This window comes from Grampus griseus, assembly GCF_964374135.1.
Source record: "Grampus griseus genome assembly, chromosome: 19".
In the NCBI taxonomy this organism is placed as follows: Eukaryota; Metazoa; Chordata; class Mammalia; order Artiodactyla; family Delphinidae; genus Grampus; species Grampus griseus.
In genome coordinates, this window is record NC_139013.1 from 600,854 (window position 1) to 745,032 (window position 144,179).

The 144,179-nt window shown below is 43.7% G+C and overlaps 3 protein-coding genes across 8 annotated transcripts; all 3 read left to right on the top strand.

Annotated features, from left to right (window-relative positions):
* The first annotated feature begins 13,840 nt into the window (after positions 1–13,840).
* ZNF606 (zinc finger protein 606) lies at positions 13,841–67,460 on the top strand. Of its 5 annotated transcripts, XM_082677417.1 has the most exons (8): positions 13,841–14,201; positions 15,353–15,448; positions 48,946–49,054; positions 49,789–49,845; positions 50,459–50,547; positions 58,704–58,830; positions 59,063–59,161; positions 64,248–67,460. In XM_082677417.1, the coding sequence occupies exons 3-8, from the start codon at positions 49,024–49,026 to the stop codon at positions 66,233–66,235; spliced, it is 2,391 nt and encodes a 796-aa protein (XP_082533543.1). In that variant the 5' UTR covers positions 13,841–14,201; positions 15,353–15,448; positions 48,946–49,023; the 3' UTR covers positions 66,236–67,460. The 5 variants fall into 5 exon arrangements, with proteins under 5 accessions (XP_082533543.1, XP_082533544.1, XP_082533545.1 ...); XM_082677418.1 differs by lacking the exons at positions 13,841–14,201; positions 15,353–15,448 and adding an exon at positions 47,515–47,878; XM_082677419.1 differs by lacking the exons at positions 13,841–14,201; positions 15,353–15,448 and adding an exon at positions 48,189–48,282.
* A 6,130-nt stretch (positions 67,461–73,590) lies between these two features.
* LOC309836618 (uncharacterized protein C19orf18) lies at positions 73,591–87,756 on the top strand (the record flags this gene model as incomplete). The annotated part of the gene is made up of 6 exons (XM_082676728.1): positions 73,591–73,743; positions 78,927–78,999; positions 79,122–79,226; positions 83,439–83,541; positions 86,557–86,723; positions 87,701–87,756. The coding sequence occupies 6 exons, from the start codon at positions 73,591–73,593 to the stop codon at positions 87,754–87,756; spliced, it is 657 nt and encodes a 218-aa protein (XP_082532854.1).
* Positions 87,757–91,634: 3,878 nt separating this feature from the next.
* LOC309837099 (zinc finger protein 552-like) lies at positions 91,635–106,319 on the top strand. Of its 2 annotated transcripts, none has more exons than XM_082677448.1 (4): positions 91,635–91,883; positions 94,805–94,934; positions 95,608–95,676; positions 106,089–106,319. In XM_082677448.1, the coding sequence occupies exons 1-4, from the start codon at positions 91,851–91,853 to the stop codon at positions 106,148–106,150; spliced, it is 294 nt and encodes a 97-aa protein (XP_082533574.1). In that variant the 5' UTR covers positions 91,635–91,850; the 3' UTR covers positions 106,151–106,319. The 2 variants fall into 2 exon arrangements, with proteins under 2 accessions (XP_082533574.1, XP_082533575.1); XM_082677449.1 differs by having other exon boundaries at positions 94,808–94,934.
* The last annotated feature ends 37,860 nt before the right edge of the window (positions 106,320–144,179 follow it).

The window sequence follows — 144,179 nt, forward strand, 5'->3', positions numbered from 1 at the left end:
AGCAGTGTGTACCTGTTCATCCTAAACTCCTAATTTATTCCCCCCCTTCCACTTTGGTAATCATAATTTTGTTTTCTATGTCTGTGAGTCTATTTCTGTTTTCATTTGTATCATTTTTTAGCTTCCACATATAAGTTATAGGTATTTGTCCTTCTCCGTCTGACTTACTTCACTTAGTATGATAATCTCTAGGTCCATCCATGTTGCTGCAAATGACATTATTTCATTCTTTTTTTTATGAACGTAATATTCTGTTATATCTATATAGATATAGATATATATATCTCACATAGTCTGTATCCATTCATCTGTCAATGGACATTTAGGTTGCTTCCACGTCTTGGCTACTGTAAGTAGTACTTCTGTGAACATTGGGGTGCATGTATCTTTTTGATTTAGGGGTTTCTCTGGATGTATGCCCAGGAGTGGAGTTGCTGGATCTTATGGTAAGTCTATTTTTAGTTTTTTAAGGAAGCTCCATACTGTTTTCCATAGTGGCTGCACCAATTTACATTCCCACCAACCATGTAGGAGTGCTCTCTTTACTCCACACTCTCTTCGGCATTTATTATTTGTAGACTTTTTGATGATGGTCATTCTGACTGGTGTGAGGTGATAACTCATTGTTGTTTTGATTTGCATTTCTCTAATAATTAGTGATGTGGAGTATATTTTCATGTGCCTTTTAGCCATCTGTATGTCTTCTTCGGAGAAATGTCTATTTAGGTCTTCTGCCCATTTTTTGATTTTTTTTTTTGATATTGAGCTGTCTGAGCTATTTGTATGTTCTGGAAATTAATCCCTTGTCAGTCGTATCATTTGCAAATATTTTCTCCCATTCTGTAGGTTTTGTTTTCCTTTTGTTTATGGTTTCCTTTGCTGTGCAAAAGCTTATAAGTTTGATTAGGCCCCACTTGTTTACTTTTGCTTTTATTTCTTTTGCCTTAGGAGACTGACCTAAGAAAACATTGCTACAATTTATGTCAGAAAATGTTTTGCCTATGTTCTCTTCTAGTAGTTTTATGGTGTGATTTCTTATATTTAAGTCTTTAAGCCATTTTGCGTTTATTTGTGTGTATGGTGTGAGGGAGTGTTCTAACTTCATTGATTTACATGTGGCTGTCCAGCTTTCCCAACACCACTTGTTGAAGAAACTATCTTTTTCCCATTGTATATTCTTGCTTCCTCTATCAAAGATGAATTGACCATAAGTGTGTGGGTTTATTTCTGGGCTGTCTATTCTGTTCCTTTGATCCATATGTCCACTTTTGTGCCAATACCACACTGTTTTGATTACTGTAGCTTTGTCATATTGTCTGATGTCTGGGAGGGTTATGCCTCTAGCTTTGTTCTTTTTCCTCAGGATCGCTTGTGCAATTCTGGATCTTTTGTGGTTCCATATAAATTTTAGCATTATTTGTTCTAGTTCTGTGAAAAATGTCATGGGAAATTTGATAGGGATTGCATTAAATCTATAGACTGCTTTGTGTAGTATGGCCATTTTAACTATAATTCTTCCAATCCATGAGCATGGGATATCTTTCAATTTCTTTGAATCATCTTTAATTTTCTTTCTTTTTTTTAAACATATTTATTGGAGTATAATTGCTTTACATTGTGTATGATAATTTTCTTTATCAATGTTTTACAGTTCTCAGCATATAAATCTTTCACCTCCTTGGTCAGGTTTATTCCTAAGTATTTTATTTTATTTTTTAATTTTATTTTATTTCTTTGATGTGATTTTTAAAAGGGTTTTTTTTTGTTTTTTTTTTTTTACTTTCTCTTTCTGATATTTCATTGTTACTGTAAAGAAATGCAACAGATTTCTGCATGTTAATCTTGTATCCTGGACTTCCCTGTGGGCACAATGGTTAAGAATCCACCTGCCAATGCAGGGGACATGGGTTCGAGCCCTGGTCCAGGAAGATCCCACATGCTGCGGAGCAACTAGGCCCATGCGCCACAACTACTGAGCCTGCACTCTAGAGCCCTTGAGCCACAACTACTGAGCCTGCGTGCCACAACTACTGAAGCCCACGTGCCTAGAGCCCATGCTCTGCAACTAGAGAAGCCACTGCAATGAGAAGCCCGCACACTGAAACAAAGAGTAGCCCCTGCTCGCCACAACTAGAGAAAGCCCATGCACAGAAACGAAGACCCAACACAGCTAAAAAAAAAAAAAAAAAAAAAAAAAAAAGCCCGTGGCTGCTGATGCCAGACCTGCCCTAGCCACAGAGGCGCCAGATGCCCCAGGGGGTAAACCCTTGGAAGTCACACAGCTGCAGGGAATCAGCTCAGATTTCAGCCCTGCCTCTGCGTGTGGGTAACCTGCAGGCACTCGTGCACTCCCAGACCTTATAGAGGTTGAGCTGAGCCCACTGTGAGCACGCTGAGAATGAGGCTGCTATGGGGGGGGGGTCATGCCCTCCCCTTTACGTGTGCATTGACAATGGCCTCCCCAGTTGTGGCCTGTACCACACTCCAGGCCCTTTGAGCTGTCCCCACACAGCTGACCTCAATCCTGTCCCTGGATCTGTCTGTTGAAGCCTGAGTTTCAGCCCCCAGGCACTGCATACTCCAGGTGGTGAGATCTCTGGCTGGGAAGTGCAGCAAGGTGACCAGGACCGTCTGTGCTGCTCTGTCTCAGTCCTGCCTGATGCAAGGCTGCTGCACTCACCTCTGAGCCTCTGAGGCTCCCTATCTGTGCTGGCTGATCTCTCAGCCAGGGAGGATTGTCAGGGAAAAGGAACCCTTCCTCCTTCACAGCTCCCTCCCATGAGCACAGGTCCCGTCCAATTCCTTTTTTTTCCCCCTTTGGTCCTACCCAATCTGGGGATCTTTCTTGCAGCTTTGGTTGTATGAGATCTTCTGCCAGCTTTCAGTAGGTATTCTGTGAGAACTGTTCCACATACAGATGTATTTTCGATGTACTTGTGGGAGGACGTGGGCTCCATGTCCTATTTCACCATCTTGATCTCTAGCTCATTAGATCTTTTTTCAAATATAACTTTTTGTTTGTTTGTTTTTGTTTTTTGGCCGCACAGTGTGGCTTGTGGAACCTTAGTTCCCCAGCCAGGGATTGAACCCACACCCTTAGCAGTGAAAGCACAGAGTCTTAACCACTGGAGAGCCAGGGAATTCCCGTCAAATATAACTTTTAATGTTATTTTGTTGAAGCTCAAGAATGTAACTTTTTTAAATAAAAATTTATTTATTTATGGCTGCATTGGGTCTTCACTGCTGCCCACGGACTTTCTCTAGCTTTGGTGAGTGGGGGCTACTCTTGGTTGCCGTGTGCGGGCTTCTCATTGCAGTGGCTTCTCTTATTGCAGGGCATGGGCTCTAGGCACACAGGCTTCAGTTGTTGTGGCTCGCGGGCTCAGTAGTTGCGGCTCATGGGCTCATTAGTTGTGGCTTGTGGGCTCTAGAGCGCAGGCTCAGTAGTTGTGGTTCATGGGCTCCAGAGTGTAGGCTCAGTAGTTGTGGCGCAGGGGCTTAGTTGCTCCAGGCATGTGGGATCTTCCCGGACCAGGGATCGAACCCGTGTCCCCTGCATTGGCAGACAGATTCTCAACCACTGTGCCATCAGGGAAGTACCGCAAATGTTAAGTTTTGATATTACTTTTATGGGGCAAAACCACACAGGACCCACAAAAGTCCTAATACAACCCTGGGTCCCTGCCTTTGCTCGGTCTGCTTAGGTGTATACAGTGTGTCTGAGCCCCATGCCTGCTGTAACAGGTTACATTCCTCTGGCGTCTCTGCCTCGGTTCGTGTGGTGCGTATGAGCTCCTGCCTGGCCTAGGCAAAGCTTGGTGCAGCGGCTGAAAACACGGTCAATTAACTCCCGCAGCTCTAGAAGCCACAAGTCCAGAGTCACTTGCCCTGCGCTCATGCCCAGGTGTCTGCCAGGCTCGTTCCTTCTGAAGGCTCCAGGGAAGAGTCTATTTCTTGGCCTTTTCTCAACTCTTGGTGTCCCCACATTTTTATGCCTTGTGGCCCCTTCCTCCCCACCTTCTCTGCGGTCTTCACGACCTCTGTGCTCACGTCGCTGTCCTCCTTCTCTGCCCCCCTCCCACTTAACACCCTTCAGGAGCTTCCCATCTGAGAAATGAAACCCAGCCTCCTTGGGAGCAGCGTGTGATACACCTGCCGTGTCCCTGGCTCCCAGGACTTGGAGTGGGAGGTGGAGAAGCCATATCAGGCCCAGCAACCCGCCACCCCCATAACCTCTCCTTTCCATAGACCCAGGCACAACATAGAGGAAAGCCCCTTGCCGGAACTTCAGGATGGCAACGGGGAAGCCTTAAAGCCAGGCTGGGCCCTGCAGGCTGCGCGGGTCCCCCAAGTACCATAGCAAATGCTTCTGGGCTCCTCTCCCTGGAGAATGGGGAGGAGCTCCAAGGGCTGCTTTATCTGCCTTGCCGCACGTCACCACGCCACAGGAACCTGAACCACTCAGCGCCTGCGGATGCGGACGAGGCTCGTGCCTCTGCAAAGCCGCATGTGTCAGCCGGCTTCCCGGGGCAGCGTGCAGAACCGGGAACCCTGTTTTCTGTAAACGGCAAGTCCATTCTGAACCGAGGGCCTGGAGACGCCCTAATCGCAGCACTCATGCGTGATGGACCTGCTCCAGACGTTGGGATGGGGCCTGACCACGTGGTGGGCAGCCAGGCACCAATGACCACGTGCACGATGGATAAAAATCCCTCCCGCGACCCCATGGACTCCTGGAGCTGGCGACAGGAGGGTGCACCCGCGCACAGAATGGCCCTTCTCACCCCTGACTCTTGTTCCTGCTGTGCCCTCCGCCTGGTGTTCCCCTCTTGTTCACCATGAACTCATTGACACTCCTCCCAAAGCCTTCACTATTCCACCCTGCGTCGCCTGGCTTTCGCATCCACGTCTGCTTTTGGGGGGCCCCTCAGTGTCCAATTCCTGCACTTTTGTTGACATTCCTAGGAAAGAGCGAGCCCTGTTCCATGCAGCCGGCCCTGGGAGGATGCAAGCTCACATGGGGTCACAGGGGCAAGACAGCACAAGGAGGGACGAAGTCTCTTCAGGGGAAAGGGGAGCCCAGAGCGGCGTGGGGTCAGGGCCGCCCGAGGGCGAGTCCCCTCTGCTGAGCTTTCCCGGACAGACCCGGGCGTCCATCTGCACAACCAGCCCGCGAGTCTCTGGGACAGGGTCTGCGCCCCACCGACCTAGCGCAGGGGAGGGTTTCCGACAGGGCCCAGGGTCCGCGTCGGGGGCAAGCCTGGTCTGCAGCAGCGCCGGGCGGAACCGGTGTCCTTCTGACGGAGAGCAGACAGACGCAAGCCGCAGGCCAGATGGACAGGTGGTAAAATGGAGGCTCTCCAGTTACCGACGGAGCGAGAGAAGTGAGGCAGAGGCGTGCGGCACAGTGACATTTATGTAAAAAGCAAAAATTAAAAGCACAGGTGCACGGAACTCGATGCATGTTGGGCAGGACGTGTGCAGGGACACGGTTTGCTGGGATGGCCTGGGGCGCTGCGGGCGGGGAGGGGGCTGGGACTGGAGCGGGTGGTGGGGTGAGAGCAGGGCTGGGTGGATGCAACACTGTAAGTCCCAGAGGAAAAAGAAGCGATCCGTGGGCACCGGGCCATGGAGACGTGGGCTGGAGCCCAAACTGGGCACCCGCAGGCTCTCGGTGCGGCCGCCCCCTCACCTTCCTGCCGCGGCATCTGGGTGAGGTCCTCTACCAGGCTAGCGGCCAATCGGAAGCCGCCTAGGCTGTGTTCCCCGCCCCAATGGAGTCCGGGTGTTCCCGGGACACGGATTCGGTCGCCATGGTAACAGGGTGCCCTGTCCGGAGAGGGGGCGGAGAATGTGCAGTGTCTGCACTGCCTCTGAGCGGTGCTGTGCAAACGTGCTCCCTTTGCAATTCAGCTGCCAGATAAGGCCGAAATTCCAGACAAATGAAGAAAGTTTTTCTTTTTGACTATGAGTGTGTCTCATATTTAGTATGTTAAAAAAATTGTTTTAAAAATATTTATTTATTTGGTTGTGACAGGTATTAGTTGAGGCAGGCGGGTTCCTTAGTTCCCGCACATGGGCTCCTTAGTTGTGGCATGTGGCCTCTTAGTTGCGGCATGCATGTGGAATCTAGTTCTCTGACCAGGCATGGAACCCGGGCCCCCTGCATTGGGAGCGCAGAGTCTTAACCACTGCGCCACCAGGGAAGTACCAAAAAAATTTTTTTTAAAAAGTATGTCTTGGTTAGCGTAATATGTCCCAGTATAGGATTTCCAGATTTAGCAACTTAAAAAATAGGAGAGGCCCAGTTAAGAATTGAATTGGAGATAACCATGAGTGTTTTTTAGGATTAGCATGTTTCACATTGAGTGTATTTTAAGAACTTCAAATAGATAAGCAGCAAGGATCTATTGTACAGCACAGGGAAATATAGCCATTATTTTGTAATTAATACAATAAATTTAAATGGAGCATATTCTATAAAAATACTGGACACTACGTTGTACACCTGAAACTAATATAATATTAATTTCTATACTTCAATTTTAAAAAAGCGATCAAAGCCCAAGTATAACAAAGGGATGATACCACATATGAAAAAGGAAAAAGAGGATTACCTTGTCTGCTATCGGACCATGTAATACCAATTAGTCAAATAAATATGAAATAGACACACGAAAAGCAAGTTTTGTTGCCTGTTATCAAAGATGCCTGCGGGACTTCACTGGTGGCGCAGTGGTTAAGAATCCACCTGCCAATGCAGGGGACACGGGTTTGATCCCTGGTCCGGGAAGATCCCACATGCAGCGGAGCAACTAAGCCCATGTGCCACAACTACTGAGCCTGCGCTCTAGAGCCCGCGAGCCACGACTACTGAAGCCCGCGTACCTAGAGCCTGTGCTCCGCAACAAGAGAAGCCACTGCAATGACAAGCCCGTGCACCCAACTAGAGAAAGCCCGCGCGCAGAGACGAAGACCAAACACAGCCAAAAAAAAAAAAAAAAAAAAAAAAAGAGCCTGGGACTTCCCTGGCGTTCCAGTGGTTAGGACTTCGTGCTTTCACTGCAGAGGGCACGGGTTTGATCCCTGGTCGGGGAACTAAGATCCCGCGTGACCACCTAGTGGGAGACATGTGGTCAGCCCTGCACATCCCCATGGCCTTGCTCCTAGGGCTCTATAAATTTCCCAAGGTGAATCACCCCAAAGCCTGTCCCCTTCACAAACTGTGCTTTCGCTACTACCGGCCAGGTTTCCCGCTAATGCTTTATGTGCCAGACACTATTTTTACTCCACACCATAACCTGGTGGTGAGGGAACCTCAATCCCTGTGACATCAACGAGGAAAGTGAGGTTTAGAAACAAATCAATGATGGGTCCAAGCTCACCCAGGGAGGCTTGGAATGCCACCACCTGGCGTTCCCCAAATTTCAGGCCCTGGGCGTCATCCCTACGACGGTGGTCATCTTCTTGTCTTCCTTTAAATTTGGCTCCTACGTTCACAGGTTTGTTGAGATAGAATTCACACACTATGCCACTCACCCACTTAAAGTGGACAATTCAGTGCTTTTAGTCTACACTCAGAGTTATGCAGACATCACCACAATCAGAGAACATTGTCATCACCCAATAAAGAAACATCAAACCCATGAGCCACCACTTCCCATCATCCTCAGCCCCTGGCAACCACTAATCTGCTTTCCATCTCTATGGATTTGCCTTTTCTGGACATTTCATATAAATGGAATCATGTCTCATGTGGTCTTTTGTGTCTGGCTTCTTTCACCCACCATAATGTCCTCAAGGTTCATCAGTGTTGTAGCATCTATCAGAGCCTCGTTCCATTTTATAGCTGAGTGATATTCCATTGTATGAATGGACCACGACGTGTTTATCTGTTTATCAGCTGAGGGACATCTGAGCTGCCTCCACTTTTTGGTTATTGTGAATAATGCTGCTGTGAACAGGGTAGGTTTTGTGTATGTGTGTTTTCAAGTCTCTTGGGGATTTGAGTGGACTCGATGGGCCACATGGTAATTCTATGTTCAACTATTTGAAGAACTAACAGAGCATTTTCCAAAGTGGCTGCACGGTTTTACATTCCCACCACATTGTCTGAGGATTCCAATTTAAACCTATTCATTTTGACTTTGAAACTATATATTGGAGTGAATTCTCTCCTTGAAGCCTTAAATCTGCTAGGTTCCCAGGCCTGCCGGGAGAGGATTTCCATCCTACCCGTGAAGCTGGGGCCTTATGAGTCACAGAATAGGTTCCAGGGCATTTCTGGGGGCGGGACTTTCGGGGTGTGGGTGCCACAGAGGAAGTCCAGCCCTGGTTCCTCCTCGGAGGGCTTGTCACGTGACGCGGTTTATTCTTAAGTGTGACACTCCAGGTATGGGCTCGGCTGTCTGACTGATTCGTCCAGTTCTCTCCTGATAAAAAGGAGTCTTAGAGAACCTCTGCAAGTAACCACACCGCTGTTACAGGGGAAGAAGCTGGGGAGAGCTATCTGTGGCTTCTGACAGGGCTGTGAATGCAAGATGCTATCTAAAGAAGAACGCTTGTATGGGGGGCAGGATGCTGAGGTAGCCCCTGAGATCCTTGCCTGCGGGTGCACACGCCCCCTATGGTCCCCGACCCTGAGCGGCCAGAGCAACCTGTGAGCGCGCTGGGGCCCTCGCTTTTGTGATTATGTTACATCATACAAGACTCGGCAGAGTAGCCTGAAGAGACACTTTTCTCTTCTGACATAAAGGAGAATTAAATGGCCATACTGATATTTTTCCTTTGAGATAATTTATCTTTTTATTAAAAACTTTTTTAGATTTTAACTTATTTATTTTTATTGAAGTAGAGTTGATTTACAGTGTTGTGTTAGTCTCAGGTGTACAGCAAAGTGATCCATTATATATATATTTATATATATATTCTTTTTCAGATTTTTTTCCCTTATAGGTTATTACAAAAATTTGAGGGCTTCCCTCGTGGCGCAGTGGTTGAGAGTCCGCCTGCCGAAGCAGGGGACACGGGTTCGTGCCCGGTCCGGGAATATCCCACATGCCGCGGAGCGGCTGGGCCCGTGAGCCATGGCCGCTGAGCCTGCGCGTCCGGAGCCTGTGCTCCACAACGGGAGAGGCCACAACAGTGAGAGGCCCGCGTACCGCAAAATAAAATAAAATAAAATAAAATAAAATAAAAATTTGAGTATAGTTCCCTGTACTGTACAGTAGGTCCTTCTTGGAAACGGCCATATTTTGAGAGTAGGAGGCCATGTGACAGGAATCTGAGGTGGCCTCCAGGAGTGGAGAGGGGCCCTCTACCAAGAGCCAGCAAGAAAACAGGACCTCACTCTTACAACTGCAAGCAACTGAATTCTGCCAACAACCAATGATCCTGGACGTGGAGCCCACACCTCAGATGAGAGCCCAGCCCTGGCTGATTCCGTGCTGGCCGCCTTGGGAGACTCTGAGCAGAGGACCCAGTTAAGTAAGCCATGCTCTCACTCCTGACCCACAGAAGATGTTAGCTAAAAAATCCGTGATTTTTTAAGCTGCTAAGTTGCAGAAACAATTGGTCCTTGCTTAAGACAGGCACATAGATGGTTGTAGCTGCATTGCCTCAACTGAAATGATGATCCAGTTTGAAAATAAATTGATCAGGTGGTAACACAATAATAAAACTTCATTCATATCATAAGCAAAAAAAAAAAAAAAAAAAAAGAGAGAGAGAGAGCCTTGTGAATTTGTTATTGTCATATATTATATTAATACAAGTTTGGAATTTGGTTTTCCTTCTGTTAAAATGCCAAACTGGTCTTGGCATATTCAGACCATTCTTAGCAACAGGTAGTAAAAAGGCGATTCTTTGTGTAATCTGCCCAGAGAGAGAAGATTCAGAAAATTACCAGAATAACCCCTGGGGCTTGGGCTGAATTGTCATGCCCCAGTTAAAAAAACAAACAAACAAACAAACAAAAAAATACAGAAATTTTTTCCCTCACTTCTGAAAGAGCTAATTTTATTTTTTTAATTTTATTGAAGTATAGTTGAGTTACAATATTGTATTAATTTCTGCTGTATAGCAAGGTGACTCAGTTATATATATATATATATATATATATTCTTTTTCGTATTCTTTTCCATTATGGTCTATCACAGGATACTGAATATAGTTTCCTCTGCTATACAGTAGGACACTGTTGTTTATCCATCCTTTATATAATAGTTTGCATCTGCTAATCCCAATCTCCCAGTCCATTGGAGGCAGGAGATAGATGGGCTCCAGGCTAGACATTTACAACCGGCCTCCTGTTCACACTTACTAGGGTGAGAAGAAGGTGGGCTCCAGGCTGGACATTCACTACCAGCCCCCTGTTTACATTTCCTGAAGCAAGAGACAAACGGCCTCTAGGACTACATATTTATGACCAGACTCCTGTTTATATTTTGAGATCTGCACCTCGATATAAAAACCAGCAACAGAAACAGGGTAAATAATTGGAGATTGGACATTCTTATGGCAGGGACGGAGTGGGACTAAACCCTGTTAAAAGATCAAGAGGTCATACATTTCCCATCCTTGGAGCAAGGGAAACATTGCACATGCGCAGAAAGGTTCCTTGGGGGTCAAAAAGGAGGGGGCGCCACCCCATAATAGGTGATGCTAAGGCCGTCCCATAGGCCTCTGGGCTGTAATCCATCTTCGAAAAAAGTTGAGCACACGGGCTTCCCTGGTGGCGCAGTGGTTGAGAGTCGGCCTGCCGGTGCAGGGGACGCGGGTTTGTGCCCCGGTCCGGGAAGATCCCACATGCCGCGGAGCGGCTGGGCCCGTGAGCCATGGCCGCTGAGCCTGCGCGTCCGGAGCCTGTGCTCCGCAACGGGAGAGGCCACAACAGTGAGAGGCCCGCGTACTGAAAAAAAAAAAAAAAAGGTTGAGCACGCATGTTGGGGAGGGTCCTAGGGCAGGGCAGGTGTGGAAAAAGAAACCAGATAATTGACCAGAGGTAAACAGAGACCCGGAAGAACTGCCCTATATGAACGACTTAACCGCCTCTTTACTGGTCTCCTCCTCATTAGGGAGGATGCCCACACCCTTTCTCTCCGGGTGTGCATCTCTGCCTTGCTTCTGTCTTAACGAAACAAACTGCTTCTCTGTGTGCTCTCCCACTTGTTGTTGTGCTGTCTCTAATAATAAACTCTGTACCTGTTTTTACAGTTTTTGCCTCCGTGAGAAATGCACTTTTCACTGGGGGCAAAAGCCATGGGGTGTAGTGGCCAGGATTCCTGGTTTTCATCCAGGCTCCCCAGGTTCAATTCCTGGGCAGGGAATTAAGATCTTGCTTCACGCCACCACTCACTGCTGCCTCTCTGAGATCCTTCCCCCACACCCCCTACCCCTTGGTAACCCCAGGTCTGTTCTCTGTGTCTGTGACTCTGTTTCTGTTTCATAGATATGTTCATTCGTGTCATATTTTAGATTCCACCTATAAGTAATATTATACGGTATTTGTCCTGAAAGAGCTAATTTTAACTGTGTTCTGTTTCTTTTAGAATCTAATCAGATATATGACTATTAGTTTCACATAATGTTTAAGATTTTTAAAAAATGTAACCTGGGACTTCCTTGGTAGTCTAGTGGTTAAGGCTCTGAGCTTCCACTGCCAGGGGCAAGGGTTCCATCCCTGGTCAGGGAAGTTCAACATGCTGCAGCACAGTGCGGCCAAAACAAACAAAAAACATGTTCAACTAAGTTGAATTATCATTCTGACACATTTTTATATCAATAGTAATTATGATCCATGTGGTATCAACTGAAGGATAATTTCCAAGAACCTAACTTAACATTAAGAGATTGGACTCATGCTAATTTCTTAATTATTTAACGATCTTTGGATACTGGAACAATTTCTAAGTAAGTCAGAATACTGAAAGTCTGGCCACAAAGAATAGATTTGGTGTTTGTTTTTTTTTTCTTTCTTGCCGCACCATGCTGTTTGCAGGATCTTAGTTCCCTGAACAGGGATCAAACCTGGGCCCCCTGCAGTGAAAGCGTGGAGTTCTAACCACTGGACACCAGGGAATTCCCTAGATTTTGTATTTCTACCTTGACTTCATATTTCTACGCATTGTAGGGTAACATAGATTTGGGTCATGTTAATGAGTGTGCTTATTTTTGACACTTTAAAGTGTGTAAGGATGTGTGTGGCTTTAGGGGGTAACATCATGCCTCCCAACGTACCCATCCTCAACAGCCTTTGGGTTGTTGGGTCTTTTGACTTGTGGGGTGTGATGCTATCTCATTGTGGTCAGAAGAGCAATTTAATCTCCAAAGGAAGGGGTGGCAGAATGGGTGAGAGTTGCTGTCCTAGTCGGCAAGGGCTGCCATAACAAAATACCACAGACAATGTGGCTTAAAGAACAGACGTTAATTTTCTCAGTTCTGGCGGCTGGACATTCAAGATCAAAATGTCGACAGCATTGATTCCTTCTGAGGTCTCTCTCCTTGGCTTGCAGATGACCACCCTCTCCCTGTGTCCTCACATGGTCGTCCCTCTGTGCTTGTCTGTGTCCCAATCTCCTCTTCTTACATGGCAAGTCCACTGTGGCTGTGGAGTGATGTAGCCGAAAAATGACATTTTATGAAAGAACTATCCAACAACCTACGACTGATGCTTGCCTTCATTACCCACCTAATAAACAAAAACACCCAGGCACAGGGTATAATATTTAAATGTCTTTGTTAAAATAAATGAATACATTTTTGTCTCTTATTTAAAAAACACAGGGCTTCCCTGGTGGCACAGTGGTTAAGAATCCGCCTGCCAATGCAGGGGACACTAGTTCAAGCCCTGGTCTGGGAAGATCCCACATGCCGCAGAGCAACTAAGCCCTTGAGCCACAACTCCTGAGCCTGCGCTCTAGAGCCCATGAGCCACAACTACTGAGCCCACGTGCCACAGCTACTGAAGCCCATGTGCCTAGAGCCCGTGCTCCACAAGAGAAGCCAATGCAATGAGAAGCCTGCGCACTGCAACAAAGAGTAGCTCCTGCTCTCCACAACTAGAGAAAGCCCACACACAGTAACGAAGACCCAACGCAGCCAAATAAATAAATAAATTTATATATATAAAAAAAACCAATAACAACAAACCAAATAAACAAGTAAGGTGACATTTATTTTTACTTCATCTCCAGGAAGGTATATTTGTGAAGATAGCATCTTCCACACCTGGGGTGAAGGGCAGGCTGTCCTCAGAGGCCTCACGAGGCCTGGAGACAATGGACTACAACTTCCAGAATGCCTCGCGCCAAGAGGTCGCAGACTGGACCCGCCCACTGCACCGCGAAGCCCCCTGGGAGATGTAGTAGGACGCTCTAGGTGCCCGCGCGCTGCCTGGCGGACAAGGTTAGTGTGATTATGAGTTCCTAGAACGCCCTGAACGCCCAGAACGCTCATCTTCAGACTCCCCGGACCCTCTGGATGCCCGCCCAATAGTCGCTTCTGTGTGTTACAGTGAGATAAAGTGGTCTCAGTGCGTCCTAGACCTGGCCCGGGAGCCAGGACTTTGATTCCCGAAGGCCCTATTCCCAGCCTAGGCCCGGCCCCGCAAACCCATTGGGCGGTTCCCCCGCGCCGGCACGCCTTCTGGGAAATGTAGTCTGACTCCCTGGACGCCCTGGTCCAGAGTCGGCTGCAGGAATACAACTCCCAGAAGCTCCAGCGCAGCGGCGTCTCAACGTCCCGGGCTCCCCTGTCGCTCTCTCGCGTTGGTCGGTAGGTCGCGCCACAGGGTCTTCTGGTAAATGTAGTCTGACTCTCTGTGCGCTCAGGAACAGGGCTCCGGCAGCGGCGCACATGTGTTGGTCGGCAAGCCGCGCCGCGGGTCTCCTGGTCTTGGTAGTTTCCCCGGAGGGCGCTCTGGGCCGAGGTCTCCGGAGTCCGCGGTCTGGGGACGGAGTAACCGTCGGGAGAGCTGCGGGGTCCGGCCGGCCGGGGCCTGGGGCGGACGGTGTCGGGAGCTGACGGGACCCGAGAACCGTGGCCCTGGCCCCTCCCTGTGTGCAGAGACTCCGGGGTGGGCGTTGCGGGTCGGACCTGACCGCCGTCGAGGTTTGTTACTCGCCTTTCCCAGCTCTGACTCGGTCGAGAGCTCGGAGTCGGAAGAGATGACGGCCACGGGGCTCTTGGCTGCCTGCCTCCCGGTGAGTGGCCTCTCCTCTCCCTCCTGATGGGCTAGGCCTGGACCCCAGGCTAGGGGGCATAACTCCCCGACTTCGGACCCTCAGCCCGTCGTTCTGGCCGAGGAGGGATGAACAGAAGAGGCAGAAAACTGCCTTGTCCTGCAGTCCTTAAGTGTATCAATAAAGCCCTAGAGCCAGTGAAGATCTAGTCACAAAGCCCCCCAGCAAGAAACTTCCTGACCCGAATGGCTTCAGCTACCACCCGTTTAATGAACAAACGATTCTGGTATTTCCATCATCAGGAATGATTTGTCTAAAAGAGGGAGCATGTCTGTTAATTCTTATGAAGCCCACGTAACCTGTGTTCCAAAACTTGTGCACTTCTCTCAGCTCAGGCTCCTCCTTTGAAAGGACAACAAAACAGACTCCAGGAAGTGGCAACTACTTTCTCAGACTGTTTCCAGGGTTAAGTGAATTTCCGTTAGCGAAAGTGCTGACTTAGCATTGCGCTCAGCCTGGAGAACTCTTGGCAAATGTTAACATTATTATCAGCAGTTAATAACATCATCTTTTTATGCCTGATATATAAAAAGGAAGAGGAATCGTGAAGGATGACTGTACATTTTGATCTTGTGGAGGATCCTTAGTTTATCAAGAAATGCGTGAGATTCTTAGGGGGTAAACATTTCAGTATTATGGGGGTTCTCCTCTGAAATGGCTGATGGAGGCCCCCAGATCCCCCGGGGAACCTTGAGTATCCCTCCGAAGCCAGAACCTTCTCAGGACATCTCTCTGTACGCCTGAGTCCATCCTCACGTTCTCATGTATGCTGCTCCCAGCCCTTGTGGGAGCTTTGCAGAGATCAGGGTTTTAGCTAAGCAGACACGACGGTGACATTTCAGGGGCAGTTAACCTTCGATGATGTGGCTGTGGACTTCACCCAGGAGGAGTAGGGGCTGCTGGGCCCTGGCCAGAAGACCCTGTACCACAACATGATGCTTGAGACCTTTAGGCACTTGGTCACTGTGGGTGAGGCTGTACCTTGTGTTGACTTGCATCTGCCTGGGGTCTTGGCAGAGTGGGTGTGACCTGGCTGGGAGTGTGGGGTCAGTGAACCCGAGAATGGTTTCTCTTCTTCCAAGCCCTCAAGGCCTGATCTCTCACTTGGACAGTGTCTTGGATCTCCAAACCAGCTATCGTGGCCCAGCTAGAACTCGGAGTAGAGCCATGGATAATGGACAGAGGACTCTCCCAAGATTCCTGCCCAGGTGAGAAAGGATCTTTACAGTCAATGTTTATATTTTCCTTCATATCTACCCTTTCGTATACTCTTCACTCCCTTTGGTATTTCCATAATTCCTCCTAGGATCATTTTCCTTTTGTCTGAAGAGCTCCCTTTATCATTTCTTTTAGAGTGACAGAATTTCCCCACTTTGTGTTTGCCTGAAAATGTCTTTATTTCATCTTCATTTTGGAAAGATACTTTAAGCAGAGAATTTTAAGTTGGCAGTTCTTTTTTTTTTTTTCAGCCCTTTAAAGACACCATGCTATTGTTTTCTGTATTCCATGGTTTCTGTTGAGAAGTCAAGTCTCCGTCTTATTATTGTTACTTTGAAGACAGTGGGCCTTTTTGTATGTATTTTTGCTAACAGTGCTTTGTTAAATACACAAATTTTAAGTGTGCAATTGAAAAATTTTGACAAACGTGTACCTATATGTAATCATTCAAATTGAGCGTGAGGACATTTACATTACCTCACAAATTTCTTTTGTTACCTTTTCCATTTAAAAAAAAAATTATTTATTTATTTATTTATTTTTGGCTGTGTTGGGTCTTTGTTGCTGCACGTGGGCATTCTGTAGTTGCAGTGAGCGGGGGCTACTCTTCGTTGCGATGCGCGGGCTTCTCACTGTGGTGGCTCCTCTTGTTGTGGAGCACAGGCTCTAGGCACGCGGGCTTCAGTAGTTGTGGCACTTGGGCTCAGTAGTTGTGGCTCGCGAGCTCTAGAGCACTGTCTCAGTAGTTGTGGTGTGTGGGCTCAGTAGCTGTGGTGCACGGGCTTAGTTGCTCTGCAGCATGTGGGATCTTCCCGGACCAGGGCTCGAACCCGTGTCCCCTGCGTTGGCAGGCAGATTCTTTTTTTTTTTTCTTTTTTTTGCGGTACGTGGGACTCGTTGGGGCCTCTCCCCTTGCGGAGCACAGGCTACGGATGCGCAGGCTCAGCGGCCATGCATGTGTTAATGAATTGTGGCTTTGTCATGGCACTTGAGGAGGGTGACTGGCGGTGTGTGCATGCTTCATGGCCTTATTCAATTAAGCGCTCTATTCTTAATTTACTACTAAATCCTCCTTTAGTTTTTAGGTTTCATAAAAACTTTCGTGTGGGTAAAGGGTGTTATTGGTGTAGAAAATGTAGCCTATTTCTTCCCACCCCATAGGTTACACCTTGACCTAACGTTCTTAGGTGTTATAATTGTGCTTACTTTTGCTCCTTTTTAGGGATTGCTGAAGATGGAGGCATATAGACTGGAGTAGCAAGGGTTGGTGAGGTTTATCGGGGTTTATCGATTATAGAACAGGCTCCTCTAGAGAGGTGTGAAGCACCAGCAAGTCCTTTGAGTTTTAAGCTGTTGCCAGTAGTACTCTGGCGAATAGTCTAGTTCTTATGATTATTTGGGTTTAGGGCTAAGAATAGCGGGGTATCTAATCCCAGTTTGGGTCTTAGCTATCGTGTGATCAGAATATGTTAAAGTCACTTTAGTAGTTGATTTTTATTTTAATTATGGTTTTTTACAGCTTAATTAAGGTTTAACTTTATATTGTATGGTTCTTTAACACGCTTTACGCCGTAGTTCTATTAATTTGGGTCAATCATATGACCGCGGTGGCTGGCACGAAATTTACCAAACCAGATTAATATGGCTTAGTCAAACTTCCATTTATGGCTTAATTTTTATCCCTGCTGTCTCCCATGGGGGTGTGGTTGAGCAAGGTGTTGTGAGCTGCTGGTGTAGCATGCTTGATACCCGCTCCTTTTAATCTTAGTGATTTAGAGGGTATTCTCACCGGAGTGCGGATACTTGCATGTGTAATTCTATGAAAAACTAATAGAAAGGCTGGGCCCAAACCGTTATGTTTATGGGGCTAGTGAGCCCATCTAGACATTTTCAGTGTCTTGCTTTAGGAAATATTTGAGCTACGTTAACTTGTTGCACATAGCTGGTGTTTGTATGGTTGTATTATGTGGCTTATGTCAGACTTAGTATTAAATTTTTGATAAGATGGCTGGCGAATCTAGGGGGATGTCTGTCTATATGGGTGGTGAATATCTAAGTAGCTCATTGGTATGATAGGGAGGGGGTTGAGGTTGATTTATTGTGATGGATAAATATTTTAAGCCGGGGTGGGGAATAGTAAAGTGCTATGTCCTGTGACCATTAAGTGATTGTACAACACAGGTTGCTCTTGCCAATTAATAAATACATCCAGGTCCAGCTACAATTTGCTTGACTGTGTTAAGACCTTTTAAGGTCATAGCTGAGTCTAAGCACTTCGCACCCCCCCCAAAACAGAAAATACCAAATATATGAAATCGCAGTTATATGTGAGCATGGGCTGATTAGTCATTAACCCATCGAGATGTCTTACTTAAGGGGAAAGAGTGGGCGATTTTAGGTGAGATGGCCCTGAAGTAAGAACCAGGTGTCGGATAAAGTTCAGTAGAAACCCCCACAAGTTATGGGCCCGGCGCGAGAAGAGGGACGCCTGCCGAGCGGGTTGATGGTTTCACGCAGCCTGGTGATTAAGCTCGTGGTCTAATGGACGGGATTCCAAGCATGTTGATTTAAATTGATTTAACTTAATGTACTATGTTCGATCAATAATATGTATTATGTAATATCAATGATTACATTACATACTAATATTCCCCATATTAGTTGTGTTTGGTTATACAACGGCTATAGCCGCTGAACAATATCCTGAGGTTTGGGTTTCTAATAAGGTTTTATTGGGGGCGTTTCTTTTAGGGTTAACAGTAGAGTTTTTACTGGTGTTTTGTATTTTGAAGGATGAGGATGTGGAAATTGTGTTTAAGTTTAATGGGTTGGGGGATTAGGTTATTTCTGATACTGGTGACTCTAGGTGTCTTAGTGAGGAGGCTGTGGGGATTGTGGATTATATAGTTGTGGTACTTGGTTGGTGATTGTTACTGGTTGGTCATTATTTATTGGTGTTGTGCTTATTATGGAGATTACTCGGGGTAATTAAATAAGAGTATACTAAGGGTGACGGTGATGAGAAACGATAGAAAGTATAGTTTAATAAGGTCTTTTTGGTTTGAGATTAGTGTGGAGGATTTTAGTTGAATGAAGGCTATAGTCTTTGGTAAGATAGTTTCTAGTCAGATTAAGTCTAGGAGGGAGGTTGCTAATTTTTGGCTCATTAATAGGTTTAGATGGGGAGGTAGGCCGTGTATGATGGTAGGGAAATATCCTAGGAGAGTAGACAATTTAAAGGAGTTTGAGTATAAGTATATTTTGAGTTTTGTGCGTTAAGGTTGGTTTCGAATGCTAGTACAAAACCCGAGCTGTTACTACGAGGGCAGTTAGTTTTAAGTGCAAAGGTGTGGTTATTAGGGGGATGGTTGTTGGGGGAATGTTGTTGGAGATGATGAATCCAGCAAAGATACTTCCGGTTAGTAGGTGTTTGATAGAATTAACTAGGAGGGGATTGTTTTCATTGATAGGAGCTGAGGTAGAGTAGCGGGTTGTCCCAGTAGTGTGAAGAAGATGATGCGAGTGCTATAGATGGCTGTGAGGGAGGTAGCGATTAGAGTTATTAATAGGGCTCAGGCGTTGGTATAAGACGTGGTGGTGGTTTCGATGATTAAGTCTTTAGAGTAAAAACCAGTGAGAAAAGGCATTCCTGTCAGTGCCAGGCACCCAGTGATAAGGGCTGTTGCAATGAAGGGCAGGGTTTTGAATAGGCCTCCTATTTTTCGAATGTCTTGCTCGTTGTTTAGGTTGTGGATAATGGATCCAGAGCACATGAATAGTATGGCTTTAAAAAAAGCATGTGTGCAAATATGTAAGAATGCTCGATGGGGTTGGTTGATACCGATTGTTACCATCATCAGACCTAATTGGCTTGAGGTAGAGAAAGCGATAATTTTTTTTAATGTCGTTTTGGGTGAGAGTGCATATAGCTGTGAGTAGGGTGGTAAGAGCTCCTAGGCATAATGTTATTGTTTGAATGAGTTTGTTGTTTTCTGTTAAAGGGTAAAATCGGATAAGTAGGAAAATTCCTGCTATGGCCATTGTGCTTGAGTGGAGTAGGGCTGATACTGGGGTAGGACCATCTATTGCTGAAGGGAGTCAAGGGTGAAGTCCAAATTGGGCTGATTTTCCGGCTGCGGCTAGTACGAGTCCTGTGAGGGGGAGGTTTAGAGAATTTAGGTCGAGTATAAAAATTTGTCGTAGGTCTCATGCCTTTGAGTTGGACAGAAATCATGCTGTTGATATAATGAATCCGATATCTCTGATGTGGTTATGTAAGATTGCTTGGAGAGCAGCTGTGTTTGCGTCTGTTCTTCCATATCATCACACGATGAGTAGGAAAGATATGATTCCTACCCCCTCTCACCCAATAAAAAGTTGGAAGAGGTTGTTGGCTGTAACAAGGATTAGTATAGTAATGAGGAAGAAGAGTAGGTATTTGAAGAATTGGTTGACATAAGGATCTGAATGTATGTATCATATTGAGAACTCTGTGATGCATCATGTGATAGACAATGCCACTGGTACAAACATAATTGAGAAATAATCTATTGGAAGCTGAGTGTCAATTTAAGGGTTTGGACAGTGATTCAGTGTCAGTTTGAAGTGATTATTTCTTGGCCTGTATGAAGGAATATTATTGTTGGGATTAGACGGGTAATGAAAGCACATGAGACGGTATTATTTTACATATGATGGGTATTTATCACTTTTGTAGGAGTTTGTACTAGTTATCATGATTGGAATAATTAGTACTAGTAATGTGATTAGGGCAAAAGAAGAGAACAGGTTTATTACTTTTATTTGGAGTTGCACCAGTTTTTTGGTTCCTAAGACCAATGGATAACTACCATCCTTTAAAAGTTTGAAAAAGCCATACTATTAGTCATGGGGGCATGAATTAGCAGTTCTTGCAGTACTTTCTCGGTAAATAAGAAGTTTTAGTCTTCTGTTGCTAGATTCACAATCTAGTGTTTTTTTAAACTATATTTACAGTATAGGGGGCCCAAGATGATTTTAGCATTTAGTGACAGGAGTGGAAGTGGCAGGATATGGAGAGCTATAAGGGCGTTTTCTCGTGTGAAGGAGGGTGTAATATTACTGATGTCGTGTGTACATTTGCCGCGTTGTGTTGTGATTAGTATATACATAGAGTATAGGGTTGTAATTACAATATTGGTTCCTATTAGGATAATAGTGAGGTTTGATCATGAGAAAGTTGATATAACTACGAACAGTTCTCCAATTAGATTAATAGTAGGGGGTAGGGCCAGGTTTGTTAGGCTTGCTAGTAATCATCAAGTGATTATTAGTGGGAGGATAATTTGTAGGCCTCGGGCTAGGATTATAGTTCGGCTAGGATTCGTTCATAATTTGAGTTTGCTAGGCAAAATAATAGAGACGATGTGAGGCTGTGGGCAATTATTAGGGCGGTAGCCCCTATGTAGCTTCAAGGGGCTTGAATGAGGATAGCTGCAATAACAAGTGCCATGTGGCTGACTGAGGAGTAGGCGATGAGTGATTTTAGGTCTGTTTGACATAGACAAATAGAACTGGTTATGATTATTCCCCATAAGGAAAGCATAAGGAAAGGGTATGCTCTGAACTCTGTTAGGGGGTTGAGTATTGATGTGATCCGTGGTATGCCATAGCCCCTGAGTTTTAGTAGTATGGCTGCAAGGACTATAGAGCCTTCGATAGGAGCTTCTACATGTGATTTGGGTAGTCAAAGGTGGAGGCCGTAGAGGGGTATTTTTACTATAAAGGCTATCATGCAGGCCAATCATATAAAGACGTTGGATCAGGAGTTGAATAGTGGTTGAGCTCAATATTGAAGTACTAGGAAATTTAGAGAGCCTATGATGTTTTGTATATATGTTAGTGCCACTAGTAATGGGAGTGACCCAACTAGTGTGTAGAATAAAAAATAGAGTCCGGTGTTAAGTTGCTCTGTTTGGTTACATCAACAGGTAATGATAATGAGGGTAGGAACTAGTGTGGCTTCAAATATAATGGAAAATAGTTCTGTGGCGGTGAATGTTGTGATTAGGAATGATTGGTATTAGTAACATGATTAGTATTGTGATGTATAGCTTTTTTTGGATTAGTGGCTCTTTGAGTAGGTAAGATTGGCTGGCTATTAGTATTAGGGGAAGGAGTCATATTGTTAGGATTAGTAATGGTGGGGAGAGGGAGTCCGAGAAGAATGTTAATGAGATGTTGAGGCTATTGTCGTTGAATTGGTTAAGAAGAAGTAGGCTTGTGAGACTAATTAGTAGACTGCGGGTTGTGGAGTTAATTCAGATTATACTACTCCCCCCCCCCCCCCCCCCCCCCCCCGTACGCGGGCCTCTCCCTGTTGTAGCCTCTCCCATTGCGGAGCACAGGCTCCGGACGCGCAGGCTCAGTGGCCATGGCTTACGGACCCAGCCGCTCCATGGCATGTGGGATCTTCCCGGACCGGGGCACGAACTCGTGTCCCCTGCATCGGCAGGCGGACTCTCAACCACTGCGCCACCAGGGAAGCCCTATACTACATTTTGATAGCCAAGTTAGGGGCATTAGTATGATTGTGGGGCTGATAAATTTTAGCATTGGAGAAGATTGAGGTTTTGTATGTAATCGGTTCCATATTTGTTTGATACCATTACCGATAAGGCTAATATGAGGGCTGCTTCGCAGGCCGCGAATACCAGTAAGGTGATTGGTATTATGCTGGCTGAGGTGAAATGTGAGTTTAAGGTTGTCAGGGCTGCTAGGATAAATAGTGACAGTACCATGCTCTCTGGGCATAGTAGTGAGAATATTAGGTGGGACAGATATATTAGTGACCCTATGAGGGACATAGTGAAAGCTATGATAATATTTATATGTACTAAGGACACTTGGTAATTATGAGTTTAACCATAATCTAATGAGTCGAAATCACTTGTTTTATTTTCAACTAAATACCATATTCAGCTCGCTCCAATCACCTTTGAGTTCATTCAGAGGCCAGGCTAACTGCTAATAATGAGATTAAAAGTAGGGCTATGGTAAGTATTGTTTTTAGGTTGTCTAGGTCGAAAAGGAGGAAGGTGATCGCTACTAGGAAAAATTTTATGGAAAAGGGTAGGCGGGCGGATCCTATAGGGTCAAATCTGCATTCCTAGGGGCTTGTTTTTTCTGTGTGTTTAGTTGAGGAAGTCAGAAGGCGATAAGTACGAGTAATGAGGCTAGTATTGTGTTTGTTAATAGGGTCAGTATTAGGTTTATTGTTCTTTATTGGGGTGTACCGAAACTAACTGATTGGAAGTCAGTTGTACTAATTAATGCTAAAAGGACTATGAGCCTCATCAATAGACAGATACATAAAGAGTCACACAACGTCTACAGAACGTCAGTATCGATCAGCAGCTTCGAAGCCGCAGTGGTGGTTGGATGTGAAGTGGAATTTTAATTGGCATAGGAAACAAACAATAAGGAAAGTAGACCCAATAATTACATGTAGTCCGTTGAATCCTGTGGCTATGAAGAAAGTTGATCCGTAGACTCCATCTGAGATCGTAAATGGGGCTTCGTAATACTCTGATGCTTGTAGGAGTGTAAAATAAACACCGAGGGCGATTGTAATAAGAAGGGCTTGAAGTATGTGCTTACGATTTCCTTCTATAAGGCTGTGATGGGCTCAGGTAATGGATACGCCAGAGGCCAATAGCACAGAAGTGTTGAGGAGTGGTACTTCTAGGGGGTTTAAGGGGTGAATGCATAAGGGGTAGCCAGCACCTGCCTAATTCAGGGGTAGGGGCGGGGCTTGAGTGGTAGAAGGCTCAAAAAAAACTGGTAAAAAATAGGACTTCTGATACGATAAATAAGATTATTCCGTCTCACAGTCCCTTTTGGACGGTTGATGTGTGGTGGCCTTGGAAAGTGCTTTCTCGAATGACGTCTCGTCATCATTGATATATTGTTGGAATATTAGTTAGTAGGCCCAGTATTAGTAGAACTATTGAGTTGAAGTGGAATCATGTTATGAGAAGTGCTGAAAGAGCTCCTGTGAGAGGTCAAGGACTAGGATTTACTATGTGACACGTGTGGGTTTGGTGGGTCACTATGTGTTGCTATGCAGGTATAAGCTTACTAAGAGGGTGAATACATAGGCTTGAATTATAGCAACAGCGAATTTGAGGATGGGGAGTAGGGCAAGAATGATAAATGTAATGAGAGCCGTGAATGTGCTGGTGCTTATTAGCACTAGGGTTGTCTCTTCGATTAGATGTATTAGTAAGTGGCCTGCTGTAATATTGGCTGTTAGTCATACAGCCAGTGCTACTGGTTGGATGAATAATAGGCTGATAGTTTTGATAATTTCTAGCATAGGGATAAGGAGGGTGGGTGTGCCTTGTGATAAGAAGTGGGCTAGGGATGCTTGTGTTTTATTAAGGAAACCTGTAATGATGGCACTGGCTCATAGGGGGATGGCCATTCCCACATTCATTGAGAGCTGTGTGGTGGGGGTAAATTAGTGGGGTAATAGTCCAAGGAGATTGGTTGAGCCAATAACTAGAATGAGTGGTATTAGTATTAGTGATCAGATTTGTCCTTTATGATTATGGATACCTATTATTTGTTTTGATGTGAGTTGAATTAGTCATTGTTGAAGGGAAATTATGCAATTATTAATTAGTCCTTTTGATGTTGGAAATAAAATACTTGGGAATATAATGATTAGAACGACTACAGGGAGGCCTATTATTGGGGTTATGAAAGGGGCAAATAGATTTTCGTTCATACTGTTTCTCAAGGGGCATGTTGTTTTTGCACTTTAGTGAGTGCTGATTTTGGGTTGGGGTAGTAGATGTGTTTTGAGATTTTTAGTTGAAATATAATAAATAATATTAGAAATATAGATGAAATAGTAGTAAATCATGTTGATATATCTAGTTGTGTCATGCTGTCAAGGAGAACTTTAGCTTTCAGTCTTTAATTTAAAAGGTTAACAGTAATCTAGCTTCTTAATGAGTTTATAGCATAGACGTGGATCATTTTTCAAAGTATTTTAGGGGCACTAGCTCAAGGACAGTTGGCATGAAGCTATGGTTTGACCCACAGATCTCTGAACACTGTCCGTAATACAAGCCTGGTCGTGTTGATATTAGGGTTGTTTGGTTTAGGTGCCCTGGGATTGCGTCTGTCTTTAGGCCTAAGGAGGGTACCGCATGAGTGTAATACGTCTTCGAAGGAGATTAGTATTTGGATTGTTATCTCTATAGGTAAAACTACTCAGTTATCTACTTCTAGCAGTCGTAGCTCTCCTGGTTTTAGGTCTAGTGTTGGGATTATATAGGAATCAAAATTTAGGTCTTCGTGGTCTGTATATTCATAGCTCCAGTATCATTGGTGGCCTATAGGTTTTACAGTAAGAGATGGATTGTTGATTTCATCTGTTATATAAAGGATTCGTAATGATGGCAAGGCAATTAAGATTAAGATAATAGCCGGTAGGATAGTCCAGATAGCTTCTACTTCTTGTGCATCTGTTGTGCTAGTATGTGTTAGCTTAGTTGTAAGTATTATATAGATGTATTATATAGAATATAATATAAGTATTATACTTATAAGTAATATAAGTATTATATAGAATACTTATAAGTAATATAAGTATTACTTATAAGTAATATAAGTATTATACTTATAAGTAATATAAGTATTACTTATAAGTATTCTATATAATACTTATAAGTAATATAAGTATTATATAGAATACTTACTTAGTTGTAAGTATTATAGCGTAATAATATAGAGAACTAAGGAGCTAATTAGGAAAAACAGTTATCAGTGTGTGGTCTTGAAAATGTAGCAGTTCTTCTATCATGCGTGATGTTACATCTTGAAAACCTAGTTGGAAGGGATATGCCATAGAGTATACAAGATTTTCACTTGTGACTTAACTTCGACAAAGTTATGTAAAATTTTACTAATACCTCGTTCATGAAGAAAGACATAGCGGCTATGATGTTGGCCTGAAACCAATAAAAGAGGGTTCGATTCCTTCCTTTCTTGGCTACTTTAGATTAACGTAAGTTGGCTATTCAAATGTATGATATGGTGGAGGACATCCATTTAACCACTCTAATTTGTAAGTTCTACTGTTAATACTTCTCCTTTGGATGTGAATACTTCTCAGATAATGAAGACTATCAGTATGACCGCTGTTAATGAGATGAATAAGCCTATTGATGAAATAGTATTTCATGTTGTATAGGCGTCTGGATAGTCGGAGTACCATCGAGGCATGCCAGATAAGCCTAGAAAATGTTGTGGGAAGAAGGTTATGTTGACACCCACGAATATGATCACGAAGTGAATTTTTGCTCATGTTGAGTGGATATCCTGAGAGTAGTGGAAATCAGTGTACAAATCCTCCTATGATAGCAGAAACAGCTCCCATTGAGAGCACATAGTGAAAGTGTGTGACTACATAGTAGGTATCATGAAGGACAATGTCTAATGATGAATTATCTAGGACAGTACCTGTTAGTCCGCCGACTGTGAAAAGGAAGATGAAACCTAAGGCTCACCTCATGTCCGGGCACCATTTAATATTGCCTCCATGGAGTGTTGCCAGTCAGCTAAATACTTTTACCCCTGTAGGAATAGCAGTAATTATAGTGGCTGATGTAAAGTATGCTCGCGAATCAACGTCTATACCTACTGTGAATATTTGATGGGCCCATATGATAAACCCTAAGAACCCGATTGATATTATAGCTCATACCATACTCATATACCCGAGAGGCTCTTTTTTACCTGAGTAATAGGTTACAATGTGTGAGATCATTCCAAATCCAGGTGGGATTAAAATGTATACTTCAGGGTGTCCAAAGAATCAAAACAGATGTTGATATAAGGTTGGGTCTCCTCTTCCCGCAGGATCGAAGAAAGTTGTGTTCAGGTTTCAATCAGTTAATAGCATGGTGATTCTGGCTGCTAGGACAGGTAAGGATAGTAGAAGCAATACTGCTGTGATTAGTACTGAGCATATGAATAGTGGTGTTTGGTACTGGGTTATAGCGGATGGTTTTATGTTGATGATAGTAGTGATAAAATTAATAGCCCCGGGCTTCCCTGGTGGCGCAGTGGTTGAGAGTCCGCCTGCCGATGCAGGGGACACGGGTTCGTGCCCCAGTCCGGGAAGATCCCACATGCCGTGGAGTGGCTGGGCCCGTGGGCCATGGCCACTGGGCCTGCGTGTCTGGAGCCTGTGCTCCGCAACGGGAGAGGCTGCAGCGGTGAGAGGCCCGCGTACTGCAAAAAACAAACAAACAAAATTAACAGCCCCAAGAGTTGAGAATACACCAGCTAAATGTAGAGAAAAAATAGTAAGGTCAACTGAAGCTCCTGCGTATGCTAAGTTTCCAGCTAAGGGTGGATATACAATTCAACCTGTACCCGCACCGGCTTCAACTATTAATGATGCTAGTAACAATAGGAAAGAAGGAGGGAGTAATCAGAAACTCATATTGTTTATACGGGGAAAAGCCATATGGTCGCCCCAATAATTAGGGGTACTAGCCAGTTTCCAAACCCGCCAATTATAATGGGTATAACTGTAAAGAAAATTATTACAAATGCGTGGGCCGTTACTACCACGTTGTAAATTTGGTCATCTCCGAACAGTGTTTTGGGTTGGCCTAGTTCAGTGCGAATTAATAAGCTTAGGCCAGTGCCCACCATTCCGGATCAAGAGTCAAATAGTAAGTATAAAGTACCAATGTCTTTGTGGTTGGTTGAGAATAATCAGCAATTTATGAACATAGGTAAAATGGCTGAGCAGGCATTAGACTGTAAATCTAAAGACAGAGGTTAAGTCCTCTTTTTGCTAAGTCCCGTGGTGAATTGATCATTTTGAATTGCAGATTAAAGGAAGCAGCTTCAACCCTGCCGGGATTTCTCCCACCTTTTTTTTCTCGTGGCTGGAGAAGTAGATTGAAGCCAGTTGATTAGGGTATTTAGCTGTTAACTAAAAGTTCATGGGAGATGTATCCCTCCCATCTAGTGAGGATTTAGCTTAATTAAAGTGTTTGATTTGCATTCAATTGATGTAAGATACAGTCTTACAATCCTTATTAGGCAGGAATTAAGTAAATTGTACTTGCTTAGGGCTTTGAAGGCTCCTGGTCTGGTTTAACCTAAATTCCTACTCTAGGATTGACAGTATTGGTGTGAGAGGTAGAAGTATTGTGGATACTGCGATTATGGTTGGTAAAAGGATTATTTGTTTTTTAGAGTTAAATTGTCATTTTATCTTCATGTTGTTTGTAGAGGGGAATAAGGTCAGTGCTGTGGAGTACGTGAGTTGTATGTAGAAGTACAGGTTGAGCAGTGCTGTGGTAGTTATGAGTGTGGGTAGGATAATAGTATTGTTTTTTGTTATTTCTTGAATAATCATTCATTTAGGCATGAATCCTGGTAGTGGTGGGAGTCCTCCTATTGAGAGTAGGAGGGCAGTACATCAAAATGCTTATATTTTATATAAAGTTCTCCAAAGATAGTCCAGGTAAGCACGTACAAAGCGAGCAGCAAGTCACTATGACCCCTACAGAGTTGGGAAAGAATGCTGTTCTTTTTTTTTCTTTGCCGCGCTGCGCGACATGTGAGACCCTAGTTCCCCAACCAGAGATCGAACCTGCGCCTCCTGCATTTGAAGTGTGGAGTCTTAACCACTGGACCGCCAGGGAAGTCCCAAGAATGCTGTTCTTTTAAGAAGTTACGTTTCTAGAGTCAGAAGAAAGGGAAAAAAATTGATCTTTACCGTCAAGCAGGCACTCCCATCTTTGAGGAGCTCTGGTTAATGTATAATGCAGATTCACGCTGCACATTAGGGAGGGAGGGAGAAGGCCCAAACAAACACAGATAATTTTACGTTTAATTTTTTCTTGTCCTGCCTTAAAATATAAATTTTATTTCATCACTGTGAACTTGCTAAAATCACTTACATGTTCTAGAAATTTGTTAGTTTCCTTGGATTTCTTACACAATCATGTCATATACAAAAAAAAAAATTGCTTTACTTCTTCCTTTCCAGCCTTTATGTTTTCCTTATTTAATGTTAACTGTACTGACTAGGATCTCTAGTACTTAACAGTGAGACATGCTGTCCTTAAGAGTACAGTCCAGTAAAGTTTTAGAACTGTATATTTATGTAACCCATACTCTAATCCACACATAGAATATTTTCATCTCCCGATATATTTCCTTTATGTCCCTCTCCAGTTAGTACCCCCAGAGGTGACAGCCATTGTTATATGATATCTGTCGCTTTAGATTATCCAGTACAATCTTGAATAAAAGTGAGAATGGACATACTTGCCTTGCTCATGATACCAAGAAATAGCACTCAATATTTCACCATTAAATGTGATCTGATGCCCTTTATTTGATTGAGGGCAATCTGATTGAGGACACTCTATTCCTAGTTTGCTGAGTTTTTATCATGAGTGGGCATTATATTTTATCAAATACTCTACATGCATGTATTGTCATGATGGTATTTTTTTTACCTTTGTTCTGTTGGTTTCCCCACTTGACTATTTTGTTCCTTTTTCTTGGTTTAATTTGCTTTCCTTTTCCCTGGCTTCTTGAGGTAGAAGCTTAGGTCATTAATTTTTTTTTAAGATTTATTTATTATTTATCTATTTTATCTATTTTTGGCTGCATAGGGTCTTAGTTGTGGCACGCGGGATCTTTGTTGAGGCAGGCGGGATCTTTCCTTGTGGCCCGGGCTCTTCGTTGTGGTACTTGGGCTTCTCTCTAGTTGTGGCGTGAGGGTTTTCTCTTCTCTAGTTGTGGCGCACATGTTCCAGGGCTCTGTAGTTGGCGGCATGTGGGCTCTAGTTGAGACGCGTGAGCTCAGTAGTTGAGGCATGTGGGCTTAGCAGCCTTGTGGCATGTGGGATCTTAGTCCCCTGGCTGAGGATCGAACCCGTGTCCCCTGCATTGCAAGGCGGATTCTTTACCACTGGACCCAGGAAGTCTCTGGGTCATTAATTTTAATCCTTCCTTTCTGATGCTTGCATTTATAGCTACACATTTTCCCTTAAGCCTATTTTAACTGCATCCTGCACATTTTCATATGTTATATTTTCATTAGCGGTCAGTTCTTTGAATATATGAAACCGATTTCTTCTTTGATTTGTAAAATACACTGTTTAATTTCTAAATATGAGGAGATTTTTATTATTGATGGCCAGATTAATTCCATTGTGGTCAAATAACATATTCTGTATGTATCCAGTCCTTTTAAATTTATTGAGAAATGTCTTTATGAGACAGCATATGATCTATTTTAGTGAATGTGTATTCTGCTCTTGTTAGGCATAGTGCGTGATAAATGTCAATTAAGTCGAGTTGCTTAGTTGTGTTGCACACTTTATTCTCATGGATTTTCTTGTTTGCTTGTTCTGTCAGCTACTGACAGAAGAGTGTTAAAATCTCCAACCATTACTGGATTTCTTTATTTTTTTAAATCAATTCTTTTTTCTTTTTCTAGTTTTATTGAGATATAATTGACATGTAAAATTGTGTTACATTAAGCTGTACAACATTATGACTTGATATATGTATGTATTTTGAAATACTTACCACAATAAGTTTAATTAAAAATCTATCACCACATAGCTATAATTTTTTATTTCTTGTGATGAAAACTTAAAGTTTTTATGAAGCTAGCGTAACTTTATTTTTTTATTGAAGTATAGTTAACTTACAATGTTATATTAGTTTCAGGTGTACAAAATAGTGATTCAGTATTATAGATTATATTCCATTTAAAATTATTACAAAACAATGACCATTTCCCTGTGCTGTGCAATATATCCTGTTGCTTATCTATTTTATACATAGTAGTTTGTATCTCTGAATATTTTTTATCAATTTTTGCTTCATGTATTTTGAAGCTATGTTACTGGGCTTAATGACATGGCAGATTGTTCGGTCTTCCTATTGAACATACACTTTTTTTTAAAAAATATTTATTTATTTGACTGCGCCGGGTCTTAGTTGCCGCACACAGGATCTTCAGTGCCACATGCGAAGATTGCATGTGGGATCTAGTTCCCTGACCAGGGATCGAACCCAGACCCCCTGCATTGGGAGCACAGAGCCTTAGCCACTGGACCACTAGGGAAGTCCCACATGTCTTTTTCTTCATTTTTACTTTCAACTCACCTGTTGAAATGTTAAAGTGAGTCTCTTGTAAACAGCATTTAATTGGGTTTTGTTTGTAATCCATTTTGGCAGTCTTATTTCTTAATTTGTTCAGTAAATTTGTATTTATTATATACTGATATGTTTGGGTTTATGTCTGCCACCTTGTTATTCTGTTTGTCTCGTCTGGTCTTTGTACCTTTGTTTTTCCATTCTGCCTTCTTTTGGATTAATTGGGTATTTATTCCATTTCATCTCCTTTTATTTCTTCTTAGCTTTATGTCTTTGTAATATTGTATAATCTTATGTTTTATTTGCTCTAAGGTTAACAATACAAATTTTATTTTATAATAATCTACCTGGAATTAATATTATGCCACTTAATGTAAGAACTTATATATTAGTATAATTGCAGTTTTCCCTGTTGTCGTATATATCACTTTTTACATATTATATAAGTCCATTATGCTTTTTTTTTTCTTTTTTTTTTGCGGTACGCGGGCCTCTCACTGTTGTGGCCTCTCCCGTTGCGGAGCACAGGCTCCGGACGCGCAGGCTCAGCGGCCATGGCTCACGGGTGCAGCCACTCCGCGGCATGTGGGATCTTCCCGGACCGGGGCACGAACCCGTGTCCCCTGCATCGGCAGGAGGACTCTCAACCACTGTGCCACCAGGGAAGACCTATGCATTGTTGTTATTCTTGCTTTGTACGGTCACCAGCATTTTAAAGAAATTTAAAAGTAATTTTGTACAATATTTTTTTCCTAGTTAATTAGTTTTGGGGTTGCTCTTCATTCCTTTCTGCAGACCCAGGCTTCTGTCTTTGATGGTTTCCTTTCAGGCTAAAAAACTTACTGTACCTGGAGGAGACTTCAGATGAGTCTGTCATCATTCTAAAGTCTTGGCTGCTTCTTCTGTCATTCCAGCCTGGATGAGGCTCCCACATGTGTCTCACTTCTCTCTGGGAGGGAGGTGCAGTTCATGAACTGTTTTTAAGGGAGCAGAGAGCATCTACAGGAAACAAATTAATGAGATTAGAACTGATGGTTCAGTTCCTGTGTCTCTGGGTTTGGTGCTTTAAAGTTTAAACCCACACTGCCTGTGACCTTTCACTTTTTTGATTCTGTTTTGGTAAGTGTTTAATACGGGCTCAACAAAAAAGTTACATTAAAAAAATGGAAATTAAGTGGGGAGGGGGTAAAATGGAAATCTGGTTTTCATGTGTAGTTTCCCCCCAGAGACTGTCATTTAGAATGACGTTACTAGCTGTATTTATCATACATTGAAGTGTGTAATGACATGCTAAAAACTATGATGTCAAACGTCAGAATCATAAGATTTTCTCTGCAGGTTGTTGCCCTTGAACAGTAAACATCTATTAGGGTAAGGACTACATTATCACCATATCTGGCTTCTTTATTCTCAGTTCAGATTACTTAACTCAGTAAATATTTGTTATATATCAGGTTATATATCTAACAGATGTAACATGCCAGATTTCAGTGCTTTGCAAATACCACCATCCAAGTTACTTCTATTATTATGATCTTTCTTGTACTGATTCGGTTCTAGCTTTCTTACTTATCATCACGTATCAGTAATTTCTCCCCAAGATCAGACTGCCGTTACCCTGGTTGAGATTGAGGCAGACATTTACAATAATTGACACTTTGCTTATTTATACAGATGATGAGTCTCAGTCATTATTTGTTAATTTTACTAGATTAACTCTCAGAGGGTAACCTTATGCTAGAGTTTTGAGGTTGCTTTACTATCACCATAGAGTATTAGCAACAGAAATTACCTGTAGATAAAAAATTAACATCGATGATAACTGATTTAACAAACAGAAGAATAGTTTTTGAAAGATAATAATAAAATTTAAATGCTAATGTTACAAATATCAGACCTTAGGGATAGAACATTTGCCAGGAAATAAATGCACATACCTATACTCCTGCTGTTATGAAGGATAATGGTGGAAGGGGAGAGGCTTCTATTTAGACATGTAATCTTCTAAAACCCAGGTTATGCAGGCAGCTGATAGAAGCCAGTACTAGTAAGGAATGTTGGCTGAATGCAGTAGTGAAAAGATAGAGGGTCAAGAGTTAAAAGACAACATCAGCTCGTGGCTTTTCCTCCATTTTGTTAAACGATGTTCAGTTTCAGGTACCTGCTTTGTTATTGAGTTTCATCATCAGTATTATGTTAGTTACCTTTCAGTTTTATTGTTATATCATTTCTTATGACTGTAGAGTGATAGGGAATAAACTACTCTATGTAAAAACAACAACAAAACATGCTGTAGTATTTCTTGTGATATGCTCAGATGATGAAAAATTCTCTCCACTTTGTGTGTGTGTGTGTGTGTGTGTGTGTGTGTGTATGTGCATGCGTGCCTAAAAATGTCTTTATTAAGCCTTCATTTTGGAAGGATTTTTTTCTTGGATATAAAATTTTAGGTTTTTTCTTTCAGCTTTAAACGTAAGGTAGATAGCTAGTGGGAAGCAGCCGCATAGCACAGTGAGATCAGCTCGGTGCTTTGTGATCGCCTGGAGGGGTGGGATCTGGAGGGTGGGAGGGAGGGAGACGCAAGAGGGAAGAGATATGGGAACATATGTATATATATAACTGATTCATTTTGTTGTAAAGCAGAAACTAACACACCATTGTAAAGCAATTATACTCCAATAAAGATGTGGGGAAAAAAAAAAAAAAGATGTTTGTCTTGGGGCTTCCCTGGTGGCGCAGTGGTTGAGAGTCTGCCTGCCGATGCAGGGGACACAGGTTTGTGCCCTGGTCCGGGAAGATCCCACATGTCACGGAGCGGCTAGGCCCGTGAGCCATGGCCACTGAGCCTGAGCGTCCGGAGCCTGTGCTCCACAACGGGAGAGGCCACAACAGTGAGAGGCCCTCGTACCGCAAAAAAAAAAAAAAAAAAAAATAAGGTGTTTGTCTTTTGTTTCCTTGTTTCCATTGTTTCTTGTGGGAAGTCAGCTGTTTTCCTTCTTGTTGTTCCATGAATATAATCTGTTGATTTCTTCTGATTACTTTTAAGATTTTTACTTTTTATTTGGTTTTCAACAGATTGTGATGTTTTAGGTGAGGTCTTCTTTGAAATGATTCTGTTTGGAGTTTGCTGAGCTTGTAGGATCTATAGGATGGTGCCTTTAATCAATCTAGGAAAACTCTCCCACATCTCTTCAAATATGCCTTCTGCTGCTTTCTGTCTCTCTGCTTTAACATTACATGTTACACGTTAATCCTATGTCAGATGCTCTGTTTTTACATTCTTTTCACTTCCTTTGTATCATCATAAAGTTTCCACCTACTGCCTTAATTCACAATCCTTTCTTCTACTGTGTCCAGACTGCAGTTAAGTGCATTCATGGTTTACGTCAGATATTATATTTTTATTTAGTTGTAGAATTTTTTTGGGTTCTTTTCTTCTTTTTTTTCCATGAAATTATTTATCATGTTTATAATAATTTTAAAATCTTTTCCTGCTACTTTTGATGTTTGGGATATCTGTTTTTGTTGACTTTTTTTTTTCTTGATTATGTGTCACATTTTCCTGATTCTTACATTTCCTGATTCTAGTCATTTTTTTGTGTACTGGACACTGTGGATGATACCTTGTAGGGAATATAGATTGTTGTCTTCTACTAAAGAGTGTGAATTTTGTTTTGGTAGGCGGTTAAATAATTACAAATCACCTTAATCCTGATGAGGCTTGGTTTAGGATTGATTAAGGTAGAGTTACTTTGATTTTGCTTAATCCTTGGGTGTAGCCCTTATTCTTGGGCATGGTCTTTCCTTCTGGGATGTAGCTTTCTAGGGTTTCAGCTGAATGCCTTGGGTGCTTACTGATGTTCTTTTGCCCAAGCTGGGTCAGAACTCTAATGCCTCCCAACACTGTGTAACTCCTGAAACCTCTGCTCAGAAACCTAGCAGCTGTTCTTTGCCAGGTCTTTGAGAGCCTTTTCCGATACATTTGCAGTTAGGGTCCAGCTAAGGACTCATGGAGAAACCCACTGCAGGTTTCTGGGTCCCCTCCTTTGCTCTGCTTGACTTTGCAAAGTCCTCCTCACAGACAATTCCATAGCCTCCTCCCTGTGGACAGGAATGTAAGACCTCCCCGCCTGGCAGGAGCACAATTGTGTACCCTCTGTCCACCTCACAGACATGTCCCAGGCACCCACAGAGCTACCAGTGCTGTGCTGGTGTCTGGGGAAGAGCAGACAATAAAGGACCAAACGAACAAGGTGATGTTAAATAGCACTAACCAGTGCTGAGCAGCAGATAAAACAGGACAGTGAGCTGGAAAATGAGGAGTAACCCATGTAGGAGGGGAGGTCAGAGAGGGTCTCTTAGAGGAGGTTACCTGGGAGTTGTGACCTGAATGATGAGAAGAAAGGGAAGGGTTGCTGTCACCTGAGACCTTGGGAATCAAAACAGACAGGCCTCAAACAGACAGGAATTGTGTGTTAATGGGGGAAATGGTCACTTACAGGGAGAACTAAAGAAATCCAGCAGAAAATGGAACAAGGAGAGCTGTGGTAGTTTGACCCTGATTCTGAGTGCTTGGGAGGATCAAGAGGTATCCTCTTGACATTGTGAAACTTGTTTGTTAGGAAGGTTAATATGATGTCAGTTACAGGAGGAATGGACCTAACTAGGGAGATGGATCAGAATTTGGAGATATCTAAGGATTAAAGAGGGGTGGCTGTTCAGAATATTTTATATTGGCGATGTCTGCTTATTCCATGATGTTTCCCCTAATATGTCTTCTCCCCCTGTTTTGCTGATGACTTTTTTAGCTGATCAGTCTTCCTGTGGATTCCTCTTGTTCTGTGTGTACATTTTGTGGCTTCTCTTCTCAAAGTTCCATCTGTTCCCTTAGTTGATATTTAAAAACATCTACTTGTATTGTGCACATCTTGTTGCTTTTATCTCATCATTCTCACTCTAGGAGTTTTTTTTTCCAAGCATCTGTTTTTCATTTCCTTCCAGCATGGAAGCAGACCTAAAAGCCAAGAGTCACCATCAACAGAGGCCATTTCTGGTGACAGATTACCCAGCAGCATGAACCTGGAAAGATACACAATGGGTGATTCCTGGTGTTCTACCATAGCAGATGACTGGAAATCTGAGGATGAATCCGAAAAGCAGAAGATGTACAGTGTTAGTGTGGGGCCAGTGGAGTATGAACAAGGGCAACTAGTGACCCCGGATGGGGATTGGGAAAATGCTGAAGTTGTGGGGCAATGCAGCTTCTATTCCGACTTTGTTTCTTCACAGAGATTTCTTATCAAAGAACATTTTAATAAACTGACTCAGGGGTTCACAGTTTACAGCATAATTTTGTTTTTCAGAATCATCAGGAAATCTTGGTAGAAAAGAAATCTTGTAAAGGCAATCCATGTGGAAAAGTCCTGGAAAAATTGTGTAAGTTGAATGAGCATGGTAAATATACCAACCAGAGCATATGCTTTTCTACACATGAGATAATTAATACTGGAGAAAAATGTTATGGATATAAGGAAAGTGGGGATTTTTTTGCCCATAGGTCACACCTCTCTCAGTTCATGAGAACTCATGGTAGGGAGAAGTCCTATGAATGTAATGAATGTGGGAAAGCCTTTAAGAAGCTTTCATCTCTTTCTCACCATCTAAGAAATCTCAGTAGAGAAAAAGCCTATGAATGTAATGAATGTGGGGAATCTTTCTGGCAGAGTGTTCACCTCATTTTGCACCAGAGAATTCACACTTTTGAGAAACCTCTTATAAATGTAATAAATGTAGAAAATCTTTTAGCCAAAATTCTCACCTTAATGTACATCAGAGAACTCATACTAGAGAGAATCCCTATAAATGTGATGAATGTAGAAAATCCTTCAGTGGACGGTGTAATCTTATTGTGCACAAGAGAACACATACTGGAAAGAAACCCTACAAATGTAATGAATGTGGGAAAACTTACAGTTTTCATTTATCCTTCACTCAACATAAGAGAACACACACTGGAGAGAAACCATATGAATGTCATCAGTGTAGGAAAGCTTTCAATCAAGGTTCTAACTTTATTGGGCACCAAAGAACTCATACCAGGGGGAGGAAATTACACATTTCATTTTAATTCACAAAAGCTGTACAAGTATATGTATATTTTGTCTTTTTTAACCATTTCCGGAGAAGGGCTGAGACTAGGTGGTATTTGATACCTGGGTAAATTGCCAATGAAAAATAATTAGTAAAATCAAAACTCCCTTCAATAATACTAGTTAATACAATCAACCAGTGTGGGAAAGGCCGTTGCTGAGAAGTCAGAATAGGTTGACGATATTTGACTCAAAGACTGAATGTACTATTTCAAAGAGCCAGAGTGCTATGATTTACTTCTTTGTTCTCCAGTGCTAGAAAGTTAGGGTACTTCTAATTTGTTTCAGGAAGTCACCATAAACTGTTATTATGAACACTGTGTAGAAATACGGAAAGCACCTGTAATGTGTACTGAGAAGTGCAGAATTGTTGTGGCTGTGTTATCCTATGTGTGCATCTGGACAAGGGCTTAGAAGAAAACAGAAATGAACATAGCTAATTTAATAAGAGTCTGGGAATACTGGGCCTTTTTATGTTTCTCTAAAAATTGGTACAGTTTTACAACAAATAAAAATACAAGGAGGAGGGGCTTCCCTGGTGGCGCAGTGGTTTGAGAGTCCGCCTGCCGATGCAGGGGACACAGGTTTGTGCCCCGGTCTGGGAGGATCCCACATGCCACGGAGCGGCTGGGCTCGTGAGCCATGGCCGCTGAGCCTGCGCGTCCGGAGCCTGTGCTCCGCAGTGGGAGAGGCCATAGCAGTGAGGCCCGCGTACCGCAAAAAAAAAAAAAAAAAAAATACAAGGAGGAGAAAGAAGCTCAAATGTCAGTCTGAATCATTAGAAATGGGCGCACTAAGGTAGCAAAAACAAGAAGAAATGGAAATAAATTTAGTGCTAAACACAAGAAATTAGAAAAAAATATTTCTAATCAAGGCAGAAACAAGGATGTAATAGTGATAAAAGGAGAAAATACATGGTAAAAGATGATTCTGAGAAAAACAAACTATAAATTCCAAACTAACACAATCAAGAAAAATAACACACAGATTTGCACCATTGGGAATGAAAAGGGAAATAAACATAGAGAAAATTATATCATAAGATTTGTACATTTTTGTGTTAACACACCTGAAAAACTTAGACGAAAAGGAGAGTTTTCTAGAAAAACATAATATTGACTGAAGAAGACACAGAAAACCTAATAGATGAAACATTTCAGAATAAATTGAAGAAGTTCTCAGGAAATTACTCCACAAAATTTCAAGCCCAAGCTATTTTACCACTGAATTATTTCCACCTTCAAGAAATAGAAAATTCTTTGATATACAACTATTCCAGAACATATAGAGAGTTGAATGCTACCTCTTTTGTGATACCAGTCTGTCAAAGCTCAAAGAAAGAAAAAGGCCAATATCTCTCAGGAACATTAATGCAAAAGTTCCAGATCAGACATTACAGAGAGTACACCTGGATTTAGGAACAACCACTCCAGTAAACAGGTACTTTGTATTAGGAAATATACGACTACCATGCTCCATTTTAATCAAGCAGTGGAGAAAAACAAGTCATCTCAATGATTAATGAAAAAGAAGCTGATAAAATTTAATATTTATTATTTCGGGGGAGAAAAAAACCCTGGTAATGGAAAAAGTATTTTTGTTTGTTTGTTTTTGCGGTACGTGGGCCTCTCACTGTTGTGGCCTCTCCCCGTTGCGGAGCACAGGCTCCGGACGCGCAGGCTCAGCGGCCATGGCTCACGGGCCCAGCTGCTCCGCGGCATGTGGGATCTTCCCGGACCGGGGCACGAACCCATGTCCCCTGCATCGGCAGGCGGACTCCCAACCACTGCACCACCAGGGAAGCCCAGAAAAAGCATTTTTATAATATGATGATATCAGGCTTAATGGTGGCACTAGAGCTGAGGTTGGCAAACTAGGGCCCACAGGCCAAATCTGGCCCATGTGTTTTTGTAAGTAAAGTTTTGTTGGAACATAGCATGTACCCACTCATTTCCATGTTGTCGGTAGCTGCTTTATGAGGTAGAGTAGCTGTGAAAGAGGTCACATGGCCTGAAAAGCCAAAATGCCAGAAAAGCTTTGCCAATTCCTGATCTAGAGCCGTTCCTGTTCCATTCAGGAAGGACCAAGGCAAGGTTGCTCACCAGTCCTTATGTATGAGCAGGCAGTTCACAAAAGGAGTACATATGGACAATAAATACATGGAAAAGTGTATGAGCTCATCAATAATCAAAGAGATATAAATAAAAATGATAAAAGTATGTACTTGGGCACCTGTTATGAGGTAGGCAGTATCCCAAACATTCAGTCTAAGTAACCTCATTTAATACAAAAATCCTAGTAAGGAAGTTCTGTTTAGACTGCAGAAAATTCAGTCCCAGGAGGCTAACTGACAGGTAAAGACTGGCAAGGATTTTAAAAGACTGTGTTGGATGTAGGCAAAACTAGTAGGGAAATTGACCCTATTATTCAGCACCCATGGATGGTTATATGGGTGCACCCTCTTTATAGGGTGGTCAGGTTAGAAGTGTCCATATGTAAAGTATGCTCATGAGTTGATTCAGCAGTCTCACCCGTGGAAATACCTGCCCAGTTATGAACGCATACGGGCCTAGGACCTTTGTTATAGCACGGTTTGTAACAGCAAAATAAGAAATGCTCACCAATAGGAGAATGTTTAAGTAACTATGGTGCAGAAATTAAATGGCATATTGTTGGGAGACAAAATTAGGTTCATAACAACCTGGATGATCCCAACTCTATGAAACCATAAATCTCAGGGGAACTCTGTGGAAGAATGTCACCCACATGTTGACATTGATTATCTATGGGTAATGGGACTTTTAAGCAATGTTTGCTCTACCTTTTCCTAAGCGATTTTGTTTACAGTGAATGTGTACCATTTGATACACATGCAGCTTACTTATTCAGCACAGTTCCCAGAATAAGTAACTTCTCAGCTTGTGTCTGGTTTCTGCCTGCCTCTGAATGCTCCCACCGTAGCACTGTCCCAGGTGTTCACTCTGCTTGGCTTGCACTGGCCCTGTTCTGGTTCCTGGAATCTTGGCAAGGTGCCTGCAAATGTTTTTCCCTCCATCTGGAACCACAGTCCACCCAGCATAACCTTTGGGAAGCTGAGACCCATCCTTCTGGTCTGGGCTTAGACATCACTTTAGAAAGGACATTCATGACCAACCAGACCTAGCTGATCCTTCGTCACACCATTTATCAGAGTTTGCAAAGATTTGTTTACCTGTTTATTCTTCAAACAGCAGGTAGAATTCCTGCTGAAACGTTAACTCCTGTCATGCCAGCCTCTGTGGAGAAAGTTCCTGTGTCTTCCCATTTTATCCAGAATTTAAGATTCAGATCCTTAACAGCTTACTGGGGCCCTCACCTGTGATTCTCCCCCTGACTACATTTTAATCACAGAGGTAGCTTTAAAGAAAATGACAACATCAAACTTGTTTCCAGTGAAGATGTAGGAGTGCATGAACAACCTTAGCTCCCAATGTAACAATGAGTAAAACAAAGTTTAAAAATTATACTCTCCCATGGTACACTACCAAAGAGGGGCTGGGAGCAAGGAAGCCTTGATGCATTTCAAGGAGGTGGCCCCTTCACAGGTGAGCACGCTGGGGACAAGCAACTTGTCTGGGTGCAGGTAGGCCTCAAAATTGGCTAGAGCAACTCTGAACAAAGAAGGAGAGAGCAGCAGAGCCCTGGACAACAGTGAGCGGGTGGAACAGAGCCCCAAACTTGGGGCAGGAAGAACTCCAAGTGCAAAAGTAACTTTCTCATCCTGAGAATCCCCTTAGCCTAGAATTTTGCTGTGTACCCAGAACAGTGAAGTGCTCATATCTTAGATGCACCATTGAATCATTTTTGACAAATGCATATCAAGACACAACATTTCTATTACGCTAGCAAGTTCTTTCATGTCCCTTGCCTCAACCTGATAAAAGGCATCTACAAAAACCTACAGGTAATATCACACTCAATAGTAAAAAACAGAATGCTTTACCTCTAAGATGAGAACAAGACAAGGATGTCTGATCTCACCACTTCTATTCAACATTGTAATGGAGGTTCTAGCTAAGGCAGTTGGCAAGAAAATGGAATAAAAGGAATCCGTATTGGAATGGAAGAAGTAAAATCTGTTATTTACAGATTAACTGATCTTCAATGTAAAAATCTGATGGAATCAAAAAAGAAAAAAACTATTAGGACTAGCAAGTGAGTATAGCAGGATTGCACAATACAAGATCAATATTCAAAAATCCCTGGTGGTCCAGTGGTTAAGACTCTGCGCCCCCAATGCAGGGGGCCCAGGTTTGATCCCTGGTCAGTGAAGTAGATCCTGCATGCTGCAACTAACATAGCCCGCATGCCGCAACTAAAGATCTGGCACGTGGCAACGAAGCTCCCACATGCCACAACTAAGACCCAGTACAGCCAAATAAATAAATAAATAAATATTTTTTTAAAAAACAATTGCAGGGAGCTCCCTGGTGGTCTAGTGGTTAGGGTTCAGCACTGTCACTGCCATGGCCTGGGTTTTGCTATAAAAAGAGGAATATTTTCAGTGTTATTGGCCACAGTAACTTTTTCTTGTTGTTAATGATGTTCTTCTAGAGATTTTATGTGAGAATAATTTCCTTAGGTAAATATCCAGTTATTTTGGAAAGATCTTTTTCCATTTTGTTTTTGTTGTTTTTTAAACAGTTGAAATAACAAAAATCCTAAGTACTCAAAAAAATTAATTGCAGAGAGTTCCCTTGTGGTCTAGTGGTTAGGATTTGGTGCTTTCACTGCTGTGGCCTGGGTTCAAATCCCTGGTGGGGGAACTGGGATTCCTCAAGCTGTGCATGCAGTGGAAGCATGGAGTCCTGTCTTTTACTTTGTTTATGGTGTCTTTTGAAGAAAAGAAGGATTTTTTAAAATGTCTTTTTTCTTTCATTGTTTGTGTTTTATGTCTTCAGTTCAAAATCCCAACTACGTTTGGGTCCTAAAAATAGTAGCTTGTATTTTCTCCTAAAAGACTTTCTAATCAGCTTAATTGCAATATAATTGACACATAATAAAACTGCACATGGACTTCCCTGGTGGTGCAGTGGTTAAGAATCTACCTGCCAATTCAGGGGACACGGGCTCAATCCCTGGTCCTAGACGATCCCACATGCTGCGGAGCAACTAAGCCCATGCGCCACAACTACTGAGCCTGTGCTCGAGAGCCTGTGAGCCACAACTACTGAGCTCATGCGCTCTAGGGCGTGTGTGCCGCAAATACTGAGACTACGTGCCACAACTACTGAAGCCCTTGTGCCTAGAGCCTGTGCTCCGCAATAAGAGAAGCCACCACAATGAGAAACCCGCGCACCGCAATGAAGACTATCCCCCGCTCACTGCAACTAGAGGAAGCCCGAACGCAGCAAGGAAGGCCCAACGCAGCCAAAAAAATAAATAAATAAAAATAAACTGCACGTATTTAAAGTGTACAATTTCATAAATTTTGACCTTTTTAAAAAAATTTTATTTTTGGCTGCATCGTATCTTAGTTGCAGCACGCGGGATCTTCACTGCGGCATGCAGGATCCTTCACTGGGGTGCGCGGGCTTCTCTCTCTAGTTGAGGCGCACAGGCTTAGTTGCCCTGCAGCACGTGGGATCTTAGTTCCCTGACCAGGGGTCGAACCTGCGTCCCCTGCATTGGAAGGCAGATTCTTTACCACTGGACCACCAGGGAAGTCCACTTGACTTTTTTTTTTTTTTTTTTTTTTTGCGGTACGCAAGCATGTGGGATCTTCCTGGACCGGGGCACGAACCCGTGTCCCCTGCATCGGCAGGCGGACTCTCAATCACTGCGCCACCAGGGAAGCCCCCCTTGACCTTTTTTTAAAAAATTATTTTTCTTTTGGCCACGCCATGCGGCTTGTGGGATCTTAGATCCCCTATCAGGGATTGAACCCGTGCCCCCTGCAATGGAAGCGCTGAGTCTTAACCACTGGGCCTCCAGGGAAGTTCCAATTTTGACGTTTAAATCTGTAAAACCATCACCACAATCAAGAAAATGAATATGACCATCACCCCCGCACGTTTCTTCATGCCCCTTGAAGTCCCTCCTCCTACCTCTCCACATCCTTCCCCATTCCTCTGTTCCCAAATGACCACAGGTCTGCTTTCGGTTACTATAGATTAGCTTGAATTTTCTAGACTTGTATATAAATGGAATGATATGTTGCATACTCTTTTTTTTTTGGGAGGGGGAACTGGTTTCTTTTACTTAGCGTAATTATTTTGATATCCATCCATGTTGTTGCATGTATCAATAGGTCATTCCATTTTACTGCTGACTAGTATTCCATTTTATGGATCTACTACAATTTGTTTATCCAGTCATTTGTTGGTGGACATTTGGGTTGTTTCCAGTTTGGAGCTATTACAAATAAAGCTGCTATGAACACTAGTATAGTGTACAAGTCTTTGTATGGACATATATTTCCTTTTCGATAAATAGGATTAAAACATCTGGATCATACAGTAGGTGTAAGTTCAGCATTTTAAGAAACTGTCATTTTGTTTTTCAAAGTGGTTATACCATTTTACATTCCCATCAGCAAAGTATGAGAGTTCCAGTTCCTCCACATCCCCATCAATATTTGGTATAGTCAGTCTTTTTGATTTTTGCAACTCCAGTAGATGTGTATTGGATTCTCGTTGTGTTTTTTTTTTGTTTTGTTTTGCGGTACGCGGGCCTCTCACTGTTGTGGCCTCTCTCGTTATGGAGCACAGGCTCTGGACACGCAGGCTCAGCAGCCATGGCTCACGGGCCTAGCCGCTTCGCGGCATGTGGGATCTTCCCGGACCGGGGCACGAACCCACGTCCCCTGCATTGGCAGGCAGACTCTCAACCACTGCGCCACCAGGGAAGCCCTGTTTTTTTTAAATAAATTTATTTATTTAATTTATTTATTTTTGGCTGTGTTGGGTCTTTGTTGCTACGCGTGGGCTTTCTCTAGTTTTGGTGAGCAAGGGCTACTCTTCATTGCGGTACGCAGGCTTCTCATTGCAGTGGCTACTCTTGTTGCAGAGCATGGGCTCTAGGTGCGCGGGCTTCAGTAGTTGTGGCACGCAGGCTCAGTAGCTGTGGTGCATGGGCTTAGTTGCTCTGTGGCATGTAGGATTTTCCCAGACCAGGGATTGAACCTGTGTCCCCTGCATTCTTAACCACTGCGCCACCAGGGAAGCCATTGATTGTGGTTTTAATTTATATTTCTCTAATTACTATTGATGTTGAGCATCTTTTCAAGTGCTTGTTTGTCATTTGCCCATCTTCTTTCATGAAAATATTTTACTCTTTTTTCAAAAATTGGGTTCTAATTGTTGATCCACTTTAATTTTTGTACACGGTGTGAGTTAAGGATCAAAGTTCTTTTTTAAAAAAAAAATAAAGATAGATATCCTGTTGTTCCAGTACTACTTGTTGCAAAGGCTATCCTTTTCCCACTGTGTTGCCTTCTGTGCCATTGTAAAAAATCAGTTATCCATAGATGTATGGGTTTATTTCTGAACTATATATTCTGTTTCATTGATGTATCTGTTTATACCGATACCATGCTGTTTCGATTATGTACTTTATAATAATTTTTGAGATCAGATAGTGCTAACTCTCCAATTTTCTTCATTTCTGAGTTGTTTTTATTATTCTAGGTCTTTGCATTTTCATATGATTCCATGTCTACAAAAACTCCTGCTGGGATTTTGATTGGAAATGCATTGAATCTATATATTTGAAGATAATTGACATCCTAACAATATTGAGTCCTCTAACATATAAACAAGTATATTTCTCTATTTGTTTAGGTCTTCTTTAATTTCTGTCAGCAATATTTTGTTTTCAATATATGAATTCTTCACATCTTTTGTCACATTTATCCCTAAGTATTTCATATTTTTGATGTTGCGGTAAATGGTATTTTTACTATTTTCAATTTCCAGTTGTTCATTATAAGCATATAAAAAGGCAATTGTTGGGACTTCCCTGGCTGTCAAGTGGTTAAGACTTTGCATTGCAATGCAGGGGGGTGCAGGTTCGATCCCTGGTTACAGAGCTAAGATCCCACATGCCTCATGGCCAAAAAACCAAAACATAAAACAGAAGCAATACTGTAACAAATTCAATAAAGACTTTTAAAAAATGGTCCACGTCAAAAAAAAAATCTTTAAAAATAATGCAAAAATAATAATAATGCAGTTTTTAAATAATGCATTAGGACTCCATGCTTCCACTGCAGGGGGCCGGGTTCGATTCCCTAGTTGGGGAACTAAGATGCCACATGCCACACGGAAAAAAAAAACAACACTGAAAGGATAAATCTTTCCTTATATATGGAGCAAAAAATGCAAGTTGCAGATGAAATCTTATGCATTTATATGAATGCAAAACGTGCTTTGTATTGCTTTCGAACACAGGCATGTAAAGTTTCAGGAAATGTATGGAGTGATCCACATCTCATTCAGGATAGTGGCTGCCTCTGGAGGAAGGGGGGGTTTCTATTGGCGAGGGAAACACAGGTGTTTCAGCCTGTAGGTTGATTTTTTTTTTTTTCAGCTTAGGAGTGTGTTCACAGGGTTTCATTGAATCTCTGACGAGTTTACTGTATTTTACATGTTTTTCTTAAAAGAAAAACGAGCAGACGTCTAACGTTAAATTCCAGAGATGTGAGAATTTGGATGCTGAATGGTGAACTGGTGGCAAAGAAAAGCTGTGGAAGGGGGAGCTTCTGCATGGTCACCAGCAGTAAAGAAGCATCTTGATGTCCTTCTGGGGGGACTCAGAATCCCATAGTGTTGACCTTAGTGACTCTTGGACTCTTAGCTGGAGAAGATGAGTTAATCCTAGGATTTGAGAGCATAAGGTAACTTCAAGTCTAGCTGACTTGTACTAGTTATTATACTATTGGCGACCCTACAACCCAGTTCATAAAATACCCTACTTATTCCAAGTAATGTATCCTGGACTCCTCCTCCCTTTACCTTAAAAAAAAGAAAAAAATTAATTAAGTTTTATTTATTTATTTTTGGCTGCACTGGGTCTTCCTTGCTGCGTGCAGGCTTTCTCTAGTTGTGGCCAGTGCGGGCTACTCTTCATTGTGGCGTGCAGACTTCTCATTGCGGTGGCTTCTCTTGTTGCAGAGCATGGGCTCTAGGTGCGCGGGCTTCAGTAGTTGTGGCTCATGGGCTCTAGAGCGCAGGCTCAGTAGTTGTGGCACACGGGCTTAGTTGCTCTGCAGCATGTGGGATCTTCCCAGACCAGGGCTCGAACCTGTGTCCCCTGCATTGGCAGGTGGATTCTTAACCACTGAGCCACCAGGGAAGCCCCCCCTTTACCTTTCATTCTTATTTGGTTATGAGGAAATGGAACCAGCTGAAGCCCTTCACGTGGCATGGAGTGACCACATTTTGGGCACCTCTCAGAGGAAGGGCATGTCCACAGACAACCTAGATTCTCCTACTGCTCTGGTCTCTCCCCACTCAGAAACCTCAGTAACAGCTCAGACGTAGCCCAGACTTCCATAATGTGGCATCCAAGATGGCTGTTCGCCCCAGCGTTTGCCACCTCGTGACAGAGAGAACAAGGTAGCATCCAACAAGCTGGGGTACCTGAAGTAGGAGAGGGCCTGGGTATTAGGGAAGCAGTATCATCACACACCTGTAACCCACTCCCCACCGGGCCCTGGTGAACTGCTCTGCATTGAGAGGCCTCCTCCATGCCCTTCCTTGTTCTGGGTATTACAGACTGGACCGCAGCCCATGATGCACAACCTTTAACCTACTGCCTGTTGGCGCTACCTTTTGAACGCTAACATTTCCACAATCTGACCACGGATCACCACCCACGTTGATTACTGCATTGGTACAAAGGTCACTCTGGTCCTTCCCTCACCCTCTTTAACTCTGCTCTCCACACAGAAGCCACAGTGAGTGATCCTTTGAGGAGGCCAGAGCACATGACTGCTCTGCTCAGAACCATGCCGTGGCTCACAGCCAGAGCCATTCCGATGCCCCTAAGGCTCTCTGCAATTGGCCACTCTCTGACCACCATGCTGTCCCCCCAACTAATCAGTCGAAACTAGGGTGGAGAAATGAACAGGCATGGCGAATAAGGAGCAAGGAGGAAGGGGCTAGGGAGCTCTGAGCAAGGGTCACCCCCAACACAGCTGGGAAGGAGGCCTCGGTCCAGCGGACTCAAATTCGTCTCGGTAACAAGGAGTAGGGCTTCATATGTGAGGGGAAGCTCAAAATTAGGTTCCGTGTCCAAAAAGGGTATCCTAACAACCACTTCCTTACAATCTTTTAACTACTGAACGAAAAGGAAAGTGCTCAGACTTCAACCAAGTTCCCACCGCTAACTGCGGCTACAGCAAGCCGCCGTTTTACGGACGGGCAAACTGAGGCTCGCCGACCAGCGATTTACCGAGGCCCCCTAACGTCAGGCAGCGGTGGCTGGGGAGCGCGGTCCGCCGCTGGGAAAGCACCGCCCGCCTCGCCGAGGTTTCTGGCACGGCGGTCCGGGTAAATCCCTAGAAGGAGGAACTCGGAGGCCGAGCACCTCCAGGAACTTGCCAAGGTCTAACCGGAAGCGCTCCGCCTGGAACTACCACTCCCAGCAGCCTGCGCGGCGCGTCCCGGTCGACGCCGGGCCGGGGTGGGTGGGGGGAGCGACCGCCATTGTCCGCTGCTGAGGTGAGGCGGTCGCCCAGTCCGTGGGGTTGCTACTGCTGCTGCTGCTGCTGCCGCTGCCGCTGCCGCTGCCGCTGCCGCTGGCCGGGAGGTCGGGAGAACGGGTGGAGAGAGCCGACGCCTACACTCGCGGCGGGCGCGACGCCAGGGCAGGTCCCTCGGCCCGCCTACGGCCTCGCGGCCGCGCTGGAACAACTGGGCGGGCCTGGGTGAGCCTTGCGCGTCGGGCCTTTGTCCTCCGGGCGGGAACCCCAGACGCACGGGCGAGCCGGGCCGAACGTCCCCGGCGAAGCAAACGCGAGCTTGTTAAGTCGCCCGTGAAGAGCGGCGGGCACTGGCCCTCAGGGGTGCGAGGCCGGTGGTTGCGAACCAGGTGAGTCCGGCCGTTCCCGGGACGGGCTGAGAGCATCGCACCCGCGGCAGGGTTGCGGAGGAAATCCGGGGCGGGAGGCCAGGAAGCAGGAGGCGAGGACCCCTCCGAGGCCGTTCCGGGGAGTCTACCTTTCCTTCCCTGGCGGGCGTTTCTCGTACGAGTCCGTTCTCGTCTGACGCAGAGGCAAGTCAAAAGTGGGTTGGGAACAGCCCAGGGCTCCTTTAAACGTACAGTGACCGAGGACTTTGTCAAGTTGCAGGCAAGAGTGCAGAATACTCAGTGTGCCGACTTGGAGTTCGGGCGCAGATCCCGGTGCCCCTGGTGCCCAGTGGGCGTCCCAGCGCTTTGTGCACTCTCCCAGGAATCCGCAGAGCTCTGCCACTGGGCGTCGGGCCCTCAGAGAGGTGCGGGACTTGCATAAATAAGCCTAGAACTTAGGGAGTTGGGGATGGTCTGGGCTCCAAACCCGGCTTTCTTTTGGCCTCTGCACCAGCAGAGACAGACAGACTTGGGCCTGGTAGGTCTTCCAGGTGGATTTTTTTTTTTTTAAAGATAAAATTTACGTAACATAAAATTAACCATTTAATCGTACAAGTCAGTGATTTTGTTGTGCTTTCAGAACGTTGTGCAGTCATCACCACTATATAATTCCAGAACATTTTCATAACAACCCCCAAGGAAAAAACCCCTGAACCCATTAAGCATTCATTCCCCCGTTCCTCCTTCCTTTCTGCTCTAGACAGCCACTTACATGTGAAGGTTGTACGTAGATTTTATAGTAATTTTCGTTAAATCAACAGAAAAGCTACCTTGTCCTTGTCAGTAGCTGTCTCTTGAGAACTGTTGACAAATTTCTGCTCTCTTATTCTGGAACGTGCCCATTTTTCAGCTAATTCTTGTCACCCTTCATTTCTCTTAAGAAATTCTGTTATGTTTTTGACATGTAAATTGTATTCTTATAATGCTCTGTAGGAGTCTTTTTGTTTCTGTGGATGTGTTCTCTTTATTCCCACTGGATCTTCTGTGAGGAAAGACCATTTTTTGTCTTTTTACACTTTTATCACTAGGTGGGTATTGCAGTTGCTTTCAGTAATCACCCAAATCCACTGCTCCTGGGCAAGCTCCTGGTGGATTAATCCTGCAGGATGGCAGCCATCAACCCGTGGGCTTCGTGGGGTGAGTACAAATCTTGTTTCTTCTGGGCCTCCCCAGCAATGATGTGCTGGAGAGGGGCTGAGGGCTTTTGGGATTGGGGAGGGGGGGGTCTCTCTGTCTTGGTATAGAATTAGAACTGAGTGAGATTTCTTTAAAAAGTTGGTTGTTTGTATTAAAGTCAGTGTAATTTTTGTGTATTTCATAGTCATCTCCTGAGAAGTCTCATTAGTTTTAAGAGATTTTCTAGTGATTTGTGTGACAGTCGTACGTACAACCAAAATTTCTCTACTACTCCCGTATTTTTTTACTATTATTATTGTTTCTTATTATATAGCAGTGTTTTATGATATAAGAACAATGTTAAAATAGTGTCAGTGGTGTGTTTTATCTTTAAGCAAGCTTTCATGTATCTGTCATTAAAGATATCAAAGGAGTATCTTTCTACTAATATTTTTTTAAAATTAAGTAATGTTAAATTTTATCAAATACCTGTCCAGCCTATTTAAGTAGTTCTGTCCTTAATTGTTCTGTTGCTGTGTCATATCAATAAAATTCCTGAAAGTGACCCACCTGTGCATTTCTGCTATAAATCTAGCTTATGTTGGGTTTGTTTCACACGTCCTTGGTCTCTACTTATGGAATTTTGTTTTGCGCATTAGTGAGACAGTTCTCCTTTTCCATTTGTAGCCTTTAGTCACTAGGATTGGTGTCACAGTTCTTTCCTTTCCTTGTCCTAACCGGATCCTCTGATGCAGGTATCTTTACGGACCAGTCCTGGGGGATGGCGGCTGTTGACCCGTGGGCCTCCTGGGGTGAGTCAAGAACTTTTGTCCCCGGACTTCCCTGGTGGTCCAGCAGTTAAGACTCCACACTTCCATTGCTGGGGATGCGGGTTCCATCCCTGGTCGGGGAACTATGATCCGACATGCCTCATGGTGTGGCAAAAAAACAACTTGTGTCCCCATCAGCCACATTGGTTAACATGTTGTGGTCTCTCCCAGCAGTAACCTGCCATTGCCAGGGAATTAGAGCTGGGGAGGAGGGGGCCGGGGGCGTGGGGTCTGGTCCAGCTCTGTCTCTGGGCAGAGCTGGAACAGAGAGGGACCAGAACACTCCACTGGGGGGTACAGTGTGATGATATCTCCAGGACAGGATGCATGAGAATGAATGTGTGGCCACTTAGGGCTCAGGCCTAGAAAGTCTGTGAAGAGACACTTTGTCTAAGACAGTACCTCAGCAAGGGGAGATTGTCCCTGTGTTTAGGCACATTCTTTAATTTCTCGGCCCCACTGCTTTCATCTATAACATGAGGAGGTAGGGTTTTTCCCTTGCCCAAAGGGGAAGGACAGGGTCAGGAGGTGGGACTCATGTGGTCACACTTCTGGGAGGGAGAACTGCCTCTGTGACTTCACTTTCCTCCCCCAGCTCTGTGTCCTCAGGACTCTACCTGGTGCGTGGAGAAGACCCCTGAGGAGAGAAGGAGGGCCCCCAGGCTTCCGACAGCCCAGGCCCAGGTGAGATGGGGCTTCTGCTTTTTCGTGAAGGGTTGCCCTGTTCCCTAAGGTGTTCAGGGTGTTCCCGGCCATCCCAGTCGATGTACTTCCTCAGTTTACCACAGCTAGGGTTTGGGTAAAGAAGGAATCAGCTAGAAGTTTATTGATTCCTGAGCACAGGTCGGGAGAATTCTGTTTTCCATGACTTGCAGCCTCACTGTCAACCAGCCTGTTCAGAGTCCCGGGCCCCAGCTGTGCTGTGGGCTGTTTGGTGGATAAGGGGCAACCCTCTTCTGGCTAGCATCCCCCTCCTCTTTTTCCCTCCCACCTTCCCTCATGTATTCAGTGCCTGACTCAGATTGATGATGTCTGCTGAGCTCTGTGCTTACTGGGAGGAGAACAAGGTGAAGTGTTAGCCCCCATCCTGAGGAGCTCCCATGCCACTTTCCAGGGTGGTTCAGTCAACTGCTGAGACCTCACCATCTGCCTAGTGCTGCACATGTGGTTCAGGACACAAGCCAGAGGTGCTTAGGGAGGCCCTGAGCCCTGGAGGAGCTGAGCACAACTGATGCCTTGGGAGAGTCTGCATAGAGGCCGTGGGGCACAGAGCACCTGGGGTCCTTTTGCTGTGGAGAGGAGGCTGCCTGGGAGATAGAACACCCCTGAGCCAAGGGGTAAAGGGGACACATCAGCCGGGTGGGCATAGCCTGCTGAGCAGGAATCTGGCCTCCTGTAGCACCATGGGGACACACCACATGACCAGCATCTGGGTGAAGGCTGGCCATAATTAGATTTTAGGCCAAAGAGGCCAGGACAAACCCAGCCGCATCCTGAATGCCCGCCACCGAGCTGGGTCTCCATCCTGGTGGTAATGAGAAGCCTCAGAAGTGTTGGAAGCAGGAGGAACCAGGGTCTAGAATGTGGCTGGAAAGTTGCCTCTGGCAGGGGAGTGGAAAGAATGGGGGCTGTGGGAAGCAGGCTGGCGTATCAGGCTTCAGTCTGCAGCACCTGGAAGCCAGATCTGAGAGGTATAAGGGAGTCGAAGCAGGAGGACTTCGTGACTGTAAGGGCACAAGGGTGGCTCCCAAGAGAAATAGGGCAGCACAGTTCATGATGTTGGACAGGTGTCATCTCCCTCCTCCCCTCTTGCTCAGCCCCCTTACTTGAGGCAGCCACTTAAAAAAATTTTTTTAATAAAAGCTGTATTAAAATATTAATGTACCATAAAGTTCAACTTTTTAAAGTATGTAGCTCAGTGGGTTTTAGTATATTCACAGAACTCTGCAACCATCACCAGTATCTAATTCTAGAACATTTTCATCATTCCAAAAAGAAACCCTATACCCATTAGTAGTTACTCCCTGTTTCCCCAACTCTCAGCTCCTGGCAACCACTAATCTACTTTCTCTGTATTTGCGCATTATGGGCATTTCATATAAAGGGAATCATATAATATATGGCCTTTTGTGTCTGGCTTTCATGGGTCCTGTATGTCATATCGTTTATCAGTATTGTATTTCTTTCCATGACTTGGAAGTGGCCATTTTTAACCTATGTTGCAGTTTCTTAGGGTTTTTTCTAAATGAGAGATTTTTATCCTAGTTCTTCACATTTACATGTACTCTGTCTGCTGTGAAAGACAAAAATAGTTTCGTTACTATATTTAGATTTTTCATTTCTAAGTTCAAATAATGAATCAAGCAAATGTGAGATACTGTGATATAAAAATGTTAATAACATCTCTGCTTAGCATTATGCCTCCCGCCAAGTTAAAAAAAAAATTAACAAAACCTCCCACGGTTTCAAGGCTGACTGGTGAAGCACGTCGTGAGTATGCTGTCCCCACGTCACAGCACTGCCGTCTCAGGTCTGAGCCACGTAATGAGGGCATCACAGCTTGGGTGACTGGTGTTCGTTGCTCTTACAACGTGCGGTCATTTGCAGACAATCGATAGTGAAGCTAGACTAGGCTGAAAGATGGGCCCTGATCAGTTGCTTGGGAACAGAAGTTAGCTGTAGTGAAGTGCTGTGAAGAAATTCTAATAACCACTGTGCTGCACTCTGCTGTCCATTTATATGAGGGTTTCTGAGAGTTATTAGAGTTAATGCCGAGAAAATAAAATGGAGAATTAAAATAACACCACCCTCTAATGTCTGAAGAGTTGTGATTTGTGAGCATGTACTCCTGGCCCCTTCCCACACCCACTTTGGATCTTTCCCTGTGGGAAACTCAAGACTTGAATGTGTGAGTTTTGTATTAAGTGAGGTCTTGGGAACACAAACAAGAGCGCCTTATCCCTCTATTGTTCCCTCCAAATTAAATATTTATTGAAATAAAGCATTCACCTGGTGAAAATATCAAATGCTGTCATCCCTTGTTATCTGAATAGTCTGATCTTACAAACATGTTGGTTAGTGAAGTTTCAGCTAGTGGGAGCCCATTATTTTGATGAATAGGGAAAATAATAATAATATCCCAGCCCATATAAAAACCCCAGCCAGACCCCCCCAAATATGGAAACTCTCAAACCCCCACTATAACAATCCACCAAAGATTTCTGCACAGTAAACATTCACATAAAACACGAATTAATGGAATACTCTGCCTCCGTCTTTGGTTGTTTCAAGGTTGAGCACAGTTTAGTTATATTTTCCTTCTCTGCAAAGAGCTTGCCCTAAAATATTAATAAATAATGAAATTCTGAAGATGCCAGAGAGTATATCTGGACTTCCCCAGGTTCCATGAAGGGGCCAGTTGTCAGAGAATTCAGGTAATGCAGGAGCAATCAGATGAGATCCTTAGCTGTCAGGTAAACAGCTAAGACCCAGCTCAGAACCCCCTACATCCTCTCTTAAACCCTCCTGTAGTTTAAACGTGAGGCTGGGTGTGTCAGATTTCATAAAGTGCCTTAGAATGTCTAGATAAATGATTATACTTGTGTACAAAGCAACATGTCCAAAAATGTTTACAAGAATTTGGGTGAAACATCTTTGCAAGTCATCCTGGCAGATGATATTTGGAAAGTAGGAGTTCAGGTAAGGGTTACCTGTGAAATGGAAGGGCTCACTCCTACCTAGGGGGTGGGGCCCTTCTCTGTTCTGCTTCCTTGCTCCTAAGCATTAGGTAACTGAGGCTTTCGTCTCCCAGCCCCACCTCTTGTCTCCACAGCTGGTGAGACTAGGTGCCTATCTTCTGCTGTCTCTTCTGTTTCATCACCAGCCTCAGTTTTGCATTTTCTTTGTATCCCTAAGGCCTCCAGGAGTTGTGGGCCCTGACATTGGGGCATATTCTGCTAGGGGTCTTTTTTCTTCCTGATTGGCAGTCCATGGGCCCTTCCAGTTTTGATGACATCTCTCAACTCTGAAAATATTTTTTATTTAAATTTTTATTTTGACAAATTCCATAACTGCAGAAAAGTATAAAAAGTGATTAAACAGGGTCCCACTCCAAATCATCGTTAATGTTTTGCCATATTTACCTTTCGTTCTTTTTAGTCCCCAATCACATTCTTTTTGCACCCTTCCTGACAACAACCACTTAAGATATGTACATAGTTAATCCATTTTCATACTCATGTAGGTAATAAACTATATAGACATTATAAGGTAATAATCTGGTTTTTTTAACAATGCTTTTTCTACATGTAGCTTTTCTACACCCTTCAAGGTCAATTTTGAGGTATATCCATGTGGTAGATGAAGGTCAAGTACATTCCTTTTGCCACATCAGAGAAGCGCACTCTACTCATCTAAGTCCTTCCTCCTTCCACCATTTTTCCTATTCCAAACAAAGCCCTGTGGAAGTTCTTTTAGTTTTGCTTTGTGCGCACATTTAAGTTTATCTAGGCATACCTTGGAGGCAGCACTTCGCTGAGTTTTAGGGTGTTTGTGTTTTCCGTGTGACCAGTGCTTCCACGTGGCTCTGAAAGGGCAAAGCCCCTTCTCAGTCTCCCCACTCAGAAGGTGCATATTTCCCTGCATCTTTGCTGCCACTTGACAATATTAATATCGGGTCTTTTAATTTTTGTTTACCTCAAGACCACAAAAGTTTATTGCATTATTTTAATTTGCATGTTTTTGATTGCTAGTGAGGTTGAATATCTTTAAATGAGTTATTGGCCATCTGTATTTCCTTCTTTCTCTGTGTGTCTCCCATCCCTAGATTTCTGTAGATTCTCACATTAATATGTAGGCATTTCATGCTTTCTGGATCCTGAGTCTTTGCCACATATGGATTATCTTCTCCAAATCTATAGCTTGTCTCTATGGTGTCTTTTATCAGTGAAATGTTTTTTGGTATATTTTTGTCAAATATATCTGTCTTTGTTTATGGCTAGTGTTGGTTGTGTCTTTTTTAAAGAAGTCCTGTGTTTTTAAAAAATTCCCTCCTGTTTTCCTTTATATTATTTTTCTGAGGTTGTCTGTTAGATGGCCCCCTGACTGCTGTGTTTTTTATCTCTTCTTCATATTCTCTGAGCCTCTTGTATTATCCTGTCCTATTTTATACCGAATCTTTCCAATCTGGGAATTAGAAGTATAGGTCATTGGAAGTTGGATGTGACTGCTGCCTGGATTCTCTGTCCTCTTAGCTGCTAAGTTCAGTCTTTCCACCTGTGCAGATGTTCCTCATGTGTGCAGGGGCCCTCTGGTCTGTCTTTGTTTACCAGAGAAGAGCTGTGAGGCTGTGTCTCACAGATCTGCTTTGTGCACCTGAGCAGGTCTGGTTCCTGATTGACCTGCCTCTAGGTCTCTGTCTCTATCTGTCTCTCTCCCTCCCTCCCCTGACAAGTCTCACTCTAATCTCCATGTGCCTCGGTGGGCCAGGATCACCAGGTCGGTTCTGCTTCCGGTTTACTGGGTGCACAGCTGGCTGTTAGGCCACAGACCCCTCCCCTCTCCCTGTGTTGGGCTGAAGGGGTCTCACCTCCAGGGTAGTCACTCATCCAGGCAGCCTGAGAACCTCCCACACTCTTGAGTATGAGGAGGGTCCAGGGAGTTTTTCCCACAAGGCAAACTGGCTGGCAGGGATGTGGGGCAACTGGCAAAGTTGTCCTGAATATAGAGGTCCTGAGTATAGACCTTGCAGCCTGATTCTCCTGGCTTCAGTGGCATTTAAGCTCAGAGCCCAGAGCCTCTCTTGGGGTCCTGCTTCCCCTGCAGCCCCTTCTAATGTGCAGGCCTGGGGTCTCCTTTGCTCTGGTTCCTTGGTCAGCCACACTCGTCTCCCCGTCTTGCGGGAATAACGTGTAGAACACCACATGCCGACGGCCTCTTCGCTGGCCCGTTACGTCGTTTACTTTCTTAAAAAAACTTCAGGAGATTTAAAAACCATACGAGTTTCCTGTTGCCGCTATAACAGATTACCACAAACTTAATGGCTTAGAACAACATGAATTTATTCTCACGTTCTGGAGTCTGAAGTCTAGAATGGGTCTACAGGGTTGTGTTCTTTCTGGAGGCTCGGGAGAGGCTGCTTCCTTGCTTTCACTCGCTTCTAGAGGCTACCTGCCATTTCTTGGCTCATGGCCCCTTCCTCCATCTTCAGTGTGCATCACTCCGACCTCTGCTTGCATTGTCTCCTTTTCTCTGACGCATACACTCCTACCTCTTTCACTTGTAAGGACCCTTGTGATTTCATTGAGCCCACTGGATAATCCAAGATAGTCTTCCCATCTCAACATCCTTAACGTAATCACATCTCTGTAACTATGACATCTTTTGTCATATTAAGGTAACAGTCATTAGGACATGGACGTCTTTGGCAGTGCCATTATTCAGCTGACGACAGACACCCACATTCACCAGCCTTAGCAAATGTCACCTTCCAACTTTCTGCCTTTTCATTTATTCGGACAACCTTTTAAAAAAAAAACTAGAGTATTTTATAGCAAAGCACAGATACTGTATCATTTCACACTTCTGTGTATGTATCTGAGACATTCATACCTTTTAGAAGATAAACACAATACCTTTACACACCCAACAAAATTAACAACAGTAATTCCTTACTATTACCTAATACCAAGCCCGTATTCACTTTTCCCCACTTGTCCCCAAAATGTCTTTTGCAGTTGTTATTCAAATCAGGATCCAAGCAAGGACCACATGTTGCATGTGCTTCATATACTGAAGAAACCAGGTCACCTGTCTTGGGTTGCCTGATTTTGCCTTTGTGATGTCCTTGGATGAGTTCCTCTATCCGGCTGTCTCCCATAGACTGGTAGTTGAGCTAGAGGATAGGGCAGATTCAGGCTTTGTATTTTGGGCAAGAGTACTTGATAGGTGGTGCTGGGTCCTTCTTACTGTCCTGCATCAGTGGGCACAGGTTATCTGGTTGGCCCATTTCCAGGTGATGTGATGGATTAGTGGCTGCAGGTATTGTCAGCCTGACCCCTCCGTCGGACATTTCCCTTATGCCTTTCACCTGTGGTTTAGCAGTCATCGATGATCATTGCCAATGTCCACTATTTTAGTAGGGGTTGCAGAATCTCTCTAGTGATTTCATTCCTCTGTGTCAATTAGATGTGGTGGTTTTGTTCCTTTTTAAGTATGTGTATGGGGATCTGTTGGGGTCTTGGGAAGGGTGGGAGGTGAACTTGTGGCTCAGTCCACCAGCTTGACAGCTGCCACGGTGTGGGCTTGGACCTTGTTAACTATTGAACTTTGAAGCCATCTAAGTAGGTGCCACCCTTGAGATTAGGGAGCATGAGATGGGCACACCAGGAGCACCCTGGGCAGGAAGCCTGGCCTCCCAGCTGGTCTCCCAAGTGTGATCACTCTGAAAGTGCATTGAGTTTAGGTATGGTGCACACTTCGGTTTTGTGCACTTCTCTACCCGAATGTTACATTTAAGTAAAAAAAAGGTTACCCCAAAAATGTAGAAGCAGCAGCCAGTAAGGAAACTGAGGCCTGGGCATGTCTGTAAGAGGAAAATAAAAAAATTGGAATGGAGGAGTCCAAGGCTAAGGAGGGTTTCACTAAAGGAGGTTGTGAATAGCAGTTGTAAATGCTTTTTGGAGTTAGAGAATCACTGGAGCAGAAGCAGTTCTGTGTTTCAAGCCAGTCATGTGAAGGTGGAGGAGGAGCAGTTCAGACCAGCAGAGCAAAGTCTACACTGAAGACCAGCATGAGGGCTGACCCTGGTCGGGGATGACTCTCAGGACAGAAAGGAAGGCCACATGTGGGTGGAAGAGAAGTGAATAGCAGGCTGTGAGGAAGTGGAGGGATGCTTGGAGTGGAAGCGCACTGCACGTGTATCCATTCAGTGGGTGTTTGTCCTGGGGATGATTCTGCACTGACATGGAAGGGAGGACTGTAGTGCACAGACAGCCCAAGAGGGGGCCCTAGGAAGGAACAGGGGCTGTGGGGTTTGTCGCTCACTCACCTCCCATGAAGCACAGCTCGCTCCCCAGTCCCCCTGCCACAACCTGGAAGTGCCCAGATACCTGAGGCTCACGTTGATGGCTTCAAAGGACTGTAAGGGATGCATTCATTGCAAAAATCAGACTTCCCTTTAGCTTTCTAGTGGGTATTCTTGGTTCTCTTTTTCCTAAAAACATCAGTTTGAACTTTTTCAAAATCAAAGTGCTTTGACAGCAACTGTAAGTGATTCTCTTTGGCTTGGGCTGCTCTGCTTAATCCTGTCTCACCCCTACCTCCAGTCCTTGGGTCGGAGACAATCTGGGAGTGGAAGTGTCTCTGCTGTGGCCAAGAAGGCGGTCACCCTTCCAGGTCCTATATCTACACGTGGAGCAGACTTGAGCCCCAGGTTCTCTGGTCTGTGACCAGGGCTCAGAGTCTGCATCCACCCTGGTCCTGGTCTCGGTCTTATTAAGTGTCTGCAGTTCCAGAGAAGCAGGAGGAATTGCCCAGATGGGAGTCCTGTCCATACTAGCCAGTGTTAACTAGAATTGGGCAAGATCTTAGGAGAGACCTGCTCATCTCTATTGTGGTTATTGTGGGCCCAGATATCTAACTCCCTAAGAGTACATCCCAAATGCAGGGCCCTGGGTGGCTCCCAGTGAGACCTGACCCACGTCAGTGAGAATACCGAACGCATCCAGGACAATTCCTCTATGTACTATCTCCTCTCCAGGGCTGTCAGCCTCACTCCATCCCCAGAAAACACTGGAGTGGGGGTAGCTCCGGGCTGAGGAGGAACATGTGTGCTCTTTTAGGAACCAGTGACCTTCAAGGATGTGGCTGTGGACTTCACCCAAGAGGAATGGGGGCAGCTGGACCCTGTTCAGAGGACCCTGTACCGTGATGTGATGCTGGAGACCTATGGGCATCTGCTCTCTGTGGGTAAGGCGGGGACTGCCCAAGTAAACGATGCTGTCCCCCTTGCAATCCCCTGTGCTACTCTCTGTTTACAAGCTTACGAGGCCTCAGAAGGGCTGAGATGATCTTGAGCCCTGAGGTTCAAGGATGAAATAAATCCCTATTGCTCATAAAGCATGAAGTGAAGTCATTCATGAGAAATAGACAAGGGAGGGTTACATGGCTCTACAAGTCTGTGTTTTTCCTCCACATGTAGGGAATAAGATCGCCAAGCCTGAGGTCATCTCCCTGTTGGAGCAAGGAGAAGAACCGTGGTCGGTGGAGCAGGCATATCCTCCTCAAGGCACTTGTCCAGGTGAGAGCAGACCCCAGGTGGGAGCGAGGAACCTTCCTCCAAGCCATCCTTGTTTGGGAAGTGGGCTGAGGCCGTGAGGAGTTCACTTCCTCAGAGACGGTCACAGTTCCTTCCAAGGAGCTTTATCCCTTTATCCCTTGACTTTTTTCTGCTGTTGATTCAGAGCAAAGATGCCCACCTTTCTAACACGGTAACAGTTTTTGTATGCTACAGTTTCCCTCCTCACCTCTCATGTTCTTTGCTTTGTCCCTTTGTCTAAGAAGACTTCTCATTCATTTACCTGCTTTTTAATGTTTTATTGCCAAACTTGTGGCCTGTAGTCACTAACTCTTCTTACAAAAAAACAACAAAAAATGTTTTTTTAATATAGATAATGTATTTACATGATTCAAAAAACTCAAAGCTATATAAAATGTGTAAGCTGAAAAAAATCTCATTTATACTCTCTCCTCTTATCCACATTATTATTATTCTCCAGAGAGACACACAGATAGACACACAGACACACAGAGGCACACACAGGTAACCACTTTCCTTTTACTATAAATTTTGGGGTTATTTTATTAGTGGTTGCCCTGGGAATTATAATTAACATCTTAATTTATAACAATTTAGTTTGGGTTACTATCAGTTTAATTTTGATAGTATACAAAAACTTTGCTTCTGTATAGCTCTGTCCTCCCTCTTTTGTGCTATTATTGTCACAAATTACATCTGTACATTGTGTTTCAACATAGATTCATAACAGATTTTTAATTTATTTATAATTATTGCTTTATGTAGTTGTCTTTTAAATCAGATAGGAAACAAACAAAAAATGCATTTGTATCGTCGTCTTGTATTTACCTATGTAGTTACCTTTACTGGTAGTCAGTATTTCGAGTTAGTGTCTTTTCATTTCAGCCTAAAGAACTCCTTTTAGCATTTCTTGTAGGGCAGGTTTACTAGCAGCAAACTCTTAGCTTTTTTTATCGGAGAATGTCTTGATTTCTCCACTTTTGAATGATAGTTTTGCCAGGTATAGAATTCATGGTTGACATATTTCTTTTTCTCTCTGGCCTCCGTGGTTTCTGATGAGAAATAAGCTGTTTTATCTTGTTGAGGATCCCGTGTATATGATGACTTGCTTCTCTCTTGTTGCTTTCAGGATTCTGTCTTTGGCTTTGGCTTTTGAAAGTTTAATTACAGTGTGTATGCATGGGCCTTCTAGATTCCCAGGAATATGTTAGGACTTTTCAAATCTATGGACATCTCACTCCTCAGGTTTTCCTTTCATTTTCTGGTTTGTGTATTGTGTACCCCGTCTGTTTTCCATCACCTCAGACAGTAACGCTTTAAAACATTGCCATTAAACGTTTGACAAATACCTACTTCCTAGAAGTTTTTAGCGCTGTGCAAGTTCCCACAAGCCTTTCAAGTGGGGTCTTCCTGGGAACCACCAAACAGGTCAGATAATGACTGTTGTTTGGGAATGAGGCTTTGAAAAAGCTCTAGCTTTGTTCTGTTCCTTCTATCACCAGAAATGTGAGCTGTTATTTTCCAAGGCTACTGCTGAGTTGAGGAGTCAGATGGGATTAGGGTAAGTTAAAATGCCACAAAACTCACCGTTATTATTGAAACTCAGTTTTCCTTGACTAAACTCTCCCTGGGTTGCTGCAAGTCTTTGGTTAATTTAGAGAATTCAGAAGAAACTTATTCTGTCAGGTTTTGCCAGTTTTATGGTTGCTTTTATGGAGTGGTGAAATTTCACTGATGTCTTACCGAGGTTAATTGCTTGCAATAATTTCTATTGTTTGTTTCCTGAGTTTTTTAATGCAATTATAAGAATATACGCATATGTAGTTACTTTTCACCTTTCCAAAGGTAGAATACAATACACATCATTCTGTATCTTGTTGTTTTTAATTTAACGATATACCATGGCCCCCTCTTGAGTCCTGAAGTTGTACATCTTCCCATCTAACGAAGTGAACTTTTGTGGAGTCTTAACCAGCTGCCCCCTATCTGGATCTGAAACCTTCCACCAAGGAGTCATGAATTCCAGAAGCTTTAATGGTCAGTGCTGACCATTCTAAGTAACTGTCCTGAGCCCTGTGGTTCCACCACCTCCATCCTTACACTTCTGCCTTCTTGGAAATCATCTCAACTGTCTCCTTGATCTTGGTAGAACCAGGAGTCTCAGCTCTCCCTTCTAGATTGTTTCCCCGTCTTCCTGATCTATATCCCTGATGCCAACCTTCTGTGAGTCTGCTAAGCTGGAAATGGGGAAGTCATCCTGACTGCCTGCTCTTTCCTCTCTAAGAAGTAATCTCTTGTCTGACTTCTGAGATTTTCTTCCTCTGAAATGTCAGCTGTGTCATTCAGCTTCCACCAACATCACCCTCAGGTAGGCACCCTCATAAAATTCCAGCTCAAGTTGGTGAGTGAATTATTATTTGTTATTAGCGCCCTCAGATGTTGTTTCTAGATTTATATCCCTCAAATCTTCCATTATGAGGTCTCTGCCAGTAAACCTACAGTGACTTGAGTTGCCTTTTAAATAACTCTGACCAGATTTCAAGACCTTCGAATTTTTTCTATTATTTTGCTCATTTCCTGACTAGTTCCTGCAGTTTACTCAGCTGGCATCCTTAAGGCCCTCCTTACATTTCAGTCACATCACGCATGCCTTTGCTCATGCCATACCAGCAGTCTGTCTGTATTTGAGCCATGCCCGAAGACTGAGCTCATGTTATTTCTCTTGTGTGAAACCTTCCTTGATTGCTTCTGTCGTGGTCTCCTTTTCTGACCTCCCATCCGCTTAGCATCTACAACCCCACAAACTCTCAGTGATGTAATGTGTGTATTCATAACTGTTTAGATCGTCACCTCATCACATAGATTATAATTTACAGGTGGAAGAGACACTCAGGCCGTAAGTACTGAGTATGAAGCTGGATGGACATTATTTATCTAATCAGTGACTTGGTCAGCTACCATTTTTTAAAGTTTCTACTGGAAAAATTCAAAAGTTGTTTGAAGATCATTCCCTAACTACTAGAAGCTAAGCTTAAAATTGATAGTAAGTGCCATTTCTTGAGCAGAGTAGGATCTCTCCTGTTGTAATGGACTTGGGTAATAAAAGAGGGAAAATGGTGTATAGTGAAGAAGAAAAACCTGGAGAAAGAGGACAAGGGTCTAGGCCCTGTTGGGTACCTGCAGCATTAGACCCTGTGGTATGCTGAATAATGAATGATACCCACCCCTGCAAAATGTCCACATCTGAAACTTGTGAATATGGTGCCTTATATGGCAAAAGAGACTTTTTCAGATGTGAATTAAACTAGGGATCTTGAGATAGATTATCTTGGATTGTCTGGATGGGCCCATGTTATTGTGAGGTCATTCTAAGAGTGAGGCAGGAGTGTCAGAGACACAGAGATGTGACTGACAGAAGCAAAGGTTGGAATGATAAACTTTGAAGATGGAGGGGGGAGCTACAAGCCAAAGAATGCAGGCAGCTTTTAAAGATGGCAAAGGCAAGGATGTGGATTTTCCCCTAGAGCTTCTGAAGGAAAGTTATCTTGATTTTAGCCCAGTGAAAGCCATTTAGAACTTCTGACTTTCAGACTGTGAGACAGTGAGTTTGTTATTTTAAGCCACAACATGTGTGGTAATTTGTTACAGCAGCAATAGGAAACTAATACAGACCCCTGTTGTTGGAGGACTGATACCTCAGCAGTGATGATAGGTAGCTTCCACATATTGAATTTGCCAGACATTTTGCTGGATTCACAATCTCATTGAATCTTCAGAAGAGTCACGTAAGGATAGTGGCAGAGCCAGTACTTAAATACAGATTATCAGACTATAACTCCTGTATCTGCTTCATTGCAGTGTGCTGTCTTTCCAGTCTATCTCTTTTGTCATTATTCTACACATGTTAGAAGAACTTTAGGAGTATCCTGAAACCACGTGATTTTTGCCGTTCAGGAGGATGATTTTGTGTTATTGACTGAACTCTGTGAGATAGGAAATAATGTGATAGCTTGAAGCCTTTGTTGGTGATACTTTCTCTTAACCCCATCCCCTTCTTTTTTTGGCAGGTGTCAAAGTAGGGGAACAGTAAGGACATTATAACATAGAAATGAATTAGCACACTTTAATAATTTAAACATTAGTTTCTGAGGGGCTGGTTGTTCATCTGTCTTTTGTTAAGCCAATTATTATTTTTTCACCTTAATAGTATTAAATGCATCTGGATCCTCCAGACAACCCCCAGGTTCAGTGATTCATTAGAAGGACTCCCTGGACTCAAAAGGCATTATATTCAGGGTAATGGTTTATTACAGTGCAAGGACACAAAGCAACATCAGCAGAGGGTAAAGGTGCATGGAGCGAGGTCTGGAGGAAACCAAATGCAAGCTTTCAGTAGTTCTTTCCCAGTGGAGTTGCAAAGAACACACTTAATTCCTTCAGCAATGAGTTGTGTGAAGTGTCATCTACTAGGGAAGCTTGCCCAAGCCTGTGAGTCCAGGGTGTTTATTGGGGGTTGGTCATTTAGACACACATGACTGACTGAGTAATCATGGAAGCTCCAGAACCCCAGAAGGAAGCAGGCGTTCACCATAAATGACATTGTTTGTACAAACTGTCTAGAGAAGTTGGTACAGTATACTTCAAGGGTTCAAGCATGCAGAACACTCTTATGAGTTAGAACATTCCAGGATCTCAGTCCTTAGGAGTTGGCCGAGGGCCAGTCATGAAACAGGCCTTCTTGGGAATGTGCAAAGTGTGACCAACTCAAGTGTGTAGAGTTAACTCTTTCCTGCACACACGTAATAACTGGTCCTCCTTTTCATGGGAAGATACTCCTAAATGGGTTTTATTCATATTCAGTGCACACTTTGTATTCTGGTTAACTACATTTGTTCACTTTTTACTATTCTTCTCTTTCCTATTACAATCTTCCTCTGGGTTACAAGTCTATTTGGAAACAAGTTCATGCTTACCTTTTCAATAATATGGACAGTAAATCTTACCTTTTCCACTCTACTCTTAGAAGTTCTTTCCCTATGCTCTCATGGATATTTTCTGTTTATTTCAGAATGGGTGAGAAATCTTGAAAGCAAAGCGTTGATCCCAACACAGAGCATTCTTGAGGAGGAACAGTCCCATAGCATGAAGTTGGAGAGATACATATGGGATGATCCTTGGTTCTCCAGGTTAGAAGTTTTGGGATGTAAAGACCAATTAGAAATGTATCACATGAACCAGAGTACAGCTATGAGGCAAATGGTCTTCATGCAAAAGCAAGTACTGTCTCAAAGAGGCGCTGAGTTCTGTGAACTTGGGGCAGGGTGTAGCCAGAGACTAAGCATTGTTCCATCTCAGAAAGTTTCTCAAATAGAACATTTCTATAAGCCTGATACAAATGCTGAAAGTTGGAGATGTAACTCAGCCGTAATGTATGCAGATAAGATTACCTGTGAAAATAATGAGTATGACAAAGCCTTCTACCACTCCATGCAACCTGTTCACCCTGCAAGGGTGCAAACTGGAGATAATCTTTTCAAATGTGCTGATGCTGTTAAATCTTTCAATCATATACTGCATTTTGGTGATCATATGGGAATGCATACAGGAGAAAAACTATATGAATATAAGGAATGCCATCAAATCTTTAACCAGAGCCCATCATTTAGTGAACATCCAGGACTTCATATTGGAGGAAACCAGTATGATTACAAAGAATATGAGAATATCTTTTACTTTTCATCCTTTATGGAACATCAAAAAATTGGTACTGTAGAGAAAGCATATAAATACAATGAATGGGAGAAAGTCTTTGGGTATGACTCATTCCTTACACAGCATACAAGCACTTACACTGCAGAGAAACCCTACGAATATAATGAATGTGGGACGTCTTTTATCTGGAGCTCTTACCTTATCCAACATAAGAAAACTCATACTGGAGAGAAACCCTATGAATGTGATAAATGTGGAAAAGTTTTTAGGAATCGTTCAGCCCTTACTAAACATGAACGGACTCACACTGGAATCAAACCCTATGAATGTAATAAATGTGGAAAAGCCTTCAGCTGGAATTCTCATCTTATTGTACACAAGAGAATTCATACGGGAGAGAAACCTTATGTATGTAATGAATGTGGGAAGTCTTTCAACTGGAACTCCCATCTTATTGGACATCAGAGAACTCATACTGGAGAGAAACCTTTTGAATGTACTGAATGTGGGAAATCTTTCAGCTGGAGCTCCCATCTTATTGCCCACATGAGAATGCATACTGGAGAGAAGCCCTTTAAATGTGATGAATGTGAAAAAGCTTTTAGGGATTACTCAGCCCTTAGTAAACATGAAAGAACTCACTCTGGAGCAAAACCATATAAATGTACTGAATGTGGAAAATCCTTCAGCTGGAGCTCCCACCTTATTGCCCATCAGAGAACTCACACAGGAGAGAAACCCTATAACTGTCAGGAATGTGGCAAAGCATTCAGAGAACGTTCAGCCCTCACTAAACATGAAATAATTCATTCTGGAATTAAGCCCTATGAATGTAATAAATGTGGAAAATCATGCAGCCAGATGGCTCACCTTGTTAGACATCAAAGGACTCATACTGGAGAGAAGCCCTATGAGTGCAATAAATGTGGAAAATCCTTCAGCCAGAGTTGCCACCTTGTTGCCCATCGGAGAATCCACACTGGTGAGAAACCCTACAAATGTAATCAATGTGAAAGATCCTTTAACTGTAGCTCTCATCTTATTGCACACAGGAGAACTCATACTGGAGAGAAACCATATAGATGTAATGAATGTGGGAAAGCATTTAATGAGAGTTCTTCCCTTATTGTACATCTGAGAAACCATACTGGAGAAAAACCCTACAAATGTAATCATTGTGAGAAAGCTTTCTGTAAGAATTCTTCTCTTATTATTCATCAGAGAATGCATAGTGGAGAGAAACGCTTTATATGCACTGACTGTGGAAAAGCCTTTAGTGGTCACTCAGCCCTACTTCAACACCAGAGAAATCATAGTGAAGAGAAACTCTGTGAATTGAATTGATGAGAGATTTTTCTTTTATTGTACATTTGATAACACATTGAAAAAAAACCTATAAGTATAATCAAGAGGGGAAATTTTTAATACTAGTTCAGTAAGACTTCTCCCCTTATTAATCAGTAGAAATTATCATCGTAGAAGAAACCTGTGAATGAAAAGAATAGGCAAAAGCCTTCCACAGTTGTGTAGCCTTTATTTAACATCAAATAATTACAGTGAAGAGGACACCAGGAATCCTACTTGAGCAACATGAACGTAGGGAATGAGACATCTTTTTGTAAGAGATCTCAACTATTTGTGGATCAGAGTGCATTGTTAAGGGAAAAACTTTTATCCTAGGAAAAGTGTTTCAACTAGAAATCCGCTGTTTTGCATCAAGCTGGAATATTGGATGGAAGCTTTACAATAACATTTTGTGCATCATTATGGAAACACAGATTGTGCTATTATAAGGGGAGGGTCTGGGTGCCCTTTAAGGAATAGAATATGGAATACTAAACCTGAATTTAAGGGAAAAAAAAGTGTTGAATGGGATATCTACTGTTGATTGAGATTAACCTTAGAAAAGATTAGTAAATGAGATTACTAATGATGGAAAGGTATTGCCCATAAGTATGAGACTGATGTTGTTGGAACAAAAGGTGATACTTAATAACCCAGTGTGTCAGTGACCATGGTTTACTCATTACTGCATTGTTGGACAATTAGTTTGTAATCTGTTTTAGGCAGTCACTGTAAGTTATAATTATGGATACTGAGTCAATATACATAACAAAAAAAGGAATAAAAAGGACACAAAATTGTATATACATATCTACTATAACATCTAAAAAGTGTATATGCATAACGACTGGAAAGACCCATGGATAAATTAACCCAGTTAAGGTTTTTTTTTAAGTTTTACAAACACATACAGCACTTATCACGTGCTAAACTTTGTTTTAAATACTTTTCAAATATTAACTTGTTCAGTCCCCTTAATTCTATGAGATAGGTACTATTATCCCAGTTTTACAAAGGGAGAAACTGAGGCAGAAATCATCAGAAACCTACCTAAGGACACACAGCTAGTTAGGAATAGAAAGATTGTTTGGCTCCAGAGATTGTTTTAACCACTGTGTTGCACTGCCTCTGCAGTGATTTTTTTTCCCCTAATGTTTTTTTTTTTTAATTTTGTCCAGTGTTCTTATAGTAGATATTTGATAATAAAAATCAAATTCCTGAACAATGAGAAGTAAAGTTACCTGGCTTTCTACCCTGTGGGATTTCGGGTACCATGAGAGCAAACCTCCCTTTGGAATACGAAGTCTGGATTGGACATTCAGAATCAGTGCATTTTCTGGGCCCTGGGTTCCCTAGAATTTCACCACCTATGACCCTGAAGATTACAGCAGAGCAGGGGCTGGAGGACTCACTGGAGGTTTGGGCAAGTCAGAGGAAATGCCCCTTGATGGGTTTAGAATGCCCTTCATGAGGCAGAGGGCAAGAGACACATCTGCACATGAGAGCACCATTTCTCAAGGTCTCCGTGGAATTCAATGTTTATATTTTCTTTATCTTCTCCAGATGAAGAGATTACTTGATAGTAAGGAAGATTCAGAAGGAAAGGGAGCTAATCAGTCATAAAATGAGGAAGTTTCTCTGAGTGCTCAGAGTGGAAAGGGGGCAAGATGACTAGGAGGACTTGGGTGGCATTTCTTCGGTTCACAAATATTTCCTGTATTTCCCTAAGGTAGGGCTATAATTAGGGGCCAGCAGTCCTTCCTGGATGGGTTTCAAGGGCATTGGTTAGAAATCCAGGGTACAGAAGGTTCATCTAGTTCTCGAGGGGTCCATGACTCTCCAGTGGTTGAGAAAAAGTGGCCTGCTGGTATGGTGGGACTCTGTGCTCACTGTCAAACTCCTGTAGCTGGCGCTTCCATAGGTATGTAAGAGTGACCCTACCTTAATGTATAGGGGTTGCCCAGTAAAGGTTGCAGGGGTAAATTAATTGGATTTCTTGTATGATTTGTGCAGAGATCCTTGGAGAGAATAGAGGCAGCACTATTAACCTCTGTAAGAGACAGCAGCCTAATGCATCAAGAGGTGTACTGCCAATATATGGGTATTGTATTCTAATACCCAAAGTAATATACTTTGAACCCAGATTTTCTGATTTAGGGACTACAAAGGATTTTGTAAGTTATACACAAATATTCCACAAGCATCCTGGCAAGTTCTGTAACTGTACCACCAAGCTTAGTATCTTTTAAAAAATATTTCTAAAAGGGCCTCCTGGACTTTGAAAGTGTCCTTCTAAAAGGGTCCCAGACTTCTGCTTCCTCCTAGAAGGATTCCCTACCTCCCTACCACCTATTACACAACCTTATGTATGCCCAGGGCTCCCAGGTCCCCTCTTACCTCCCTATTCTAACCCACATCTAGCTCAGTTCATTGCCCTTTTGATCCCCACGCTCCACTCTTCCCCAACTCTGAAACCTGCTGGGCCCAGTTGGAACTCTCCATTCAGCCATCTTCTGCTGTGACTGAAACTTGGGTTTCCCCTCTGCACAGTACCTTTTCTTACGATCCTTGCAGGGAGTGGCTGCTTTGTCTTCCACTCTTCTTCATTTGTTGCTTCTAGATTGTTTCCCCTCCCTTCTCTCTAAAACTGAGTTCTGACTCTTGGGACACCAAACTGTCATATCACTCCTGCTTCCCTCTGTTGCAGTCACCTTATGAATGGTTCACTCTTCCCATCCGTAAAGATTTCAGCTCTTGCTGTATTGCATCTAAAACCACCCGCATCGTAATACTTCCTGATTTTATTGTCCAGGTAGATGATCTTCCTGTGTCCTGACCTCACAGTTCTTTGACCTGTCTGCTCACGGTTTTGTCACCCACCCTGCAACAGACAGTCACACCCATTGTCATCCCTAGGACCATTCCATTACCAGTGACTGGAACCTCCCCACCATCGGTTTCAAGTGTCTTTTCTTAAGCTAGTTGGCTGTTTAGTACCAAGATTCCAACAGTCCCTTCACTGAATCTTCCCTTACGCTTGTTCCCAGCAGAAGACTTTGCTTCCTGTTTCCCTGAGTGATAGAAGCCAGCAGAGGCCTTGCATGACATCTGTCCACCTTCCCTACCCACTTTCCATAATTTCTGTGCCTTCCCACTTGTGCGTGTATATGAACTGACTGGGTTGGCACCAGAGCCTGTCCCATGTCCACTACTCCAAGACATCGCTCCAGCAAGTTTCCCGTATCTCTTGTATCCTCAGGTTTTCTATATATACTGGATTATCCCCATGGACATGTAAACATACTTAAAAAAAACAAAACAAAAAATCCTCTGGCTCCTGAATCACTCTCTGCTTTGTTTCAGAAAGCAAAATATCTCAAAAGTTGTCTGTTCTTGCAGTCTTCACTTCCCTTCCATTCTTTCTTTCTTTTTTTAAAAAAAAATATTATTTTTGGTTGCATCGGGTCTTAGTTGGAGCACACGGGATCTTTTGTAGTGGCACATGGGCTTCTCTCTAGTTGTGGCACGCAGGCTTAGTTGCCTGGCAACATGTGGAATCTTAGTTCCCCGGCCAGGGATCGAACCTGCGTCCCCTGCATCGGAAGGCGGATTCTTAACCACTGGACCACCAGGGAAGACTCCTTTCCATTCTTTCTTGGACCCACTCCAAAACCTGCCTTGCTGCAAGATGACCTCCACATTGCTAAATCCAGTGGTCAGTTCTGTTTTCTTCCTTGACGTTATCAGCAGCATCTTAGATTCTTAGATAATAGATCATTTCCTCCTTGAAACATGTTCACCTGGCCTTTGGGACTTGCCTCCTGACTCTCTCATTTCAGGCCCCATTTGCTGTTCCTTCTCCACCTCCTTTACCTCTTACTGTCAGACTGCCCACTTCCCATCTGCTCACAGTGCCTTGATCTCATCCAGTCTGGAAGCCCTGTAAACACAACTGGTATGCTGATGACTCTCCCTTTAAGGCCACAGTTTGATGAGTTTTGAAAAATGTCAACACCCTTGCAACCACCACTACAACAAAAATAGAGAATATTTGCCCTTCTCCAAAAAGTTCCCTCATGTCTTTTCATAGTTAATCTCCACCCTACCCCAAGACCTGGGCAACCACATGTCTGCTTTGTCAGTACACATTAGAATTGTCTTTTAGGGTTTTATAAAGATAGAATCATACAGTATTCATATGCGACGTTTGTATGCAGATTCTTTTGCTCAGCATGTTTTGGAGGCTCATCCACGTTGTAGCATTTATCAGTAGTCTACTTTCTTTGCCGAGTAGCTTTCCATTATGCAGATGTGCCACAGGTAGTAGTCATCCTGTTCACCTGTAGATGGACATTGACTTGTTTCCAGTTCTGGGCTAGTGTAAATACAGCCGCTATGGGCATTCTTCTTCAGGGCTTTTTTGTGTATGCAGGTTTTCATTTACCTTGGGTAAAGACCTAGGAGTGGAACAGCTGAGTTGTATGGTAAGTAAATGTTTAACTTCATAAGCCACTTCTATGGGCCTTTTAATCTGATGTCTTTATTATGTTTTACATTCTGGGAAATTTATCTCTTATTTTTTAATATTTCATTTTTGCCATTTAAAAAGTTTCTCTTTTTAGGACTCCTATTATTTAGATGTCAGCATATCTGTGTCTGTTGTTCATACCCGTTACCTGCTCTTTTATGTCCTCTAGTTCCTTCTCCTTTCTTCCTTTTGTCTGGACATTTCCTCAGCTTGCTAATTTGTTTCTCAGCTGTCCATTTTGCTGCTCATTTCCTCTATTGTGTCTTCATTTCAACCACTATTTTACATTTCTAATATTTCTACTTGGTTCTCTTTTATGTGTTCTTATTCTCATTTCCTATTGTTAGTATCATGCCATATCTCTTTAAATGTACTTAATTGACTAAGTTAAAATTTTGGTCCATCTGTTCTAATATACGTGCTTCTGGTGGAATCTGTAATCCAGTGTGGTGTTTTTCTTTCTGAAATAGTTATGCTCAGAAAATTGCTTACTGCCTGGCCAGTGAGCACATTTATTTCTCTTAGGGAAGCAGCTACTCCATCAGTTTTTATGCATACATGAGACAGGATCAGATCCTGGTCCCTGTAAACCCCACTGAATTCAGGGGTGGGAGGATGGATACTAGGATGGAGAGGTGAAGGCATCAGAAAGCCAATCACTGACTTCTTACCTCACAAGATAACTGAAATGTGATTCACCAGCCCAGGGCTCTGTGGAGGCAGGGTGGAGAAACATGTGCCTGATGTGATGTAGTCTCTGCCTGTCTCTCAGCTACTCCAAAGCCCTGCCTTGATTCCACTCCTCGGGAAGCCTGAACCAGAGGCTGTGTCACTGCAGCTGTGGGTGATGCCGGACCATCCAGTCAACGAATTCTCCTCACTTTCCACCTCACTGCCCTGTTTACTTGCTTCATCGCACACGTCACTACAGAACATCACCTGGTCTATTTTTTTCCTTCCTTACTGTCCACACCATCTCCCGAAACCACACATTAGGCTGTGATCTCCATGGGGGAGGGCACCTCGTTGGTCCTGGTCGTGCTGTGTCCCTAGTGTCCAGTGGTTCTGTGAGTGCTTGGAACACACCAGCAGGTTGTTGCTTGTGCTTCCCAGCAGCCCGACCTCATCAGGTGGGGTGGCCATGAGTTCTCATCATCCTGGGTCTCCTGACCAGGGAGAGGAGACTGGGGGTGACTGTGGAGTGGTGCCCACAGGGAGAAGGGCTTCGCAATCATAGACAGATGGTCAAGAACACCTGTATGTGGGAGGACTAGTCAGAAGGCTTGGCCATAAAATGGGGGGTGGGGGTGGATATCAAAGACACCACAAATCAGACTCACCTTGTGGGCAGAGGAGAGAAGTGGCCAGGAATGTGGGCGGTCCTGCTCTCCAGCAACACAGAGTCTTCGAGTCACGAGGGTCAGGGCTCATCCCAGCCTTCCCTGCAGATGCTGTTCTGTCTGCACAGGCAACACCCTCCCTTGTGTCGTCACAGAGACAAAATCGCTCTGCAGATGGAGTGAGCAGCACTTATGGGCAGCAATGTTCTCAAGGTGGGTCCTCGTGGTGGGAGGAACTGCTGAAGAGTCTAGACAAGTATTTATGCCCTGAGGATGGAGGGTCCCCAGGTGGAGAACTGGGGGCCCGAATCACAGGGAACCCGATCAGATTTTCCAGCAGAAAGTCACTAAGTTTGGCCTTGCTCCCCAAACTCCTGATCCTAAAAGTCACTTGGGGGCTTATTAAAAATATAGACCTCCTGGCCCCAACCCCGATCCGCTAGACCCAGTGCTCTGGAGATTCTTGTCATGCTGGGAGCAGACATCCAATGGGACCTGATATGGAAGGAAGCCAGCTTGGATTGGGATCATTATGGGTCCACCTTGGGCAGAACCCAAGCAAGGTGTGAGGGACTCTAACCCGGCCCCATACAATGATGACACCATAGGAAAAGTTGGTAGCCCAGGCTTCATGTGGCCTAGAGGGGCAACCCCAAGATCCTCTTCAAAGGGTTCTGGGATAAAGGAGGGGTGAAACCTGGAGGTGAGGGGTGACAATGTTGAACCTTTCCTCCAGGCTCCTGGAAAACAGACAGTTGGATCCCTCCAACCTTTTGTGTTCCAGGAAACGGCTTACTGTGAAGGACAGATGGGACTCTTGACCCCTCTTTCACATAGGACAAGGCTAGAGCCAGACTCTCCAAATTTCCATTCACTCTCATAAATGATTAGCTAGACTGATCAATCAGAACAAAAGTCTGTTGAGTTGACTTCACCAAACTTTAGTTCAGCTTCTTCACTCCCCAAAGACCCTTGAACTCTGACTTACTCCTAAGGTTAAATAAGTATTCGAATGCAGGAAAGTGGCCCCTCTCTGGAACCAGCTGACAGCAAGACATCTCCTGTTGCAGTCCGATCTTCCACTCCCCGCACCCGGTTCTTTCTAGCCTTGTTCACTCCTCCCTATGAAAGAAAGTTCCTTTCTGTGCAACCTTGGAGATGCTTGCAGATCTTACTGTCAAGAGTGTTCTCCCTACTGCAACAGTCCCCCTCTCCTTACTGGAATCGTCTTTCTGAACGTAGTCTCTCCCTGCCTAAGCTTGATTTTGTTTTCTGTTTGGCAGAAGTTGGCTCCAGGCCCTTCTTCTGGGTCTGGCCAGAACCCACAGCAGGAAGGATGACCTCCCACAAGGCCTTGGTGAGCTGCCCAGACAAGCACGAAGGCTGGGTTTCTGTATGGGAACCACTGAGCAACTTTAACCAGGAAGGACAGAAAATGCTTTTGTTTTTAAAGAGGTCCTAGTGGCTGCTGTGTGGATAATGACCTGATGGAGGCAACCGTTACCAAGGAAGGCAAGCGCGGAGGCTACTGTGTTCGTTCCGGCAAGAGATGGAAACTTGGACCAACGTGGTGCTGCAGTGCGCAGAGAAGTGATGAAACGCTTCACCGTACAGATTCAAACCGCTCAGTGAACTTCAGAGCAAGATAAACACAAAGAAACCACATTATTAAAAAGTACTGAAGCCCAAGAGAAAAGGTCATGGTCATGGTGGAGAAGCTTGGATCGGATTTACCTTCTTTCCGGTAATAATTAAAAACTCCTAACCTTGAGCAAAAAGCTTAAGGCAACTGGAGAACAACCGTAGCAGGAAGAGACTGTGGTGGAGCCCATCCTCAGTTACCTAGGAGACGCGGCTGGGCTGCACAGCCTTCTGGGAGTTGTGGTCCATAGGCCGGGTCCTGGCCTCCTCGGGTCTGTGAGGCTCAGACTACAACTCCCAGAGGGCACCGTGGCGTGCCTCCGACTAATGAGAGCACTCAGGCCGCTGAGAGACAGCGGCCTGTGCAGGCTTCTGGGAGTTGTAGTCCATGGGCTGCACTTAAGATCACCCAAAGTCGGGCTTCCCTGGTGGCGCAGTGGTTGAGAGTCCGCCTGCTGATGTAGGGCACACGGGTTAGTGCCCCGGTCCGGGAGGATCCCACATGCCGCGGAGCGGCTGGGCCCGTGAGCCATGGCCGCTGAGCCTGCGCGTCCGGAGCCTGTGCTCCACAACGGGAGAGGTCACAGCCGTGGGAGGCCCGCGTACCGCAAAAAACAAACAAACAAAAAAAACAAAGATCACCCAAACTCAAAGGCTTTTCTCATTTTTTAAAAATAATAGCTTTGACAGGGAGGGACAAGACAGGGGTAGGTGATTAAGAGGTACAAACTACCATGTATAAAATAAATGAGTTACAAGTATGTGTTGTACATCACAAGGGATATGCCAATATTTTATAGTAACTTTAAATGGAGTATAATCTATAAAAATTTTGAATCACTGTGTTGTACACCTGAAACTAATATTATGAATCAACTACACCTTATTTTAAAAAGAGCTTTGAAGCTTTGAAAAGAAATGAGTTGCCAAGCCATGAAAAGACGTGGAGAAACATACTACTAAAGAATATATTAAATAAGTATTAATAAGTGAAAGGAGCCAATTTGAGTATGTATTCAAGGCTACATACTGTATGAGTCCAACATATGACATTCTGGAAAAGGGAAAACTATGGGGATAATGAAAATATCAGTGGTTGCCAGAGGGTTGGGGGAGGAGAGAGGGATGAATAGGTGGAGCATAGTGGATTTTTACAGAAGGGCAACTGTGCTGTATGACATTTTATAAGATTGGATACATGTCATGATACCTTTGTCAGAACCCATAGAATGTGTAATGCCGGGAGTCAACCTCAACATAAACTAGGGACTTTGATTATGATGTGACAATGTAGGTTCATCAGCTGTAACAAATGTACCTCTCTGGTGTGGGATGTCAATCATGGAGAAGGCGGGGTGTGTGTGTGTGTGTGTGTGTGTGTGTGTGTGTGTGTGTGTGTGTGTGTGTGTATGAGGGGGCAGGGGGTACGTGGGAACTCTGTTGTGAACATAAAGCTACTCTAAAAAAGGAAGTCTTTTGAAAAAGCAATAGCTTTCTTGAGGTATTCACATACCATAACATTAACCTTTTTAAAGTGGTTTTTAGTATATTCACAATATTGTTCATTCCTCACAATTATCTAAATCCAGAACATTTCATCACTCCAAAAGGAAACCCCATTAGCAATTACTCTACTCCCTATTCATTCCTCCCCCCAGCCCTTGGCAACCAGTAATCTACATTCTGTCTGTATGGATTTTCCTATTTTGGACCTTTCATATAGATGGATGATATAATGTGGCCTTTTGTTTCTGGATCCTTTCACTTAGCGTAATGTTTTTCATAGTTAATCAGTGTTGTAGCATAAATCAGTACTTTTCCCCTTTTCTTGGATGAATAATATTCCATCATGTGGATATACACTTTTTGTTTATCCATTCATCAGTTGATGGACATTTGGGTTTATAATAACTTTTTGGTTATTATAAATAATGTTATGAACACTGTTTTATGTTCTTTTAGGTGATGGTCAGTCAGGTGCAGCCATAAGAGGAGACACAGGAGAGTAGCAGGAAGAAACAAAGTTTATTATACTCACAGGTCCAAGAAAGACGGAGTTACGGCATGCCACGAAGGTCCACACATGCTGTAAGCCAGGGAGCGGGCTCAACCAAGCAGGTGGGGAGCAGAGAGTGAAGACTAGCCCACAGGCAAGTGCTTTTATTAAGGGTGTGGGTAGAATACACAGGGATAGGCATGAGGTATGTCATTGGTGCTTTTGAATGTTACTAGGTCATGTTCAGGGGAGAGCAAAGAGGAAGCCCCTTGTAGCAGGGGCCAGCCTTATCACTTGATAAGCCTGGTCACCTGGGAGGGGTGCTCACAGCCTGTTTGCGGGTATGTTGAGGCAGCAGGAAAATACAAAATTTAAAATTTTACAATACGATGAAATAGGTGAAAGGGGTAAAAAGGTACAAAGATCCATTTATAAAATAAGTCATGGGGATGTAATGTACAGCATCACAACTGTAGTTAATAATGCTGTATTGCATATTGAAAGTTATTAAGAAAGTAAATGTTTTTATTTGTCTTTATTTTTTATTGAAATATAGATAATTTACAATGTTGCGTTAATTACTGCTGTACAGCAAGGTGACTCAGTTATACATATATATACATTCGTTTTTTATATATTCTTTTCCATTATGATTTATCACAGGATATTGAATAGAGTTCCCTGTGCTATACAGTAGGACCTTGTTGTTTATCCAGTCTCTGTATAAAAGCTTACATCTGCGAGCCCCAACCTCCCATTCCATCCCTCCCCCAACCCCCTCGCCCTTGGCAACCACCAGTCTGTTAAGAGTAGATCTTTTTTTAAAAAAAAAAAATTTATTTACTTATTTATTTTTGGCTGTGTCTGGTCTTAGTTGCAGTGTGTGGGCTCTTCATTGTGGTGTGCGGGCTCTCTAGTTGTGATGCAAGAGTTAGTTGCCCCTCGGCGTGTGGGATTTAGTTCCCCAACCAGGGATCGAACCGGCGTCCCATACATTACAAGACATTCTTAACCACTGGACCACCAGGGAAGTCCCAAGAGAGTAGATCTTAAAAGTCCTAATCACAAGAAAAATTTTGTAATTATATATGTTGTAATATGTATATGTGACAGATGTTAACTAGACTTATGATCATTTCACAATACATACAAATATCGAATCATTATGTTGCACACCTGAAACTAATATAATGTTAATGTCAGTTACACAATTGAAGTTACACTTTAATAAAAAAAAACTACAATACAATCCACACTGTAGTGCTCCAACATCATTAACAATATTATTTGGGGTGAATAACACTTGCCACCTGGGTTGTGGAGATGCTAAACTGACTGGGACGGCGGGACATGGCCACTGACGGCAAATTTTGGTAAAGGTGACAATGAGGAATTGTCCTATAAGGCATATGACGAAGTTTGGGAACACAGTTTTGCAACCGGACACACTACTTTGGAAGAAAGCCAAGAGAACAGGTCAGGCACCTCTGGATTTAAGGGAATCTGTTGAAAGGTTTTGGTGACATTATGAAAGATCTTATCTCTTGGCCTAATCCTCATAGCTTGACCTTGTATTCGCTACACATCTGTCAGCATTATTAACTCACAGTGGTATTCTGATGCTTGTAGGATTCATCCAGCTGGGCTGGGTGCACAGACTGTAAGAACCAAGTCTAGGAAGAGCCAGGTGTTCACAGACCTATCAGAGAGGATTGGGCAAGGCAGTAGTGACCATTGGGAAGTTGATATCCCAGACCAGCCCCAAAGACAGCGGTGTCCATGGGGAGCTTGAGAGACCTAAATCAGTCTAAAGGTCACAGTACTGAGAGGGAGCCCCAAACTAAGTTCAAAGAGACACAGCAGATGAACTCATCCAGACAGGCTTGATTGGGGGTGACTCTGAGACTGCGGGATTTAGAGAGAGAGCGTGGGGCGCTTGTTCTTACCTGGCTCATCCCCGGGCATGGCAGGAAGGGAGGAAGGCAGATTGAGCTGTTGTAAGAGCAGAGCAAGAAACTTCATGGTCCACAGAGGGCGTATATCTGGAGGCCTGCCTTGTCATCTCCTGACATTCAGGAAGGACAGCTGCCCTTTGGGGCACAGCACACGAGGAACCAGCTCCTAACCCCAGGGGACTTTACAAGCCTCGAACGGTCTCTGGTCTGTTCACTTATTCTAATTGGTAGGAGGAATGAAAACCTGTTTTCTGTATTGTGGGAACTACCAGATGGGCAAGGGGCACGTCCAGGGGACAACCTTCTTCCATGCCATCTAGTTTTCTATCCCATTTCCACATTTTCAGATGATTCATTTAATCTCCTTTAAAGAAACTTCTGCAGATGGCCACTTGGGTCTAGGTTTCTGAACAGCACCCCCAGAGGCTGGAGGAGTACTGAATTGCTTTATTGAAAATATTATACTCTCCCATTTTACAACCAGAACTAACGTTCAGTGCCCACACTCTTTTTGAGCTTTGCATGGACTCCTTTATTGAGCCATCGCTGTAACCCTGTGAAGTAGGTTCCTGTTCTATTCTTCTGCTGAGGAAACTGAAGCTCAGAGGGGTAAGTAACTTGATCAAGCTCAAACATCTAGGAAGCCAGAGATGAGGGTTAGAATTCAGGCATTTGAACACAGAGCCCTGCTGTTTTCTCTGTTGGCTTCTTATGATGTGTCACATTGAATTATTATTATTTTTAAAATATTTATTTATTTATTTAGCTGTGTCGGGTCTTAGTTGTGGCGTGCATGTGGGATCTAGCTCCACCACCAGGGATCGAACCCGGGCCCCCTGCACTGGAAGCATGGAGTCTTAGCCACTGGACTGCCAGGGAAGGCCTCACATGGGATTATAATTGATTTCTATCTGCCTCCTCACTAATCTGGACGTTCTCTGAGGGCAGGGACCTGTTCTTATTCACATCTGTACCCAAGAGCTTAGCATCCCTCCCAGCGCACTCACTCATTCTGTTAGGCTCACCACTGGCTGACCTGATTCTGTGAAAGAATTCCATATGGCAACGTGAGCTGACTTCACACTGGTGGTTCCCAGTCAGAATGCAAACATTCTGTAGTGAGAAGAGCTCCTTAGTTCCTCAGAGAAATATAGGACAGATGCTAGCCTACAACTAAATACTTCCTTTCACCCATACGATAACAAACTAGCAGTTTTGGAACGATGGACAGGTTCAAAGTTCTTTCGCCATTTTATTTTTGTTTGTAATGGAATTCCCACTTCATTTGTGCTTGTCTTATGCAGGTGAGTTCAAACCAGCTGGACAAACAACATGCTTAATGGGTAGCTTCAAGCATGATTTCACTTGTATTAGAGGAAGTAAAAAGGAGTAATTATATTTCACTGCTACAACTTTTCTTTTCCAGGTTATATGCAGTCACAAAGACCCACAAATGTCACCCAAAAGCCCACACTGTACGCTAAGGAATTTCAATTATCTCACGTTCAAGGAGCTTTCTCAAAACACAGAGGTGAGTCATTGTTAGTATTCGTTCAGTGAAATGAGAATGTATTCTGGGGTCCTCTTATGTGCTGTATCAATGTGTCTCTTCTTTTTTTTTTTAACATTAAAAAATTTTTAAATTTAGTTTTGGTTACATGGGTCTTCTTTGCAGTGCGTGGGCTTCTCATTGCAGTGGCTTCTCTTGCTGCAGAGCATGGGCTCTAGGCACGTGGGCTTCAGTAGTTGCAGCACGTGGGCTCAGTAGTTGTGGCTCATGGGCTCTAGAGTGCAGGCTCAGTAGTTGTGGTTTGCAGGCTCTAGAGTGCGGGCTCAGTAGCTATAGTGCACGGGCTTAGTTGCTCCACGGTATGTGAGATCTTCCAGGACCAGGGCTTGAACCTGTGTTCCCTGCATTGGCAGGCAGATTCTTAACCACTGCACCATCAGGGAAGCCCAATGTGTCTCTTCTTATATATTTGTTAGTAGCATGGTCCATAAAATAATAAAACTAGATAAGCATTGCTTGGAAATTATATCCTATACTCTTCACTCTCCGTAAGCTGGGTGACAGAAGGGCTGTGACTATTGGGCCCTCCCTGGCCCCGGCTCTCCGACCTGATGAGAGCACAGCCCTCTTCAGCTCTGTGCTAAGTTTCTCCAGGTCCTCAGCTTGGGAGGAGGTTTCCCAGCTTGCGTGACTGCAAAAGCAGATCAGGACCCAAATGTAATGTGTTCTTAATGGTCCAGATTCATGAAAGGAAACACTGGATGCAAGCAGAGCAGCATGCTTTTGCAAATTAAGCCACGCATTTCTATCAATACTAGGCATTGGAATAAATTTATTGAGAACATTTACCATCTTAGTTATTTGGATACTACGTTTTAGGCCCCCTCATCTAATACCAAGTTACATCTTAATTTTCCTAAGTGCATCTTAAACCTGTCTCTTCTTTCTGATCCCCTTCAACGTCCGTATAGCTCCAGCACGTACTACACCCACGCCATTCCCAGGGCGTACTGGTAAGTCACGGCATCTGGGAGGGTGGGTGGGATCCATGGACGTTCACACAGCTGCTGTGCTGTGTGGCTCCAGAGGGCACCCCGCGCTGCTTGTCACTAACCTGTACAGCCCCTTTGTGCAAATTAGAAAAAGCCGTCCCCCGCGCCATGGTTGGATTAGTAATGATGTTGCTTGGGGCAGATTAGAAAATAGCACAGAGGTCAAAGCATCAGGAAATACAGGAAAAAAAAATCCACAATTAATCCATCCCTCCATCCATCCCAAAGACGCTATTACCCTCCCTAAAGCCCAGCTATAATATTTCACTTCCCAGTTCACCACCCCCCACCCCCTCGCCAGCACCAAAGCCCAGAAAAGGAGTTCAGGCCAAGATATCAGAAGACCCACATTCTAGTCCTTACTTTGACACTAACTTGTCTTGTGAGATGGCAATAGAAGTTCACTGAGACCTCTGCCACGCCTGAGCTTTGGGTCCCAAGTGTAGCTTCTGATACAGAGAGAGACAGAATTGTCTAGTCAGGTCACTGGAAGACTCCCATTTTCTCCTGTAACCTTCAGCTCTTGGTTATATGGAAAGATGTCTACCTCATAATAGGGAAAATACACATTGAAAATACACTAGAATTCCAGTTTTCAGCTATCATGTTGAAAATAGGCAAAATACTTCACAACAAACTCTCCTGGCAAAGGAGTAGAGAAAGATAATCTCATATCTTGTTTGTAGGCTAGGAATGAGTACAACTTCTACAGAGCACAATTGGCAATTCTTATAAAAAGAATGCATTCACTTTTTGACCCAGAGTGTTGAAATATACCTGGGATTTGTTTTAATCAGGAATGATAATACACGCAGACACAGAAATGGTTGTCATGAGGGAAGACCTTTATACACACGGAATCCTAGAAACAGAAGACATGGCACAGCATGCCAGGCCATGTGGGAAAGGACCAGAGTGGGTTAGGAGGCAGGAGGAGGAGAGGGGAGAGAATGACCCAGAGCTTCTATTGGGGGTTTTGAGGGAAGAAATGGGTGAGGTGGAGTAGGTACATGGAGTAAGCTTAGTGTTGCATAGTTTGAATAATTTTGGTGGGCTCTGGGTTATACGAGTGGTTCTCAGGTGTCCAGTACCTGGCCCTGGGGTGATTCAGGGCAGAGGGAGTATTGGCCTGGTGTGTGAGGGTTTGATGGTTGGTTTGAATATCAAAGACACCACAGGGGAGTCGCTTGCTGTCTCTGGGAAGTAGCCAGCCCTGAGAGGTGGAGCCTTCCCAGGATGAAGGCCCCAAATGGTAGACCATCAAGGATATAGAAAATAAGAAAATAGAGTCAATATACCCCGCAATTCCATTTCTGGGAATTTTATTTAAAATATGCTATTCCAGGGAATTCCCTGGCAGTCCAGTGGTTAGGACTTATTGAGTGCCAGGGCCTGGGTTCAATCGCTCGTCAAAGAATTAAGATCCCACAAGCCACGTGGTGTGGCAAAAAAAAAAAAAAAAAAGAAAGTAAGCTACTCCATTTCCTTAGTTCATTTACCCTCCCCTTTTTCTTGGTGACTTTCTCATCTATTTTTCTCATCCCACAAATACTCCCAACATATCTACCCCAAGCTCGCTCTTAGGGGATGACCTTGTTTCCTCCATCACTGACAAAACACAAGCACTTGACAGAGTGTCTGCATCCCCTGATCCAGCACAGTTGTACTTTCTCATTTTTCCTCCTGTCTAGGCCAAGGCTGACCCCTCACCTATGCACCAGCTAACATCCCCTCAGGCCAACTGGGGACACCCCAGGCAATTCTCTCTCCCTTTCCAGGAACATCACAGTATTTAAAAGTATCATCCCCGTTCTTATATGAACATGCTGTCGGTTTTCCCATATTAAAAAACAAAACTCATCTCTTGATCCCTCAGCCCCCTCTGGGAGCTGCCCCCATTTCTCTTCCCTCCATGAGAGCAAAACTCTTCAGGAAGTTTCCAAAACTTGCTCTCTCCAATTCCTTTCCCCCTGTTCTCTCTCAAACCTGTTTCACTCATGCACATCGATAACATCTCCTTTGACTAGGTCTCCAATGACCTTCCCATTGCCAAGTCCAGCAACCAATTTTCAGGAGTCATTGTATTGGAACAGACTGTAACCCATACCCCCCCACCCCTAATATTTCATTAAGAAAATCTGAAAACACAGAAAAGTTGAGAGAATCATAGAATGAACATCTATGTAAGCCACACCTAAGGTCTACAATTAAGCGTTTAATCTGCAAGCATTTTTACAGTCCAGGTTCTTTTTGTCATGTCAGGCTGACTTCACATTGAGGTATGAATCTCAAAGTACTTCTCAGCTCAGTCGTTGAACCAGTGAAGGGACAGAAAGTGAGGGAAGGCCACGTTTGCAACAAGGAGTAGCACTTCAATTTGTCAGATTTTTACAAGTGGTATTTTTTTTTGTTTTTTTAAAAATATTTATTTATTTTGTCTGTGCTGTGTCTTAGTTGCGGAACGTGGGATCTTAGTTGCGGCATGCAAACTCTTTAGCTGCAGCATTCGGGATCTATTTCCCTGACCAGGGATTGAACCTGGGCCCCCTGCATTGCAAGCATGGAGTCTTACATACTGGACCACCAGGGAAGTCCCTACGAGTGGTTGAGTAATGTACTTAGTTAATTGCTCTTTTGTTCAGTTTGTACCAACAATAGCTCTGTTTATTTATTTTTATTTCAGATAATGGGAGAAGTGGTACACCTGGTCTACAAAAAGCATCCAAGGTTTTGTAGCACATTCAGTGGGCCTAAATACCAACCCCAATACAGGTTTGCGGAATTAGATTCTGAATTGCCCTACAATATTCCTTTTGTAACAGCACTACACAACCTAAGACCATCTGGGCAACACTTGAGTTGCAAAACTAAGGCCACTCTCCTTTCAGATACATCAATGGCTGGTTCTGCTATACTGAGTCAGGGATCCAGTCTCATAAGAGAGGGCTTTGACCAAAGACAGGAAGCAGATGGAAAAAGGAATCAGAGATTGGGTGAGAATTCAAATTATATTTGTTCACACAGGCTGTACAATCTAACCTCTGTGGTTTTTTTTTTAGTTAAGAATACTATTTTTAAGGTTATTTCTGATTTTGTCTGCCAAAACAATATGATTAACAAATATATTAACTGATAGTCACACCTAAAATGAGATTTTATGAGAACTTTTTTCCATTTTTAGCACTGATTCCTCATAGACCTGCTATTGTTCAAGTAATTACAATTGCGTGTATAGCCTTCAGTATTGCCCTGATATGTGGGATCACTATTTCCTACATGATATAGTAAGTCTATGGTAAATAACTTTTACCATCCTTAAGTAAGACATAACAAGTTAACTAGGTTATTATTTTGTGATAGTAATGATGATGATGGTGATAATTCTTATAATCCTTAAATTATTATGGTCATTATACATTTTCAGACACTGTTTTTCAGAATATGGGCTATATTCATGTTGGGTCATGATATAAATGAAAAAATTTAAAAGAAACTGGATAAAAAGAATTTTTAAAGTAAAAATAGAAATTAATTTTTAAAAAAGCAAGGAAACAAACAAAAAAGAAACAGGACAGAATACAATTTAGTAGAATAGAAAGTATTAAAGTAAATGTTGGGCTTCCCTGGTGGCTCACTGGTTAAGAATCCACCTGCCAGTGCAGGGGACACGGGTTCCAGCCCCGACCCGGGAAGATCCCACATGCCACAGAGCAACTAAACCCGTGCACCACAACTACTGAGCCCACGCACCACAACTACTGAAGCCTGTGCACCTAGAGCCCGTGCTCTGCAACAAGAGAAGCCACCACAATGAGAAAGCCCACGCCCCGCAACGAAGAGTAGCCCCCCCACCCCAACTAGAGAAAGCCCACGCAGCAACGAAGAGCCAAAGTAGTCAACAACAACAACAACAAAAAGTAAATGCTGATTTTCAACCTTTTCAGACTCAAGATTGTGAGGTAAATCTTATCTCTTACTGTGGATCATGATCAAAAATGTTTGAAAGCCACAGTCAGAGATGCTGTCATCCTCCCAAAATGTGGCTTTCTAGAGTGAACTTGATACTTTGGAGGGAATCTTAATAGTGCAAAGCAGAAAAGAGTGACCACTCTCTCTTTCACTAGAAACTTATTATTAATGCAATAGTAGGGGTAATAGTAGCATTTAGGGAAGACACTTCATCTTGTTCGCACAAATAAAGCTTGTGGTCAAGCTCAGGTTATGTGATCATTTTGAAATTAGTGTCAGACGAAAGCGAGCCGCACCGTGACATCATGCTACTCTGATCAGGAAAAACACATTGATTCCTATTCTAGGATTTAGTTCCAGGACTCCATTATATCCCATCAGAAACAGCTTGAGGAAGTACTAAATTATTTACTCTATCAGAATTAAGTGTGTACATGGGAAATGTATTGCCATGTATGGGATATTTTTTAAGGTAGCCATTTTAGAACCACTTGGAATATGTCAAATGAAGGCAAAATTAAAGGTAAAATTGAAGAAATTTTGCTAAGGAGAGAGTGTCCCCAGTATGTTTGGTTCTGGGTTATCTATGACTCAATTTATGTAACTAGAATTTCAGTTTATTTCATTAGTCTAGACAAAGATGTTAACATATGAAGATTGCTAAAGTAACTCACTACAACGTATCCTCCTGGAATTTCAGTGTCCAATTAAATTACTGAGCTAATGTCAACATTTACAGCTTTTACATTTGTGTTACCCCCAGTGGCATTTTAGAACCTGAGGCAAAAGTAAAAATATGTGCCCCAAAGTTCATGTTTTTACATAAATTTTAGTGGTTAATTTTTTCCAGAAGTACATTTTTGAAAATATATTGGTGAGTTTGATTTCACTTAAACCAGGAAAGTAAAGTTATAATAAATTTTGTTTCTGGTAAAGATAAAGTATTTAAACTTAAAATAATGCTGTGAGTTATGATACAGCACTTTTCAATTTTTAAAATATATTTCAACTACTTTAATGTTTTGGAAAAGAAGAACCGTAAAATAATACATAAAAACATGTATATAGGGACTCACATTTTCCCTTTTGACTCAGTCTCCCATATCGTTCATCACAGCACTAATGGATCCTGTCTTTAAAATTTTGATATTTTGTTTATTATGGATTTTTCCCATTCATTTCTTTTTCTCTTTTTTTTTGGCCATACCATAAGGTTTGCAGGATCTTAATTCCCCGACCAGGGATTGAACCTGGGCCCTAGGCAGTGGAAGCACTGAGTCCTAACCACTGGACCGCCAGGGAATCCCCTCATTTCAATTTTTTACAATATTAAGTCAAAATATTTATCCCCATTACCGAGTTTTTTGGCACCCCCTTAAACTGTGCGCCTAAAGCGAGCACCTCACTCTCCTCACCCAAAATCTGGTCCTGTTCCAGCTTCCTGATTATCTGTAACAGTGTTTATAATCAGGCCATTTCTTCCTGTTACAGAGCATGATTCTGGAATGTTCCCCCTACACCCCTTCCTCCATCACAGTCCCTTAGAACACAAATAAGTTAACCCTAAAATGGTTTGTTATTACATGAGTCAAACACAATTAGGAAGGTAAGTATGTTAGGAGAAAGTAGAACACTCTATTACCCATTTTCACTTCACACAGAAATATCTGTTCAATGATCCACTTCCAAGTTTGGGCCTAGGGTGGGTGAGCGAGGCACTCACCTCAGGTGCAGAATTTAAGGGGGTGCAATAGTCAAGAAACTCAGTAGTCAAGAAAAATAATAATTTATTGCAATATTTTTAAGTCTAAATTAATGCCCTCAAAAATCCATGATGAACAAAATATCAACATTTTAAATACATGATCAGTGATGATGTCGGGCCAAAGCATATTGGAGACTAAGCGAAAGGAAAAATCAGTGGTACCTATGCTACCTTTATTTAAAATGTTGACATTGTGTTCCTCATGGATTTGTTGGCATTAATTTTTCTTTTGTAAAATATTGCATTAAGATGTTATTGAACTTGATCATGGAGGTTTGTGCCCAGCCCGAGTGCCCCATTCCTGTCACCTGGCTCCAAATCACTCGCCCCTTTTCTGCGTGTCAGCCCCAATCTGAGTTCTATAACTCTATAGAACTATAGAATTCTATAATTCTAATTATATTTCTATAATTAATTATAGTTCTATAATTATTTGGGTTCAAGTCTATTTCTGCTTCCTCCCCCATGTACTAGTGACCCCTTTGCCGTCAGAAAGTCACAAGATTAAGACAGGATGATTTAGTGGGAAAATTGTGCTTTTAAATGTACCTATTTTGTCCTCCAGTCGACTGGTACAGGCTGAGGAAAAACAACAACTTTCGTCACTCTATAAAAATGTCAAGATACCATTATTAGGAGATGAAGAGGAGGGCTCTGAGGATGAGGGCCAGGATGAGTCCACGCACCTCCTTCCAGAGAGTGAGAAGGAACCGGAAAAGTTCATTCATTCAGGTAGAGGGTCAACCAGCTTTTCTTGTCAGATCCAAAATCCAAGGGAAGCTGAGCTGACAATGATGGTTGGGTTTTCCATGGCAAAACTAATGAATATTTACAGCCGCATATGCAGGAATGAGCCATTCGTATCAAATTACACAGAGGGGCAAACAGCTGTGTGGTTGTTTTATTCCTTTTGCAAGGCAATTCCAAGGACTGAAAAGAGAGTTCAGGAAACAAGACTTTTCCTGGACTCAACATTTCCCTTAAACATACTTATCAATGTCGTGTTGTTGCCGAGTTTTGACCATAGACAGGCAGATGCCCTCCTGCGCTGTCTGCCTCAGTTTGATGTGGAAATGGGATGCAGGCCCACAAAAAGAGGTTACTACCCCCAGGTCAGAGACGCCCCAGTGAGAATTGCCCACTACACCTGCAAATCCTTGTGAGGATAGAACAACATATACACTCATAGAAACCTGATTTTGTAGAAGTTCTGAGATTCTTCAGTATTTGCTTAAAATTTCTAGAGCAAAACGACATAGATTGCAGTGTCTGATTCAATACTATTAAGCATGCACTGCATGGATCTCCTCTCTAACCACCCCAGAGATAGTCAGAGAGAGGCTGAGAGGCCAAGAGTAGAAAAGATAATTGATGCTTACTGAGGCAGACCGCCCTTGTACTCTTAGAAAATATTTTTTAATGTCTTTTCATTGCATTGAGTTATAACTTTTCTAAATGTTTAAAAATTGAAGTATAGTTTATTTACAATATTATACATTTTAAAAACTGGATATTTATAAAGCTTGAATACAGAAAGTGGGAAAATCATTTCGAAATGCAATTTTCACCATCCTTATCAGACAAATAACATTCATGAAAATCTGAAAATTCCATTGTTTGTTCCTTTATTTTTCCATATATTTCCTCACTTCTTTTGTCTCTAATTCCTGATTTATTAGTATCTAAATAATGTTATGTCTACATTTTAGTCATTAGATCAAAAAGAAGAAAACATATGGAAAAGAAGAGATTGAACACAGAGTAAAAGTTGGTAAAGGAAGTGGAAATAAAGGATGCTATACATACCACAAATCCGGGGTGTCTGTGAAAAGAAATGAAAGAGAGGCAGGACATGCTAGCCAGTGTGGGGAAACAGTGACAGATGACAGAATGTGAGCATGACCTGCTCCTGGAGAACCTTGTGCAAGAGCACTCTAAAGGAAGAACACCAGACGTAAAAACAGGAAATAAATTCATATGATATAGCAATCTTGCTTCCTAGTTCTTAGAGTTTATGAATAAACACAACGTAATTGTAAAAGGAAAAAATCCAACTTCGTAAGTGTGAAAGAGAAATTGTCAGGATTTTCTTTTCTCACTCCTAACCAGTAGTTTCTTCGGGTAAGTCTCTCAGACCAGGTGAGGAAACCACTTTCATGAAACAAAGCTTCCCCAGTGACATTATCTGTTAATTCCAGTAGCTCGCTTCCATTTTACGTATAACAAGACTGAGAATGTCAAAATGAATATGACAGCAGACAGTAACCTTTGTTTTTAGGGATCTGGGACCTGGTGCAGGAAATAGGTCTGCAGGCAAAGAGCTATAAAGCATTGCCAGATGTACTGAGTGCTGTAAACTGGGAGTCACCGAGAGCTGTGGAAACACAAAAGGGGCAGGATTTAATCTGAGCGGTGCTATTGGTGTGGAAAACAGTCTGATGGTTCCTCGAAAAGGTAAACATAGAGTCACTACCTGACCCAGCAATTCCACTCCTGGGTATATATCCAAAAGAATTGAAAATATATGTACCTGCACACAAGAGAAACCCTCACACAAACGTTCATAGCAGCATTATTCATAAGAGCAAAAAGGTGGAAACACCGCATATGTCCATCAGCCGATAAACAAATTAACAAGATGTGGTCTCTCCATAGAGTGGGATGTTATTAAGCAAGGAGAAAGATAGAAGTACTGACACATGGTACAACATAGATGATCCTTGAAAACATTATGCTAAGTAAAAGCGGTTAGAAACAAAAGGTCCACACATCGTATGATTCCATTTATACAAAATACTTACAATAGGCAAATCCATAGAGAGTCAAAGTAGATAAGTGGTTCTGGGTGCCGGAGGAGGGGAGAAAAGGGAAAGATGGTTGGTGGGTAGGAGGATTCTCTTGGGGGCAATGAAAATGTTGAAAAAAAAGATTAGTGTAACTTGAGGAGGCTGGTACCGAACCCAAGTTCAGCTGCTCACCACTCAAAAGACCAATACTCAAGAGACAAGTGTTATACTTGATTTACAACATTGTTTTAATTCCTGCTGTACAGCAAAGTGACTCAGTTATACATATATATATATATACACTCTTTTTCTCTCTTTCTTTTTTTTTTTTTTTTTGGCCGCACCTTGCAGGATCTTAGTTTGCCGACCAGGGATTGAACCTGGGCTACCGCAGCAAAAGCGCTGAATCCTAACCACTGGACCGCCAGGGAAATCCCTGGACTGCTTTTTATCAAGTATCAAGCACATGAGAAGAGCATGAATCTTCTCAGGCAGATGTGTCTTAGCAAGAATCACTGAGGCAGGCAGAGTTCTAAGATGGCCCCAAGACTCCTGCCCTCTGGTGTACACAGCTGTGTAGTTCCCTTCTCTTGAGTGTGGGTCTTTGAATATGACGGATGTCACTCTTGTGATTATGAAAAAGTGATGGGATTGTCGCTCTCTTAATTGTTACATTAAGCCACCTGTCCAAGTCTTCAGGGACTGGCTCCATGCCAGTCATGCAGGGAAAGACATTTACTAATCAACCCAGTGTGAAGGCTTCAGGCTTTCTCAGTTTTTTTCCAGACATGCATCTTCCCTGGTGTGTGTGTGTGTGTGTGTGTTTGTGTGTGTGTGTGTGTGTGTGTGTGTGTGTTTCACCAGTTCTACCATATACAGTATGCTGCATTTATTTTTATTTTTTAAAGTAGGATTAAAAGCCTTTTAGTTTTTTTTTTTTAATTAATTTTTGGCTGCATTGGGTCTTCGCTGTTGCGTGCGGGCCCTCTCCAGTTGAGGCTAGCCTGGGCCTTACACTGCGGTGGCCTCTCCCTGCTGCGGAGCATGGGTTCCAGGCACATGGGCCCAGCAGTTGTGGCTCACGGGCTCCAGAGCACAGGCTCAGTAGCTGTGACACTTGGGCCCAGCTTCTCTGAGGCATGTGGGATCCTCCCGGACCCATGTCCCCTGCATTGGCAGGTGGACTCCCAACCCCTGTGCCACCAGGGAAGTCCCTATGCTGCATTTAAATGTCTTGATTTCCCTAATAGTCTCACTCCCCACCCTTGCTCCGATTTTTCTCAGGGCATTAAACATTCTACTGCATTCCTCTGCCTTAGTCTTTTTGTTGCCCGGCACTGTAGGACTGCAATCTCCCTGCAGCTGCCACAAGGTTTGGAATCTACCAGTGCCCTTGCTGGCAACTAATATTTGTGTATAGTTTGAAGAGGAGGTCTAAATTCATATTTTACCCTTTGTGTACTTCAGTGCTGCAGACCTTATTTATTTATTTGGTCACGCCACTCGGCATGTGGAATCTTAGTTCCCTAACCAGGGATCGAACCCGCACTCCGTGCATTGGAAGCATGGAGTCTTAACCACTGGACTTCCAGGGAAGTCCCCAGACCATATTTATTTATTTATTTAAATTAATTAATTTATTTATTTTTGGCTGCGTTGGGTCTTCGTTGCTGCACAAGCTTTCTCTAGTTGCGGCGAGTGGGGGCTACTCTTTTTTTTTCTTTTTTGCTGTATGTGGGCCTCTCAGTGCCGTGGCCTCTCCCGCAGCTAAGCACAGGCTCCGGACGCGCAGGCCCAATGGCCATGGCTCACGGGCCCAGCCGTTCCGTGGCATGTGGGATCCTCCCGGACCGGGGCACGAACCCGTGTCCCCCGCATTGGCAGGCGGACTCTCAACCACTGCGCCACCAGGGAAGCCCGGGGGGGTGGTGTTACTCTTGGTTGAGGTGCGCAGGCTTCTCATTGCTGTGGCTTCTCTTGTTGCGGAGCATGGGCTCTAGGTGTGTGGGCTTCAGTAGTTGTGGCACGCAGGCTCAGTAGTTGTGGCTCACGGGCTCTAGAGCACAGGCTCAGTAGTTGTGGCGCACAGGCTTAGTTGCTCCGTGGCATGTGGGATCTTCGCGGACCAGGGTTCGTACCCATCTCCCCTGCATTGGCAGATGGATTCTTAACCACTGTGGCACCGGGGAAGTCCCTCTGTTTGTTTTTTACTGTAGATTTATATCTCAATTTGTTTCAGAGCAATTACTTCAAACGTACATAGTTAATTTATTTTTGTCTATGATCATTGCCGTATGATTGTTAAAGATAATTTCTTGAATTCCTAAACATGGTTTAATTTTTATAATTTTGACGCTTGAATTGCTTATGATAATTTTTATGAGTTTCCTATATCCGGGGACACAACTTTTGCGACTCTATGGAATGACAGGTGCATTTATATCTGTAGCCTTTAGGGGCGTCTGAAAGAATTTGTTTAGCCTCTCAGAGCACGCTGAGCTTCCCGGGAGTCCAAACTAATACGTCTCCAAACACCTGCGCCATCAGTTGCAGAAAGGGCTCCCCAGAAATCTGAGTATGGCCTTTTCAAGAAGGAGCGAAGTCCCTCCTCTGCCCGAGAACCCAGACGCACAATTTCCCAGCGCCCCTGGCAGCGGAACTCTTCCTTTTTTTTTTTTTTTTTTCTGCCTTCTTTACTAGAGGTCGGCGGGGAGTATCCTCACACGCGGCCTGTGGTTCTGCGGGAACTACATTACCCAGAATGCTCCACGACGGGCGGCAGCGCCACTCAGCCCATCAAAGTCTCATAAAAGGGGCGTTTCCGTATCAGGTGCAATTCATAAGGGAGAGACTTCTGGTTTCCTTCTCGTGGCGGCCATTTTAACTGCTCTGGGTCTGTTCTGGCTCCGGCCTGCTGGGTCTGGACCGACGTGACGGCCAACAAGGTCCGAGAAGAGGCCTTGTTCCCCCAGGACAAAAGCGGGTCTGAGGCTCGGCGACGCCGCCCCGATGCCCCGCGCCAGGCCTGGGAGAGGGACTGCCGATCTGGGTCCCGCTCTGCCCACAGACCCCAATGGCAGCGGTGGTGCTGAGGGACCCGCCTCAGGTAGATGCCTGTCCTCCGGACCCTCACCGCGCTCACCCCAGCAGACACTAAAGCCCCCAGTGCGGGGCGCCTGCTCTCGTGCTCCCAGCCCAGGACCCTGTGTCCAGGATGGTGAGGCGGCCGTGGGTGTGATGCCAAAAGCTTGGCCTCTGTGCACAGGTGCCGAATCGAATCTCAGAGACAGTTTTCGGTGAAGAAGAAAATAATAGTTTTATTGCTTTGCCAGGCGAGGGGGGACACAGTGGGCTCGTGCCCCGAAAACCTGTTGTCCCAATGCCGGGGGAATTTGGTGAGGAGTTTTACAGCAACAGTTGAAGAACGCGGTTGTTGATTAGGATCAGGGTGTGAGCAGGGTTTGCATTCCTTTAATCTGGCCTCAGGTGGTGTCCTGATCTCTGAAGAGTGCTTCATCAAGTAGTTAGCATCTTCTATTTGTTGGGGGTTTTAGTTCAGTAGAGCTCAAGGATATTGTTATGAATATTCCTTGACCTACAAACAAGAAAAGCAAGACACAGAAAGGCTTCCATACCCAGGAGCCCCTCAGGGTCCTGCTAGGTTTCTGGTGGGGCCCTGTTTCTGACAGTGTGGTGGCAAGTGGGGGAGGGTGACAGGCACAGGGACACCTTGTAAAAGGGGAACTGATCACTGAGGCTCAGAGATTAAGTAGCTATCCCAGACTTCAGGGCCAGGCAGGGGTACATGGAAGCCTGAGCCCATCAAACCCCTCCATAGACTCATCACTTGTTCCACATTTCCATGGCTGCTTATGGAACCAACACAGTCAAGTGGAAGATGTCCCGTTCCCTCGCTGGGCCTGACACTGAATCACATGTCTGGATTGTTGTGTCTTGGAACTCTTAAGTGCTATTTCCCCAGTCCTTGAGTCCCACCTGGGGTGGTGGAAAAGGAATTGGGGAGGCTCTCAGAGACAGTATTGTCTGGCAGGTGGCCAAGGCTCCCAAGAAAAGACGACATGAGATGGATGCACAGTCATAGTAGCAATTGAAGTGAGATGACAGTCAAGCCAGAACTGGTGCTTATTTACCACTCTGTACACACCAGGATTTTGTGAGGACTTTGGTGGAGCTTGTTTCTCTCTTTTTTTAAAAAAATTAATTTATTTATGTATTTATTGGCTGAGTAGGGTCTTTGTTGCTGCGCGCAGGCTTTCTCTAGTTGGGGCAAGCAGGCGCTGAGCGGGGGCTACTGTTCATTGCAGTGCGTGGGCTTCTGATTACGGTGGCTTCTCTTGTTGTGGAGCATGGGCTCTAGGCGCGCGGGTTTCAGTAGTTGCAGCATGCGGGCTCAGTACTTGTGGCACACGGGCTTAGTTGCTCCGCAGCATGTGGGATCTTTCTGGACCAGGGATCGAACCCGTGTCCCCTGCTTTGGCAGGTAGATTCTTAACCACTGTGCCCCCAGGGAAGCCCATGTAGCTTGTTTATCATTCAGCCTGGAGGATAAGGTCAAGAGCAAATGTAGTCATCTGTGAGAGTCACTAGGCCTGGGGTAGGCCACCTGTGGGCTGTTCTTTGAACGAGGGGTAGGTGGACAGAGGAAGGTTGTAGTGGTAGGGGGCAGCAAGTGAAGCACACAAGTAGAGGAGAGCCATGTGTGTCTGAGATACACGTGTGATTCTGTGTGACTAAGTCAGAGGCAAGGAACTGAGCCAGGCAGGGAGATCTTCATAGAAAGTTTTGGGGCTGTGACTGCTAGTGGAAGCCATGGGATGTCTGGCATCATACTGGATTGTGTTTAACTATGTCAAGCATAATCTTTATGTAATCTGTCAAATTGCAGCATAAGCCCGTTATGGGTAGCCTTAACATGGGTGGTAGAAAATGGGATGGCTCAAATGTCCTCAGTGCAAGTTGCCCTCCCCACTCTGCTCCTACCAGATACCCCCTTTTTAGCAAGGAGACCAGAGCAGTTCCTGTTCATCCCTTTGTAGCAGGTTTCAGTTCCTACCAATCCATGGAATTTTGCACAAAGCCAATCACACCCTCCCATGGGAACCAAGGAACACTTCTCCCTCTTGATACTACAAAGCTTATGTCCCACAGCCCCCAGTGTACAGCCTGTCTTCTGGAGTACAACCTCCATGTGGCCCTGTGTAGTGTGGTGTGTCCTCCTCTCTCAGGCTGTGAGTATATGTGATTTATAAACTGCTGTCTCATAGTTCAGTGTCAAATGTCACATGTTTGGCTATCTCCATAACTATACACTGGGAATTCCACCCTCAACAGTGGGTTGAAGAGGTGTTGATTAAGACACGAGTAATGTAGGGAGACCAAAGACATGCCTATGGTGTGGGCCCTAAGGTGATGGTGGCCATGGGCATGTGGCTGTGGAATCTAGGGATGTGAGGGATGTGCATTCTAAAGAGTGGTGTGAACTTAGGGAGTATACCTGAAGGTTCCAGGATCTGATATTGAGACTTTGGTAATACCAGGGTAATATGAGCCTCTGGATCCTCTATGCCAGGCCCATGGCTTAGATATTGTTAACCCTTCAACAACAAGGGGTTAGGAGCACCAACCCTCTGCACACTCGAAAATCTGCATAAAAGTTTACAGGTAGGCCCTCTGTATCTGTAGTTCCACAACTGCTGATTCATCCTACCTATACACAGATCATGAGTACTGTAGTATTTATTTATTGAAAAAAAATCCAAGTATGAGTGGACTCTTGTGGTTCAAACCTGTGTTGTTCAAGGGTCAACTGTATGTTTCTCCACCTGCCTCCTGGACCCAGGGATTAATGGGCACATGAAGACACAATGGCATCAGTGGTGCCAAGGCCTAGTTTCTCAAAACGCTGAGTTAAGGAGCTTGGGAGGAGGGTGGGCATGGAATAGATGTTGGGGGAAGGGGTTGTGACTCAGAAGTGGACTGCTTTTTGTTCTTCTGTCATCATCTTAGCAGGGCAATGTGACCTTTGATGATGTGGCCATGTACTTCTCTTTGGAGGAACGGAATCTCCTTGATGAGCCTCACAGATGCCTGTACCAAGATGTGATACTGGAGAATTTGGCACTTGTAACCTCCCTGGGTAAGACCCTCAAACCTACCCCTGTGCCCAGAGATAGCCTCTGCCCTCTCTCTTTCCCCAGGACCAGCTATGTCATTCTCAAATCAGGACTGTGGGCACTGCTTCCTCAGTTTCCTGAGTAGGTGCTGTGGTTGGTAGGACTGCCCTCTCCTCTCTTTGAGCAGGCCCAACACCTGCTTTCCTGCAGATTCCCAGGGAAGGATGCAGGGTCCAGAGTCTTGTACTCATCCCGCGTCCTACCTTACTTGCCTTCTCCCGGGCCAGGTGACTTTGTCCAGATCCAAGGAACGTGTGTGACCCAGGTCTAACTTACTTTCTCTAGTTGACATTTCCTCATGCCTGCCTGTGCCAGCAATTACCATCAGTGACATAGTCACTACTTATGTGGATCATGTTCTGTTCTTGTAAGAGCCTCCCCCAAAGTTCTCTTTGTAATAGTTTTCTTTCCTGTGGGCTATCAGTATTCTGGGCCAATCCTGAATGCCTTCTGTCCTATCTTTCCCTTAACACTTCCATCACCCAGGTCCCATGTAGTTGCTCATCTTGGGGGTGGGGTGGAGAGCCCTGGGTGGTTCACAGAATGGAAATAAATTGTCGTAGTCAGTTCGTGCTGCTATAACAAACTAACATGGTTAGGTGTTTAAACAAACATTTATTTCTCACTCTTCTGCAGTCTGGGAAGTTGAAGATCAAGGCACTGGCCTTGTGAAAAGAGCCTTCTCTTTTTCTACGAAAAGAATAGGTATGTACTGTCTACTGCCCTAGGATGGTTTGCCTCTCTTTGACAACTTATCAGGATTTGGACAACATTCCATGAGGACATAAAACAAAAAAGTCCTCTCCTGGAGCCTCTGGTGAACAGTTGGGTCTTGCTTTACAGTGTGGTTCCATTCACAGCCTCCATCCTCCACCCAATCCTACTTCTAAACATGGCCTCTCTCAGCAAAGAAGCCAAGCATAGATTATGGGAAAAATTGTTAATAACCAGGAAACTGGGTCTCACTGAGGAGAAGCAGCTTGTCCAAGGAACTATGGCCTCAACACCCATAAACCCCATTAGGGACTTCAAGGTTCCAAATCCTACCTTAGCACTTGCAACTTGGAGTGCTTAAATGAGTAACAAACCTCATTCTCCTTTAGATCTGTAGAGCACAGTGATTTTCACATTCTAGGAACTATATCCTGACACTGTAAATTTTTAAACCTGCAGTTTAGGAGACAGTTTAAAAGGTAGAAAGGGAGCTAAAGGGCAGAAATTATGATTGCATAATACATTACATTAGTGTGTTGCTCAGTAGCTTACCAAACCCTTTTACCCACATGTTTATCCCTGTCTGTCTTAGTACATTCAGGCTGCTGTAACAAAATACCACAGACTGGGTAGCTTATAAACAACAGAAATTGATTTCTCACAGTTCTGTGGGCTGGAAAGTCCAAGATCAAGGCACCAGCATGAGGTTCTGATGAGGGCCCTATTACTTGTTCATAGCTGCCACCTTCTCTTTATGTCCTTATATGTTGGAAGGGGCTAGAGAGCATTCTGGGGTCTCATTTATAAGGGCACTAATCCCATTTATTATGGCCCCACCTTCATGACCTAATCACCAAAGACCCCCACTTCCTAATACCATCACATTGAGGATTAGGATTTCAACATATGAATTTTGCGGGGACACAAGCATTCAATCTATAGCATTCTACCCTTGGCTCCCAAAATTCATGTCCTCTCACATACAAAATAAATTTATCCATTCCAACAGCCCCCAAAATCTTTTTTTTTAACATCTTTATTGAAGTATAATTGCTTTACAATGTTGTGTTAGTTTCTACTGTACAACAAAGTGAATCGGCTATATGTATACATATATCCCCATATGCCCTCCTTCTTGCATCTCCCTCCCACCCTCCCTATCCCACCCCTCTAGGTGGTCACAAAGCACCAAGTTGATCTCCCTGTGCTATGCGGCTGCATCCCACTAGCTATCTGTTTTATGTTTGGTAGTGTATATATGTCAAAACCACTCTCTCACATTGTCCCAGCTTACCCTACCCCCTCCATGTGTCCTCAAGTCCATTCTCTACATTTGTATCTTTATTCCTGTCCTGCCCCTAGGTTCTTCAGAAACTTTTTTTTTTTTTTTAGATTCCATATATATGTGTTAGCATATGGTATTTGTTTCTCTCTTTCTAACTTATTTCCCTCTGTATGACAGACTCTAGGTCCATCCACCTCACTACAAATAACTCAATTTCATTTCTTTTTATGGCTGAGTAATATTCCATTGTATATATGTGCCACATCTTCTTTATCCATTCATCTGTTGATGGACACTTAGGTTGCTTCTATGTCCTGGCTATTGTAAATAGAGCTGCAATGAACATTGTGGTACATGACTCTTTTTGAATTATGGTTTTCTCAGTGTATATGCCCAGTAGTGGGATTGCTGGGTCATATGGTAGTTCTATTTGTAGTTTTTTAAGGAACCTCCATACTATTCCCCATAATGGCTGTATCAGTTTACATTCCCACCAACAGTTCAGGAGGGTTCCCTTTTCTCCACACCCTCTCCAGCATTTATTGTTTGTAGATTTTTTGATGATGGCCATTCTGACCAGTGTGCAATGATACCTCATTGTAGTTTTGATTTGCATTTCTCTAATGATTAGTGATGTTGAGCATCCTTTCATGTATTTGTTGGCAATCTGTATATCTCCTTTGGAGAAATGTCTATTTAGGTCTTCTGCTCATTTTTGGATTGGGTTGTTTGTTTTTTTGCTATGAGCTGCATGAGCTGCTTGTATATTTTGGAGATTAATCCTTTGTCAGTTGCTTCATTTGCAAATATTTTCTCCTATTCTGAGGGTTGTCTTTTCACCTTGTATATGGTTTCCTTTGCTGTGCAAAAGCTTTTAAGTTTCATTAGGTCCCATTTGTTTATTTTTGTTTTTATTTCCATTTCTCTAGGAGGTGGGTCCAAAAGGATCTTGCTGTGATTTATGTCATAGAGTGTTCTGCCTATGTTTTTCTCTAAGAGTTTTATAGTGTCTGGCCTTACATTTAGGTCTTTAATCCATTTTGAGTTTATTTTTGTGTATGGTGTTAGGAAGTGTTCTGATTTTATTCTTTTACATGTAACTGTCCAGTTTTCCTAGTACCACTTATTGAAGAGGTTGTCTTTTCTCTATTGTATATTCTTGCCTCCTTTATCAAAGATAAGGTGTCCATATGTGTGTGGGTTTATCTCTGGGCTTTCTATCCTGTTCCACTGATCTATATTTCTGTTTTTGTGCCAGTACCATACTGTCTTGATTACTGTAGCTTTGTAGTATAGTCTGAAGTCAGGGAACCTGTTTCCTCCAGCTCCGTTTTTCTTTCTCAAGATTGCTTTGGCTATCCAGGGTCTTTTGTGTTTCCATACAAATTGTGAAATTTTTTGTCCTAGTTCTGTGAAAAATGCCATTGGTAGTTTCATAGGGATTGCACTGAATCTGTAGATTGCTTTGGGTAGTATAGTCATTTTCACAATGTTGATTCTTCTAATCCAAGAACATGGTGTATCTCTCCATCTGTTTGTATCATCTTTAATTTCTTTCATCAGTGTCTTAATAGTTTTCTGCATACAGTTCTTTTGTCTCCTTAGGTAGGTTTATTCCTTGGTATTTTATTCTTTTTGTTGCAGTGGTAAATGGGAGTGTTTCCTTAATTTCTCTTTCAGATTTTTCATCATTAGTGTATAGGAATGCAAGAGATTTCTGTGCATTAATTTTGTATCCTGCTACTCTACCAATTTCATTGATTAGCTCTAGTAGTTTTCTGGTAGCATCTTTAGGATTCTCTATGTATAGTATCATGTCATTTGCAGACAGTGACAGCTTTACTTCTTCATTTCCGATTTGGATTCCTTTTATTTCTTTTTCCTTCTCTGATTGCTGTGGCTAAAACTTCCAAAACTACCTTGAATAGTAGTGGTGAGAGTGGGCAACCTTGTCTTGTTCCTGATCTTAGAGAAAATGGTTTCAGTTTTTCACCATTGAGAACTGGCTGTGGGTTTGTCATATATGGCCTTTATAATGTTGAGGAAGGTTCCCTCTATGCCTACTTTCTGGAGAGTTTTTATCTTAAATGGGTGTTGAATGTTGTCGAAAACTTTTTCTGCATCTACTGAGATAATCATATGGTTTTTATTTTTCAATTTGTTAATATGGTGTATCACATTGATTGACGTGAATATTGAAGAATCCTTGCATTCCTGGGATAAACCCCACTTGATCACTGTGTATGATCCTTTTAATGTGCTGTTGGATTCTGTTTGCTAGTATTTTGTTGAAGATTTTTGCATCTATGTTCATCAGTGATATTGGCCTGTAGTTTTCTTTTTTTGTGACATCTTTGTCTGGTTTTGGTATCAGGGGGATGGTGGCCTCATAGAATGAGTTTGGGAGTGTTCCTCCCTCTGCTATATTTTGGAAGAGTTTGAGAAGAATAGGTGTTAGCTTTTCTCTAAATGTTTGATAGAATTTGCCTGTGAAGCCGTCTGGTCCTGGGCTCTTGTTTGTTTTCCAGACCGGGGCACGAACCCGTGTCCCCTGCATCAGCAGGCGGACTCTCAACCACTGCGCCACCAGGGAAACCCCCTGGGCTCTTGTTTGTTGGAAGATCTTTAATCACAGTTTCAATTTCAGTGCTTGTGATTGGTCTGTTTATATTTTTTTCTATTTCTTCCTGGTTCAGTCTTGGAAGGTTGTGCTTTTCTAAGAGTTTGTCCATTTCTTCCAGGTTGTCCATTTTATTGGCATAGAGTTGCTTATAGTAGTATCTCATGATCCTTTGTTTTTCTGCAGTGTCAGTTGTTACTTCTCCTTTTTCATTTCTAATTCTGTTGATTTCAGTCTTCTCCCTTTTTTTCTTGATGAGTCTGGCTAATGGTTTATTAATTTTGTTTATCTTCTCAAAGAACCAGCTTTTAGTTTTATTGGTCTTTGCTATTGTTTCCTTCATTTCTTTTTCATTTATTTCTGATCTGATCTTTATGATGTCTTTCCTTCTGCTAACTTTGTGTTTTTTTGTTCTACTTTCTCTGTTTGCTTTAGATGTAAGGTTAGGTTGTTTATTTGAGATTTTTCTAGTTTCTGATGTAGGATTTGTATAAACTTCTCTCTTAGAACTGCTTTTGCTGCATCCCATGGATTTTGGGTCATTGTGTTTTTTCTGTTTTTATTATTATTATTTTTTTGAGGTACGTGGGCCTCTCACTGCTGTGGCCTCTCCCGTTGCGGAGCACAGGCTCTGGACGCACAGGCTCAGCGGCCATGGCTCACGGGCCCAGCTGCTCCATGGCATGTGGGATCCTTCTGGACTGGGGCACGAACCCGCGTCCCCTGCATCGGCAGGCAGACTCTCAACCATTGCGCCACCAGGGAAGCCCGGTCATTGTGTTTTCATTGTCATTTGTTTCTAAGTATTTTTTGATTTCCTCTTTGATATCTTCAGTGATCTCTTGGTCATTTAGTAGTGTATTGTTTAGCCGCCATGTGTTTGTGTTTTTTACAGTTGTTTTCCTGTAATTGATATCTTGTCTCATAGCATTGTGGTTGGAAAAAATACTTGATAAGATTTCAATTTTCTTAAATTTACCAAGGCTTGATTTGTGACTGAAAATATGGTCTCTCCTGGAGAATGTTCTATGGGCACTTGAGAAGAAAGTGTATTCTGTTGGTTTTAGATGGAATGTCCTATAAATATCAATTAAATCCATCTTGTTTAATGTGTCGTTTAAAGCTTGTGTTACCTTATTTATTTTCATTTTGGATGATCTGTCCATTGGTGAAAGTTGGGTGTTAAAGTCCCCTACTATTATTGTGTTAACTTTCAATTTCCCCTTTTATGGCCCTTAGCAGTTGCCTTATGTATTGAGGTTCTCCTGTGTTGGGTGCATAAATATTTACAATTGTTATATCTTCTTCTTGGATTGATCCCTTGATCATTATGTAGTGTCCTTCTTTTGTCTCTTGTAATAGTCTTTATTTTAAAGTCTATTTTGTCTGATATGAGAATTGCTACTCCAGCTTTCTTTTGATTTCCATTTGCATGGAATATCTTTTTCCATCCCCTCACTTTCAGTCTGTATGTTTCCCTAGGTCTGAAGTGGGTCTCTTGTAGACAGCATATATACAGGTCTTATTTTTGTATCCATTCAGCCAGTCTATGTCTTTTGGTTGGAGCATTTAATCCATTTACATTTAATGTAATTATCAATATATATGTTCCTATTACCATTTTCTTAATTGTTTTGGGTTTGTTTTTGTAGGTCTTTTCCTTCTCTTGTGTTTCCTCCTAGAGACATTCCTTTAGCATTTGTTGTAAAGCTGGTTTGGTGGTGCTGAATTCTCTTAACTTTTGCTTGTCTGTAAAGCTTTTAATTTCTCCATTAAATCTGATTGAGATCCTTGCTGGGTAGAGTGGTCTGAGTTGTAGATTTTTCCCTTTCATCACTTTAAATATGTCCTGCCACTCCCTTCTGGCTTGCAGAATTTCAGCTGAAAGATCAGCTGTTAACCTTATGGGGATTCCCTTGTAAGTTATTTGTTGCTTTTCCCTTGATGCTTTTAATATTTTTTCTTTGTATTTAATTTTTGATCGTTTGATTAATATATGTCTCGGAGTGTTTCTCCTGTATGGGAATCTCTGTGCTTCCTAGACTTGATTGACTATTTCCTTTCCCATGTTAGGGAAGTTTTCAACTATAGTCTCCTCAAATATTTTCTCAGACCCTTTCTTTCTTTTCTCTTTTTTTTGTGGTACGTGGGCCTCTCACTGTTATGGTCTCTCCCGTTGTGGAGCACAGGCTCCAGACGCACAGGCTCAGCAGCCATGGCTCACGGGCCTAGCTGCTCCGTGGCATGTGGGAACTTCCCGGACCGGGGCACGAACCCATGTCCCCTGCATCAGCAGGTGGACTCTCAACCACTGAGCCACCAGGGAAGCCCCAGACCCTTTCTTTTTCTCTCCTTCTGAGACCCCTATAATTTGAATGTTGGTGCATTTAATGTTTTCCCAGAGGTCTTTGAGACTGTTCTCAATTCTTTTCATTCTTTTTTCTTTATTCTGCTCTGCAGTAGTTATTTCCACTATTTTATCTTCCAGGTCACCTATCCGTTCTTCTGCCTCAGTTATTCTGCTAATGATTCCTTCTAGAAAATTTTTAATTTCAATTATCGTGTTGTTCATCATTTGCTTACTCTTTAGTTCTTCTAGGTCCTTATTAAACGTTTCTTGTATATTCTCCATTCTATTTCCAAGATTTTGGATCATCTTTACTATCATTACTCTGAATTCTTTTTCAGGTAGACTGCTTATTTCCTCTTCATTTGTTTGGGCTGGTGGATTTTTACCTTGCTCCTTCATCTGCTGCATGTTTCTCTGATTTCTCATTTTGTTTAACTTACTATGTTTGGGGTCTCCTTTTTGCAGGCTGCAGGTTTGTAGTTTCCATTGTTTTTGGTGTCTGCCCCCAGTGGGTGAGGTTGGTTCAGTGGTTTGTGTAGGCTTCCTGGTGGAGGAGGCTGGTGCCTGTGATCTGGTGAGTGAGGCTGGATCTTGTCTTTCTGATGGGCAGAACCACGTCTGGTGGTGTTTTTTGGGGTGTCTGTGAACTTAGTATGATTTTAGGCAGCCTCTCTGCTAATGGGTGGGGTTGTGTTCCTGTCTTGCTAGTTGTTTGGCATGGGGCATCTAGCACTGAAGTTTGCTGGCCACTGGGTGGAGCTGGGTCTTAGTGTTGAGACAGAGATCTCTGGGAGAGCTCTCACCAATTGATATTACGTGGGACCAGGAAGTCTCTGGTGGTCCAATGTCCTGAACTCGGCTCTCCCACCTCAGAGGCTCAGGCCAGAGCACCAAGACCCTGTCTGCCACATGGCTTTCCTGGGCTTTGGTTTGCTCATTTTAGTTTTTGGTCGAGCTCCAGTTGACATTTGGTTTGGCACACCATCAAGATTCTGAATGTTTCCAGTTTTATTTCTCCAATTTCCTTCCTTCTGATGATTTTTCTAAAAGCTTACTCTTCAGGTTTTTAGAAATCTCATTTTTTTCTTCTCAGTAATTCTGTGAGGTTGGTCCTGTTGGTCAAATTTTATAAAAGAATTCCTAAAGAGAATAAGTTGCTTGACTAGGATCACACAGCAAATAAGAATGCTAGGATCTCTTGATTCTTCTCAGTAACTTCTCTCTTCCCCCATATTTCTCTTTGTATCCTGGCCCAGCTCCACTTCCACAACCTCTCCAGTCTAAATCTCAGCAAGGGTCTATTGCATCATAGACTTTGTTCAGCTGGTTAATGGGCTTGGGCTCCTTTTAGCCCTATTGAAGACAGATACCACATATACCGTTAATTTTCCACATAGATTTCCAGAAACCTGACTCCCAGCCAGAAACCCAAACCCTGTGGGTGGAAAGGAAAAAACAAAAACCCCCCCCAAAAACCTACTACACCACCATTTCCACCTTGCAGGGCCAGCAAACATGCCCCCAAAATCTTAACTAGTTCTAGCATCAACTCTAAATTCCAAAGTCTCATCTAAATATCATTTATATCAGATATTGGTGAGACTTGAAATACAGTTTACCCTGCAACAGATCTCTCTCCAGCTGAGAACCTATATAACCAAACAAGTTATGTGCTTCCAAAATATAGTGGTGGAACAGGCATGAGGTAGACATTCCCATCCCAGAATGAAACAATTCCCATTCTTAAGGGAAGGGAGAAAGGAGTGATAGGTACCGAGTAAGTCCAAAGCTTACTGGGGCAAATGTCTTTGGACATTAAGCCTCAAGTATAATCCTCTGTGGTTCAGTGCTCTGCCCTCCAGGCCCACTGAGGAGCAGTCTTGTCTCTGCTGCTCTCCTGGATTGGGATCTCATGACGGTGGCTCTCAGACTGGCAGTGTTAGCTGGTGGCTCTGTTGGTGTTGTGTCCAGGTGCTACGGCTCTGGGAACCCCTGGCCCCATGTGTCTGCCGAGCACAACACAGCTCTCTGCCGGGGCCCCGCCGTGAGGCATGGAGTGGGAACATCGTGGTGTGCCTGACCCAGATAGGTGGCCCCACCCATTGGAGTCATGTTGCTCTCCCTTGGCCCTTGCTCTCTGGGCCTGTGGTGGAGGTGGCAGCCATGAGGGCCCCTGATCACCTTAAGGGGGATCATTTTTGAGATGGCAGATGAGGTTTCTGGGTCATATGCATGCTAATCTTATCAAAGTCTTAGTGTTCCCTTCTGAAAACACCTTCTCATTCTTTTCAAAATGGATAGGCTGAGAATTTTTCAGATCTTTAAGTTCTGCTTCCTTTTTGCTTAACAATCCCGTCCTCAAGTCATCTCTCTAATTGTATCTTACTCTAAGCAGTTAGGAGGAACCAAGCTGCTCTGTAGCATGTTTTAGAATTTTCTCAGCTAAATATCAAATTTCATTGCTCACACATTTTACCTTCTATAAAACACTAGAACATGAACAAAATTCAGCCAAGTTCTTTTCCACTTTATAAAAAGGATCTTCAGTGTTCCTTGTCTAATAACATGTTCCTCATTTCTTTCTCAGATTCATCAGAATAGAATAGCATTTACCGTCCATATTTCTATGAACATTTTGTTCATGATTCATTATCATCTAAGAAGATGGAAGCTTTCTCTATAACTCCCCTCTTTTGTTCCTAAGCTCTTACCAGAATTACTTAGCATTCTTGACAATATTGGCTTTTGCAAATATGCACCTCAAAACTCTTGGTAGCCTCTGACCATTACCCAGATCCAAAGCCACTTCTAATTTTTCAGGTTTTTCTTGCAAGCAGCATCCCACTTCTCAAACCAATTTCTGTTTTAGTCCAGTCAGGTTTCTATAACAAACTACCATAGGCTGGTACTTACACAACAAACATTTATGTCACAGGTCTGGAGGCTGGGCAGTCCTCGATCAAGGCACTGGCAGTTTCAGTGTCTGGTGAGGCCCACTTCCTTGTTCATAAATGGTCTCCTTGTTGCTGTGTCCTCACATGGCAGAAGGGGAATGAGAAGGCTTTCTGGGGTCACTTGTACAAGGGCACTAATCCATTGGTGAGGGCTTCACCCTCATGATCTAATCACCTGCCAGAGTCCCCCACCTCTTACTACAATCACATTGAGGGTTAAGATTTCAACATATGGTGTTTGCAGGAACATAAACATTTGAGTTTGCAGCATAAATCCAGCTACAGCAGTATGGATTCCATGGGAGCCTAGGCCTGGGGGAGGCGCGATGTCTGATCTGTGCTCAGATCATACAGAAACCTATTCTGTTTGTGTAGTATTTTGGTGCTGTTGACAAAGGCAGCCTAATGCCTTTCCTTTCCCATTCTTGACACTGCCAACTTGTCAGGTCTGCTATTTGTCACTTCTGCTCTTCCAGCTCAGGGCTGTTCACCACATCTGTGGGCTACACATCTCACTCGCTGTTCTCATTGCTCCACCTGTAGTACTCTCTGACATTGGCCTCTCCTCTACATGTGCATTGTAACATGCACACATATTCTTTCTTTCTTTATTTTTTTTTAAGACTTTTTTGATGTGGACCATTTTCAGAGCCTTTATTGAATTTGCTACAGTATTGCTTCTGTTTTATGTTCTGGCCCTGTGGCCCCAAGGCATGTGGTATCCCAGTTCCTCGATCAAGGATCGACCCCACATCCCCCGCACTGGAATGCAGAGTCCCAACCACTGGACCGCCAGGGAAGTCCCACACACATATTCTTAAACAGTCATTGAACACCAGCTACTCTGTTGTAGTTGCATTTTCTTGGGCCTGAACACACTCTTCTACGTAACACACCGATGTCAGCAGAAGACCAGATCTCCAGAGAGAGTTGTTTCCAAAGGAAGGAGTTGTAGACCCTTTCCTCCATGTGCTGCACCCAGTGGTGCTGTATTTAACCTCGTGAGTCCTCCCCTGTTCTGTGGTCTTTAGAGGCCCAGTTCTGCTAATCAACCCATTCTCAACCTGTACCCAACTCTTTGGTCCCCAGAACAATCCCACTGATTGTTCCTGGGTTTGTCCCACACACACTTTTCTACAGGTTACCCTTCTCACCGGAATCAACATGCACTTCACCAGCATTTCTTTCTTTCAGGTTGTTGGTGTGGAGTGGAGAATAAGGAGGCATCTTCTGAGCACAGCATTTCTGCAAAGTAATGCCACAGGATAGGACTCTTAAAGCAGGTCTGTCTCCCCAGAAGGCCCACCTCTGTGAGATGTGTGGACCCATGTTGAGAGAGAGTTTGCACTTGGTTGAACACAGAATCCATGAAAAATGAGGATTGACTGATTGTCTTGCCATAAATTGTGCATAATTAAAGATATACTCAGGCTGAAACTTGTGCTTTTTTACCATTTTATAGACTAACCAAGATTTTGTGAGGACTTTGGTGGAGTCTGGGATGTTTCATTCAGCCAGGTGCATATGATCAGGGGCAAATTCAGTCATCTGTGAGTCACAAGATCTGGGGTGGGTTATCAGTGGGGCTGGGCTTTGAATGATGGTTGGATGGACAGAGGAAGGGTGTGATTTCTGAGGGCACAGCAAGTGCAGGAAAAGCAGATAGGACCATGGGTAGCTGAGATCCACACATTGTTCTCTGACTGCGTCTGAGCCAAGGAGTTGAATGAGACCTGCATGGAGTGATTTGGGGCTGTGGTTGCTAACAGGAACCATGGGAAGTCTGTAGTCATACTGGATCCTCTCTGAATTTGTCAAGGATATTCTGGATGCTGTCTGCCAAGTTGTGTTGTAAGTTCTAAAATTAAGGCCAATAGGTATGCTGCCTTGACATCTGGTGAAACAAGTATGCCCTCAAATGGCCATGGTGCAAGTTTCCCTTCACATGCTTCTCACAGGTAATGTCTCCTAACCTTACAACCCTTTTTATCAAAGGGAGCAGGCACAGTTCCTGCTTATCCCTTTGTAGTTAGTTTCAGTTCCCTACCAGCCTGCAGAGTCATTTAAACAAGCCAGTCATGTCCTCTTGCGGGAAGCAGGGCACCATACCCTCTCGATCCCACAGAGACTGCATCCCACAGCCCTTTGTTGTTCACTCCGCCAGTGTGTGGCCTTCCCATGGCCTTGTGTGTTGTCTCCCACATGTTAATATGTGGTTAATAAATGGCTGTTGATTGCGTCTGGCCAGTGTCAGGGGTCGTGTGTTTGGCCACACCCTTAGGGTGGGAATTATACCCTCACCAGTGGGGTTATGAGGAGGTGACTGAAACACGAGTAACAAGACGCCTACAGTAAGGGGCACTGATTCTGGTGGCCGTGGGTATGGGGCTCTGAGAGATGTGCATTCAGACAGGGGGCACATCTGATGGTCTAGGGCACTGCACTGGAAACCACATGACTGTGGCCACACCCGGGTAATAGCCTGTGGAGGTGGTACATCCTTCTGTGCTTGTCCCAGAGCTTAGCTGTTGATTGCCCATGTGCCTCCTGCCACTGATGGCTTTGCCCGGTGATCAATGGACCCCTGAGGAGACAGAGGCACCAATGGCACCAGGGCCTGGTTTCTTCTCTGAGTTGGGGAGGTTGGGAGGAGGATGGGCATATGGTAGATGTGGGGGTGGGTGGGTTGGTGGAGAATGGATTGTGGCTCCTTGAGAGTGGGGCTGTTTGTGGTTTCATCTGTCCCCATCATAGCAGGATGGCGTGACCTTTGAAGATGTGGCTGTGACATTTTCCGGGGAGGAATGGGGTCTCCTTGATGAGTCTTGGAGATGCCTGTATTGTGATGTGAAGCTGGAGAACTTGGCACTTACAGCCTCCCTGGGTAAGAACCTCAGATCCACCCCTGTGTCCTTCCTCTTTCCCCAGTGACAGCTCTGTCCTCTCATCAGGACCACAGATACTGCTTCCTTTTCCATTTCCCTCGGTTGGTGCTCTGGTTGGTTGAGATGATGTGTGAGCACTGCCTTCTGCTCTCCTTGAGCAACCCCAACACCTGCTTCCTGTGGTGTCACGTGGAAGGTGTCAGAGGCAGAGGTTTTTCAGTCACCTTAGTGGACCCCCCTTTGTTTGGCCTTGCCCTGGCCAGGTAACTGTCCAGATCCAAGGCACCTGTGTACACCAGGTTCTAATTTTTTCCTCTGACATTTCCTCATGCCTGCCTGTGCCAGGAATTGTCATCGCTGACATGGTCACTACTCATGTGGACCGTGGTCTGTTCTTGAAGACCCACCTCTGAAATTCTCTTTTTATTTTATTTTATTTTATTTTATTAATTTATTTATTTGGCTGCGTTGGGTCTTCGTTGCTGTGCGCAGGCCTCCTCTAGTTGTGGCGAGCGGGGGCTACTCTTTGTTGCTGTGTGTGGGCTTCTCATTGCGGTGGCTTCTCTTCTTGCAGAGCACAGGCTCTAGGCGCGCAGGCTTCAGTAGTTGTTGCTTGCATGCTCTAGAGCACAGGCTCAGTAGCTGTGGCACACGGGCTTAGTTGCTCCATGGCATATGGGATCTTCCCGGGCCAGGGCTCGAACCCATGTCCCCTGCATTGGCAGGCAGATTCTTAACCACTGTGCCACAGGGAAGTCCCTCTTTTTTTAATTTTAAATGTAATGTTAATTTTATCGAAGTGTAGTTGATTTACAATATTGTGTTAGTTTCAGGTGTACAGCAAAGTGATTTAGTTATATATATATTTTTTGTTTGTTTTTCTCAGATTATTTTCCATTGTAGGTTATTACAAGATATTGAATATAGTTCCCTGTGCTCTACAGTAGGTCCTGTTGCTTATCTATTTTATATATAGCATTGTGTATCTGTTAATTCCATACTTCTAGTTCACCCTTCCCCCACTTCCCATTTGTCAACCATAAGTTATTTTTTCTAAGTCTGTGAGTCTCTTTCTGTTTCTTGAATAGATTCATTTTTATTATTTGTTAGATTCCACATGTAAGTGATACATAATATTTGTCTTTCTCTGATTTCATTTAGTATGATATTCTCTAGGTCCATCCATTTTGCTGCAAATGGCATTATTTCATTTTTTTATGGCTGAGTAATATTCTATAGTGAGTATGTGTTGTGGATATGTGTGTGTGTGCATCACATCTCCTTTATCCATTCATCTGCTAATGGACACTTAAGTTACTTCCATGGCCTGGCTATTGTAAATAGTGCTGCTATGAACACTGAGGTATATGTGTCTTTTCGAATTATGTTGTTCTCCAGATATATGCCCAGGAGTGGGATTGCTAGATCATATGGTAGCTCAATTTTTAGGTTTTTTGAGGAACCTCCATACGGTTTTCCATGGTGGCTACACCAATTTACATTCCCACCAGCAGTGTAGGAGGGCTCCCTTTTATCTGCACCCTCTCCAGCATTTGTTATTTGTGGACTTTTAAAAAATATTTTATTTTATTTATTTATTTATTCTTGGCTGCTTTGGGTCTTCGTTGCTGTGCGTGGGCTTTCTCTAGTTGTGGTGAGTGGGGGCTACTCTTCGTTGCGGTGCACAGGCTTCTCATTGCCCTGGCTTCTCTTGTTGCAGAGCATGGGCTGTAGGCGTGCAGGCTTCAGTAGTTGTAGCGCACGGGCTTCAGTAGTTGTGGCCTGTGGGGTCTAGAGCGCAGGCTCAGTAGTTGTGGTGCACGGGCTTAGTTGCTCCGCGGCATGTGGGATCTTCCCAGACCAGGGCTCGAACCCGTGTCTCGTGCATTGGCAGGCGGATTCTTTACCACTGTGCCACCAGAGAAGTCCCTAAAAATTTCCAGTTCTTAAGGATACACTCCAGAGGTGTTTCTTCTGGTTTAGAAGGGGATCCTCCCATGTTGAGCAACCTACAACCAAGCATTCCTAGAAATGGAATCCGGCTTCCCGGAAACATTTACCAGGAGGCTTTAACTTGAAGGGGTCAGAGCATCCTCCAAATTCCTTTTGAACCTAATGGGGTTTTCAGTGTCTTCTGCTCTCCCATCGCCCAACCAGATGCCTGTGGCCAGCTCAGTCCCTTTCATGAGGGTCCCCAGGGGGTGGGGGTGGGGACGTTTGAACCAGTGCCAGTGTGTTGCTAGGACTCTCCCTGAGGGGCATCTGTTGTGTATAAAGCCTATGTCCTATAACAAGTTTCCCTACACTGGGGTGTATTCCTCATGCTTGAACATCTACAGAGTTTATAATATGGGCTTCTGGGCAGCGGCCAGCCCGATAGGCTGTCCATAGCAGTGTATGGGCTGCCAAGGCCTGGAGTGAAGGGGGTCCGATAGATTCAAAGAGGAATCCTTGGAGAAAGTGGAGCTGGGCAAGGGGTTCAAGACCCGAGGCCGGGAAACAGAAATTCTTTAGATTTTTGTAAGTTGGGTGAGGTGAGAGACTAGAGAGCAGAAGAACCCCAAATCCTTTCCCCTGTCTGTTTTGTGGCTATGAAAAAACTGGGGAGAGCCTAATGATTCCATCTGCCACAGGCAACAGCGAGCTTGGACAATGTTTTCCATGTAATTTAACACACCAAGTGAACCCAACTAGTTTAGGATCTCTCTTTGGGATGCTCCAGGGGCCCTTTGAAGCACCCCAAAGTTAGCTGGAGTTCAAAGAATCTGATATTTGGAAAGTTTGTTCAAAGTTTTCAAAAGTTTTAAAACACCTCATCAGAGAGGATTATACCCAAAAGATTAAAAGCAGGGCCTGGGACAGAAATGGGTACACCCACATTCCAAGCAGCGTGAATCACAATACCAAGAGGCAGATGCCACCCAAGTGTCCATCGATGGATGAATGGGTAAACTACATGTGATATCCACACAAAGGAATGTCATTCAGCCTTAACAACAAAGGAAATTCTGACAACTCCTACAGCATATACGAACCTCAAAGGCATTATGATCAGTGAAATAGCCCTGTCACTTTAAAAGGACACACATGATGAGTTACTACATATAGGAGGTATCCAGAGAAGTACAATTCAAAGGCAGAAAGTAGAATGTGGGTGCCAGGGACTGAGGGGAATTAGTGTTCAATCAAAGTACAGCGTTTCACTGGTGAAATTGGAAAAGATCTGGACGTGGACGGTGAGGTTATTTGTACAACAACGTGCCTGTGGTTAATGCCATAGGACTGTGTACTTTAAATGGTTCACATGCTAAACGTGATGCCCATTTAGTCACAACAAACAGTGAATGAAGTACTGATCTGCGTAACCACACAGAAAAGGCCACCCAGATCATACTCGTGTTGTGTGCTCTCAATCCATCAAGGTTGTGAAAAGGAGGGAAAGGATCTGTTAGTGTTTCAGAAAAAGAAACCTGGATCAGAATGGAAAAAGACATTTCCCTAGTGTTGGGGCACCTGGTGAAAGTGGACGTGGGCCTGTGGATTGGATTATAATGTGGAAACCATAAAAATGGCCTCACTTGGAGGTCACATGCTGCTTCCCTGGAAGAGGATTTCTGCTTTGCATAAAACACAATATAGAATTCTGTGTGAAATGGCAAATGTGAGTCTTTTCTACTGCTAGGGACAATTTTCTAGACTTTGGAAATGACTGCAGAGTCAATTACTTTTCAAAACAAGCATGTCAGTGAAGGGACAGGAAAGCAGAGAAGATGTCATAGTTTGTTATGGAGGCCAAGCCCTACCCAGCTCCTGCTCCCCAAAGTGATGGTTCAGTTCACCGCTGTAGGATGGCAGAGATTTGAGGGGCACGGCGGGAAGATTATGTCAGTAGCCACCATGTCTTGGTGTTCTGGATGACCTGGATGTTTTAGAAACAGTGGTATTTCTAATTGCAGCTTTCCACATCCAAACACCAAAACACGGTTAGCAGTAGTGCATGAATTCAGGGAAGATGCATGATACAAAATCACAAATACACAAAAGTCAGCTGTGTTCCTATACACTAATAATGAAACATCAGAGAGAGAAAAGAAGAAAACCATCCCATTTATAATAGCATCAGAAGGACATAACTCCTAGGAATAAATGTAACCCAAGAAGTGAAAGACCCGCAAACCTGCCCACAGAGAGGCTGTGGGACTCGAGGGACATTGTTCCAGCTAATGATTAAGAACTCTCCAGACAATAGGGGCTTCTTAGACAATGGGTGAATTTCCAGGATGTCCGGCCCCCTTCTGAGAAGGAGGGGAGATAACAAAATGTAAAAAAGGTGTCTGTCAAAGACCAATCAGACAGCTGGAGAGAAGGAGGGAGATAACAAAATGTAAAAAAGGTGTCTGTCAAAGACCAATCAGGCAGCTGGGGACAAGTTCCCTCTCTGGTCCGAGCCTAAGCCGGGACCAATCAGCAGGAGAACACAACCAAATCTATAATTTACATACGGGGAAGTGGGAACCTATAAAACTGACATATTCGCGCCCAAAAGGGTTCCTTCTTCGACCTCCTGCGTGAGGACCAAGGAACCCCGGTGCACCGGCCTTCAATAAACCTCTTGCGTTTTGCATCGACTTCCGACTCTTGTTGTTTCCTGGGCGAGTCGAAACTCCTAGGAGACCGCGCAGGTCTAACAAGGCCAGGCCTCTGCTCCTGGCTCCGGGTTGTCACCTTGCATCAGATGGGTGTGTCCGTGCTCCGTGGTCTTCACACTGGGCTGGTCTGTGCTGACGGCGTGACGCATGGTGGGGTTTCCTGAGCCCCTCACAGGCGCTGGAGTGAAACTCCAGCCACACGGGGTTCCCGACGTCAACGTGGTGGACCTCAGTGACACCCTGCACCCCAGGGCTCAGGTCGCTTCCCTAGGTGGTCATACCTGATGGACCCCCCAACTCTCCTCCTGACCTCTGCTCTCAGCTGATGTTATCTGATTTCTTTCAGCATAACAAATCCTGAGCCTGAGTATAAATCTTCAGTGAGTCCTGGGAGCCTCTAAGAAAAAACCTGGGGTGGTCTAGGGGCTCCCAGTCTTGCAGTTGGGGTCAGAAGTGGGGTGGTCTCAGAGCCCTAGAACATGCAGGGCCCCTCTACCAGGCACGGTGTAGGAGACACCTGAGTCTAGTGCCCTCGGCATATGGGGCATCCTAGGCCCGTGGATCAGGAAGGGGCCCGCTGCCTCTCCTCCTCGGCTGAGTCTCTGGCTTTTGTAAAATGCCCTGGGGGCCGAGGGGGTGGGGGAGAGTTCGAAAATCACCCCGCCCTTATCTAAACTTCCCTCCCCTTAGGGACACCCCCCTGCGCCTACACTGTTTGCACAAACCATGTGGTTCGCGCTGAACAAGCCTCCCCTTCTGGGCCCAGGCATTTGGGAGGGCGAGGGTGGAAATCACGTGACCAGCCCCAGCTGAGTGCCAAGTCTATAATGAGCTTCCCTGGGGGAAATGTCATGGTTTTATCCTTTGTCACTGGGGTAAGAGACGTTCTCGAGACCCTTGAGGAGAGGAGGGGTCACGAAGATGCTGGTGCAGGGATCCCCCTTTTCATCCCTACTGCACATCCTGACCCATCTTAGCCTTGAGCACACAGAATGTACTGAGCCCCGTGACCTCCCAGCAAGTCCCCGAAGGTGAGGGAGGCCCTGCAGACCCCACCCCTTTCCTCCACGTCTAGTAGGTGGAAGACCCACTTCTTGCCATTCTGGGATCAGTTCTAGAGCTGATCTGGGAGCTCTTCTGGGGTTTTGCGGGCTGAGCCCCTGTTGCTATACCCCCACTTCCCCACAAGAGCCTCCAGAGAAAGCTGTTTGCCCTGTTGCCTGAATGCCCCCCTCCACCAATATTCTCAGGAAAGAATCGGGTTTCTGGGGGCTTCCCTGGTGGCGCAGTGGTTGAGAGTCCGCCTGCCGATGCAGGGGACACAGGTTCGTGCCCCGGTCTGTGAATATCCCACATGTCGCGGAGCGGCTAGGCCCGTGAGCCATGGTCGCTGAGCCTGCGCGTCCGGAGCCTGTGCTCCGCAACGGGAGAGGCCACAACAGTGAGAGGCCCGCGTACCACAAAATAAAAAAGAGAAAAAATCAGGGGTTTCTGTAGCAGTGTCTGCAGGCAGCTCTGCAATTCCGGTTGTCCCACCCCCGAGCAGGAAGCATCCCACCACATTTTCTTCACCTTTCCCTCCCAGGGTGGAACCTCCTGGCAGTTCTTGGGGAAACCGAGCTACCCTTCATGTGGATGCAGGTCTGCATTTTCCAAAGCCAAAGCCCTGGCGGGTCCTGCGGAGACCTAACCCCAGTCAGCTGTGTACAGGGCCAAGCCTGTGGGCAGAAGAGGCAGGTCCCGCATTGGTGAGAGATGTCGGCTTGTCGGCCTCCGCTGGCCACCTGGGAAAATGCAAGCAGCACCCACTCCCACTTCAGGGGAGGCTGAGTTCCCTGTGGGCAGCCCCGCTCAATGCACTACACTCTGCAGGTTCCAAGGGACAGAGGCCAACATCCCAGGACTTCTGGAAGCTAATTACAGGAGAATTAGGAAACACGTGCCACGAAACGAATGTAGGCACAGACTTTACAACTCGCACCAAAAGTTACTCCAAATTGTCCACAGGCAAATTTAAAATATAAAACATTAAAAATTATAGAAGATCATATAGAAGAAAATTGACATGGCCATGGGTTTGGTCACATAGATCACGAGCTTTGATTTCTAACACCACGTGAAAAGCCCTCACACAAAAGGGAAAAACTTAATAACGTACTTTATAAAACTGAAAATTGTACTTGGTTAAATACCTTATTCTGAAAGCCAAGAGACAAGCCAGAAACTGGGAGAAAAATATTTGCAAAATACATATGTGATAAATAATTTATATTCACATAATATGAAGTGCTATAAAAGAAATAGCTACATTCAAAGCGAGTCTGCAGCACAGCAGCCAGCGCCCACCTGCTGACCTCCTTGCTCTACGTGAGCCCGCGCAGGGTTTCAGGAGCCCACAGTGTCTCCTGCTTCTCATCTCACCCCAGCATTGCCCAAGGGTGAGGAAGCAACTGTGTGCTGGTGACAGAGGATGCTTGTTCCACAGCCCCTCCCACTGCAAGGGCTCTTTTACACAGGCCCCTCCCAGGATATGGAGCTCACCTGAGCAGGCACCCAGCAGCCCACGGGGCTAAGGTGGGCAGGCACCTTCCAGAACACGGGACTCACCTGGGCAGCCCATGGGGCTTATCTCGTCTCCCTCCACCGGGTCTTCCAGAGACTTACACTGCAGCCGGGGCACCAGGCCTCTGTCTCCACCCACCACCCCTCCTCTCCCTGACTCCTGGGTTCCTCTGATTAGGAGAGGGTCTTCTTGAAGTTGTCTCCCACTCATGGACCAGATAAAATGATTAGAAAACAAGCCAGGGCTGCAGCCCCTTGTCTATCCTGACCCTCAGGACCCCACACCAGTTCCTTGGACCTGGCCCGTGCAGCAAGGCCCAATTTGTGCAACTCTGAGCCCCTGATGGGCGAGGAATGGCTGACCTGGGCAGCCCGACCCAGCCGGCCAGCCCTCCCCAGGTGTGCCTGGGTTGAGGTCAATATAAATACCCCTTCCAGGCAAGAGTACCTGCAGCTGTGCCTGACGCCATATTCTCTGCCCCGTCAGCAGTCTCGGGTTGGGCTGGTGGGAGGGAGTAGGGCCCACGGCTTTGTGGGTGTCCTGGTGTTAGTGGGGCTCTGCTGGACTTTCTGCAGGAGTTGCTGGGCTGCCACCTGCTAACGAAGAGGATGTGTCACCCATACCTGCCGCTGGAATTTCTCCCTGGGCAGAGGTGAGGAAGGAAAAAAGCACTGGGGGCCGGGACAGGAGGGGTATCTCAGGCAGGGAAATGGAAAGCTTCCAGAAGAGCGCCCGGGGCCAGGACCATCCTGGCTGGCCTGCAGGCACCAAGTCGGCCTGCGTGCTGTCGCTGGTGTGGCTCCACGGCCCTTCCTGTAGGCTTTCAATTCCTTGTACATATTCAGGTGTTATACCTGGGAAGGGTGGGAACAGTTCAGCCGCAGCTGGTCTGGGGCTCAGCTCACGTTTACTCACAGACGCCTCCGCACGGTCCCCCAACTTTGCAATGAGGACGCTCCTTGCCGGGGTGGGGGGTGGGGGCTGCTGGCTGCATGGGAGATGATTCCCCACCTTGACCAACTTCAGAATTGTTTACCACTGGAGCAAGTGTTCTGACAGGGTTTTCATCTGTATAACTGGTGGGTTCTTTTTTTTTTTTTTTTTTTTTTTTTTTGGTACGCGGGCCTCTCACTGTTGTGGCCTCTCCCGTTGCGGAGCATAGGCTCCGGACGCGCAGGCTCAGCGGCCATGGCTCACTGGCCCAGCCGCTCCGCGGCATGTGAGATCTTCCCGGACCGGGGCACGAACCCGTGTGGCCTGCATCGGCAGGCGGACTCTCAACCACTGTGCCAACAGGGAAGCCCCAACTGGTGGGTTCTTAATTAACAACGTGAACGGTGACATCAGAGGTCCTGAATCAGGATGGAAATACTTATCCCCAGCATGTACATGCGTAGAAACCTGGGGAGGCCGTATGCAGCCGGCACCCTTAGGGATGGGCTTCCAAGTTGACTCCTCAACGTTCCGGTGTCCAGCCACTGCTTTAGGATTTCTGGGGCCCAATGCTGACTCTAAGGGTTCTGTAATCCAACCTCTATCTGCCTTTAGTGAGACCCGCACTTCCAGGATCCTACAGAGCAGGGTCTGTGTGACTGTTCTGTGGCTTCTGTAACAAATGACCACAAGCTGGGTGGGGTGGTTTAAAACAACAGTAATTCATCCTCCCCCAGTCCTGGAGACCAGATGTATGAATCAAAGTGTGGGCCGGGCCATGTTACCTCTGGAGGCTCCAGGGGAGTGTTCTTCCTGCTTCTACTGGATTCTGGGGGCTCCAGGCGTCCCTGGGTTTGTGGCCACCTCTCTCCCATCTCTGCCTCTGTGTTCACGTGGCTTCCCTGTGCCTTTCCTCTTCCGTCTCATATAAAGACACTGTTATTGGATTTAGAGCCACCCTCATCTATGATGTCCTCATCTCAGATCCTTCACTAATCCTGCAAAGACCTTTTTCCCAGACAGGGTCCCTTCACACGTTCTGAGGGACACATCTTTTGGGGTCACCATTCAACCCATTATCTTTGTGTAAAATAACCCTCTTGTTTTAGGAGGTGACTGAGTTCCCATATAGACTGGCACTGGCAGCAGCCATGTGGTTGGGGGTCTGAGGAGAATGAGGACCCTGGAAACACCCTGGATGGGGTAGGGTGAGTGGCCAGGCTACCTCCCAGCTTGGCTTTCGGGTTTTCACTTCGACGTTGGGGCAGCGTTGGCCTCACCACTGGGTTTTGTTTGTTTTGAAGCAGTCAGATAATCGGACTTTCTACGTGGCTTCTCCACTTATGACATATTTGGAAAGACCTTCCCTATTCTGATAATATAAAAATTATTATCACTCGAGTTCTTCCACTACTGTCCTTCTGTTTTTTGGTTTCTGGTTTCACATCTTTGATCCAGCTGGAGTGTGTGTGTATGTGTGTTTGTCTATCAGGTGTGAAATAGGAGGCTTTTTTCCTAAATGACTACCTAATTTTCTCAATACCAGTCAATGAAAGGCCCCTCTTTTCCCAACTATCTGCAATATTTATCTTCTACTAAAGTCACGTATGATTTTGGGTCTATGTCTGGCATTTTTATTGTTTTGTTCATCTGAGAATCCATGCATCAATGCCATTCCAAGGCAGATATCTTTTCACACTTGTGAGATCTTTGAATCGGGAGGCATCTAGCAAGTCATAGCCTAATAGCCAGTGTTTTTCTTAGTGGCACACGAACCAGTGATGCACCTTTTAATACAGTGTACTCGATTCAACAAGACGGTAATAATTGTGGCTGTAAAATATGTTTTACCTCCTGGTAGGCCTTATCACACCTCACTACTTGGGCCCACTTTTTTCCCCCTCAGGGTTTTCCTAGGTATTCTTGCTCATTTTTCTGTATGAAATTTAGAATCAGATTATTCTGAAAATAAATCTGAATGGTTTTCAATTAGGATTATATTAGATGATAAACTAATAAGTGACATTTATATGACATTCAGCCTGACCACTAAGAACATTATGTGTCTTCACAATGACCCAAGTACTTGTATGTGTGTATATCCCTCCAGAGAGTGTGGAAGTTTCCTTTATGTTCATTCTGTAAATACTGGGCGTTTACATTGGAGATGCAGCATTAGACATCGCAGACACAAATTCCTGCCCTCAGATTTTTGCCTACATGAGATCATGAAGACATTCTCCTACGTCATCTTCTGGTTTTTCTTACCTTTCCCATTTAGATCCACTATTCACTTGGAATTGATTTTTTTTTTTTTTTTTTTTTTTTTTTTTTGCGGTACGCGGGCCTCTCACTGTTGTGGCCTCTCCCGTTGCTGAGCACAGGCTCCGGACGCGCAGGCTCAGTGGCCATGGCTCACGGGCCCAGCCGCTCCGCGGCATGTGGGATCTTCCCGGACCGGGGCACGAACCCGTGTCCCCTGCATCGGCAGGCTGACTCTCAACCACTGCGCCACCAGGGAAGCCCAAAAGATTTTTTTGATGTGGACCATTTTTAAAGTTTTTATTAAATTTGTTACAGTATTGTTTCCGTTTTATGTTTTGTTTTTTGGCCGTGAGGCATGTGGGTTCTTAGCTCCCTGACCAGGGATCGAACCCTCACCCCCTGCATTGGAAGGTGAAGTCTTAACCATTGGTCTGCGAGGGAAGTCCCAATCTTTATGCTTTTTTGCTTTCAATTCTTTTGCTGAAATTAAAAACTGCCATTACTGTTTCTTTTTATTTCTTTGAGAATTGGTAATTTAAGTGTATAATTTTACACTTTTTAAAGTGTATAATTTTAAGTGTATAATTCTGTGGCATTAATTACATTCAGAATGTTTGCAACCATCACCCCATTTCCAAAATTTTTCATCACCCCAAACAAAACTCTGTACCCAATCATTCCATTTCTTCCCTCCTCCTAGTTCCTTGTAACCACAAACCTTTCTGTCTCTCAGAATTAGTCTTTTCTAGATATTTGTCCTTTTACATCCAACTTCTTTCAATGAGCATAATGTTTCTAAGGTTTATGCATGTTGTAGCATGTATCATAACTTCATTACATTTTATGGCTGAAAGACATTCCACTGTATGTACTGTTGACCTTTGAACAATACAGGGGTGAGAAGCGCTGACCGTCCATGCAGTCAGAAATCTGTGTACACTTTACAGTCAGCTCTCCGTATCCTCAGTTTCACATCCGTGGATGCAACAACCATGGTTAGTGTAGTAGTACATATTTATTGGAAAAAATCTGAGTATAAGTGGACCCCTGCTGTTCAAACCCGTGATGTTTGAGGGTCAACTGTCTAACACGATTGTGTATCCATTCATCTGCCGATGAACAGTTGGGCTGTTTCTACCTTTTGGCTGTTGTGAATAACGCTGCTGTGAACAATCATGTACAAGTATCTGTTGAAATCCCTGTTTGCAGTTCTTTTGGGTATAGACCTAGGAGTAGATTTGTCAGGTCATACAGTAATTTTTTTAAAACTTATTTATTTTTGGCTGTGTTGGGTCTTCGTTGCTTCGTTGCATGTATCAAAAAGATACATGGATCCCTTTGTTCATTGCAGCTCTATTTACAATAGCCAACACATGGAAGCAACCTAGGTGTTCATTGACAGATGAATGGATAAAGATGTGGCACATATATACAATGGAATATTACTCAGCCATAAAAAGAAATGAAATTGAGTTATTTGTAGTGAGGTGGATGGACCTAGAGTCTGTCATACAGAGTGAAGTAAATCAGAAAGAGGAAAACAAATACCATATGCTAACACATATATATGGAATCTAAAAAAACCCAAATGGTTTTGATGAACCTAGGGGCAGGCAGGAATAAAGATGCAGACGTAGAGAATGGACTTGAGGACACGGGGAGGGGGAAGGGTAAGCTAGGACGAAGAGAGTAGCATTGAGATATATACACTACCAAATGTAAAATAGATAGCTAGTGGAAAGCAGCTGCGTCACACAGGGAGATCAGTTCGGTGCTTTCTGACCACCTAGAGGGGTAGGATAGGGAGTGTGGGAGGGAGACACCAGATGGTGGGGATATACGTATCCATATAGCTGATTCACTTTGTTATACAGCAGAAACTAACACACCATTGTAAAGCAAATATACTCCAATAAAGATGTTAAAATCTTTTCATATTAAGCTTTATCTGTGTGATATTATTATTATTATTATTTTTGCAGTACACGGGCCTCTCACTGTTTCAGCCTCTCCCGTTGTGGAGCACAGGCTCCGGACGCACAGGCCCAGTGGCCATTGCTCACGGGCCCAGCTTCTCCACAGCATGTGGGATCTTCCCGGACCGGGGCACGAACCTGTGTCCCCTGCATCAGCAGGTGGACTCTCAACCACTGTGCCACCAGGTAAGCCCTTTGTGATATTATTAAAGGTCCTAATTGAATGGAAAATGCAAAAAAAAAAAAAAAAAAAGAAAAATGAAACAAATGTCTGTACCTTGTGTATCCCACTGCAAACACTACTTCCACTTTCCCCCCAAGAGGTATGTACTAACATGAGTTTCTAGTTCAGTCTTTCCTGACTTTTCTATATGGTTTCATATGTATGAATCCCTACCTAATATAATTTCTAGATTGTATATTTTTGAACATGAAATCAATAGTATATTTATTTTAAGTGTATTTATTTATTTTTGGCTGTGTTGGGTCTTTGTTGCTGTGCACAGGCTTTCTTTAGTTGCGGTGAACGGGGGCTACTCTTCGCTGTGGTGCGTGGGCTTCTCATTGCTGTGGCTTCTTGTGTAGTATGGGCTCTAGGGCACAGGCTCAGTAGTTGTGGCTCATGGTCTTAGTTGCCCCACAGGATGTGGGATCTTCCCGGGTGAAGGCTTGAACCCGTGTCCCCTGTATTGGCAGGTGGATTCTTAACCACTGAGCCACCAGGGAAGTCCCCAATAGTATCTTACAGTATAAATTCTTCTGTTGCTTGTTTTCAGCTCACAATATTGTTTTCAGGATTCATCCATCTTGTTACATGTGGATGGAATTCATTCTTTCTCACCATTGTGTAAAATAACTTTGTATGAACGAACCATCATTTATTTATCTATTCTACTGTCAATGAACATTTGGACTTTTCCCTGTCTATGCTATTATGAATGTTGCTGTCATAAGTATTATTTACATGTTTCCAAGTCTATTTTTATATAAAATTTTTTTCTACAGTATAAATCTGGAAGCAGAATTGCTGCTTACTAGATTATATAAATATTCAGGTTTCCTAGAAAATGCCAAAATGTTTACCCAGTGCTTGTTTGAATACATATTCCTAAAAAAACACATAATTCTTTTTTTCCATATTACTACCAGGAATACATCAGACTGATTTGCCAGTATCATTGTGGTTTAAATTTGTATTCTCTGATTACTAATAAGGTTGAAGATCTTTTCACGTTTGTCATTTGTATATATTTATCAAATTCCTTGTATATTTTTTTCTTTTAAAAGATAAAAATAAATGTCTGTAGAGAAGTGTATTGGCCATGCCAATAACAATGATAATAAAAAGAATTAGAAAACAGTCTGCCTCAATATATACCTCCCAAAATTCAAAAGTTCAATATCATTTTCAAATAAGTGATACATTTTTAAACCAAAATTTGAGAATTTAAAAAAGTTTTCATAGTTCATGCAGCAGTGTATATAAATATATCTCAGTTGTCACTAGATAAAAGTTTACTCTTGTGTATTTAAATCTTATGAAGCACACAAGGTTAAAACCTTGGTGTTATTCAAACTGTGGATGATAATATGTATGTAGTGGATTTTAAGGAGCATTTTTATTTTACTATTTTTCAAAATAAATTTATTTATTTATTTTTGGCTGTGTTGGGTCTTCGTTGCTGCGCATGGGCTTTCTTCTTAGTTGTGGCAAGTGGGAGCTACTCTTCATGGTGGTGCGCAGGCCTCTCGTTAAGGTGGTTTCCCTTGTTGTGAAGCACGGGACCTAGGTGTGTGGGTTTCAGTAGTTGAAACACATGGGCTCAGTAGTTGTGGCTCATGGGATCTAGAGCACAGGCTCAGTAGTTGTGGTATACAGTCTTAGTTGCTCTGTGGCATGTGGGATCTTCCCGGACGAGGGCTTGAACCCATATCCCCTGAATTGACTGACAGGCATTGCCTGTCTCAGAAAGGATAGCGTCTCCAGTCCATGAACAGAGTCTTGCCTTGGGCTTTGTGGGTAACTTGGCAACTTGAGGAAATCATGACTCACGCTGTGTTTAGAGAATAATTTCTCCCCAGGAGTCCTGTGACTGTCCTATTTATAGCCAAGTCTCTAGTGATTTAAGAAACAACTGAAGGACTGTTGTTACGTCAATTAGTACTTCAAACACACCAACGACAGCAGCAGTTGATTCCAAAACCCAGAGCCTGAATGAACAGCAGGTAGAGTGGTGACAACAATGACGACTGGCTCACTTCAGTATTTGCTATGTTCTTTACATCCTTTGGGTGTTGTCGGTGTCTCTTTTACATGTGGTCTCTTCTGTCTCCCCCTGCATCAGTCTGTTTCTTTGAAAATGCCTCATTTTAATCAATCTTCTTCCCCAGATTCCATATCAAATTTTTTTTCAATAGAGGAATGTATGATTTTTTAATTTTTGGTTGCGTTGGGTCTTCATTGCTGCGTGCAGGCTTTCTCTAGTTGCAGCAAGCAGGTGCTACTCTTCATTGCAATGTGTGGGCTCTAGGCATACAGGCTTCCATAGTTGTGGCATGTGGGCTCAGTAGTTGTCGCTCGCAGGCTCTAGTGTGCAGGCTCAGTAGTTGTGGCACACAGGCTTAGTTGCTCCGCGGCATGTGGGATCTTCCCGGACCAGGGCTCGAACCCATGTCCCCTGCATTGGCAGGTGGATTCTTAACAACTGTGCCACCAGGGAAATCCACATATTAATTTTTTAGTAGTGCTTTTGTCATACATTGTGACACCTCTTTTTCTAACTTCTCTTGGGCATTTTTCCTTTTATATAAGCTTTGAGCTTTTAAATGTAAAACAGCATAAGAGGTATGATATAAAATTGAATTATATATTATTAGGAGAGAAATGATTTTCTCTTTATGGTATTATGCCTTCCCGCCTAGAGAACATGATTATCTATATTTTCTATTTCTGCAGGTCTTATTCTATGCCCATCAGTGAAATTGTGCAGTTTTCTCATTAAGGTCATATACTTTTCTTGTTAAATTTACTACTGAGTATTTTCTAGTTCTTGATCATTACTGTGAATAATTTTCCCCCAGAAACTCATTGTAGATTTATCAGTGCAATGTACCAAATCTGTTTTTAAACAAATTGCCTAAATTTTCCAGTTATATAATCACCTACCCAACAAAAAAATTCATCTCCTTTCCCAGGTTTTTAAAAATTATTCATTATTTTGTTTTCTACATCTGTCTAAAACACACAAAAAAATTAAAAAGTATAAGGGCCTATTACCTCTCAATGTAACTGGTTTTAATAATTCTTATAGTTTAAGTGGTTTTATAATATTTTATATATTAAATTTGCCTGTGGAGAACTTGGAGTGACTTTTGGTGTGAGTTGTAAAGTCTGTGGCCACACTCATTTTGGGACATGTGTTTCCTCATTGTCCTGAAACAACTAGCGTTCCAGAAGTCTTGGGATATTTACCTCCATGAGTTTGAGTTTCCACAGTGTTGTGAATTCAGCAGGACTGCCCCCATGGAACTCAGCCTCCACTGAAGTGTGAGTGGGTTCAACCTGTATTTTCCCAGGTGGCCAGCAGAGGGCAATCAACCTGACTCTCATGCCAGTGCAGACCCTGTCTCTTCTGCCCACAGGCTTGGCCCTGTGCAGAGCTGACAGGTATTAGGTCTACACAGGACCAGCCAGATCTGGCTTCGTAAATATGCGGAGCTGCATCCACACTAGAGGAGCAGTTTTCCTCAAGACTTCTTGGGAGGTTCCACCCTCGGAGGGACAGGTGAGGAAGATGTGTGGGGACGCTTCCTGCTGGGGGCTGAGGGCTGAGGGCTGAGGATAGGGGGGGTCCGTTTTGAGAAGGCCCATCAGAGGAAAATCTTGGGGAAGAATATTTTACTTAGTCATTTGTGTGGTGCAGGAGAAGTCCTGCATCCTTTTAGGGGGTCCTGATCAGTTTTCCAGGTCACTGATTCGTCTGATTGTGCTTGCACTGATGTAGGGTCCTGGCAGCCTTGTCTCACACTAACAAACCTCATATGTGTGTGTCTCTTCATAAGCTCTCTTGACTCTTCCTCACAGACTGATGAGTTTATTTCTGGGATCTCCATTCAATTCCACTCATCTCATTGTATATCTTCAAGCCAGTATCACAGTGTTTCCCTCATTGTGGCTGTGTAAGTACATATGCAACTGGGAAGTGTGAGCCTTCAAATTAGATTTTTCTTGTGAAAATTTTTTTAGACCTGTGGGGGTGTCTGAATATTATATATTTTTTGCAGGTTCCGTTTCTGTTTCCCCATTACCTGAATGTACCCCCTCCCTCTTTGCTTATGACCTCATGTCCCTATGACCTCCTGATTGTTTTAAGGTGTCAACAGTATGAACAGAGCTTCCATGCAAAAAAGGATCCTTGCTTTTGTCTAGATACAGTTTCTGAAAACAATTCCATGAATCCTTGAAAGCTTGAAAGATGGTCTTCAGTGTTGGATTTGATTGGCTTTGGAATATATTTCCAAAGGATGTCTCGAGGGGGCTTCAATGTGTTCCATCAGTAAGGAAGGAGATTCTAGGTCCATCTACCTCACTACAAATAATTCAATTTCATTCCTTTTTATGGCCGAGTAATATTCCATTGTATTGCCACATTTTCTTTATCCATTCATTTGTTGATGGACATTTAGATTGCTTCCATGTCCTGGCTATTGTAAGTAGTGCTGAAATGAACATTGGAGTGCATGACTCTTTTTGAATTATGGTTTTCTCAGGGTATATGCCCAGTATTGGGATTGCTGGGTCATATGGTAATTCTATTTTTAGTTTTTTAAGGAATCTCCACACTGTTTTCCACAGTGGCTGTATCAATTACATTCCCACCAACTGTACAGGATGGTTCCCTTTTCTCCACACCCTCTCCAGCATTTATTGTTTGTAGAGTTTTTGATGATGGTGATTCTGACCAGTGTGAGGTGATATCTCATTGTGGTTTTGATTTGCATTTTTCTAATGATTAGTGATGTTGAGCATCTTTTCATGTATTTGTTGGCCATCTGTATGTCCTCTTTGGAGAAATGTCTTTTTAGGTCTTCCGCCCATTTTTGGATTGGGTTGTTTTTGAGATATTGAGCTGCATGGGCTGCTTGTATATTTTAGAGATTAATCCTTTGTCAGTTCCTTCATTTGCAAATATTTTCTCCCATTCTGAGCATTGTATTTTCATCGTCTATGGTTTCCTTTGTTGTGCAAAACCTTTTAAGTTTCATTAGGTCCCATTTGTTTATTTTTGTTTTTATTTCCCTTACTCTAGGAGGTGGGTGAAAAAGGATATTGCTATGATTTATGTTAAAGAGTGTTCTTCTTATGTTTTCCTCTAAGAGTTTTATAGTGTCTGGCCTTACATTTAGGTCTTTAATCCATTTTGAGTTTATTTTTGTGTATGGTGTTAGGAAGTGTTCTAATTTCATTCTTTTACATGTAGCTGTCCAGTTTTCCCAGCACCAATTATTGGAGAGGTTGTCTTTTCTCTATTACATATTCTTGCCTCCTTTGTCAAAGATAAGCTGACCATATGTACATGGGTCTAACCCTGGGCTTTCTATACGGTTCCATTGATCTATATTTCTGTTTTTGTGCCAGTACCATACTGTGTTGATTACTATAGGTTTGTAGTATAGTCTGAAGTCCAGAAGCCTGATTCCTCCAGCTCCGTTTTTCTTTCTCAAGATTGCTTTGGCTATTCGGGGTCTTCCATGGTTCCATACAAATTGTGAAATTTTTTCTTCTAGTTCTGTGAAAAATGCCATTGGTAATTTGATAGGGATTGCATTGAACCTGTAGATTGCTTTCAGCAGTACAGTCATTTTCACAATATTGATTCTTCCAATCCAGGAGCACGGTATATCTCTCCATCTGTTTATGTTATCTTTTTTTTTTTTTTTCATTTTAACATCTTTATTGGAGTATAATTGCTTTACAATGGTATGTTAGTTTCAGCTTCACAACAAAATGAATCAGTTATATATATACATATGTTCCCATATCTCTTCCCGCTTGCGTCTCCCTCCCTCCCACCCTCCCTATCCCACCCCTCCATGTGGTCACAAAGCACCGAGCTGATCTCCCTGTGCTATGAGGCTGCTTCCCACTAGCTATCTACCTTATGTTTGGTAGTGTATATATGTCCATGCCTCTCTCTCGCTTTGTCACCATTTACCCTTCCACCTCCCCATAGCCTCAAGTCCATTCTCTAGTAAGTCTGTGTCTTTATTCCTGTTTCACCACTAGGTTTTTCATGACATTTTTTCCCTTAAATTCCATATATATGTGTTAGCATACGGTATTTGTCTCTCTCTTTCTGACTTACTTCACTCTGTATGACAGACTCTAGGTCTATCCACCTCATTACAAATAGCTCAATTTCGTTTCTTTTTATGGCTGAGTAATATTCCATTGTATATATGTGCCACATCTTCTTTATCCATTCATCCGATGATGGACACTTAGGTTGTTTCCATCTCTGGGCTATTGTAAATAGAGCTGCAATGAACATTTTGGTACATGACTCTTTTTGAATTATGGTTTTCTCAGGGTATATGCCCAGTAGTGGGATTGCTGGGTCATATGGTAGTTCTATTTGTAGTTTTTTAAGGAACCTCCATACTGTTCTCCACAGTGGCTGTATCAATTTACATTCCCACCAACAGTGTAAGAGGGTTCCCTTTTCTCCACACCCTCTCCAGCATTTATTGTTTCTAGATTTTTTGATGATGGCCATTCTGACAGGTGTGAGATGATATCTCATTGTAGTTTTGATTTGCATTTCTCTAATGATTAGTGATCTAATGTTGAGCATTCTTTCATGTGTTTGTTGGCACTCTGTATATCTTCTTTGGAGAAATGTCTATTTAGGTCTTCTGCCCATTTTTGGAATTGGTTGTTTGTTTTTTTGTTATTAAGCTGCATGAGCTGCTTATAAATTTTGGAGATTAATCCTTTGTCAGTTGCTTCATTTGCAAATATTTTCTCCCATTCTGAGGGTTGTCTTTTGGTCTTCTTTATGGTTTCCTTTGCTGCGCAAAACCTTTTAAGTTTCATTAGGTCCCATTTGTTTACTTTTGTTTTTATTTCCATTTCTCTAGGAGGTGGGTCAAAAAGGACCTTGCTGTGATTTATGTCATAGAGTGTCCTGCCTATGTTTTCCTCTAAGAGTTTGATAGTTTCTGGCCTTACATTTAGGTCTTTAATCCATTTTGAGCTTATTTTTGTGTATGGTGTTAGGGAGTGATCTAATCTCATACTTTTACATGTAGCTGTCCAGTTTTCCCAGCACCACTTATTGAAGAGGCTGTCCTTTCTCCACTGTACATTCCTGCCTCCTTTGTCAAAGATAAGGTGACCATATGTGCGTGGGTTTATCTCTGGGCTTTCTATCCTGTTCCATTGATCTATATTTCTGTGTTTGTGCCAGTACCATACTGTCTTGATTACTGTAGCTTTGTAGTATAGTCTGAAGTCAGGAAGCCTGATTCCTCCAGCTCCGTTTTTCGTTCTCAAGATTGCTTTGGCTATTCGGGGTCTTTTGTGTTTCCATACAAATTGTGAAATTTTTTGTTCTAGTTCTCTGAAAAATGCCAGTGGTAGTTTGATAGGGATTGCATTGAATCTGTAGATTGCTTTGGGTAGTAGAGTCATTTTCACAATGTTGATTCTTCCAATCCAAGAACATGGTATATCTCTCCATCTATTTGTATCATCTTTAATTTCTTTCATCAGTGTCTTATAATTTTCTGCATACAGGTCTTTTGTCTCCTTAGGTAGGTTTATTCCTAGATATTTTATTCTTTTTGTTGCAATGGTAAATGGGAGTGTTTTCTTGATTTCACTTTCAGATTTTTCATCCTTAGTGTATAGGAATGCCAGAGATTTCTGTGCATTAATTTTGTATCCTGCTACTTTACCAAATTCATTGATTAGCTCTAGTAGTTTTCTGGTAGCATCTTTAGGATTCTCTATGTATAGTATCATGTCATCTGCAAAGAGTGACAGCTTTACTTCTTCTTTTCCGATTTGGATTCCTTTTATTTCCTTTTCTTCTCTGATTGCTGTGGCTAAAACTTCCAAAACTATGTTGAATAAGAGTGGTGAGAGTGGGCAACCTTGTCTTGTTCCTGATCTTAGTGGAAATGTTTTCAGTTTTTCACCATTGAGGACGATGTTGGCTGTGGGTTTGTCATATATGGCCTTTATTATGTTGAGGAAAGTTCCCTCTATGCCTACTTTCTGCAGGGTTTTTATCATAAATGGGTGTTGAATCTTGTCAAAAGCTTTCTCTGCATCTATTGAGATGATCATATGGTTTTTCTCCTTCAATTTGTTAATATGGTGTATCACGTTGATTGATTTGCTTACATTGAAGAATCCTTGCATTCCTGGAATAAACCCCACTTGATCATGGTGTACGATCCGTTTAATGTGCTGTTGGATTCTGTTTGCTAGTATTTTGTTGAGGATTTTTGCATCTATGTTCATCAGTGATATTGGCCTGTAGTTTTCTTTCTTTGTGACATCCTTGTCTGGTTTTGGTATCAGGGTGATGGTGGTCTCGTAGAATGAGTTGAGGAGTGTTCCTCCCTCTGCTATATTTTGGAAGAGTTTGAGAAGGATAGGTGATAGCTCTTCTCTAAATGTTTGATAGAATTCACCTGTGAAGCCATCTGGTCCTGGGCTTTTGCGTGTTGGAAGATTTTTAATCACAGTTTCAATTTCAGTGCTTGAGATTGGTCTGTTCATATTTTCTATTTCTTCTTGATTCAGTCTTGGCAGGTTGTGCCTTTCTAAGAATTTGTCCATTTCTTCCAGGTTGTCGATTTTATCGGCAGAGTTGCTTGTAGTAATCTCTCATGATTTTTTGTATTTCTGCAGTGTCAGTTGTTACTTCTCCTTTTTCATTTCTAATTCTATTGATTTGAGTCTTCTCCCTTTTTTTCCTGATGAGTCTGGCTAATGGTTTATCAATTTTGTTTATCCTTTCAGAGAACTAGCTTTTAGTTTTATTGATCTTTGCTATCGTTTCCTTCATTTCTTTTTCATTTATTTCTGATCTGATTTTTATGATTTCTTTCCTTCTGCTAACTTTGGGGTTTTTTTGTTCTTCTTTCTCTAATTGCTTTAGGTGCAAGGTTAGGTTGTTTATTCGAGATGTTTCCTGTTTCTTAAGGTAGGATTGTATTGCTATAAACTTCCCTCTTAGAACTGCTTTTGCTGCATCCCATAGATTTTGAGTCGTCGCGTCTCCATTGTAATTTGTTTCTAGGTATTTTTTGATTTCCTCTTTGATTTCTTCAGTGATCACTTCGTTATTAAGTAGTGTATGGTTTAGCCTCCATGTGTTTGTATTTTTTACAGATCTTTTCCTGTAATTGATATCTAGTCTCATAGCTTGTGGTCGGAAAAGATACTTGATACAATTTCAATTTTCTTAAATTTACCAAGGCTTAATTTGTGACCCAAGATATGATCTATCCTGGAGAATATTCCATGAGCACTTGAGAAAAATGTGTATTCTGTTGTTTTTGGATGGAATGTCCTATAAATATCAATTAACTCCATCTTGTTTAATGTATCATTTAAAGCTTGTGTTTCCTTATTTATTTTCATTTTGGATGATCTGTCCATTGGTGAAAGTGGGGTGTTAAAGTCCCCTACTATGAATGTGTTACTGTCGATTTCCCCTTTTATGGCTGTCAGTATTTGCCTTATGTATTGAGGTGCTCCTATGTTGGGTGCATAAATATTTACAATTGTTATATCTTCTTCTTGGATCGATCCCTTGATCATTATGTACTGTCCTTCTTTGTCTCTTCTAATAGTCTTTGTTTTAAAGTCTATTTTGTTTGATATGAGAATTGCTACTCCAGCTTTCTTTTGGTTTCCATTTGCATGAAATACCTTTTTCCATCCCCTTACTTTCAGTCTGTATGTGTCTCTAGGTCTGAAGTGGGTCTCTTGTAGACAACAAATATATGCGTCTTGTTTTTGTATCCATTCAGCCAATCTGTGTCTTTTGGTGGGAGCATTTAGTCCATTTACATTTAAGGTAATTATCGATATGTGTGTTCCCATTCCCATTTTCTTAATTGTTTTGTGTTCGTTATTGTAGGTCTTTTCCTTCTTTTGTGTTTCTTGCCTAGAGAAGTTCTTTTAGCAGTTGTTGTAGAGCTGGTTTGGTGGTGCTGAACTCTCTCAGCTTTTGCTTGTCTGTAAAGGTTTTAATTTCTCCATCAAATCTGAATGAGATCCTTGCTGGGTAGAGTAACCTTGGTTGCAGGTTTTTCTCCTTCAACGCTTTCAATATGTCCTACCACTCCCTTCTGGCTTACAGAGTTTCTGCTGAAAGATCAGCTGTTAACCTTATGGGGATTCCCTTGCATGTTATTTGTTGCTTTTCCCTTGCTGCTTTTAATATGTTTTCTTTGTATTTAATTTTTGACAGTTTGATTAATATGTGTCTTGGCGTATTTCTCCTTGGATTTATCCTGTATGGGACTCTCTGTGCTTCCTGGACTTGATTAACTATTTCCTTTCCCATATTAAGGAAGTTTTCAACTATAATCTCTTCAAATATTTTCTCAGTCCCTTTCTTTTTCTCTTCTTCTTCTGGAACCCCTATAATTCGAATGTTGGTGCGTTTAATGTTGTCCCAGAGGTCTCTGAGACTGTCCTCAGTTCTTTTCATTCTTTTTTCTTTATTCTGCTCTGCAGTAGTTATTTCCACTATTTTATCTTCCAGGTCACTTATCCGTTCTTCTGCCTCAGTTATTCTGCTATTGATCCCATCTAGAGTATTTTTCATTTCATTTATTGTGTTGTTCATCATTGTTTCATCTTTAGTTCTTCTAGGTCCTTGTTAACTGATTCTTGCATTTTGTCTATTCTATTTCCAAGATTTTGGATCATCTTTACTATCATTATTCTGAATTCTTTTTCAGGTAGACTGCCTATTTCCTCTTCATTTGTTAGGTCTGGTGGGTTTTTATCTTGCTCCTTCATCTGCTGTGTGTATTTCTGTCTTTTCATTTTGCTTATCTTACTGTGTTTGGGGTCTCCTTTTTGCAGGCTGAAGGTTCGTAGTTCCTGTTGTTTTTTGTGTCTGTCCCCAGTGGCTAAGGTTGGTTCAGTGGGTTGTGTAGGCTTCCTGGTGGAGGGTACTAGTGCCTGTGTTCTGGTGGATGAGGCTGGATCTTGTCTTTCTGGTGGGTAGGTCCACATCTGGTGATGTGTTTTGGGGTGTCTGTAGACTTATTATGATTTTGGGCAGCCTCTCTGCTAATGGGTGGGGTTGTGTTCCTGTCTTGCTAGTTGTTTGGCATAGGATGTCCAGCACTGTAGCTTGCTGGTCATTGAGTGAAGCTGGGTGCTGGCATTGAGACGGAGATCTCTGGGAGATTTTCGCTGTTTGATATTATGTGCAGCTGGGAGGCCTCTTGTGGACCAGTGTCCTGAAGTTGGCTCTCCCACCTCAGAGGCACAGCAGTGACTCCTGGCTGCAGCACCAAGAGCCTTTCATCCACAGGGCTCCTTAATTTGGGATGATTCGTTGTCTCTTCATGTATTCCACAGATGCAGGGTACATCAAGTTGATTGTGGAGCTTTAATCCGCTGCTTCTGAGGCTGCTGGGAGAGATTTCCCTTTCTCTTCTTTGTTCTCACAGCTCCCAGGGTCTCAGCTTTGGATTTGGCCCCGCCTGTGCGTGTAGGTCACCGGAGGGCGTCTGTTCTTTGCTCAGACAGGACGGGGTTAAAGGAGCCGCTGATTCGGAGGCTCTGGCTCACTCAGGCCGGGGGGTAGGGAGGGTCACGGAGTGTGGGGCGGACCTGCGGCGGCAGAGGCCGGCTGGCGTGATGTTGCTAGCCTGAGGCGTGCTGTGCGTTCTCCCGGGGGAGTTGTCCCTGGATCCCGGGACCCTGGCAGTGGTGGACTGCACAGGCTCCCTGGAAGGGGGTGTAGATAGTGACCTGTGTTCACACACAGGCTTCTTGGTGGCGGCAGCAGTGGCCTTAGCGTCTCATGTCTGTATCTGGGCTCCGCACTTTTAGCCGCGGCTCGCGCCCATCTCTGGAGCTCTCTTAAGCAGCGTTCTTAATCCCCTCTCCACGTGCACCAGGAAACAAAGAGGGAAGAAAAAGTCTCTTGCCTCTTTGGCAGGTCCAGACTTTTCCCCGGACTCCCTCCCAGCTAGCTGCGGTGCACTAACGCCCTGCAGGCTGTGTTCACGCCGCCAATCTCAGTCCTCTCCTGGCGCTCTGACAGAAGCCGGAGCCTCAGCTCACAGCCGTGCCCGCCCTGGCGGGCGAGCAGACAAGCCTCTCGGCTGGTGAGTGCCGGTCGGCCCAGTCCTCTGCGCTGGAATCTCTCCGGTTTGCCCTCCGCACCCCTGTTGCTGTGCTCTCCTCCGCGGCTCCCAAAGTCCCCCACTCCGCCACCCGCAGTCTCCGCCTCCGAAGCTCCCCCACTCCGCCACCTGAAGTCTCCACCTGCGAAGGGGCTTCCTAGTGTGTGGACACTTTTCCTCCTTCACAGCTCTCTCCCACTGGTGCAGGACCCGTCCCTATCCTTTTGTCTCTGTTTAGTTTTTTCTTTTGCCCTAACCAGGTACGTGGGGGGTTCCTTGCCTTTTGGGAGGTCTGAGGTCTTCTGCCAGCGTTCAGTAGGTGCTCCGTAGGAGTTGTTCCACACGTAGATGTATTTCTGGTGTATCTGTGGGGAGGAAGGTGATCTCCGCGTCTTACTCTTCCGCCATCTTCCCGGAAGTCCCTGGTTTGGGAAGTTTTCTATGTTATCTTTGATTACTTTCATCAGTGTTTTATAGTTTTCTGAGTACAGGTCTTTTGTCTCCTTAGGTAGATTTATTCTTCAGTATTTTATTCTTTTTGTTTTGATGGTAAATGGGATTGTTCCCTTAATTTCTCTTTATCATATTTCGTTGTTAGTGTATAGGAATGCCAGAGATTTCTGTGCATTAATTTTGTATCCTACAACCTTACCATGTTCATTGATTAGTTCTAGTAATCTCCTAGTGGCATCTTTAGGATTCTCTATGTATAGTATCATGTCATCTGCAAAAAGAGACAGTTTTAATTCTTCTTTTCCAATTTGTATTACTTTTATTTCTCTTTCTTTTTTGATTGCTGTGGCTAGGAATTCCAATACTATGTTGAATAGTGGCAAGAGTGAACATCCTTGTCTTGTTCCTGCTCTTAGAGGAAATGCTTTCAGTTTTTCACCATTGAGAGTAATGTTTGCTGTGGGTGTGTCATATATGGCGTTTATTATGTTGAGGTAGGTTCCCTCTATGTCCACTTTCTGGAGAATTTTTATCATAAATCGGTGTTGAATATTGTCAAAAGCTTTTTCTACATCTATTGAGATGATCATATGGGTTTTATTCTTTAATTTGTTAATATGGTGTATCACATGGTTTGACATATATTGAAGAATCCTTGCATCCCTGGGATAAATCCCACTTGATCATGGTGCATGATCCTTTTAATATGTTGTTGGATTCTCCTTGCTAGTATTTTGTTGAGGATTTTTGCATCTATGTTCATCAGTGATATTGGTCTATAATTTTCTTTTTTTCTGATATCTTTGTCTGGTTTTGGCATCAGGGTGATGGTGGCCTCATAGAACGAGTTTGGGAGTGTTCCTTCCTCTGCAAGTTTTTGAAAGATTTTGAGAAAGATACGTGTTAACTCTTCTCTAAATGTTTTATAGATTTCGCCTGAGAAGCCATCTGATCCTGGACTTTTGCTTCTTTGAAACTGTAGTTTAAAATCTTCCATTTCATTACCTGTGAATGGTCTGTTTACATTTTCTAATTCTTCCTGGTTCAATCTTAGAAGGTTGTACTTTTCCAAGAATTTGTCCATTTCTTCCAGGTTGTCCATTTGATTGGCATAGAGTTGCTTGTAGTAGTCTCTTATGATCTCTTGTATTTTTGTGGTGTCAGTTGTAATCTCTCCTTTTTTATTGCTAATTTTATTTCTTGGAGCTCTCTCCCTTTTTTTCTTGATGAGTCTGGCTAAAGTTTTATCTATTTCGTTTATCTTTTCAAAGAACCAGCTTTTAGTTTTATTGATCTTTGCTATTGTTTTCTGTTTCCATTTCATTTATTTTTGCTCTGATCTTTATGATTTCTAGCCTTCTACTAACGTTGGGTTTCCTTTGTTATTCTTTTTCTAGTTGCTTTAGCTGTAAGGTTAGATTGTTTCAGATTTTTCTTATTTCTTGAGGTGATCTTGAATTGCTATGAAATTCCCTCTTAGAACTGCTTTTGCTGCATCCCATAGATTTTGGATCATTGTGTTTTCATTGCCATTTATTTCTAGGTACTTTTTAATTTCCTCTTTGATTTCTTCAGAGATCTCTTGATTATTTAGCAGTACATTTATTAACCTTCATGTATTTGTGTTTTTTGCTGTTTTTTTCCCCAGTAATTTCTAATCTCATAGTGTTGTGGTCAGAAAAGTTGCTTAATACGATTTCAATTTTCTTACTTTTTCCAAGGTTTGATTTGTGACCCAAGATTTTTGATCTATTCTGGAGAACGTTCCATGTGCACTTGAGAAGAAAGTGTATTCTGCTTTTGGATGGAATGTACTAAAAATACCAATTAAGTCTATCTGGTCTACTGTGTCATTTAAAGCTTGTGTTTCCTTATTTATTTTCTGTCTGGATGATCTATTGGTGTAAGTGTGGTCTTAAAGTCCCCCACTACTATTGTGTTACTGTCAATTTCTCTAACACTATTGTGTTACTGTAAATTTCTTTTATGGCTATTAGCATTTGTCTTATGTATTGAGGTGCTCCTATGTTGGGTGCATAAATATTTATAATTGTTATATCTTCTTCATGGATTGATCACTTGATCATTATGTAGTGTCCTTCCTTATCTCTTGTAACAGTCTTTATTTTAAAGTCTATTTTATCTTCTATGTGTACTGCTACTCTGGCTTTCTTGTGATTTCCGTTGGCATGGAATATCTTTTTCCATCCTCTCACTTTCAATCTGTATGTATCCCTAGGTCTGAAGTGGGTTTCTTATAGACAGCATATATAAGGGTCTTGTTTTTGTATACATTCAGCTAGTCTGTGTCTTTTGGTTGGAGTATTTAATCCATTTATATTCAAGGTAATTACTGATATGTATGTCCCTATTACCATTTTCTTAATTGATTTGTTTTTGTGTGTCTTTTTCTTCTCTGTGTTTCCCACTTAAAGAAGTTCCTTTAGCATTTGTCATGAAGCTGGTTTGGTGGTGCTGAATTCTCATGGCTTTTGCTTGTCTGTAAAGCTTTTGATTTCTCCATGGAATCTGAATGAGATCCTTGCTGGGTAGAGAAATCTTGGTTACAGGTTTTCCCCTTTCATCATTTAAAATATGTCCTGCCACTCCCTTCTGGCTTGCAGAGTTTCTGCTGAAAGATCAGCTGTTAACCTTATGGGGATTCCCTTGCATGTTATTTGTTGCTTTTCCCTTGCTGCTTTTAATATTTTTTCTTTGTATTTAATTTTTGATAGTTTGATTAATATGTGTCTCAGCATGTTTCTCTTTGGATTTATCCTGTATGGGACTCTCTGCACTTCCTGGACTTGAATGACTATTTTCTTTTCCACGTTAGGGAAGTTTTCAACTATAATCTCTTCAAATATCCTTAGAACCTTTCTTTTTCTCTTCCTCTTCTGGGATCACTATAATTCGAATGTTGGTGAGTTTAATGTTGTCCCGATGGTCTCTGAGACTGTCCTCAATTCTTTTCATTCTTTTCTTTATTCTGCTCTGGGGCAGTTATTTCCACTATCTTATCTTCTAGGTCACTTATCCGTTCTTCTGCCTCAGTTATTCTACTATTGATTCTTTCTAGAGTATTTTAAATTTCAGTTATTGTGTTATCACTGTTGGTTTGCTCTTTAGTTCTTCTAGATCCTTGTTGAATGTTTCTTGTATTTTCTCCATTCTGTTTCTGAGATTTTGGATCATCTTTACTGTCACTACTCTGAATTCTTTTTCAGGTAGGCTGCCTATTCTGTCTTCATTTATTTGGTATTGTAGGTTTTAACCTTGCTCTTTCGTCTGCCATATATATATATATATATATATATATATATATATATATATATATATATATATATATATATTGATAGGTGGGGCTGTATTCCTGTCTTACTTGTTGTTTGGCCTGAGGCATCCAGCACTGGAGTTAGCAGGCAGTTGGATAGAGCTGGGTCTTTGTGCCAAGATGAGGACCTCCAGGAGGCCTAACTCTAATTAACATTCCTTGGGGTCTGAGGTTCTCTGTTAGTCCAGTGGTTTGGAGTCAGAGCTCCCACCACAGGAGCTTGGGTCAGACTTCTGGCCTGGGAACAAAAATCCTGCAAGCCACGTGATGAAGCAAAAACATAAAAATACGATCCCAAAAATTTAAAAACAAAATAAAATTAGAAAGATAAAAAATATATTGGGGGCTTCCCTGGTGGCACAGTGGTTGAGAGTCCACCTGCCGATGCAGGGGACGTGGGTCCGTGCCCTGGTCCAGGAGGATCCCACATGCCACAGAGCAGCTGGGCCCATGAGCCTTGGCCGCTGAGCCTGTGGGTCCAGAGCCTGTGCTCCACAATGGGAGAGGCCAAAACAGTGAGAGGGCTGCATACAGCAAAAAATATATATATATATATATAAATATAAATATATATATGTAAATAATATATAATTGAAACAACTGCAATAAAGTAAAACAAAACTACAGCAGAAAAAAAAGCCAAAAGCAGGAGAACAGTAACAAAGTATAAAAAATAAAATTAGAAATATAAAAGTTTAGAAAAAAATATATAAAGGGATCAACATCAGTGAATCAAGAAGGTAAAACAGAACCCCAATCTAAAAGAGAGAAAAAAAATAAAAACCTTGGCTATGGGGTGGCGGGGCTGGTGTGGAGTGTAGGCAGAGGTGGAACTCAGGCAGGGGCAGGGTTTAGGGTGGGGCAGAATCTAGGTGGGTGGGTGGGGTGACATTTGAGTGTGAGGCGGAGCCTAGGCACAGAACCCAGGCAGCCAGAAAAGGCCTTGGGGGCAGAGCTCAGGCAGGGCGATATTCAAGCGTGGGGTGGGGCCTCTGCTTAGGACCTGCCCGGAAGTGGAGAGGCAGCACATCCAAAGGGCTGCCTATGGAGTGTGGAGTTCTGGAATTTGGAGGTAAGGCCCTCAGCAAGGGTGTGTGGGTGGGGTTTAGGCCCAGTGTGCTGGAGTGGGTCTCTGAGTATAGAGGTAGGGCCCTGGGGGTGTAGGGGCGGGGCTTGGGTCTGTGGGCAGTAGAGAGGCTCTGAGAGCACAGGATTAGGCCTGGGAGCCCAACAGGGAAATCACTGCCCATGTTCCCTTCCATTCCTCCACATCCCCCCATGTCTCCCCCAGGGTCTCCCACATTCCTGCTGGATCACAACCATGGGTGTAGGAACTCCTCCCCTCCCCCAACCACCCCTCAGGGGTGCCAGTTCTGTAAGTCCAGCCTTTACTTTCAGTCCCCCTTCCCTCCCTCCCACTCCCTTAGGACCTGTGTGGCTGGAGGGGAACTCCGTGAGCAGAGTATCAGGACCAGAAACTCAGCAGGCTCCTGGGGGCCCAAGAGGGCAGGGAAAACCTGGCCATGCTCCCTTTTTAAAAATTATTTATTTATTTAGCTGTGTTGGGTCTTCGTTTCTGTGTGAGGGCTTTCTCTAGTTGCGGCGAGCACGGACCTCTCACTGTCGTGGCCTCTCATTGCAGAGCACAAGCTCCAGACGCGCAGGCTCAGTAGTGTGGCTCACGGGCCTAGTTGCTCTGCAGCATGTGGGACCTTCCCAGACCAGGGCTCAAAGCCATGTCCCCTGAATAGGCAATCAGATTCTCAACCACTGCGCCACCAGGTAAGCCCCATGCTCCCTTTTGATCCTCTGCCCTCCCAATGGTCCCCCAATTTCCCCCATTGGGCATAGGATCCCTTCTCCCCCAGCCACCCCTCAGGGTCGCCAGTATAGTCTCATCTCCTCTTCTCCTCACCCCTCACTACCCTGCCATGCCCAGCATCCTACCCAGTCGCTGGGGGTTCCTCCCATCCCTTTAGGTGTCCGAGGTCCCCCACCGGTGCCTGGTAGGTACCCTAGTTGTGCAGAGATGCGAATTCTGCATCAACCTAGTCTGAAATCTTGACTGCTCTCCCAAGTCATATTTTTGTCTGCACTTCTTTATTATCTGTATATCATCTCAGGCCTGGTGTCTGTTCAGCTCTTTACCCATTGTGAAGGTAGCTGTCTGGTTTCTCATTCTTTTCACACACTGAGTAAAATTTTATCTGATATATGTTTGGGAAATATATATTTCTCTCAGTGTGTGGCTTCTCTTTTTGCTTAGGGAGGAAGGTAATTCACAGAGAATAACACATGCATCAGGTGTTACTGCTGTTTGTTTCCTCTTGTGTGAGGGCTTTTTGTTCCAAATCCTGCTTCATGAGCTATGTGACCAGACCCATGGCTGCCCTCATACTGTCTACACCTTAAAGGAATCAAGAGATCTTCAATACACGCGTGCCTCAGCAAAGGGGAGGGGGGTGTACATCTCAGTGAAGGAGAGCAGAAAAGGACATGCCAAAATATGGAATTTCAATGACCCCAGAGCTCTAACACAGTTATTATTTTCTTTCTGTGGTATGTGGGCCTCCCACTGCTGTGGCCTCTCCCGCCACAGAGCACAGGCTCCGGACGCGCAGGCCCAGCGGCCACGGCTCATGGGCCTAGCCCCTCTGTGGCATGTGGGATCTTCCTGGACCAGGGCACAAACCCGCACCCCCGCATCGGCAGGCAGACTCCCAACACGGCACAACCAGGGAAGCCCCACAATTATTTTTTTAAAAAACCCCTAAAATTTGAAGGCTCACACCTCCCACTTTCAAATGTTCTGAACACAACCCCAGGAAATTGAAACATGGTTAAACTGACATGAAGACATATACTGAGATGAATAGAAATGAAAGGAGATCCAAGAAATAGATTCATCAGTCTGTGAGAAAGAGTTGAGAGACCCCAGGAAGAAGACACACGTCTCTGGTGTGTTAGCCAAAGACAAAGCTACCAGGGACCTAGAGCAGTTAAAGGACAGTCACCCTAACAAACAAAAAACTAGAATACAGAACATCATGACCCTAAAAGAGGACACCAGATTCCTTCCCAACCCCACAAGAGACTCCTCCCCCATTTTTCCTCTGCTGGGGCCTCTGAGACAGACCTCCCTGCCCCCAGTAAACCCAACCAGCAGTCCCTGTCAGGAAGCATTCCCCCACCCGATTTCCTCACCTGTCCCTACCAGGATAGCACCTCCCAGCAGGTCCAGAGGAAACCAAGCTACCCTACATGTGGATGCAGCTCTGCATTTTCGTGAAGCCAAAGCCCTGGCCTGTCCTGGAGAGACCTAACGCCAGTCACCTCTGCACAGGGGAAAGCCTGTGGGCACAAGAGGCAGGTACCACATTGGTGAGAGGCTGGTTTGTCGCCTTCCACTGGCCAACTGGGAAAAGGCAGGCAACGCCCACTCCTACTTCAGTGAGGGCTGAGTTTTCTACAGGCAGTCCCACTCAATGCACTAAACTCTGCAAATTCCAAGGGATGGAGGCCAATATCTCAGGATTTCTGGAACCCTAAATATAGGACAATTAGGAACCGTGTGCCATGAAACAAATGTAGGCACAGACTTTACAACTCACACTTAAAGTCATTCCAAATTATCTGCAGGCAAATTGAAAATATACAAAAATACATAAAAAATTATAGAGGATAACAGAGAATATCAACATGGCCAAGGGTCTCGTCATGTCCATCTTGAGCTGTGATGTTCAACACACATCATGAAAATCCCTCACATGAAAGGAAACAAAATTTAACAATTACTTTATTAAATGAAAATTTCTCCATGCTGACATACCTTATGTCAAAAGCCAGAAAACAAGCCACAAACTGAAAGAAAAAACGTATTGGCCAAACACAGATCGGATAAAGAATTTTTCCTCAGAGTAGACAAAGAACTAGAAAACAAACAGCTCCATTCAAGGTAAGTCAAGATCTGAAGAGACACCGGGCCAATGAAGATATACAGATAATACATAAGTGGACAGAAATATGATCCAGATCGGGCCTTATGAGGAATGCAAAATTACAACCGCAAGACAGCACTACACACCTCTGAGTCTTGCTAACCTCCTCCCAAAATGACGATACCCATCACTGGAGGATGGGGGACAACAGCAACTCTTTCTTGCTGATGAAACCCATATAACAGTCTGTAGAGACACCACTGGGTACCATTTGCCAAAGCCAAAATAGTCTAACACCTGCACACCACCAGGCAGGTCTCCCAGCATTCACACTATTGATTTGAAAACCTGTAGCCAAACCAAAAGAAAAACAATGTTTTGCACAGAACCTCCACTCATACTGTCTACACCTTAAAGGATACAAGAGGTCTTCAATACATGTGTGCCTCAGCAAAGGGGAGCAGAACAGGACACCCCAAAATATAAAACGTCAATGGACCCCACAGCTTAACATAATTATTTAAAAAATAAAAACCTCAAGATGGAAGGCTCAGACCTCCCACTTTGAAATGTTCTGAACAGAACCCCAAGAAATGAAACACAGTGAAACTGGCATAAGGAGGTATATCGAGATGAATGGAATTCAAAGGATCTCCCAGAAATAAACCCATTGGTCTGTAAGGAATAGTCGAGAGACCCCAGCAAGAACACGCACATCTCTGGTGTGTTAGCTGAAGACAAAAGCTGCTAGGGACCTAGAGCAGTGAAAGGACAGCCACCCTAACAACAAAGAAAAGACCTAGAATATGGAACATCATGACCCTAAAAGAGGACACTGGACTCCTTCCCCACCCCACACAAGACTAAAAGTCACAATATTCCTCCCCATTTTTGCTCTGCTGGGGCCTCTGAGACAGACCTCCCTGCCCCCGGTAACCCCAACCAGCAGCCTGTCAGGAAACATCCCCCCGCCCCGCCATTTCCTCACCTTTCCCTAGCAGGCCAGACGTCCCAGCCGGTCTAGAGGAAACCTAGCTAACCTCCATGTGGATGCAGCTCTGCATTTTCCCAAAGCCAAAGCCAAAGCCAAAGCCCTGGCCTGCCCTGGAGAGACCTAACGCCTGTGAGCTGTGCACAAGGCCAAGCCTGTGGGCAGAGGAGGAAGATCCCGCACTGGTGAGAGAGGCTGGTTTGTCACCCTCTGCTGGCCAACTGGGAAAATGCAGGGGGCACCCACTCCCACTACAGCGGAGGCTGAATTTTTTGCAGGCAGTCCCGCTCAATGCACCACACTCTCCAGGTTCCAAGGGATGGAGGCCAATATCCCAGGACTTCTGGAACCCTAATCATAGCACAGTTAGGAACCACGTGCCGTGAAACGAATGTAGGCACAGACTTTATGACTCGCACTGAAAGTCACTCCAAATTGTCTGCAGGCAAATTGAACATATACGAAACCATAAAAAATTACGGACAATCACAGAGGAGAATATCAACACGGCAATGGGTCTCGTCATGTCCATCTTGAGCTGTGATGTTCAACACACATCATGAAGAGCCCTCACACAAGAGGAACCAAAATTTAACAATTACTTTATTAAATGAAAATTTCTCCATGCTGACATACCTTATGCCAAAAGCCAGAAAACAAGCCACAAACTGGAAGAAAAAACGTATTGGCCAAACACAGATCGGATAAAGAATTTTTCCTCAGAGTAGACAAAGAACTAGAAAACAAACAGCTCCATTCAAGGTAAGTCAAGATCTGAAGAGACACCGGGCCAATGAAGATATACAGATAATACATAAGTGGACAGAAATATGATCCAGACCGGGCCTTATGAGGAATGCAAAATTACAACCACAAGACAGCACCACACACTTCTGAGTCCTGCTAACCTCCTCCCAAAATGACGATACCCATCACTGGAGGATGGGGGACAACAGCAACTCTTTCTTGCTGATGAAACCCGTATAACAGTCCGTAGAAACACCACTGGGTAGCATTTGCCAAAGCCAAAATAGTCTAACACCTGCACACCACCAGGCAGGTCTCCCAGCATTCACACTATTGATTTGAAAACCTGTAGCCAAACCAAAAGAAAAACAATGTTTTGCACAGAACCTCCACTCATACTGTCTACACCTTAAAGGATACAAGAGGTCTTCAATACATGTGTGCCTCAGCAAAGGGGAGCAGAACAGGACACCCCAAAATATAAAACGTCAATGGACCCCACAGCTTAACATAATTATTTAAAAAATAAAAACCTCAAGATGGAAGGCTCAGACCTCCCACTTTGAAATGTTCTGAACAGAACCCCAAGAAATGAAACACAGTGAAACTGGCATAAGGAGGTATATCGAGATGAATGGAATTCAAAGGATCTCCCAGAAATAAACCCATTGGTCTGTAAGGAATAGTCGAGAGACCCCAGCAAGAACACGCACATCTCTGGTGTGTTAGCTGAAGACAAAAGCTGCTAGGGACCTAGAGCAGTGAAAGGACAGCCACCCTAACAACAAAGAAAAGACCTAGAATATGGAACATCATGACCCTAAAAGAGGACACTGGACTCCTTCCCCACCCCACACAAGACTAAAAGTCACAATATTCCTCCCCATTTTTGCTCTGCTGGGGCCTCTGAGACAGACCTCCCTGCCCCCGGTAACCCCAACCAGCAGCCTGTCAGGAAACATCCCCCCGCCCCGCCATTTCCTCACCTTTCCCTAGCAGGCCAGACGTCCCAGCCGGTCTAGAGGAAACCTAGCTAACCTCCATGTGGATGCAGCTCTGCATTTTCCCAAAGCCAAAGCCAAAGCCAAAGCCCTGGCCTGCCCTGGAGAGACCTAACGCCTGTGAGCTGTGCACAAGGCCAAGCCTGTGGGCAGAGGAGGAAGATCCCGCACTGGTGAGAGAGGCTGGTTTGTCACCCTCTGCTGGCCAACTGGGAAAATGCAGGGGGCACCCACTCCCACTACAGCGGAGGCTGAATTTTTTGCAGGCAGTCCCGCTCAATGCACCACACTCTCCAGGTTCCAAGGGATGGAGGCCAATATCCCAGGACTTCTGGAACCCTAATCATAGCACAGTTAGGAACCACGTGCCGTGAAACGAATGTAGGCACAGACTTTATGACTCGCACTGAAAGTCACTCCAAATTGTCTGCAGGCAAATTGAACATATACGAAACCATAAAAAATTACGGACAATCACAGAGGAGAATATCAACACGGCAATGGGTCTCGTCATGTCCATCTTGAGCTGTGATGTTCAACACACATCATGAAGAGCCCTCACACAAGAGGAACCAAAATTTAACAATTACTTTATTAAATGAAAATTTCTCCATGCTGACATACCTTATGCCAAAAGCCAGAAAACAAGCCACAAACTGGAAGAAAAAACGTATTGGCCAAACACAGATCGGATAAAGAATTTTTCCTCAGAGTAGACAAAGAACTAGAAAACAAACAGCTCCATTCAAGGTAAGTCAAGATCTGAAGAGACACCGGGCCAATGAAGATATACAGATAATACATAAGTGGACAGAAATATGATCCAGACCGGGCCTTATGAGGAATGCAAAATTACAACCACAAGACAGCACCACACACTTCTGAGTCCTGCTAACCTCCTCCCAAAATGACGATACCCATCACTGGAGGATGGGGGACAACAGCAACTCTTTCTTGCTGATGAAACCCGTATAACAGTCCGTAGAAACACCACTGGGTAGCATTTGCCAAAGCCAAAATAGTCTAACACCTGCACACCACCAGGCAGGTCTCCCAGCATTCACACTATTGATTTGAAAACCTGTAGCCAAACCAAAAGAAAAACAATGTTTTGCACAGAACCTCCACTCATACTGTCTACACCTTAAAGGATACAA

Coding starts and splice junctions, on each gene's coding strand:
- ZNF606 (XM_082677417.1), top strand. CDS start 49,024: ATGGCAGCCATCAACCCGTGGGCTTCGTGGG. Junction 58,831..59,062: donor TGGGCATCTGCTCTCTGTGG/GTAAGGCGGGGA, acceptor CTCCACATGTAG/GGAATAAGATCGCCAAGCCT. Junction 59,162..64,247: donor TCCTCAAGGCACTTGTCCAG/GTGAGAGCAGAC, acceptor TGTTTATTTCAG/AATGGGTGAGAAATCTTGAA.
- LOC309837099 (XM_082677448.1), top strand. CDS start 91,851: ATGGCAGCGGTGGTGCTGAGGGACCCGCCTCAG. Junction 91,884..94,804: donor TGCTGAGGGACCCGCCTCAG/GTAGATGCCTGT, acceptor TCATCATCTTAG/CAGGGCAATGTGACCTTTGA. Junction 95,677..106,088: donor TTTTTCTACGAAAAGAATAG/GTATGTACTGTC, acceptor TCTTTCTTTCAG/GTTGTTGGTGTGGAGTGGAG.